Consider the following 144,179-nt stretch of genomic DNA (forward strand, 5'->3'; position numbering starts at 1 on the left):
CAGGGAATCCAGAGTATTTCATATGGACGCAAATTGTGTGTTAATTAGGCAATGTGAGGGAGCGAGGGATGCAGTAAAGGAGGAATAATGCATCGGAAAGGAGATACTCGGATCCCCAAAGAAAATCCTATCGTTTCCGTAGAAACGTATCTCGATTTAGAAGGACAATGCAGGGAATCCAGAGTATTTCATATGGACGCAAATTGTGTGTTAATTCGTCAATGTGAGGGAGCGAGGGATGCAGTAAAGGAGGAATAATGCATCGGAAAAGAGATACTCGGAACCCCAAAGAAAATCCTATCGTTTCCGTAGAAACGTATCTCGATTTACAAGGACAATGCAGAGAATCCAGAGTATTTCATATGGACACAAATTGTGTGTTAATTCGTCAATGTCAGGGAGCGAGGGATGCAGTAAAGGAGGAACAATGCATCGGAAAAGAGATACTCGGAACCCCAAAGAAAATCCTATCGTTTCCGTAGAAACGTGTCTCGATTTAGGACAATGCAGGGAATCCAGAGTATTTCATATGGACGCAAATTGTGTGTTAATTCGTCAATGTGAGGAAGCGAGGGATGCAGTAAAGCAGGAATAATGCATCGGAAAAGAGATACGCGGAACCCCAAAAAAAATCCTATCGTTTCCGTAGAAACGTATCTCGATTTAGAAGGACATTATAGGGAATCCAGATTATTTCATATGGACGCAAATTGTGTGTTAATTCGTCAATGTGAGGGAGCGAGGGATGCAGTAAAGGAGGAATAATGCATCGGAAAAGAGATACTCGGAACCCCAAAGAAAATCCTATCTTATCCGTAGAAACGTATCTCGATTTAGAAGGACAATGCAGGGAATCCAGAGTATTTCATATAGACGCAAATTGTGTGTTAATTCTTCAATGTGAGGGAGCGAGGGATGTAGTAAAGGAGGAATAATGCATCGGAAAAGAGATACTCGGAACCCCAAAGAAAATCCTATCGTTTCCGTAGAAACGTATCTCGATTTAGAAGAACAATGCAGGGAATCCAGAGTATTTCATATGGACACAAATTGTGTGCTAATGCGTCAATGTGAGGGAGCGAGGAATGCAGTAAAGGAGGAATAAGGCATCGGAAAAGAGATACTCTTAACCCCAAAGAAAACCCTATCTTATCCGTAGAAACGTACCTCGATTTAGAAGGACAATGCAGGGAATCCAGAGTATTTCATATGGACGCAAATTGTGTGTTAATTCGTCAATGTGAGGGAGCGAGGGATGCAGTAAAGGAGGAATAATGCATCGGAAAAGAGATACTCGGAACCCCAAAGAAAATCCTATCGTTTCCGTAGAAACGTATCTCGATTTAGAAGGACAATGCAGGGAATCCAGAGTATTTAATATGGACGCAAATTGTGTGTTAATTCGTCAATTTGAGGGAGCGAGGGATGCAGTAAAGGAGGAATAATGCATCGGAAAAGAGATACACGGAACCCCAAAGAAAATCCTATCGTTTCCGTAGAAACGTATCTCGATTTAGAAGGACAATGCAGGGAATCCAGAGTATATCATATGGACGCAAATTGTTTGTTAAATCGTCAATGTGAGGGAGCGAGGGATGCAGTAAAGGAGGAATAATGCATCGGAAAAGAGACACTCGGAACCCCAAAGAAAATCCTATCGTTTCCGTAGAAACGTATCTCGATTTACAAGGACAATGCAGAGAATCCAGAGTATTTCATATGGACGCAAATAGTGTGTTAATTCCTCAATGTCAGGGAGCGAGGGATGCAGTAAAGGAGGAATAATGCATCGGAAAAGAGATACTTGGTACCCCAAAGAAAATCCTATCGTTTCCGTAGAAACGTGTCTCGATTTAGAAGGACAATGCAGGGAATCCAGAGTATTTCATATGGACGCAAATTGTGTGTTAATTCGTCAATGTGAGGAAGCGAGGGATGCAGTATAGCAGGAATAATGCATCGGAAAAGAGATACGCGGAACCCCAATGAAAATCCTATCGTTTCCGTAGAAACGTATCTCGATTTAGAAGGATAATACAGGGAATCCAGATTATTTCATATGGACGCAAATTGTGTGTTAATTGGTCAATGTGAGTGAGCGAGGGATGCAGTAAAGGAGGAATAATGCTTCGGAAAAGAGATACTCGGAACCCCAAAGAAAATCCTATCGTTTCCGTAGAAACGTATCTCGATTTAGAAGGACAATGCAGGGAATCCAGAGTATTTCATATGGACGCAAATTGTGTGTTAATTCGGCAATGTGAGGGAGCGAGGGATGCAGTAAAGGAGGAATAATGCATCGGAAAAGAGATACTCGGAACCCCAAAGAAAATCCTATCGTTTCCGTAGAAACGTATCTCGATTTAGAAGGACAATACAGGGAATCCAGATTATTTCATATGGACGAAAATTGTGTGTTAATTGGTCAATGTGAGTGAGCGAGGGATGCAGTAAAGGAGGAATAATGCTTCGGAAAAGAGATACTCGGAACCCCAAAGAAAATCCTATCGTTTCCGTAGAAACGTATCTCGATTTAGAAGGACAATGCAGGGAATCCAGAGTATTTCATATGGACGCAAATTGTGTGTTAATTAGGCAATGTGAGGGAGCGAGGGATGCAGTAAAGGAGGAATAATGCATCGGAAAGGAGATACTCGGATCCCCAAAGAAAATCCTATCGTTTCCGTAGAAACGTATCTCGATTTAGAAGGACAATGCAGGGAATCCAGAGTATTTCATATGGACGCAAATTGTGTGTTAATTCGTCAATGTGAGGGAGCGAAGGATGCAGTAAAGGAGGAATAATGCATCGGAAAAGAGATACTCGACTCCCAAAAGAAAATCCTATCGTTTCCGTAGAAACGTATCTCGATTTAGAAAGATAATACAGGGAACCCAGAGTATTTCATATGGACGCAATTTGTGTGTTAATTCGGCAATGTGAGGGAGCGAGGGATGCAGTAAAGGAGGAATAATGCATCGGAAAAGAGATACTCGGAACCCCAAAGAAAGTCCTATCGTTTCCGTAGATACGTTTCTCGATTTAGAAGGACAATGCAGGGAATCCTGAGTATTTCATATGGACGCAAATTGTGTGTTAATTCGTCAATGTGAGGGAGCGAGGGATGCAGTAAAGGAGGAATAATGCATCGGAAAAGAGATACTCGGAACCCCAAAGAAAATCCTATCGTTTCCGTAGAAACGTATCTCGATTTAGGAGGAAAATGCAGGGAATCCAGAGTATTTCATATGAACGCAAATTGTGTGTTAATTCGTCAATGTGAGGGAGCGTGGGATGCAGTAAAGGAGGAATAATGCATCAGAAAAGAGATACTCGACTCCCAAAAGAAAATCGTATCGTTTCCGTAGAAACGTATCTCGATTTAGAAAGATAATACAGGGAACCCAGAGTATTTCATATGGACGCAATTTGTGTGTTAATTCGGCAATGTGAGGGAGCGAGGGATGCAGTAAAGGAGGAATAATGCATCGGAAAAGAGATACTCGGAACCCCAAAGAAAATCCTATCGTTTCCGTAGAAACGTATCTCGATTTAGAAGGACAATGCAGGGAATCCAGAGTATATCATATGGACGCAAATTGTGTGTTAAATCGTCAATGTGAGGGAGCGAGGGATGCAGTAAAGGAGGAATAATGCATCGGAAAAGAGATACTCGGAACCCCAAAGAAAATCCTATCGTTTCCGTAGAAACGTATCTCGATTTACAAGGACAATGCAGAGAATCCAGAGTATTTCATATGGACACAAATTGTGTGTTAATTCGTCAATGTGAGGGAGCGAGGGATGCAGTAAAGGAGGAACAATGCATCGGAAAAGAGATACTCGGAACCCCAAAGAAAATCCTATCGTTTCCGTAGAAACGTGTCTCGATTTAGAAGGACAATGCAGGGAATCCAGAGTATTTCATATGGACGCAAATTGTGTGTTAATTCGTCAATGTGAGGGAGCGAGGGATGCAGTAAAGCAGGAATAATGCATCGGAAAAGCGATATGCGGAACCCCAAAGAAAATCCTATCGTTTCCGTAGAAACGTATCTCGATTTAGAAGGATAATACAGGGAATCCAGATTATTTCATATGGACGCAAATTGTGTGTTAATTGGTCAATGTGAGTGAGCGAGGGATGCAGTAAAGGAGGAATAATGCTTCGGAAAAGAGATACTCGGAACCCCAAAGAAAATCCTATCGTTTCCGTAGAAACGTATCTCGATTTAGAAGGACAATGCAGGGAATCCAGAGTATTTCATATGGACGCAAATTGTGTGTTAATTCGGCAATGTGAGGGAGCGAGGGATGCAGTAAAGGAGGAATAATGCATCGGAAAAGAGATACTCGGAACCCCAAAGAAAATCCTATCGTTTCCGTAGAAACGTATCTCGATTTAGAAGGACAATACAGGGAATCCAGATTATTTCATATGGACGCAAATTGTGTGTTAATTGGTCAATGTGAGTGAGCGAGGGATGCAGTAAAGGAGGAATAATGCTTCGGAAAAGAGATACTCGGAACCCCAAAGAAAATCCTATCGTTTCCGTAGAAATGTATCTCGATTTAGAAGGACAATGCAGGGAATCCAGAGTATCTCATATGGACGCAAATTGTGTGTTAATTCGTCAATGTGAGGGAGCGTGGGATGCAGTAAAGGAGGAATAATGCATCGGAAAAGAGATACTCGACTCACAAAAGAAAGTCCTATCGTTTCCGTAGAAACGTATCTCGATTTAGAAAGATAATACAGGGAACCCAGAGTATTTCATATGGACGCAATTTGTGTGTTAATTCGGCAATGTGATGGAGCGAGGGATGCAGTAAAGGAGGAATAATGCTTCGGAAAAGAGATACTCGGAACCCCAAAGAAAGTCCTATCGTTTCCGTAGATACGTATCTCGATTTAGAAGGACAATGCAGGGAATCCTGAGTATTTCATATGGACGCAAATTGTGTGTTAATTCGTCAATGTGAGGGAGCGAGGGATGCAGTAAAGGAGGAATAATGCATCGGAAAAGAGATACTCGGAACCCCAAAGAAAATCTTATCGTTTCCGTAGAAACGTATCTCGATTTAGGAGGAAAATGCAGGGAATCCAGAGTATTTCATATGGACGCAAATTGTGTGTTAATTCGTCAATGTGAGGGAGCGTGGGATGCAGTAAAGGAGGAATAATGCATCAGAAAAGAGATACTCGACTCCCAAAAGAAAATCCTATCGTTTCCGTAGAAACGTATCTCGATTTAGAAAGATAATACAGGGAACCCAGAGTATTTCATATGGACGCAATTTGTGTGTTAATTCGGCAATGTGAGGGAGCGAGGGATGCAGTAAAGGAGGAATAATGCATCGGAAAAGAGATACTCGGAACCCCAAAGAAAATCCTATCGTTTCCGTAGAAACGTATCTCGATTTACAAGGACAATGCAGGGAATCCAGAGTATTTCATATGGACGCAAATTGTGTGTTAATTCGTCAAATTTGAGGGAGCGAGGGATGCAGTAAAGGAGGAATAATGCATCGGAAAAGAGATACACGGAACCCCAAAGAAAATCCTATCGTTTCCGTAGAAACGTATCTCGATTTAGAAGGACAATGCAGGGAATCCAGAGTATATCATATGGACGCAAATTGTGTGTTAAATCGTCAATGTGAGGGAGCGAGGGATGCAGTAAAGGAGGAATAATGCATCGGAAAAGAGATACTCGGAACCCCAAAGAAAATCCTATCGTTTCCGTAGAAACGTATCTCGATTTAGAAGGATAATACAGGGAATCCAGATTATTTCATATGGACGCAAATTGTGTGTTAATTGGTCAATGTGAGCGAGCGAGGGATGCAGTAAAGGAGGAATAATGCTTCGGAAAAGAGATACTCGGAACCCCAAAGAAAATCCTATCGTTTCCGTAGAAACGTATCTCGATTTAGAAGGACAATGCAGGGAATCCTGAGTATTTCATATGGACGCAAATTGTGTGTTAATTCGGCAATGTGAGGGAGCGAGGGATGCAGTAAAGGAGGAATAATGCATCGGAAAAGAGATACTCGGAACCCCAAAGAAAATCCTATCGTTTCCGTAGAAACGTATCTCGATTTAGAAGGACAATACAGGGAATCCAGATTATTTCATATGGACGCAAATTGTGTGTTAATTCGTCAATGTGGGTGAGCGAGGGATGCAGTAAAGGAGGAATAATGCTTCGGAAAAGAGATACTCGGAACCCCAAAGAAAATCCTATCGTTTCCGTAGAAACGTATCTCGATTTAGAAGGACAATGCAGGGAATCCAGAGTATTTCATATGGACGCAAATTGTGTGTTAATTAGGCAATGTGAGGGAGCGAGGGATGCAGTAAAGGAGGAATCATGCATCGGAAAAGAGATACTCGGATCCCCAAAGAAAATCCTATCGTTTCCGTAGAAACGTATCTCGATTTAGAAGGACAATGCAGGGAATCCAGAGTATTTCATATGGACGCAAATTGTGTGTTAATTCGTCAATGTGAGGGAGCGTGGGATGCAGTAAAGGAGGAATAATGCATCGGAAAAGAGATACTCGACTCCCAAAAGAAAATCCTATCGTTTCCGTAGAAACGTATCTCGATTTAGAAAGATAATACAGGGAACCCAGCGTATTTCATATGGACGCAATTTGTGTGTTAATTCGGCAATGTGAGGGAGCGAGGGATGCAGTAAAGGAGGAATAATGCATCGGAAAAGAGATACTCGGAACCCCAAAGAAAGTCCTATCGTTTCCGTAGATACGTATCTCGATTTAGAAGGACAATGCAGGGAATCCTGAGTATTTCATATGGACGCAAATTGTGTGTTAATTCGTCAATGTGAGGGAGCGAGGGATGCAGTAAAGGAGGAATAATGCATCGGAAAAGAGATACTCGGAACCCCAAAGAAAATCCTATCGTTTCCGTAGAAACGTATCTCGATTTAGGAGGAAAATGCAGGGAATCCAGAGTATTTCATATGGACGCAAATTGTGTGTTAATTCGTCAATGTGAGGGAGCGTGGGATGCAGTAAAGGAGGAATAATGCATCAGAAAAGAGATACTCGACTCCCAAAAGAAAATCCTATCGTTTCCGTAGAAACGTATCTCGATTTAGAAAGATAATACAGGGAACCCAGAGTATTTCATATGGACGCAATTTGTGTGTTAATTCGGCAATGTGAGGGAGCGAGGGATGCAGTAAAGGAGGAATAATGCATCGGAAAAGAGATACTCGGAACCCCAAAGAAAATCCTATCGTTTCCGTAGAAACGTATCTCGATTTAGAAGGTCAATGCAGGGAATACAGAGTATTTCATATGGACGCAAATTGTGTGTTAATTCGTCAATTTGAGGGAGCGAGGGATGCAGTAAAGGAGGAATAATGCATCGGAAAAGAGATACACGGAACCCCAAAGAAAATCCTATCGTTTCCGTAGAAACGTATCTCGATTTAGAAGGACAATGCAGGGAATCCAGAGTATATCATATGGACGCAAATTGTGTGTTAAATCGTCAATGTGAGGGAGCGAGGGATGCAGTAAAGGAGGAATAATGCATCGGAAAAGAGATACTCGGAACCCCAAAGAAAATCCTATCGTTTCCGTAGAAACGTATCTCGATTTACAAGGACAATGCAGAGAATCCAGAGTATTTCATATGGACACAAATTGTGTGTTAATTCGTCAATGTCAGGGAGCGAGGGATGCAGTAAAGGAGGAACAATGCATCGGAAAAGAGATACTCGGAACCCCAAAGAAAATCCTATCGTTTCCGTAGAAACGTGTCTCGATTTAGAAGGACAATGCAGGGAATCCAGAGTATTTCATATGGACGCAAATTGTGTGTTAATTCGTCAATGTGAGGAGGCGAGGGATGCAGTAAAGCAGGAATAATGCATCGGAAAAGAGATACTCGGAACCCCAAAGAAAATCCTATCGTTTCCGTAGAAACGTATCTCGATTTAGAAGGACAATACAGGGAATCCAGATTGTTTCATATGGACGCAAATTGTGTGTTAATTGGTCAATGTGAGTGAGCGAGGGATGCAGTAAAGGAGGAATAATGCTTCGGAAAAGAGATACTCGGAACCCCAAAGAAAATCCTATCGTTTCCGTAGAAACGTATCTCGATTTAGAAGGACAATGCAGGGAATCCAGAGTATTTCATATGGACGCAAATTGTGTGTTAATTCGGCAATGTGAGGGAGCGAGGGATGCAGTAAAGGAGGAATAATGCATCGGAAAAGAGATACTCGGAACCCCATAGAAAATCCTATCGTTTCCGTAGAAACGTATCTCGATTTAGAAGGACAATACAGGGAATCCAGATTATTTCATATGGACGCAAATTGTGTGTTAATTGGTCAATGTGAGTGAGCGAGGGATGCAGTAAAGGAGGAATAATGCTTCGGAAAAGAGATACTCGGAACCCCAAAGAAAATCCTATCGTTTCCGTAGAAACGTATCTCGATTTAGAAGGACAATGCAGGGAATCCAGAGTATTTCATATGGACGCAAATTGTGTGTTAATTCGGCAATGTGAGGGAGCGAGGGATGCAGTAAAGGAGGAATAATGCATCGGAAAAGAGATACTCGGAACCCCAAAGAAAATCCTATCGTTTCCGTAGAAACGTATCTCGATTTAGAAGGACAATGCAGGGAATCCAGAGTATTTCATATGGACGCAAATTGTGTGTTAATTCGTCAATGTGAGGGAGCGTGGGATGCAGTAAAGGAGGAATAATGCATCGGAAAAGAGATACTCGACTCCCAAAAGAAAATCCTATCGTTTCCGTAGAAACGTATCTCGATTTAGAAAGATAATACAGGGAACCCAGAGTATTTCATATGGACGCAATTTGTGTGTTAATTCGGCAATGTGAGGGAGCGAGGGATGCAGTAAAGGAGGAATAATGCATCGGAAAAGAGATACTCGGAACCCCAAAGAAAGTCCTATCGTTTCCGTAGATACGTATCTCGATTTAGAAGGACAATGCAGGGAATCCTGAGTATTTCATATGGACGCAAATTGTGTGTTAATTCGTCAATGTGAGGGAGCGAGGGATGCAGTAAAGGAGGAATAATGCATCGGAAAAGAGATACTCCGAACCCCAAAGAAAATCCTATCGTTTCCGTAGAAACGTATCTCGATTTAGGAGGAAAATGCAGGGAATCCAGAGTATTTCATATGGACGCAAATTGTGTGTTAATTCGTCAATGTGAGGGAGCGTGGGATGCAGTAAAGGAGGAATAATGCATCAGAAAAGAGATACTCGACTCCCAAAAGAAAATCCTATCGTTTCCGTAGAAACGTATCTCGATTTAGAAAGATAATACAGGGAACCCAGAGTATTTCATATGGACGCAATTTGTGTGTTAATTCGGCAATGTGAGGGAGCGAGGGATGCAGTAAAGGAGGAATAATGCATCGGAAAAGAGATACTCGGAACCCCAAAGAAAATCCTATCGTTTCCGTAGAAACGTATCTCGATTTAGAAGGACAATGCAGGGAATCCAGAGTATTTCATATGGACGCAAATTGTGTGTTAATTCGTCAATTTGAGGGAGCGAGGGATGCAGTAAAGGAGGAATAATGCATCGGAAAAGAGATACACGGAACCCCAAAGAAAATCCTATCGTTTCCGTAGAAACGTATCTCGATTTAGAAGGACAATGCAGGGAATCCAGAGTATATCATATGGACGCAAATTGTGTGTTAAATCGTCAATGTGAGGGAGCGAGGGATGCAGTAAAGGAGGAATAATGCATCGGAAAAGAGATACTCGGAACCCCAAAGAAAATCCTATCGTTTCCGTAGAAACGTATCTCGATTTACAAGGACAATGCAGAGAATCCAGAGTATTTCATATGGACACAAATTGTGTGTTAATTCGTCAATGTCAGGGAGCGAGGGATGCAGTAAAGGAGGAACAATGCATCGGAAAAGAGATACTCGGAACCCCAAAGAAAATCCTATCGTTTCCGTAGAAACGTGTCTCGATTTAGAAGGACAATGCAGGGAATCCAGAGTATTTCATATGGACGCAAATTGTGTGTTAATTCGTCAATGTGAGGAAGCGAGGGATGCAGTAAAGCAGGAATAATGCATCGGAAAAGAGATACGTGGAACCCCAAAGAAAATCCTATCGTTTCCGTAGAAACGTATCTCGATTTAGAAGGACAATACAGGGAATCCAGATTGTTTCATATGGACGCAAATTGTGTGTTAATTGGTCAATGTGAGTGAGCGAGGGATGCAGTAAAGGAGGAATAATGCCTCGGAAAAGAGATACTCGGAACCCCAAAGAAAATCCTATCGTTTCCGTAGAAACGTATCTCGATTTAGAAGGACAATGCAGGGAATCCAGAGTATTTCATATGGACGCAAATTGTGTGTTAATTCGGCAATGTGAGGGAGCGAGGGATGCAGTAAAGGAGGAATAATGCATCGGAAAAGAGATACTCGGAACCCCATAGAAAATCCTATCGTTTCCGTAGAAACGTATCTCGATTTAGAAGGACAATACAGGGAATCCAGATTATTTCATATGGACGCAAATTGTGTGTTAATTGGTCAATGTGAGTGAGCGAGGGATGCAGTAAAGGAGGAATAATGCTTCGGAAAAGAGATACTCGGAACCCCAAAGAAAATCCTATCGTTTCCGTAGAAACGTATCTCGATTTAGAAGGACAATGCAGGGAATCCAGAGTATTTCATATGGACGCAAATTGTGTGTTAATTCGGCAATGTGAGGGAGCGAGGGATGCAGTAAAGGAGGAATAATGCATCGGAAAAGAGATACTCGGAACCCCAAAGAAAATCCTATCGTTTCCGTAGAAACGTATCTCGATTTAGAAGGACAATGCAGGGAATCCAGAGTATTTCATATGGACGCAAATTGTGTGTTAATTCGTCAATGTGAGGGAGCGTGGGATGCAGTAAAGGAGGAATAATGCATCGGAAAAGAGATACTCGACTCCCAAAAGAAAATCCTATCGTTTCCGTAGAAACGTATCTCGATTTAGAAAGATAATACAGGGAACCCAGAGTATTTCATATGGACGCAATTTGTGTGTTAATTCGGCAATGTGAGGGAGCGAGGGATGCAGTAAAGGAGGAATAATGCATCGGAAAAGAGATACTCGGAACCCCAAAGAAAGTCCTATCGTTTCCGTAGATACGTATCTCGATTTAGAAGGACAATGCAGGGAATCCTGAGTATTTCATATGGACGCAAATTGTGTGTTAATTCGTCAATGTGAGGGAGCGAGGGATGCAGTAAAGGAGGAATAATGCATCGGAAAAGAGATACTCGGAACCCCAAAGAAAATCCTATCGTTTCCGTAGAAACGTATCTCGATTTAGGAGGAAAATGCAGGGAATCCAGAGTATTTCATATGGACGCAAATTGTGTGTTAATTCGTCAATGTGAGGGAGCGTGGGATGCAGTAAAGGAGGAATAATGCACCGGAAAAGAGATACTCGGAACCCCAAAGAAAATCCTATCGTTTCCGTAGAAACGTATCTCGATTTAGAAGGACAATGCAGGGAATCCAGAGTATATCATATGGACGCAAATTGTGTGTTAATTCGTCAATGTGAGGGAGCGAGGGATGCAGTAATGGAGGAATAATGCATCGGAAAAGAGATACTCGGAACCCCAAAGAAAATCCTATCGTTTCCGTAGAAACGTATCTCGATTTACAAGGATAATGCAGGGAATACAGCGTATTTCATATGGACGCAAATTGTGTGTTAATTCGTCTTGTGAGGGAGCGAGGGATGCAGTAAAGGAGGAATAATGCATCGGAAAAGAGATACACGGAACCCCAAGGAAAATCCTACTGTTTCCGTAGAAACGTATCTCGATTTAGAAGGACAATGCAGGGAATCCAGAGTATTTCATATAGACGCAAATTGTGTGTTAATTCTTCAATGTGAGGGAGCGAGGGATGCAGTAAAGGAGGAATAATGCATCAGAAAAGAGATACTCGACTCCCAAAAGAAAATCCTATCGTTTCCGTAGAAACGTATCTCGATTTAGAAAGATAATACAGGGAACCCAGAGTATTTCATATGGACGCAATTTGTGTGTTAATTCGGCAATGTGAGGGAGCGAGGGATGCAGTAAAGGAGGAATAATGCATCGGAAAAGAGATACTCGGAACCCCAAAGAAAATCCTATCGTTTCCGTAGAAACGTATCTCGATTTAGAAGGACAAGGCAGGGAATCCAGAGTATTTCATATGGACGCAAATTGTGTGTTAATTCGTCAATGTGAGGGAGCGTGGGATGCAGTAAAGGAGGAATAATGCATCGGAAAAGAGATACTCGACTCCCAAAAGAAAATCCTATCGTTTCCGTAGAAACGTATCTCGATTTAGAAAGATAATACAGGGAACCCAGAGTATTTCATATGGACGCAATTTGTGTGTTAATTCGGCAATGTGAGGGAGCGAGGGATGCAGTAAAGGAGGAATAATGCATCGGAAAAGAGATACTCGGAACCCCAAAGAAAGTCCTATCGTTTCCGTAGATACGTATCTCGATTTAGAAGGACAATGCAGGGAATCCTGAGTATTTCATATGGACGCAAATTGTGTGTTAATTCGTCAATGTGAGGGAGCGAGGGATGCAGTAAAGGAGGAATAATGCATCGGAAAAGAGATACTCGGAACCCCAAAGAAAATCCTATCGTTTCCGTAGAAACGTATCTCGATTTAGGAGGAAAATGCAGGGAATCCAGAGTATTTCATATGGACGCAAATTGTGTGTTAATTCGTCAATGTGAGGGAGCGTGGGATGCAGTAAAGGAGGAATAATGCATCAGAAAAGAGATACTCGACTCCCAAAAGAAAATCCTATCGTTTCCGTAGAAACGTATCTCGATTTAGAAAGATAATACAGGGAACCCAGAGTATTTCATATGGACGCAATTTGTGTGTTAATTCGGCAATGTGAGGGAGCGAGGGATGCAGTAAAGGAGGAATAATGCATCGGAAAAGAGATACTCGGAACCCCAAAGAAAATCCTATCGTTTCCGTAGAAACGTATCTCGATTTAGAAGGACAATGCAGGGAATCCAGAGTATTTCATATGGACGCAAATTGTGTGTTAATTCGTCAATTTGAGGGAGCGAGGGATGCAGTAAAGGAGGAATAATGCATCGGAAAAGAGATACACGGAACCCCAAAGAAAATCCTATCGTTTCCGTAGAAACGTATCTCGATTTAGAAGGACAATGCAGGGAATCCAGAGTATATCATATGGACGCAAATTGTGTGTTAAATCGTCAATGTGAGGGAGCGAGGGATGCAGTAAAGGAGGAATAATGCATCGGAAAAGAGATACTCGGAACCCCAAAGAAAATCCTATCGTTTCCGTAGAAACGTATCTCGATTTACAAGGACAATGCAGAGAATCCAGAGTATTTCATATGGACACAAATTGTGTGTTAATTCGTCAATGTCAGGGAGCGAGGGATGCAGTAAAGGAGGAACAATGCATCGGAAAAGAGATACTCGGAACCCCAAAGAAAATCCTATCGTTTCCGTAGACACGTGTCTCGATTTAGAAGGACAATGCAGGGAATCCAGAGTATTTCATATGGACGCAAATTGTGTGTTAATTCGTCAATGTGAGGAAGCGAGGGATGCAGTAAAGCAGGAATAATGCATCGGAAAAGAGATACGTGGAACCCCAAAGAAAATCCTATCGTTTCCGTAGAAACGTATCTCGATTTAGAAGGACAATACAGGGAATCCAGATTGTTTCATATGGACGCAAATTGTGTGTTAATTGGTCAATGTGAGTGAGCGAGGGATGCAGTAAAGGAGGAATAATGCCTCGGAAAAGAGATACTCGGAACCACAAAGAAAATCCTATCGTTTCCGTAGAAACGTATCTCGATTTAGAAGGACAATGCAGGGAATCCAGAGTATTTCATATGGACGCAAATTGTGTGTTAATTCGGCAATGTGAGGGAGCGAGGGATGCAGTAAAGGAGGAATAATGCATCGGAAAAGAGATACTCGGAACCCCATAGAAAATCCTATCGTTTCCGTAGAAACGTATCTCGATTTAGAAGGACAATACAGGGAATCCAGATTATTTCATATGGACGCAAATTGTGTGTTAATTGGTCAATGTGAGTGAGCGAGGGATGCAGTAAAGGAGGAATAATGCTTCGGAAAAGAGATACTCGGAACCCCAAAGAAAATCCTATCGTTTCCGTAGAAACGTATCTCGATTTAGAAGGACAATGCAGGGAATCCAGAGTATTTCATATGGACGCAAATTGTGTGTTAATTCGGCAATGTGAGGGAGCGAGGGATGCAGTAAAGGAGGAATAATGCATCGGAAAAGAGATACTCGGAACCCCAAAGAAAATCCTATCGTTTCCGTAGAAACGTATCTCGATTTAGAAGGACAATGCAGGGAATCCAGAGTATTTCATATGGACGCAAATTGTGTGTTAATTCGTCAATGTGAGGGAGCGTGGGATGCAGTAAAGGAGGAATAATGCATCGGAAAAGAGATACTCGACTCCCAAAAGAAAATCCTATCGTTTCCGTAGAAACGTATCTCGATTTAGAAAGATAATACAGGGAACCCAGAGTTTTTCATATGGACGCAATTTGTGTGTTAATTCGGCAATGTGAGGGAGCGAGGGATGCAGTAAAGGAGGAATAATGCATCGGAAAAGAGATACTCGGAACCCCAAAGAAAGTCCTATCGTTTCCGTAGATACGTATCTCGATTTAGAAGGACAATGCAGGGAATCCTGAGTATTTCATATGGACGCAAATTGTGTGTCAATTCGTCAATGTGAGGGAGCGAGGGATGCAGTAAAGGAGGAATAATGCATCGGAAAAGAGATACTCGGAACCCCAAAGAAAATCCTATCGTTTCCGTAGAAACGTATCTCGATTTAGGAGGAAAATGCAGGGAATCCAGAGTATTTCATATGGACGCAAATTGTGTGTTAATTCGTCAATGTGAGGGAGCGTGGGATGCAGTAAAGGAGGAATAATGCACCGGAAAAGAGATACTCGGAACCCCAAAGAAAATCCTATCGTTTCCGTAGAGACGTATCTCGATTTAGAAGGACAATGCAGGGAATCCAGAGTATATCATATGGACGCAAATTGTGTGTTAATTCGTCAATGTGAGGGAGCGAGGGATGCAGTAATGAAGGAATAATGCATCGGAAAAGAGATACTCGGAACCCCAAAGAAAATCCTATCGATTCCGTAGAAACGTATCTCGATTTACAAGGATAATGCAGGGAATACAGCGTATTTCATATGGACGCAAATTGTGTGTTAATTCGTCTTGTGAGGGAGCGAGGGATGCAGTAAAGGAGGAATAATGCATCGGAAAAGAGATACACGGAACCCCAAGGAAAATCCAACTGTTTCCGTAGAAACGTATCTCGATTTAGAAGGACAATGCAGGGAATCCAGAGTATTTCATATAGACGCAAATTGTGTGTTAATTCTTCAATGTGAGGGAGCGAGGGATGCAGTAAAGGAGGAATAATGCATCAGAAAAGAGATACTCGACTCCCAAAAGAAAATCCTATCGTTTCCGTAGAAACGTATCTCGATTTAGAAAGATAATACAGGGAACCCAGAGTATTTCATATGGACGCAATTTGTGTGTTAATTCGGCAATGTGAGGGAGCGAGGGATGCAGTAAAGGAGGAATAATGCATCGGAAAAGAGATACTCGGAACCCCAAAGAAAATCCTATCGTTTCCGTAGAAACGTATCTCGATTTAGAAGGACAATGCAGGGAATCCAGAGTATTTCATATGGACGCAAATTGTGTGTTAATTCGTCAATTTGAGGGAGCGAGGGATGCAGTAAAGGAGGAATAATGCATCGGAAAAGAGATACACGGAACCCCAAAGAAAATCCTATCGTTTCCGTAGAAACGTATCTCGATTTAGAAGGACAATGCAGGGAATCCAGAGTATATCATATGGACGCAAATTGTGTGTTAAATCGTCAATGTGAGGGAGCGAGGGATGCAGTAAAGGAGGAATAATGCATCGGAAAAGAGATACTCGGAACCCCAAAGAAAATCCTATCGTTTCCGTAGAAACGTATCTCGATTTACAAGGACAATGCAGAGAATCCAGAGTATTTCATATGGACACAAATTGTGTGTTAATTCGTCAATGTCAGGGAGCGAGGGATGCAGTAAAGGAGGAACAATGCATCGGAAAAGAGATACTCGGAACCCCAAAGAAAATCCTATCGTTTCCGTAGAAACGTGTCTCGATTTAGAAGGACAATGCAGGGAATCCAGAGTATTTCATATGGACGCAAATTGTGTGTTAATTCGTCAATGTGAGGAAGCGAGGGATGCAGTAAAGCAGGAATAATGCATCGGAAAAGAGATACTCGGAACCCCAAAGAAATTCCTATCGTTTCCGTAGAAACGTATCTCGATTTAGAAGGACAATACAGGGAATCCAGATTGTTTCATATGGACGCAAATTGTGTGTTAATTGGTCAATGTGAGTGAGCGAGGGATGCAGTAAAGGAGGAATAATGCTTCGGAAAAGAGATACTCGGAACCCCAAAGAAAATCCTATCGTTTCCGTAGAAACGTATCTCGATTTAGAAGGACAATGCAGGGAATCCAGAGTATTTCATATGGACGCAAATTGTGTGTTAATTCGGCAATGTGAGGGAGCGAGGGATGCAGTAAAGGAGGAATAATGCATCGGAAAAGAGATACTCGGAACCCCATAGAAAATCCTATCGTTTCCGTAGAAATGTATCTCGATTTAGAAGGACAATACAGGGAATCCAGATTATTTCATATGGACGCAAATTGTGTGTTAATTGGTCAATGTGAGTGAGCGAGGGATGCAGTAAAGGAGGAATAATGCTTCGGAAAAGAGATACTCGGAACCCCAAAGAAAATCCTATCGTTTCCGTAGAAATGTATCTCGATTTAGAAGGACAATGCAGGGAATCCAGAGTATTTCATATGGACGCAAATTGTGTGTTAATTCGGCAATGTGAGGGAGCGAGGGATGCAGTAAAGGAGGAATAATGCATCGGAAAAGAGATACTCGGAACCCCAAAGAAAATCCTATCGTTTCCGTAGAAACGTATCTCGATTTAGAAGGACAATGCAGGGAATCCAGAGTATTTCATATGGACGCAAATTGTGTGTTAATTCGTCAATGTGAGGGAGCGTGGGATGCAGTAAAGGAGGAATAATGCATCGGAAAAGAGATACTCGACTCCCAAAAGAAAATCCTATCGTTTCCGTAGAAACGTATCTCGATTTAGAAAGATAATACAGGGAACCCAGAGTATTTCATATGGACGCAATTTGTGTGTTAATTCGGCAATGTGAGGGAGCGAGGGATGCAGTAAAGGAGGAATAATGCATCGGAAAAGAGATACTCGGAACCCCAAAGAAAGTCCTATCGTTTCCGTAGATACGTATCTCGATTTAGAGGGACAATGCAGGGAATCCTGAGTATTTCATATGGACGCAAATTGTGTGTTAATTCGTCAATGTGAGGGAGCGAGGGATGCAGTAAAGGAGGAATAATGCATCGGAAAAGAGATACTCGGAACCCCAAAGAAAATCCTATCGTTTCCGTAGAAACGTATCTCGATTTAGGAGGAAAATGCAGGGAATCCAGAGTATTTCATATGGACGCAAATTGTGTGTTAATTCGTCAATGTGAGGGAGCGTGGGATGCAGTAAAGGAGGAATAATGCATCAGAAAAGAGATACTCGACTCCCAAAAGAAAATCCTATCGTTTCCGTAGAAACGTATCTCGATTTAGAAAGATAATACAGGGAACCCGGAGTATTTCATATGGACGCAATTTGTGTGTTAATTCGGCAATGTGAGGGAGCGAGGGATGCAGTAAAGGAGGAATAATGCATCGGAAAAGAGGTACTCGGAACCCCAAAGAAAATCCTATCGTTTCCGTAGAAACGTATCTCGATTTAGAAGGACAATGCAGGGAATCCAGAGTATTTCATATGGACGCAAAGTGTGTGTTAATTCGTCAATTTGAGGGAGCGAGGGATGCAGTAAAGGAGGAATAATGCATCGGAAAAGAGATACACGGAACCCCAAAGAAAATCCTATCGTTTCCGTAGAAACGTATCTCGATTTAGAAGGACAATGCAGGGAATCCAGAGTATATCATATGGACGCAAATTGTGTGTTAAATCGTCAATGTGAGGGAGCGAGGGATGCAGTAAAGGAGGAATAATGCATCGGAAAAGAGATACTCGGAACCCCAAAGAAAATCCTATCGTTTCCGTAGAAACGTATCTCGATTTAAAAGGACAATGCAGAGAATCCAGAGTATTTCATATGGACACAAATTGTGTGTTAATTCGTCAATGTCAGGGAGCGAGGGATGCAGTAAAGGAGGAACAATGCATAGGAAAAGAGATACTCGGAACCCCAAAGAAAATCCTATCGTTTCCGTAGAAACGTGTCTCGATTTAGAAGGACAATGCAGGGAATCCAGAGTATTTCATATGGACGCAAATTGTGTGTTAATTCGTCAATGTGAGGAAGCGAGGGATGCAGTAAAGCAGGAATAATGCATCGGAAAAGAGATACGTGGAACCCCAAAGAAAATCCTATCGTTTCCGTAGAAACGTATCTCGATTTAGAAGGACAATACAGGGAATCCAGATTGTTTCATATGGACGCAAATTGTGTGTTAATTGGTCAATGTGAGTGAGCGAGGGATGCAGTAAAGGAGGAATAATGCCTCGGAAAAGAGATACTCGGAACCCCAAAGAAAATCCTATCGTTTCCGTAGAAACGTATCTCGATTTAGAAGGACAATGCAGGGAATCCAGAGTATTTCATATGGACGCAAATTGTGTGTTAATTCGGCAATGTGAGGGAGCAAGGGATGCAGTAAAGGAGGAATAATGCATCGGAAAAGAGATACTCGGAACCCCATAGAAAATCCTATCGTTTCCGTAGAAACGTATCTCGATTTAGAAGGACAATACAGGGAATCCAGATTATTTCATATGGACGCAAATTGTGTGTTAATTGGTCAATGTGAGTGAGCGAGGGATGCAGTAAAGGAGGAATAATGCTTCGGAAAAGAGATACTCGGAACCCCAAAGAAAATCCTATCGTTTCCGTAGAAACGTATCTCGATTTAGAAGGACAATGCAGGGAATCCAGAGTATTTCATATGGACGCAAATTGTGTGTTAATTCGGCAATGTGAGGGAGCGAGGGATGCAGTAAAGGAGGAATAATGCATCGGAAAAGAGATACTCGGAACCCCAAAGAAAATCCTATCGTTTCCGTAGAAACGTATCTCGATTTAGAAGGACAATGCAGGGAATCCAGAGTATTTCATATGGACGCAAATTGTGTGTTAATTCGTCAATGTGAGGAAGCGTGGGATGCAGTAAAGGAGGAATAATGCATCGGAAAAGAGATACTCGACTCCCAAAAGAAAATCCTATCGTTTCCGCAGAAACGTATCTCGATTTAGAAAGATAATACAGGGAACCCAGAGTATTTCATATGGACGCAATTTGTGTGTTAATTCGGCAATGTGAGGGAGCGAGGGATGCAGTAAAGGAGGAATAATGCATCGGAAAAGAGATACTCGGAACCCCAAAGAAAGTCCTATCGTTTCCGTAGATACGTATCTCGATTTAGAAGGACAATGCAGGGAATCCTGAGTATTTCATATGGACGCAAATTGTGTGTTAATTCGTCAATGTGAGGGAGCGAGGGATGCAGTAAAGGAGGAATAATGCATCGGAAAAGAGATACTCGGAACCCCAAAGAAAATCCTATCGTTTCCGTAGAAACGTATCTCGATTTAGGAGGAAAATGCAGGGAATCCAGAGTATTTCATATGGACGCAAATTGTGTGTTAATTCGTCAATGTGAGGGAGCGTGGGATGCAGTAAAGGAGGAATAATGCACCGGAAAAGAGATACTCGGAACCCCAAAGAAAATCCTATCGTTTCCGTAGAAACGTATCTCGATTTAGAAGGACAATGCAGGGAATCCAGAGTATATCATATGGACGCAAATTGTGTGTTAATTCGTCAATGTGAGGGAGCGAGGGATGCAGTAATGGAGGAATAATGCATCGGAAAAGAGATACTCGGAACCCCAAAGAAAATCCTATCGTTTCCGTAGAAACGTATCTCGATTTACAAGGATAATGCAGGGAATACAGCGTATTTCATATGGACGCAAATTGTGTGTTAATTCGTCTTGTGAGGGAGCGAGGGATGCAGTAAAGGAGGAATAATGCATCGGAAAAGAGATACACGGAACCCCAAGGAAAATCCTACTGTTTCCGTAGAAACGTATCTCGATTTAGAAGGACAATGCAGGGAATCCAGAGTATTTCATATAGACGCAAATTGTGTGTTAATTCTTCAATGTGAGGGAGCGAGGGATGCAGTAAAGGAGGAATAATGCTTCGGAAAAGAGATACTCGGAACCCCAAAGAAAATCCTATCGTTTCTGTAGAAACGTATCTCGATTTAGAAGGACAATGCAGGGAATCCAGAGTATTTCATATGGACGCAAATTGTGTGTTAATTCGGCAATGTGAGGGAGCGAGGGATGCAGTAAAGGAGGAATAATGCATCGGAAAAGAGATACTCGGAACCCCAAAGAAAATCCTATCGTTTCCGTAGAAACGTATCTCGATTTAGAAGGACAATGCAGGGAATCCAGAGTATTTCATATGGACGCAAATTGTGTGTTAATTCGGCAATGTGAGGGAGCGAGGGATGCAGTAAAGGAGGATTAATGCATCGGAAAAGAGATACTCGGAACCCCAAAGAAAATCCTATCGTTTCCGTAGAAACGTATCTCGATTTAGAAGGACAATGCAGGGAATCCAGAGTATTTCATATGGACGCAAATTGTTTGTTAATTCGTCAATGTGAGGGAGCGTGGGATGCAGTAAAGGAGGAATAATGCATCGGAAAAGAGATACTCGACTCCCAAAAGAAAATCCTATCGTTTCCGTAGAAACGTATCTCGATTTAGAAAGATAATACAGGGAACCCAGTGTATTTCATATGGACGCAATTTGTGTGTTAATTCGGCAATGTGAGGGAGCGAGGGATGCAGTAAAGGAGGAATAATGCATCGGAAAAGAGATACTCGGAACCCCAAAGAAAGTCCTATCGTTTCCGTAGATACGTATCTCGATTTAGAAGGACAATGCAGGGAATCCTGAGTATTTCATATGGACGCAAATTGTGTGTTAATTCGTCAATGTGAGGGAGCGAGGGATGCAGGAAAGGAGGAATAATGCATCGGAAAAGAGATACTCGGAACCCCAAAGAAAATCCTATCGTTTCAGTAGAAACGTATCTCGATTTAGGAGGAAAATGCAGGGAATCCAGAGTATTTCATATGGACGCAAATTGTGTGTTAATTCGTCAATGTGAGGGAGCGTGGGATGCAGTAAAGGAGGAATAATGCACCGGAAAAGAGATACTCGGAACCCCAAAGAAAATCCTATCGTTTCCGTAGAAACGTATCTCGATTTAGAAGGACAATGCAGGGAATCCAGAGTATATCATATGGACGCAAATTGTGTGTTAATTCGTCAATGTGAGGGAGCGAGGGATGCAGTAATGGAGGAATAATGCATCGGAAAAGAGATACTCGGAACCCCAAAGAAAATCCTATCGTTTCCGTAGAAACGTATCTCGATTTACAAGGATAATGCAGGGAATACAGCGTATTTCATATGGACGCAAATTGTGTGTTAATTCGTCTTGTGAGGGAGCGAGGGATGCAGTAAAGGAGGAATAATGCATCGGAAAAGAGATACACGGAACCCCAAGGAAAATCCTACTGTTTCCGTAGAAACGTATCTCGATTTAGAAGGACAATGCAGGGAATCCAGAGTATTTCATATAGACGCAAATTGTGTGTTAATTCTTCAATGTGAGGGAGCGAGGGATGCAGTAAAGGAGGAATAATGCTTCGGAAAAGAGATACTCGGAACCCCAAAGAAAATCCTATCGTTTCTGTAGAAACGTATCTCGATTTAGAAGGACAATGCAGGGAATCCAGAGTATTTCATATGGACGCAAATTGTGTATTAATTCGGCAATGTGAGGGAGCGAGGGATGCAGTAAAGGAGGAATAATGCATCGGAAAAGAGATACTCGGAACCCCAAAGAAAATCCTATCGTTTCCGTAGAAACGTATCTCGATTTAGAAGGACAATGCAGGGAATCCAGAGTATTTCATATGGACGCAAATTGTGTGTTAATTCGGCAATGTGAGGGAGCGAGGGATGCAGTAAAGGAGGAATAATGCATCGGAAAAGAGATACTCGGAACCCCAAAGAAAATCCTATCGTTTCCGTAGAAACGTATCTCGATTTAGAAGGACAATGCAGGGAATCCAGAGTATTTCATATGGACGCAAATTGTGTGTTAATTCGTCAATGTGAGGGAGCGTGGGATGCAGTAAAGGAGGAATAATGCATCGGAAAAGAGATACTCGACTCCCAAAAGAAAATCCTATCGTTTCCGTAGAAACGTATCTCGATTTAGAAAGATAATACAGGGAACCCAGTGTATTTCATATGGACGCAATTTGTGTGTTAATTCGGCAATGTGAGGGAGCGAGGGATGCAGTAAAGGAGGAATAATGCATCGGAAAAGAGATACTCGGAACCCCAAAGAAAGTCCTATCGTTTCCGTAGATACGTATCTCGATTTAGAAGGACAATGCAGGGAATCCTGAGTATTTCATATGGACGCAAATTGTGTGTTAATTCGTCAATGTGAGGGAGCGAGGGATGCAGTAAAGGAGGAATAATGCATCGGAAAAGAGATACTCGGAACCCCAAAGAAAATCCTATCGTTTCCGTAGAAACGTATCTCGATTTAGGAGGAAAATGCAGGGAATCCAGAGTATGTCATATGGACGCAAATTGTGTGTTAATTCGTCAATGTGAGGGAGCGTGGGATGCAGTAAAGGAGGAATAATGCATCGGAAAAGAGATACTCGACTCCCAAAAGAAAATCCTATCGTTTCCGTAGAAACGTATCTCGACTTAGAAAGATAATACAGGGAACCCAGAGTATTTCATATGGACGCAATTTGTGTGTTAATTCGGCAATGTGAGGGAGCGAGGGATGCAGTAAAGGAGGAGTAATGCATCGGAAAAGAGATACTCGGAACCCCAAAGAAAATCCTATCGTTTCCGTAGATACGTATCTCGATTTAGAAGGACAATGCAGGGAATCCTGAGTATTTCAGATGGACGCAAATTGTGTGTTAATTCTTCAATGTGAGGGAGCGAGGGATGCAGTAAAGTAGGAATAATGCATCGGGAAAGAGATACTCGGAACCCCAAAGAAAATCCTATCGTTTCCGTAGAAACGTATCTCGATTTACAAGGAAAATGCAGGGAATCCAGAGTATTTCATATGGACGCAAATTCTGTGTTACTTCGTCAATGTGAGGGAGCGAGGGATGCAGTAAAGGAGGAATAATGCATCGGAAAAGAGATACTCGGAACCCCAAAGAAAATCCTATCGTTTCCGTAGAAACGTATCTCGATTTAGAAAGAGAATGCAGGGAATCCAGAGTATTTCATATGGACGCAAATTGTGTGTTAATTCGTCAATGTGAGTTAGCGAGGGATGCAGTAAAGGAGGAATAATGCATCGGAAAAGAGATACTCGGAACCCCAAAGAAAATCCTATCGTTTCCGTAGATACGTATCTCGATTTAGAAGGACAATGCAGGGAATCCTGAGTATTTCATATGGACGCAAATTGTGTGTTAATTCTTCAATGTGAGGGAGCGAGGGATGCAGTAAAGTAGGAATAATGCATCGGGAAAGAGATACTCGGAACCCCAAAGAAAATCCTATCGTTTCCGTAGAAACGTATCTCGATTTAGGAGGAAAATGCAGGGAATCCAGGGTATTTCATATGGACGCAAATTCTGTGTTACTTCGTCAATGTGAGGGAGCGAGGGATGCAGTAAAGGAGGAATAATGCATCGGAAAAGAGATACTCGGAACCCCAAAGAAAATCCTATCGTTTCCGTAGAAACGTATCTCGATTTAGAAAGAGAATGCAGGGAATCCAGAGTATTTCATATGGACGCAAATTGTGTGTTAATTCGTCAATGTGAGTTAGCGAGGGATGCAGTAAAGGAGGAATAATGCATCGGAAAAGAGATACTCGGAACCCCAAAGAAAATCCTATCGTTTCCGTAGAAACGTATCTCGATTTAGAAGGACAATGCAGGGAATACTGAGTATTTCATATGGACGCAAATTGTGTGTTATTTCGTCAATGTGAGGGAGCGAGGGATGCAGTAAAGGAGCAATAATGCATCGGAAAAGAGATACTCGGAACCCCAAAGAAAATCCTATCGTTTCCGTAGAAACGTATCTCGATTTCGGAGGACAATGCAGGGAATCCAGAGTATTTCATATGGACGCAAATTGTGTGTTAATTCGTCCATGTGAGGTAGCGAGGGATGCAGTAAAGGAGGAATAATGCATCGGAAAAGAGATACTCGGAACCCCAAAGAAAATCCTATCGTTTCCGTAGAAACGTATCTCGATTTAGAAGGACAATGCAGGGAATCCAGAGTATATCATATGGACGCAAATTGTGTGTTAATTCGTCAATGTGAGGGAGCGAGGGATGCAGTAATGGAGGAATAATGCATCGGAAAAGAGATACTCGGAACCCCAAAGAAAATCCTATCGTTTCCGTAGAAACGTATCTCGATTTACAAGGACAATGCAGAGAATCCAGAGTATTTCATATGGACACAAATTGTGTGTTAATTCGTCAATGTCAGGGAGCGAGGGATGCAGTAAAGGAGGAATAATGCATCGGAAAAGAGATACTCGGAACCCCAAAGAAAATCCTATCGTTTCCGTAGAAATGTATCTCGATTTAGAAGGACAATGCAGGGAATCCAGAGTATTTCATATGGACGCAAATTGTGTGTTAATTCGTCAATGTGAGTGAGCGAGGGATGCAGTAAAGGAGGAATAATGCATCGGAAAAGAGATACTCGGAATCCCAAAGAAAATCCTATCGTTTCCGTAGAAAAGTATCTCGATTTAGAAGGACAATGCAGGGAATCCAGAGTATTTCATATGGACACAAATTGTGTGTTAATTCGTCAATGTGAGGGAGCGAGGGATGCAGTAAAGGAGGAATAATGCATCGGAAAAGAGATACTCGGAACCCCAAAGAAAATCCTATCGTTTCCGTAGAAACGTATCTCGATTTAGAAGGACAATGCAGGGAATCCAGAGTATTTCATATGGACGCAAATTGTGTGTTAATTCGTCAATGTGAGGGAGCGAGGGATGCAGTAAAGGAGGAATAATGCATCGGAAAAGAGATACTCGACTCCCAAAAGAAAATCCTATCGTTTCCGTAGAAACGTATCTCGATTTAGAAAGATAATGCAGGGAACCCAGAGTATTTCATATGGACACAATTTGTGTGTTAATTCGGCAATGTGAGGGAGCGAGGGATGCAGTAAAGGAGGAATAATGCATCGGAAAATAGATACTCGGAACCCCAAACAAAATCCTGTCGTTTCCGTAGAAACGAATTCCGATTTAGAAGCACAATGCAGGGAATACAGAGTATTTCATATGGACGCAAATTGTGTGTTAATTCGTCAATGTGAGGGAGCGAGGGATGCAGTAAAGGAGGAATAATGCATCGGAAAAGAGATACTCGGAACCCCAAAGAAAATCCTATCGTTTCCGTACAAACGTATCTCGATTTAGAAGGACAATGCAGGGAATCCAGAGTATTTCATATGGACGCAAATTGTGTGTTAATTCGTCAATGTGAGTTAGCGAGGGATGCAGTAAAGGAGGAATAATGCATCGGAAAAGAGATACTCGGAACCCCAAAGAAAATCCTATCGTTTCCGTAGAAACGTATCTCGATTTAGAAGGACAATGCAGGGAATCCTGAGTATTTCATATGGACGCAAATTGTGTGTTAATTCGTCAATGTGAGGGAGCGAGGGATGCAGTAAAGGAGGAATAATGCATCGGAAAAGAGATACTCGGAACCCCAAAGAAAATCCTATCGTTTCCGTAGAAACGTATCTCGATTTAGGCGGAAATTGCAGGGAATCCAGAGTATTTCATATGGACGCAAATTGTGTGTTAATTCGTCAATGTGAGGGAGCGAGGGATGCAGTAAAGGAGGAATAATGCATCGGAAAAGAGATACTCGGAACCCCAAAGAAAATCCTATCGTTTCCGTAGAAACGTATCTCGATTTAGAAGGACAATGCAGAGAATCTAGAGTATTTCATATGGACGCAAATTGTGTGTTAATTCGGCAATGTGAGGGAGCGAGGGATGCAGTAAAGGAGGATTAATGCATCGGAAAAGAGATACTCGGAACCCCAAAGAAAATCCTATCGTTTCCGTAGAAACGTATCTCGATTTAGTAGGACAATGCAGGGAATCCAGAATATTTCATATGGACGCAAATTGTGTGTTAATTCGTCAATGTGAGGAAGCGAGGGATGCAGTAAAGGAGGAATAATGCATCAGAAAAGAAATACGCGGAACCCCAAAGAAAATCCTATCGTTTCCGTAGAAACGTATCTCGATTTAGAAGGACAATGCAGGGAATCCAGAGTATTTCATATGGACGCAAATTGTGTGTTAATTCGTCAATGTGAGGGAGCGAGGGATGCAGTAAAGGAGGAATAATGCATCGGAAAAGAGATACTCGACTCCCAAAAGAAAATCCTATCGTATCCGTAGAAACGTATTTCGATTTAGAAGGACAATGCTGGGAATCCAGAGTATTTCATATGGACGCAAATTGAGTGTTAATTCGTCAATGAGAGGGAGCGAGGGATGCAGTAAAGGAGGAATAATGCATCGGAAAAGAGATACTCGACTCCCAAAAGAAAATCCTATCGTTTCCGTAGAAACGTATCTCGATTTAGAAAGATAATGCAGGGAACATAGAGTATTTCATATGGACGCAATTTGTGTGTTAATTCGGCAATGTGAGGGAGCGAGGGATGCAGTAAAGGAGGAATAATGCATCGGAAAAGAGATACTCGGAACCCCAAAGAAAATCCTTTCGTTTCCGTAGAAACGAATCCCGATTTAGAAGGGCAATGCAGGGAATCCAGAGTATTTCATATGGACGCAAATTGTGTATTAATTCGCCAATGTGAGGGAGCGAGGGATGCAGTAAAGGAGGAATAATGCATCGGAAAAGAGATACTCGGAACCCCAAAGAAAATCCTATCGTTTCCATAGAAACGTATCTCGATTTAGAAGGACAATGCAGGGAATCCAGAGTATTTCATATGGACGCAAATTGTGTGTTAATTCGTCAATGTGAGTTAGCGAGGGATGCAGTAAAGGAGGAATAATGCATCGGAAAAGAGATACTCGGAACCCCAAAGAAAATCCTATCGTTTCTGTAGAAACGTATCTCGATTTAGAAGGACAATGCAGGGAATCCTGAGTATTTCATATGGACGCAAATTGTGTGTTAATTCGTCAATGTGAGGGAGCGAGGGATGCAGTAAAGGAGGAATAATGCATCGGAGAAGAGATACTCGGAACCCCAAAGAAAATCCTATCGTTTCCGTACAAACGTATCTCGATTTAGAAGGACAATGCAGGGAATCCAGAGTATTTCATATGGACGCAAATTGTGTGTTAATTCGTCAATGTGAGTTAGCGAGGGATGCAGTAAAGGAGGAATAATGCATCGGAAAAGAGATACTCGGAACCCCAAAGAAAATCCTATCGTTTCCGTAGAAACGTATCTCGATTTAGAAGGACAATGCAGGGAATACTGAGTATTTCATATGGACGCAAATTGTGTGTTATTTCGTCAATGTGAGGGAGCGAGGGATGCAGTAAAGGAGCAATAATGCATCGGAAAAGAGATACTCGGAACCCCAAAGAAAATCCTATCGTTTCCGTAGAAACGTATCTCGATTTCGGAGGACAATGCAGGGAATCCAGAGTATTTCATATGGACGCAAATTGTGTGTTAATTCGTCCATGTGAGGTAGCGAGGGATGCAGTAAAGGAGGAATAATGCATCGGAAAAGAGATACTCGGAACCCCAAAGAAAATCCTATCGTTTCCGTAGAAACGTATCTCGATTTAGAAGGACAATGCAGGGAATCCAGAGTATATCATATGGACGCAAATTGTGTGTTAATTCGTCAATGTGAGGGAGCGAGGGATGCAGTAATGGAGGAATAATGCATCGGAAAAGAGATACTCGGAACCCCAAAGAAAATCCTATCGTTTCCGTAGAAACGTATCTCGATTTACAAGGACAATGCAGAGAATCCAGAGTATTTCATATGGACACAAATTGTGTGTTAATTCGTCAATGTCAGGGAGCGAGGGATGCAGTAAAGGAGGAATAATGCATCGGAAAAGAGATACTCGGAACCCCAAAGAAAATCCTATCGTTTCCGTAGAAATGTATCTCGATTTAGAAGGACAATGCAGGGAATCCAGAGTATTTCATATGGACGCAAATTGTGTGTTAATTCGTCAATGTGAGTGAGCGAGGGATGCAGTAAAGGAGGAATAATGCATCGGAAAAGAGATACTCGGAATCCCAAAGAAAATCCTATCGTTTCCGTAGAAAAGTATCTCGATTTAGAAGGACAATGCAGGGAATCCAGAGTATTTCATATGGACACAAATTGTGTGTTAATTCGTCAATGTGAGGGAGCGAGGGATGCAGTAAAGGAGGAATAATGCATCGGAAAAGAGATACTCGGAACCCCAAAGAAAATCCTATCGTTTCCGTAGAAACGTATCTCGATTTAGAAGGACAATGCAGGGAATCCAGAGTATTTCATATGGACGCAAATTGTGTGTTAATTCGTCAATGTGAGGGAGCGAGGGATGCAGTAAAGGAGGAATAATGCATCGGAAAAGAGATACTCGACTCCCAAAAGAAAATCCTATCGTTTCCGTAGAAACGTATCTCGATTTAGAAAGATAATGCAGGGAACCCAGAGTATTTCATATGGACACAATTTGTGTGTTAATTCGGCAATGTGAGGGAGCGAGGGATGCAGTAAAGGAGGAATAATGCATCGGAAAATAGATACTCGGAACCCCAAACAAAATCCTGTCGTTTCCGTAGAAACGAATTCCGATTTAGAAGCACAATGCAGGGAATACAGAGTATTTCATATGGACGCAAATTGTGTGTTAATTCGTCAATGTGAGGGAGCGAGGGATGCAGTAAAGGAGGAATAATGCATCGGAAAAGAGATACTCGGAACCCCAAAGAAAATCCTATCGTTTCCGTACAAACGTATCTCGATTTAGAAGGACAATGCAGGGAATCCAGAGTATTTCATATGGACGCAAATTGTGTGTTAATTCGTCAATGTGAGTTAGCGAGGGATGCAGTAAAGGAGGAATAATGCATCGGAAAAGAGATACTCGGAACCCCAAAGAAAATCCTATCGTTTCCGTAGAAACGTATCTCGATTTAGAAGGACAATGCAGGGAATCCTGAGTATTTCATATGGACGCAAATTGTGTGTTAATTCGTCAATGTGAGGGAGCGAGGGATGCAGTAAAGGAGGAATAATGCATCGGAAAAGAGATACTCGGAACCCCAAAGAAAATCCTATCGTTTCCGTAGAAACGTATCTCGATTTAGGCGGAAATTGCAGGGAATCCAGAGTATTTCATATGGACGCAAATTGTGTGTTAATTCGTCAATGTGAGGGAGCGAGGGATGCAGTAAAGGAGGAATAATGCATCGGAAAAGAGATACTCGGAACCCCAAAGAAAATCCTATCGTTTCCGTAGAAACGTATCTCGATTTAGAAGGACAATGCAGAGAATCTAGAGTATTTCATATGGACGCAAATTGTGTGTTAATTCGGCAATGTGAGGGAGCGAGGGATGCAGTAAAGGAGGATTAATGCATCGGAAAAGAGATACTCGGAACCCCAAAGAAAATCCTATCGTTTCCGTAGAAACGTATCTCGATTTAGAAGGACAATGCAGGGAATCCAGAATATTTCATATGGACGCAAATTGTGTGTTAATTCGTCAATGTGAGGAAGCGAGGGATGCAGTAAAGGAGGAATAATGCATCAGAAAAGAAATACGCGGAACCCCAAAGAAAATCCTATCGTTTCCGTAGAAACGTATCTCGATTTAGAAGGACAATGCAGGGAATCCAGAGTATTTCATATGGACGCAAATTGTGTGTTAATTCGTCAATGTGAGGGAGCGAGGGATGCAGTAAAGGAGGAATAATGCATCGGAAAAGAGATACTCGACTCCCAAAAGAAAATCCTATCGTATCCGTAGAAACGTATTTCGATTTAGAAGGACAATGCTGGGAATCCAGAGTATTTCATATGGACGCAAATTGAGTGTTAATTCGTCAATGAGAGGGAGCGAGGGATGCAGTAAAGGAGGAATAATGCATCGGAAAAGAGATACTCGACTCCCAAAAGAAAATCCTATCGTTTCCGTAGAAACGTATCTCGATTTAGAAAGATAATGCAGGGAACATAGAGTATTTCATATGGACGCAATTTGTGTGTTAATTCGGCAATGTGAGGGAGCGAGGGATGCAGTAAAGGAGGAATAATGCATCGGAAAAGAGATACTCGGAACCCCAAAGAAAATCCTTTCGTTTCCGTAGAAACGAATCCCGATTTAGAAGGGCAATGCAGGGAATCCAGAGTATTTCATATGGACGCAAATTGTGTGTTAATTCGCCAATGTGAGGGAGCGAGGGATGCAGTAAAGGAGGAATAATGCATCGGAAAAGAGATACTCGGAACCCCAAAGAAAATCCTATCGTTTCCATAGAAACGTATCTCGATTTAGAAGGACAATGCAGGGAATCCAGAGTATTTCATATGGACGCAAATTGTGTGTTAATTCGTCAATGTGAGTTAGCGAGGGATGCAGTAAAGGAGGAATAATGCATCGGAAAAGAGATACTCGGAACCCCAAAGAAAATCCTATCGTTTCTGTAGAAACGTATCTCGATTTAGAAGGACAATGCAGGGAATCCTGAGTATTTCATATGGACGCAAATTGTGTGTTAATTCGTCAATGTGAGGGAGCGAGGGATGCAGTAAAGGAGGAATAATGCATCGGAAAAGAGATACTCGGAACCCCAAAGAAAATCCTATCGTTTCCGTACAAACGTATCTCGATTTAGAAGGACAATGCAGGGAATCCAGAGTATTTCATATGGACGCAAATTGTGTGTTAATTCGTCAATGTGAGTTAGCGAGGGATGCAGTAAAGGAGGAATAATGCATCGGAAAAGAGATACTCGGAACCCCAAAGAAAATCCTATCGTTTCCGTAGAAACGTATCTCGATTTAGAAGGACAATGCAGGGAATCCTGAGTATTTCATATGGACGCAAATTGTGTGTTAATTCGTCAATGTGAGGGAGCGAGGGATGCAGTAAAGGAGGAATAATGCATCGGAAAAGAGATACTCGGAACCCCAAAGAAAATCCTATCGTTTCCGTAGAAACGTATCTCGATTTAGGCGGAAAATGCAGGGAATCCAGAGTATTTCATATGGACGCAAATTGTGTGTTAATTCGGCAATGTGAGGGAGCGAGGGATGCAGTAAAGGAGGATTAATGCATCGGAAAAGAGATACTCGGAACCACAAAGAAAATCCTATCGTTTCCGTAGAAACGTATCTCGATTTAGAAGGACAATGCAGGGAATCCAGAGTATTTCATATGGACGCAAATTGTGTGTTAATTCGTCAATGTGAGGGAGCGAGGGATGCAGTAAAGGAGGAATAATGCATCGGAAAAGAGATACTCGGAACCCCAAAGAAAATCCTATCGTTTCCATAGAAACGTATCTCGATTTAGAAGGACAATGCAGAGAATCTAGAGTATTTCATATGGACGCAAATTGTGTGTTAATTCGGCAATGTGAGGGAGCGAGGGATGCAGTAAAGGAGGATTAATGCATCGGAAAAGAGATACTCGGAACCCCAAAGAAAATCCTATCGTTTCCGTAGAAACGTGTCTCGATTTAGAAGGACAATGCAGGGAATCCAGAATATTTCATATGGACGCAAATTGTGTGTTAATTCGTCAATGTGAGGAAGCGAGGGATGCAGTAAAGGAGGAATAATGCATCAGAAAAGAAATACGCGGAACCCCAAAGAAAATCCTATCGTTTCCGTAGAAACGTATCTCGATTTAGAAGGACAATGCAGGGAATCCAGAGTATTTCATATGGACGCAAATTGTGTGTTAATTCGGCAATGTGGGGGAGCGAGGGATGCAGTAATGGAGGAATAATGCATCGGTAAAGAGATACTCGGAACCACAAACAAAATCCTGTCGTTTCCGTAGAAACTAATCCCGATTTAGAAGGACAATGCAGGGAATCCAGAGTATTTCATATGGACGCAAATTGTGTGTTAATTCGCCAATGTGAGGGAGCGAGGGATGCAGTAAATGAGGAATAATGCATCGGAAAAGAGATACTCGGAACCCCAAAGAAAATCCAATCGTTTCCGTAGAAACGTATCTCGATTTAGAAGGACAATGCAGGGAATCCAGAGTATTTCATATGGACGCAAATTGTGTGTTAATTCGTCAATGTGAGTTAGCGAGGGATGAAGCAAAGGAGGAATAATGCATCGGAAAAGAGATACTCGACTCCCAAAAGAAAATCCTATCGTGTCCGTAGAAACGTATTTCGATTTAGAAGGACAATGCTGGGAATCCAGAGTATTTCATATGGATGCAAATTGAGTGTTAATTCGTCAATGAGAGGGAGCGAGGGATGCAGTAAAGGAGGAATAATGCATCGGAAAAGAGATACTCGACTCCCAAAAGAAAATCCTATCGTTTCCGTAGAAACGTATCTCGATTTAGAAAGATAATGCAGGGAACATAGAGTATTTCATATGGACGCAATTTGTGTGTTAATTCGGCAATGTGAGGGAGCGAGGGATGCAGTAAAGGAGGAATAATGCATCGGAAAAGAGATACTCGGAACCCCAAAGAAAATCCTTTCGTTTCCGTAGAAACGAATCCCGATTTAGAAGGGCAATGCAGGGAATCCAGAGTATTTCATATGGACGCAAATTGTGTGTTAATTCGCCAATGTGAGGGAGCGAGGGATGCAGTAATGGAGGAATAATGCATCGGAAAAGAGATACTCGGAACCCCAAAGAAAATCCTATCGTTTCCATAGAAACGTATCTCGATTTAGAAGGACAATGCAGGGAATCCAGAGTATTTCATATGGACGCAAATTGTGTGTTAATTCGTCAATGTGAGTTAGCGAGGGATGCAGTAAAGGAGGAATAATGCATAGGAAAAGAGATACTCGGAACCCCAAAGAAAATCCTATCGTTTCTGTAGAAACGTATCTCGATTTAGAAGGACAATGCAGGGAATCCTGAGTATTTCATATGGACGCAAATTGTGTGTTAATTCGTCAATGTGAGGGAGCGAGGGATGCAGTAAAGGAGGAATAATGCATCGGAAAAGAGATACTCGGAACCCCAAAGAAAATCCTATCGTTTCCGTAGAAACGTATCTCGATTTAGGAGGACAATGCAGGGAATCCAGAGTATTACATATGGACGCAAATTGTGTGTTAATTCGTCAATGTGAGGGAGCGAGGGATGCAGTAAAGGAGGAATAATGCATCGGAAAAGAGATACTCGGAAACCCAAAGAAAATCCTATCGTTTCCGTAGAAACGTATCTCGATTTAGAAGGACAATGCAGGGAATCCAGAGTATTTCATATGGACGCAAATTGTGTGTTAATTCGTCAATGTCAGGGAGCGAGGGATGCAGTAAAGGAGGAATAATGCATCGGAAAAGAGATACTCGGAACCCCAAAGAAAATCCTATCGTTTCCGTAGAAACGTATCTCGATTTAGAAGGACAATGCAGGGAATCCAGAGTATTACATATGGACGCAAATTGTGTGTTAATTCGTCAATGTGAGGGAGCGAGGGATGCAGTAAAGGAGGAATAATGCATCGGAAAAGAGATACTCGGAATCACAAAGAAAATCCTATCGTTTCCGTAGAAACGTATCTCGATTTAGAAGGACAATGCAGGGAATCCAGAGTATTTCATATGGACGCAAATTGTGTGTTAATTCGTCAATGTCAGGGAGCGAGGGATGCAGTAAAGGAGGAATAATGCATCGGAAAAGAGATACGCGGAACCCCAAAGAAAATCCTATCGTTTCTGTAGAAACGTATCTCGATTTAGGAGGACAATGCAGGGAATCCAGAGTATTTCATATGGACGCAAATTGTGTGTTAATTCGTCAATGTGAGGGAGCGAGGGATGCAGTAAAGGAGGAATAATGCATCGGAAAAGAGATACTCGGAACCCCAAAGAAAATCCTATCGTTTCCGTAGAAACGTATCTTGATTTAGAAGGACAATGCATGGAATCCAGAGTATTTCATATGGACGCAAATTGTGTGTTAATTCGTCAATGTGATGGAGCGAGGGATGCAGTAAAGGAGGAATAATGCATCGGAAAAGAGATACTCGGAACCCCAAAGAAAATCCTATCGTTTCCGTAGAAACGTATCTCGATTTTGAAGGACACTGCAGGGAATCCAGAGTATTTCATATGGACGCAAATTGTGTGTTAATTCGTCAATGTGAGAGAGCGAGGGATGCAGTAAAGGAGGAATAATGCATCGGAAAAGAGATACTCGACTCCCAAAAGAAAATCGTATCGTTTCCGTAGAAATGTATCTCGATTTAGAAAGATAATGCAGGGAACACAGAGTATTTCATATGGACGCAATTTGTGTGTTAATTCGGCAATGTGAGGGAGCGAGGGATGCAGTAAAGGAGGAATAATGCATCGGAAAAGAGATACTCGGTACCCCAAACAAAATCCTGTCGTTTCCGTAGAAACGTATCTCGATTTAGGAGGACAATGTTGGGAATCCAGAGTATTTCATATGGACGCAAATTGTGTGTTAATTCGTCAATGTGAGGGAGCGAGGGATGCAGTAAAGGAGGAATAATGCATCGGAAAAAAGATACTCGGAACCCCAAAGAAAATCCTATCGTTTCCGTAGAAACGTATCTCGATTTAGGAGGACAATGCAGGGAATCCAGAGTATTACATATGGACGCAAATTGTGTGTTAATTCGTCAATGTGAGGGAGCGAGGGATGCAGTAAAGGAGGAATAATGCATCGGAAAAGAGATACTCGGAAACCCAAAGAAAATCCTATCGTTTCCGTAGAAACGTATCTCGATTTAGAAGGACAATGCAGGGAATCCAGAGTATTTCATATGGACGCAAATTGTGTGTTAATTCGTCAATGTCAGGGAGCGAGGGATGCAGTAAAGGAGGAGTAATGCATCGGAAAAGAGATACTCGGAACCCCAAAGAAAATCCTATCGTTTCCGTAGAAACGTATCTCGATTTAGAACGACAATGCAGGGAATCCAGAGTATTTCATATGGACGCAAATTGTGTGTTAATTCGTCAATGAGGAGGAAGCGAGGGATGCAGTAAAGGAGGAATAATGCATCGGAAAAGAGATACTCGGAACCCCAAAGAAAATCCTATCGTTTCCGTAGAAACGTATCTCGATTTAGGAGGACAATGCAGGGAGTCCAGAGTATTACATATGGACGCAAATTGTGTGTTAATTCGTCAATGTGAGGGAGCGAGGGATGCAGTAAAGGAGGAATAATGCATCGGAAAAGAGATACTCGGAAACCCAAAGAAAATCCTATCGTTTCCGTAGAAACGTTTCTCGATTTAGAAGGACAATGCAGGGAATCCAGAATATTTCATATGGACGCAAATTGTGTGTTAATTCGTCAATGTCAGGGAGCGAGGGATGCAGTAAAGGAGGAATAATGCATCGGAAAAGAGATACTCGGAACCCCAAAGAAAATCCTATCGTTTCCGTAGAAACGTATCTCGATTTAGAAGGACAATGCAGGGAATCCAGAGTATTACATATGGACGCAAAGTGTGTGTTAATTCGACAATGTGAGGGAGCGAGGGATGCAGTAAAGGAGGAATAATGCATCGGAAAAGAGATACTCGGAAACCCAAAGAAAATCCTATCGTTTCCGTAGAAACGTATCTCGATTTAGAAGGACAATGCAGGGAATCCAGAGTATTTCATATGGACGCAAATAGTGTATTAACTCGTCAATGTCAGGGAGCGAGGGATGCAGTAAAGGAGGAATAATGCATCGGAAAAGAGATACGCGGAACCCCAAAGAAAATCCTATCGTTTCCGTAGAAACGTATCTCGATTTAGAAGGACAATGCAGGGAATCCAGAGTAATTCATATGGACGCAAATTGTGTGTTAATTCGTCAATGTGAGGGAGCGAGGGATGCAGTAAAGGAGGAATAATGCATCGGAAAAGAGATACTCGGAACCCCAAAGAAAATTCTTTTGTTTCCGTAGAAACGTCTCTTGATTTAGAAGGACAATGTAGGGAATCCAGAGTATTTCATATGGACGCAAATTGTGTGTTAATTCGTCAATGTGAGGGAGCGAGGGATGCAGTAAAGGAGGAATAATGCATCGGAAAAGAGATACTCGGAACCCCAAAGAAAATCCTATCGTTTCCGTAGAAACGTATCTCGATTTAGAAGGACAATGCAGGGAATCCAGAGTATTTCATATGGACGCAAATTGTGTTAATTCGTCAATGTGAGAGAGCGAGGGATGCAGTAAAGGAGGAATAATGCATCGGAAAAGAGATACTCGACTCCCAAAAGAAAATCCTATCGTTTCCGTAGAAACGTATCTCGATTTAGAATGATAATGCAGGTAACACAGAGTATTTCATATGGACGCAATTTGTGTTTTAATTCGGCAATGTGAGGGAGCGAGGGATGCAGTAAAGGAGGAATAATGCATCGGAAAAGAGATACTCGGAACACCAAACAAAATCCTGTCGTTTCCGTAGAAACGAATCCCGATTTAGAAGGACAATGCAGGGAATCCAGAGTATTTCATATGGACGCAAATTGTGTGTTAATTCGTCAATGTGAGGGAGCGAGGGATGCAGTAAAGGAGGAATAATGCATCGGAAAAGAGATACTCGGAACCCCAAAGAAAATCCTATCGTTTCCGTAGAAACGTATCTCGATTTAGAAGGACAATGCAGGGAATCCAGAGTATTTCATATGGACGCAAATTGTGTGTTAATTCGTCAATGTGAGGGAGCGAGGGATGCAGTAAAGGAGGAATAATGCATCGGAAAAGAGATACTCGACTCCCAAAAGAAAATCCTATCGCTTCCGTAGAAACGTATCTCAATTTAGAAAGATAATGCAGGGAACACAGAGTATTTCATATGGACGCAATTTGTGTGTTAATTCGGCAATGTGAGGGAGCGAGGGATTCAGTAAAGGAGGAATAATGCATCGGAAAAGAGATACTCGGAACCCAACCAAAATCCTGTCGTTTCCGTAGAAACGAATCCCGATTTAGAAGGACAATGCAGGGAATCCAGAGTATTTCATATGGACGCAAATTGTGTGTTAATTCGCCAATGTGAGGGAGCGAGGGATGCAGTAAAGGAGGAATAATGCATCGCAAAAGAGATACTCGGAACCCCAAAGAAAATCCTTTCGTTTCCGTAGAAACGAATCCCGATTTAGGAGGGCAATACAGGGAATCCAGAGTATTTCATATGGACGCAAATTGTGTGTTAATTCGCCAATGTGAGGGAGCGAGGGATGCAGTAAAGGAGGAATAATGCATCGGAAAAGAGATACTCGGAACCCCAAAGAAAATCCTATCGTTTCCGTAGAAACGTATCTCGATTTAGAAGGACAATGCAGGGAATCCAGAGTATTTCATATGGACGCAAATTGTGTGTTAATTCGTCAATGTGAGTTAGCGAGGGATGCAGTAAAGGAGGAATAATGCATCGGAAAAGAGATACTTGGAACCCCAAAGAAAATCCTATCGTTTCCGTAGAAACGTATCTCGATTTAGAAGGACAATGCAGGGAATCCTGAGTATTTCATATGGACGCAAATTGTGTGTTAATTCGTCAATGTGAGGGAGCGAGGGATGCAGTAAAGGAGGAATAATGCATCGGAAAAGAGATACCCGGAACCCCAAAAAAAAATCCTATCGTTTCCGTAGAAACGTATCTCGATTTAGGAGGACAATGCAGGGAATCCAGAGTATTACATATGGAAGCAAATTTTGTGTTAATTCGTCAATGTGAGGGAGCGAGGGATGCAGTAAAGGAGGAATAATGCATCGGAAAAGAGATACTCGGAACCCCAAAGAAAATCCTATCGTTTCCGTAGAAACGTATCTCGATTTAGAAGGACAATGCAGGGAATCCAGAGTATTTCATATGGACGCAAATTGTGTGTTAATTCGTCAATGTCAGGGAGCGAGGGATGCAGTAAAGGAGGAATAATGCATCGGAAAAGAGATACTCGGAACCCCAAAGAAAATCCTATCGTTTCCGTAGAAACGTATCTCGATTTAGAAGGACACTGCAGGGAATCCAGAGTATTTCATATGGACGCAAATTGTGTGTTAATTCGTCAATGTGATGGAGCGAGGGATGCAGTAAAGGAGGAATAATGCATCGGAAAAGACATACTCGACTCCCAAAAGAAAATCCTATCGTTTACGTAGAAACGTATCTCGATTTAGAAAGATAATGCAGGGAACCCAGAGTATTTCATATGGACGCAATTTGTGTGTTAATTCGGCAATGTGAGAGAGCGAGGGATGCAGTAAGGAGGAATAATGCATCGGAAAAGAGATACTCGGAACCCCAAAGAAAATCCTATCGTTTCCGTAGAAACGTATCTCGATTTAGAAGGACAATGCAGGGAATCCAGAGTATTTCATATGGACGCAAATTGTGTGTTAATTCGTCAATGTGAGAGAGCGAGGGATGCAGTAAAGGAGGAATAATGCATCGGAAAAGAGATACTCGACTCCCAAAAGAAAATCCTATCGTTTCCGTAGAAATGTATCTCGATTTAGAAAGATAATGCAGGGAACACAGAGTATTTCATATGGACGCAATTTGTGTGTTAATTCGGCAATGTGAGGGAGCGAGGGATGCAGTAAAGGAGGAATAATGCATCGGAAAAGAGATACTCGGAACCCCAAACAAAATCCTATCGTTTCCGTAGAAACGAATCCCGATTTAGAAGGACAATGCAGAGAATCCAGAGTATTTCATATGGACGCAAATTGTGTGTTAATTCGTCAATGTGAGGGAGCGAGGGATGCAGTAAAGTAAGAATAATGCATCGGAAAAGAGATACTCGGAACCCCAAAGAAAATCCTATCGTTTCCGTAGAAACGTATCTCGATGTAGAAGGACAATGCAGGGAATCCAGAGTATTTCATATGGACGCAAATTGTGTGTTAATTCGTCAATGTGAGTTAGCGAGGGATGCAGTAAAGGAGGAATAATGCATCGGAAAAGAGATACTTGGAACCCCAAAGAAAATCCTATCGTTTCCGTAGAAACGTATCTCGATTTAGAAGGACAATGCCGGGAATCCTGAGTATTTCATATGGACGCAAATTGTGTGTTAATTCGTCAATGTGAGGGAGCGAGGGATGCAGTAAAGGAGGAATAATGCATCGGAAAAAAGATACTCGGAACCCCAAAGAAAATCCTATCGTTTCCGTAGAAACGTATCTCGATTTAGGAGGACAATGCAGGGAATCCAAAGTATTACATATGGACGCAAATTGTGTGTTCATTCGTCAATGTGAGGGAGCGAGGGATGCAGTAAAGGAGGAATAATGCATCGGAAAAGAGATACTCGGAAACCCAAAGAAAATCCTATCGATTCCGTAGAAACGTATCTCGATTTAGAAGGACAATGCAGGGGATCCAGAGTATTTCATATGGACGCAAATTGTGTGTTAATTCGTTAATGTCAGGGAGCGAGGGATGCAGTAAAGGAGGAATAATGCATCGGAAAAGAGATACTCGGAACCCCAAAGAAAATCCTATCGTTTCCGTAGAAACGTATCTCGATTTAGAAGGACAATGCAGGGAATCCAGAGTATTACATATGGACGCAAAGTGTGTGTTAATTCGACAATGTGAGGGAGCGAGGGATGCAGTAAAGGAGGAATAATGCATCGGAAAAGAGATACTCGGAAACCCAAAGAAAATGCTATCGTTTCCGTAGAAACGTATCTCGATTTAGAAGGACAATGCAGGGAATCCAGAGTATTTCATATGGACGCAAATAGTGTATTAACTCGTCAATGTCAGGGAGCGAGGGATGCAGTAAAGGAAGAATAATGCATCGGAAAAGAGATACGCGGAACCCCAAAGAAAATCCTATCGTTTCCGTAGAAACGTATCTCGATTTAGAAGGACAATGCAGGGAATCCAGAGTATTTCATATGGACGCAAATTGTGTGTTAATTCGTCAATGTGAGGGAGCGAGGGATGCAGTAAAGGAGGAATAATGCATCGGAAAAGAGATACTCGGAACCCCAAAGAAAATTCTTTTGTTTCCGTAGAAACGTCTCTTGATTTAGAAGGACAATGTAGGGAATCCATAGTATTTCATATGGACGCAAATTGTGTGTTAATTCGTCAATGTGAGGGAGCGAGGGATGCAGTAAAGGAGGAATAATGCATCGGAAAAGAGATACTCGGAACCCCAAAGAAAATCCTATCGTTTCCGTAGAAACGTATCTCGATTTAGAAGGACAATGCAGGGAATCCAGAGTATTTCATATGGACGCAAATTGTGTTAATTCGTCAATGTGAGAGAGCGAGGGATGCAGTAAAGGAGGAATAATGCATCGGAAAAGAGATACTCGACTCCCAAAAGAAAATCCTATCGTTTCCGTAGAAACGTATCTCGATTTAGAAAGATAATGCAGGGAACACAGAGTATTTCATATGGACGCAATTTGTGTGTTAATTCGGCAATGTGAGGGAGCGAGGGATGCAGTAAAGGAGGAATAATGCATCGGAAAAGAGATACTCGGAACCCCAAACAAAATCCTGTCGTTTCCGTAGAAACGAATCCCGATTTAGAAGGACAATGCAGGGAATCCAGAGTATTTCATATGGACGCAAATTGTGTGTTAATTCGTCAATGTGAGGGAGCGAGGGATGCAGTAAAGGAGGAATAATGCATCGGAAAAGAGATACTCGGAACCCCAAAGAAAATCCTATCGTTTCCGTAGAAACGTATCTCGATTTAGAAGGACAATGCAGGGAATCCAGAGTATTTCATATGGACGCAAATTGTGTGTTAATTCGTCAATGTGAGGGAGCGAGGGATGCAGTAAAGGAGGAATAATGCATCGGAAAAGAGATACTCGACTCCCAAAAGAAAATCCTATCGCTTCCGTAGAAACGTATCTCAATTTAGAAAGATAATGCAGGGAACACAGAGTATTTCATATGGACGCAATTTGTGTGTTAATTCGGCAATGTGAGGGAGCGAGGGATGCAGTAAAGGAGGAATAATGCATCGGAAAAGAGATACTCGGAACCCAACCAAAATCCTGTCGTTTCCGTAGAAACAAATCCCGATTTAGAAGGACAATGCAGGGAATCCAGAGTATTTCATATGGACGCAAATTGTGTGTTAATTCGCCAATGTGAGGGAGCGAGGGATGCAGTAAAGGAGGAATAATGCATCGCAAAAGAGATACTCGGAACCCCAAAGAAAATCCTTTCGTTTCCGTAGAAACGAATCCCGATTTAGGAGGGCAATACAGGGAATCCAGAGTATTTCATATGGACGCAAATTGTGTGTTAATTCGCCAATGTGAGGGAGCGAGGGATGCAGTAAAGGAGGAATAATGCATCGGAAAAGAGATACTCGGAACCCCAAAGAAAATCCTATCGTTTCCGTAGAAACGTATCTCGATTTAGAAGGACAATGCAGGGAATACAGCGTATTTCATATGGACGCAAATTGTGTGTTAATTCGTCAATGTGAGTTAGCGAGGGATGCAGTAAAGGAGGAATAATGCATCGGAAAAGAGATACTTGGAACCCCAAAGAAAATCCTATCGTTTCCGTAGAAACGTATCTCGATTTAGAAGGACAATGCAGGGAATCCTGAGTATTTCATATGGACGCAAATTGTGTGTTAATTCGTCAATGTGAGGGAGCGAGGGATGCAGTAAAGGAGGAATAATGCATCGGAAAAGAGATACCCGGAACCCCAAAGAAAATCCTATCGTTTCCGTAGAAACGTATCTCGATTTAGGAGGACAATGCAGGGAATCCAGAGTATTACATATGGAAGCAAATTTTGTGTTAATTCGTCAATGTGAGGGAGCGAGGGATGCAGTAAAGGAGGAATAATGCATCGGAAAGAGATACTCGGAACCCCAAAGAAAATCCTATCGTTTCCGTAGAAACGTATCTCGATTTAGAAGGACAATGCAGGGAATCCAGAGTATTTCATATGGACGCAAATTGTGTGTTAATTCGTCAATGTCAGGGAGCGAGGGATGCAGTAAAGGAGGAATAATGCATCGGAAAAGAGATACTCGGAACCCCAAAGAAAATCCTATCGTTTCCGTAGAAACGTATCTCGATTTAGAAGGACACTGCAGGGAATCCAGAGTATTTCATATGGACGCAAATTGTGTGTTAATTCGTCAATGAGGAGGAAGCGAGGGATGCAGTAAAGGAGGAATAATGCATCGGAAAAGAGATACGCGGAACCCCAAAGAAAATCCTATCGTCTACGTAGAAACGAATCTCGATTATGAAAGATAATGCAGGGAACCCAGAGTATTTCATATGGACGCAAATTGTGTGTTAATTCGGCAATGTGAGGGAGCGAGGGATGCAGTAAAGGAGGAATAATGCATCGGAAAAGAGATACTCGGAACCCCAAAGAAAATCCTGTCTTTTCCATAGAAACGAATCCCGATTTAGAAGGACAATGCAGGGAATCCAGAGTATTTCATATGGACGCAAATTGTGTGTTAATTCGTCAATGTGAGGGAGCGAGGGATGCAGTAAAGGAGGAATAATGCATCGGAAAAGAGATACTCGGAACCCCAAAGAAAATCCTATCGTTTCCGTAGAAACGTATCTCGATTTAGAAGGACAATGCAGGGAATCCAGAGTATTTCATATGGACGCAAATTGTGTGTTAATACGTCATTGTGAGGGAGCGAGGGATGCAGTAAAGGAGGAATAATGCATCGGAAAAGAGATACTCGACTCCCAAAAGAAAATCCTATCGTTTCCGTAGAAACGTATCTCGATTTAGAAAGATAATGCAGGGAACACAGAGTATTTCATATGGACGCAATTTGTGTGTTAATTCGGCAATGTGAGGGAGCGAGGGATGCAGTAAAGGAGGAATAATGCATCGGAAAAGAGATACTCGACTCCCAAAAGAAAATCCTATCGTTTCCGTAGAAACGTATCTCGATTTAGAAAGATAATACAGGGAACACAGAGTATTTCATATGGACGCAATTTGTGTGTTAATTCGCCAATGTGAGGGAGCGAGGGATGCAGTAAAGGAGGAATAATGCATCGGAAAAGAGATACTCGGAACCCCAAACAAAATCCTGTCGTTTCCGTAGAAACGAATCCCGATTTAGAAGGACAATGCAGGGAATCCAGAGTATTTCATATGGACGCAAATTGTGTGTTAATTCGTCAATGTCAGGGAGCGAGGGATGCAGTAAAGGAGGAATAATGCATCGGAAAAGAGATACTCGGAACCCCAAAGAAAATCCTATCGTTTCCGTAGAAACGTATCTCGATTTAGAAGGACAATGCAGGGAATCCAGAGTATTTCATATGGACGCAAATTGTGTGTTAATTCGTCAATGAGGAGGAAGCGAGGGATGCAGTAAAGGAGGAATAATGCATCGGAAAAGAGATACGCGGAACCCCAAAGAAAATCCTATCGTTTCCGTAGAAACGTAACTCGATTTAGAAGGACAATGCAGGGAATCCAGAGTATTTCATATGGACGCAAATTGTGTGTTAATTCGTCAATGTGAGGGAGCGAGGGATGCAGTAAAGGAGGAATAATGCATCGGAAAAGAGATACTCGGAACCCCAAAGAAAATCCTATCGTTTCCGTAGAAACGTATCTTGATTTAGAAGGACAATGCAGGGAATCCAGAGTATTTCATATGGACGCAAATTGTGTGTTAATTCGTCAATGTGAGGGAGCGAGTGATGCAGTAAAGGAGGAATAATGCATCGGAAAAGAGATACTCGGAACCCCAAAGAAAATCCTATCGTTTCCGTAGAAACGTATCTCGATTTAGAAGGACAATGCAGGGAATCCAGAGTATTTCATATGGACGCAAATTGTGTGTTAATTCGTCAATGAGGAGGAAGTGAGGGATGCAGTAAAGGAAGAATAATGCATCGGAAAAGAGATACGCGGAACCCCAAAGAAAATCCTATCGTTTCCATAGAAACGTATCTCGATTTAGAAGGACAATGCAGGGAATCCAGAGTATTTCATATGGACGCAAATTGTATGTTAATTCGTCAATGTGAGGGAGCGAGGGATGCAGTAAAGGAGGAATAATGCATTGGAAAAGAGATACTCGGAACCCCAAAGAAAATCCTATCGTTTCCGTAGAAACGTATCTTGATTTAGAAGGACAATGCAGGGAATCCAGAGTATTTCATATGGACGCAAATTGTGTGTTAATTCGTCAATGTGAGGGAGCGAGTGATGCAGTAATGGAGGAATAATGCATCGGAAAAGAGATACTCGGAACCCCAAAGAAAATCCTTTCGTTTCCGTAGAAAAGTATCTCGATTTAGAAGGACAATGCAGGGAATCCAGAGTATTTCATATGGACGCAAATTGTGTGTTAATTCGTCAATGTGAGTTAGCGAGGGATGCAGAAAAGGAGGAATAATGCATCGGAAAAGAGATACTCGACTCCCAAAAGAAAATCCTATCGTTTACGTAGAAACGTATCTCGATTATGAAAGATAATGCAGGGAACCCAGAGTATTTCATATGGACGCAATTTGTGTGTTAATTCGGCAATGTGAGGAAGCGAGGGATGCAGAAAGGAGGAATAATGCATCGGAAAAGAGATACTCGGAACCCCAAAGAAATTCCTGTCTTTTCCATAGAAACGAATCCCGATTTAGAAGGACAATGCAGGGAATCCAGAGTATTTCATATGGACGCAAATTGTGTGTTAATTCGTCAATGTGAGGGAGCGAGGGATGCAGTAAAGGAGGAATAATGCATCGGAAAAGAGATACTCGGAACCCCAAAGAAAATCCTATCGTTTCCGTAGAAACGTATCTCGATTTAGAAGGACAATGCAGGGAATCCAGAGTATTTCATATGGACGCAAATTCTGTGTTAATTCGTCAATGTGAGTTAGCGAGGGATGCAGTAAAGGAGGTATAATGCATCGGAAAAGAGATACACGACTCCCAAAAGAAAATCCTATCGTTTCCGTAGAAACGTATCTCGATTTAGAATGATAATGCAGGGAACATAGTGTATTTCATATGGACGGAATTTGTGTGTTAATTCGGCAATGCGAGGGAGCGAGGGATGCAGTAAAGGAGGAATAATGCATCGGAAAAGAGATACTCGGAACCCCAAAGAAAATCCTGTCGTTTCCGTGGAAACGAATCCCGATTTAGAAGGGGAATGCAGGGAATCCAGAGTATTTCATATGGACGCAAATTGTGTGTTAATTCGCCAATGTGAGGGAGCGAGGGATGCAGTAAAGGAGGAATAATGCATCGGAAAAGAGATACTCGGAAACCCAAAGAAAATCCTATCGTTTCCGTAGAAACGTATCTCGATTTAGAAGGACAATGCAGGGAATCCAGAGTATTTCATATGGACGCAAATTGTGTGTTAATTCGTCAATGTCAGGGAGCGAGGGATGCAGTAAAGGAGGAATAATGCATCGGAAAAGAGATACTCGGAATCCCAAAGAAAATCCTATCGTTTCCGTAGAAACGTATCTCGATTTACAAGGACAAAGCAGGGAATCCAGAGTATTTCATATGGACGCAAATTGTGTGTTAATTCGTCAATGAGGAGGAAGCGAGGGATGCAGTAAAGGAGGAATAATGCATCGGAAAAGAGATACGCGGAACCCCAAAGAAAATCCTATCGCTTCCGTAGAAACGTATCTCGATTTAGAAGGACAATGCAGGGAATCCAGAGTATTTCATATGGACGCTAATTGTGTGTTAATTCGCCAATGTGAAGGAGCGAGGGATGCAGTAAAGGAGGAATAATGCATCGGAAAAGAGATACTCGGAACCCCAAAGAAAATCCTATCGTTTCCGTAGAAACGTATCTTGATTTAGAAGGACAATGCAGGGAATCCAGAGTATTTCATATGGACGCAAATTGTGTGTTAATTCGTCAATGTGAGGGAGCGAGGGATGCAGTAAAGGAGGAATAATGCATCGGAAAAGAAATACTCGGAACCCCAAAGAAAATCCTATCGTTTCCGTAGAAACGTATCTCGATTTAGAAGGACAATGCAGGGAATCCAGAGTATTTCATATGGACGCAAATTGTGTGTTAATTCGTCAATGTGAGGGAGCGAGGGATGCAGTAAAGGAGGAATAATGCATCGGAAAAGAGATACTCGACTCCCAAAAGAAAATCCTATCGTTTACGTAGAAACGTATCTCGATTATGAAAGATAATGCAGGGAACCCAGAGTATTTCATATGGACGCAATTTGTGTGTTAATTCGGCAATGTGAGGGAGCGAGGGATGCAGAAAGGAGGAATAATGCATCGGAAAAGAGATACTCGGAACCCCAAAGAAAATCCTGTCTTTTCCGTAGAAACGAATCCCGATTTAGAAGGACAATGCAGGGAATCCAGAGTATTTCATATGGACGCAAATTGTGTGTTAATTCGTCAATGTGAGGGAGCGAGGGATGCAGTAAAGGAGGAATAATGCATCGGAAAAGAGATACTCGGAACCCCAAAGAAAATCCTATCGTTTCCGTAGAAACGTATCTCGATTTAGAAGGACAATGCAGGGAATCCAGAGTATTTCATATGGACGCAAATTGTGTGTTAATTCGTCAATGTGAGGGAGCGAGGGATGCAGTAAAGGAGGAATAATGCATCGGAAAAGAGATACTCGACTCCCAAAAGAAAATCCCATCGTTTCCGTGGATACGTATCTCGATTTAGAAAGATAATGCAGGGAACACAGAGGATTTTATATGGACGCAATTTGTGTGTTAATTCGGCAATGTGAGGGAGCGAGGGATGCAGTAAACGAGGAATAATGCATTGGAAAAGAGATACTCGGAACCCCAAACAAAATCCTGTCGTTTCCGTAGAAACGAATCCCGATTTAGAAGGACAATGCAGGGAATCCAGAGTATTTCATATGGACGCAAATTGTGTGTTAATTCGCCAATGTGAGGGAGCGAGGGATGCAGTAAAGGAGGAATAATGCATCGGAAAAGAGATACTCGGAACCCCAAAGAAAATCCTATCGTTTCCGTAGAAACGAATCCCGATTTAGAAGGGCAATGCAGGGAATCCAGAGTATTTCATATGGACACAAATTGTGTGTTAATTCGCCAATGTGAGGGAGCGAGGGATGCAGTAAAGGAGGAATAATGCATCGGAAAAGAGATACTCGGAACCCCAAAGAAAATCCTATCGCTTCCGTAGAAACGTATCTCGATTTAGAAGGACAATGCAGGGAATCCAGAGTATTTCATATGGACGCAAATTGTGTGTTAATTCGTCAATGTGAGTTAGCGAGGGATGCAGTATAAGAGGAATAATGCATCAGAAAAGAGATACTTGGAACCCCAAAGAAAATCCTATCGTTTCCGTAGAAACGTATCTCGATTTAGAAGGACAATGCAGGGAATCCTGAGTATTTCATATGGACGCAAATTGTGTGTTAATTCGTCAATGTGAGGGAGCGAGGGATGCAGTAAAGGAGGAATAATGCATCGGAAAAGAGATACTCGGAACCCCAAAGAAAATCCTATCGTTTCCGTAGAAACGTATCTCGATTTAGGAGGACAATGCAGGGATTCCAGAGTATTTCATATGGACGCAAATTGTGTGTTAATTCGTCAATGTGAGGGAGCGAGGGATGCAGTAAGAGAGGAATAATGCATCGGAAAAGAGATACTCGACTCCCAAAAGAAAATCCTATCGTTTCCGTAGAAACGTATCTCGATTTAGAAAGATAATACAGGGAACACAGAGTATTTCATATGGACGCAATTTGTGTGTTAATTCGCCAATGTGAGGGAGCGAGGGATGCAGTAAAGGAGGAATAATGCATCGGAAAAGAGATACTCGGAACCCCAAACAAAATCCTGTCGTTTCCGTAGAAACGAATCCCGATTTAGAAGGACAATGCAGGGAATCCAGAGTATTTCATATGGACGCAAATTGTGTGTTAATTCGCCAATGTGAGGGAGCGAGGGATGCAGTAAAGGAGGAATAATGCATCGGAAAAGAGATACTCGGAACCCCAAACAAATTCCTGTCGTTTCCGTAGAAACGAATCCCGATTTAGAAGGACAATGCAGGGAATCCAGAGTATTTCATATGGACGCAAATTGTGTGTTAATTCGCCAATGTGAGGGAGCGAGGGATGCAGTAAAGGAGGAATAATGCATCGGAAAAGAGATACTCGGAACCCCAAAGAAAATCCTATCGTTTCCGTAGAAACGTATCTCGATTTAGGAGGACAATGCAGGGAATCCAGAGTATTTCATATGGACGCAAATTGTGTGTTAATTCGTCAATGTGAGGGAGCGAGGGATGCAGTAAAGGAGGAATAATGCATCGGAAAAGAGATACTCGACTCCCAAAAGAAAATCCTATCGTTTCCGTAGAAACGTATCTCGATTTAGAAAGATAATGCAGGGAACACAGAGTATTTCATATGGACGCAATTTGTGTGTTAATTCGGCAATGTGAGGGAGCGAGGGATGCAGTAAAGGAGGAATAATGCATCGGAAAAGAGATACTCGACTCCCAAAAGAAAATCCTATCGTTTCCGTAGAAACGTATCTCGATTTAGAAACATAATACAGGGAACACAGAGTATTTCATATGGACGCAATTTGTGTGTTAATTCGCCAATGTGAGGGAGCGAGGGATGCAGTAAAGGAGGAATAATGCATCGGAAAAGAGATACTCGGAACCCCAACAAAATCCTGTCGTTTCCGTAGAAACGAATCCCGATTTAGAAGGACAATGCAGGGAATCCAGAGTATTTCATATGGACGCAAATTGTGTGTTAATTCGCCAATGTGAGGGAGCGAGGGATGCAGTAAAGGAGGAATAATGCATCGGAAAAGAGATACTCGGAGCCCCAAAGAAAATCCTATCGTTTCCGTAGAAACGTATCTCGATTTAGGAGGACAATGCAGGGAATCCAGAGTATTTCATATGGACGCAAATTGTGTGTTAATTCGTCAATGTGAGGGAGCGAGGGATGCAGTAAAGGAGGAATAATGCATCGGAAAAGAGATACTCGACTCCCAAAAGAAAATCCTATCGTTTCCGTAGAAACGTATCTCGATTTAGAAAGATAATGCAGGGAACACAGAGTATTTCATATGGACGCAATTTGTGTGTTAATTCGGCAATGTGAGGGAGCGAGGGATGCAGTAAAGGAGGAATAATGCATCGGAAAAGTGATACTCGACTCCCAAAAGAAAATCCTATCGTTTCCGTAGAAACGTATCTCGATTTAGAAAGATAATACAGGGAACACAGAGTATTTCATATGGACGCAATTTGTGTGTTAATTCGCCAATGTGAGGGAGCGAGGGATGCAGTAAAGGAGGAATAATGCATCGGAAAAGAGATACTCGGAACCCCAAACAAAATCCTGTCGTTTCCGTAGAAACGAATCCCGATTTAGAAGGACAATGCAGGGAATCCAGAGTATTTCATATGGACGCAAATTGTGTGTTAATTCGTCAATGTCAGGGAGCGAGGGATGCAGTAAAGGAGGAATAATGCATCGGAAAAGAGATACTCGGAACCCCAAAGAAAATCCTATCGTTTCCGTAGAAACGTATCTCGATTTAGAAGGACAATGCAGGGAATCCAGAGTATTTCATATGGACGCAAATTGTGTGTTAATTCGTCAATGTGAGGGAGCGAGGGATGCAGTAAAGGAGGAATAATGCATCGGAAAAGAGATACTCGGAACCCCAAAGAAAATCCTATAGTTTCCGTAGAAACGTATCTTGATTTAGAAGGACAATGCAGGGAATCCAGAGTATTTCATATGGACGCAAATTGTGTGTTAATTCGTCAATGTGAGGGAGCGAGTGATGCAGTAAAGGAGGAATAATGCATCGGAAAAGAGATACTCGGAACCCCAAAGAAAATCCTATCGTTTCCGTAGAAACGTATCTCGATTTAGAAGGACAATGCAGGGAATCCAGAGTATTTCATATGGACGCAAATTGTGTGTTAATTCGTCAATGAGGAGGAAGCGAGGGATGCAGTAAAGGAAGAATAATGCATCGGAAAAGAGATACACGGAACCCCAAAGAAAATCCTATCGATTCCATAGAAACGTATCTCGATTTAGAAGGACAATGCAGGGAATCCAGAGTATTTCATATGGACGCAAATTGTGTGTTAATTCGTCAATGTGAGGGAGCGAGGGATGCAGTAAAGGAGGAATAATGCATCGGAAAAGAGATACTCGGAACCCCAAAGAAAATCCTATCATTTCCGTAGAAACGTATCTTGAATTAGAAGGACAATGCAGGGAATCCAGAGTATTTCATATGGACGCAAATTGTGTGTTAATTCGTCAATGTGAGGGAGCGAGGGATGCAGTAAAGGAAGAATAATGCATCGGAAAAGAGATACTCGGAACCCCAAAGAAAATCCTATCGTTTCCGTAGAAACGTATCTCGATTTAGAAGGACAATGCAGGGAATCCAGAGTATTTCATATGGACGCAAATTGTGTGTTAATTCGTCAATGTGAGTTAGCGAGGGATGCAGAAAAGGAGGAATAATGCATCGGAAAAGAGATACTCGACTCCCAAAAGAAAATCCTATCGTTTACGTAGAAACGTATCTCGATTATGAAAGATAATGCAGGGAACCCAGAGTATTTCATATGGACGCAATTTGTGTGTTAATTCGGCAATGTGAGGGAGCGAGGGATGCAGAAAGGAGGAATAATGCATCGGAAAAGAGATACTCGGAACCCCAAAGAAAATCCTGTCTTTTCCATAGAAACGAATCCCGACTTAGAAGGACAATGCAGGGAATCCAGAGTATTTCATATGGACGCAAATTGTGTGTTAATTCGTCAATGTGAGGGAGCGAGGGATGCAGTAAAGGAGGAATAATGCATCGGAAAAGAGATACTCGGAACCCCAAAGAAAATCCTATCGTTTCCGTAGAAACGTATCTCGATTTAGAAGGACAATGCAGGGAATCCAGAGTATTTCATATGGACGCAAATTCTGTGTTAATTCGTAAATGTGAGTTAGCGAGGGATGCAGTAAAGGAGGTATAATGCATCGGAAAAGAGATACACGACTCCCAAAAGAAAATCCTATCGTTTCCGTAGAAACGTATCTCGATTTAGAATGATAATGCAGGGAACATAGAGTATTTCATATGGACGGAATTTATGTGTTAATTCGGCAATGCGAGGGAGCGAGGGATGCAGTAAAGGAGGAATAATGCATCGGAAAAGAGATACTCGGAACCCCAAAGAAAATCCTGTCGTTTCCGTGGAAACGAATCCCGATTTAGAAGGGCAATGCAGGGAATCCAGAGTATTTCATATGGACGCAAATTGTGTGTTAATTCGCCAATGTGAGGGAGCGAGGGATGCAGTAAAGGAGGAATAATGCATCGGAAAAGAGATACTCGGAAACCCTAAGAAAATCCTATCGTTTCCGTAGAAACGTATCTCGATTTAGAAGGACAATGCAGGGAATCCAGAGTATTTCATATGGACGCAAATTGTGTGTTAATTCGTCAATGTCAGGGAGCGAGGGATGCAGTAAAGGAGGAATAATGCATCGGAAAAGAGATACTCGGAATCCCAAAGAAAATCCTATCGTTTCCGTAGAAACGTATCTCGATTTACAAGGACAAAGCAGGGAATCCAGAGTATTTCATATGGACGCAAATTGTGTGTTAATTCGTCAATGAGGAGGAAGCGAGGGATGCAGTAAAGGAGGAATAATGCATCGGAAAAGAGATACGCGGAACCCCAAAGAAAATCCTATCGCTTCCGTAGAAACGTATCTCGATTTAGAAGGACAATGCAGGGAATCCAGAGTATTTCATATGGACGCTAATTGTGTGTTAATTCGCCAATGTGAAGGAGCGAGGGATGCAGTAAAGGAGGAATAATGCATCGGAAAAGAGATACTCGGAACCCCAAAGAAAATCCTATCGTTTCCGTAGAAACGTATCTTGATTTAGAAGGACAATGCAGGGAATCCAGAGTATTTCATATGGACGCAAATTGTGTGTTAATTCGTCAATGTGAGGGAGCGAGGGATGCAGTAAAGGAGGAATAATGCATCGGAAAAGAAATACTCGGAACCCCAAAGAAAATCCTATCGTTTCCGTAGAAACGTATCTCGATTTAGAAGGACAATGCAGGGAATCCAGAGTATTTCATATGGACGCAAATTGTGTGTTAATTCGTCAATGTGAGGGAGCGAGGGATGCAGTAAAGGAGGAATAATGCATCGGAAAAGAGATACTCGACTCCCAAAAGAAAATCCTATCGTTTACGTAGAAACGTATCTCGATTATGAAAGATAATGCAGGGAACCCAGAGTATTTCATATGGACGCAATTTGTGTGTTAATTCGGCAATGTGAGGGAGCGAGGGATGCAGAAAGGAGGAATAATGCATCGGAAAAGAGATACTCGGAACCCCAAAGTAAATCCTGTCTTTTCCGTAGAAACGAATCCCGATTTAGAAGGACAATGCAGGGAATCCAGAGTATTTCATATGGACGCAAATTGTGTGTTAATTCGTCAATGTGAGGGAGCGAGGGATGCAGTAAAGGAGGAATAATGCATCGGAAAAGAGATACTCGGAACCCCAAAGAAAATCCTATCGTTTCCGTAGAAACGTATCTCGATTTAGAAGGACAATGCAGGGAATCCAGAGTATTTCATATGGACGCAAATTGTGTGTTAATTCGTCAATGTGAGGGAGCGAGGGATGCAGTAAAGGAGGAATAATGCATCGGAAAAGAGATACTCGACTCCCAAAAGAAAATCCTATCGTTTCCGTAGAAACGTATCTCGATTTAGAGAGATAATGCAGGGAACACAGAGTATTTTATATGGACGCAATTTGTGTGTTAATTCGGCAATGTGAGGGAGCGAGGGATGCAGTAAAGGAGGAATAATGCATTGGAAAAGAGATACTCGGAACACCAAACAAAATCCTGTCGTTTCCGTAGAAACGAATCCCGATTTAGAAGGACAATGCAGGGAATCCAGAGTATTTCATATGGACGCAAATTGTGTGTTAATTCGCCAATGTGAGGGAGCGAGGGATGCAGTAAAGGAGGAATAATGCATCGGAAAAGAGATACTCGGAACCCCAAAGAAAATCCTATCGTTTCCGTAGAAACGAATCCCGATTTAGAAGGGCAATGCAGGGAATCCAGAGTATTTCATATGGACGCAAATTGTGTGTTAATTCGCCATTGTGAGGGAGCGAGGGATGCAGTAAAGGAGGAATAATGCATCGGAAAAGAGATACTCGGAACCCCAAAGAAAATCCTATCGCTTCCGTAGAAACGTATCTCGATTTAGAAGGACAATGCAGGGAATCCAGAGTATTTCATATGGACGCAAATTGTGTGTTAATTCGTCAATGTGAGTTAGCGAGGGATGCAGTATAGGAGGAATAATGCATCAGAAAAGAGATACTTGGAACCCCAAAGAAAATCCTATCGTTTCCGTAGAAACGTATCTCGATTTAGAAGGACAATGCAGGGAATCCTGAGTATTTCATATGGACGCAAATTGTGTGTTAATTCGTCAATGTGAGGGAGCGAGGGATGCAGTAAAGGAGGAATAATGCATCGGAAAAGAGATACTCGGAACCCCAAAGAAAATCCTATCGTTTCCGTAGAAACGTATCTCGATTTAGAAGGACAATGCAGGGAATCCAGAGTATATCATATGGACGCAAATTGTGTGTTAATTCGTCAATGAGGAGGAAGCGAGGGATGCAGAAAAGGAGGAATAATGCATCGGAAAAGAGATACGCGGAACCCCAAAGAAAATCCTATCGTTTCCGTAGAAACGTATCTCGATTTAGAAGGACAATGCAGGGAATCCAGAGTATTACATATGGACGCAAATTGTGTGTTAATTCGTCAATGTGAGGGAGCGAGGGATGCAGTAAAGGAGGAATAATGCATCGGAAAAGAGATACTCGGAACCCCAAAGAAAATCCTATCGTTTCCATAGAAGCGTATCTTGATTTAGAAGGACAATGCAGGGAATCCAGAGTATTTCATATGGACGCAAATTGTGTGTTAATTCGTCAATGTGAGGGAGCGAGTGATGCAGTAAAGGAGGAATAATGCATCGGAAAAGAGATACTCGGAACCCCAAAGAAAATCCTATCGTTTCCGTAGAAACGTATCTCGATTTAGGAGGACAATGCAGGGAATCCAGAGTATTTCATATGGACGCAAATTGTGTGTTAATTCGTCAATGTGAGTTAGCGAGGGATGCAGTAATGGAGGAATAATGCATCGGAAAAGAGATACTCGACTCCCAAAAGAAAATCCTATCGTTTACGTAGAAACGTATCTCGATTATGAAAGATAATGCAGGGAACCCAGAGTATTTCATATGGACGCAATTTGTGTGTTAATTCCGCAATGTGAGGGAGCGAGGGATGCAGAAAGGAGGAATAATGCATCGGAAAAGAGATACTCGGAACCCCAAAGAAAATCCTGTCTTTTCCGTACAAACGAATCCCGATTTAGAAGGACAATGCAGGGAATCCAGAATATTTCATATGGACGCAAATTGTGTGTTAATTCGTCAATGTGAGGGAGCGAGGGATGCAGTAAAGGAGGAATAATGCATCGGAAAAGAGATACTCGGAACCCCAAAGAAAATCCTATCGTTTCCGTAGAAACGTATCTCGATTTAGAAGGACAATGCAGGGAATCCAGAGTATTTCATATGGACGCAAATTGTGTGTTAATTCGTCAATGTGAGTTAGCGAGGGATGCAGTAAAGGAGGTATAATGCATCGGAAAAGAGATACACGACTCCCAAAAGAAAATCCTATCGTTTCCGTAGAAACGTATCTCGATTTAGAATGATAATGCAGGGAACATAGAGTATTTCATATGGACGGAATTTGTGTGTTAATTCGGCAATGTGAGGGAGCGAGGGATGCAGTAAAGGAGGAATAATGCATCGGAAAAGAGATACTCGGAACCCCAAAGAAAATCCTGTCGTTTCCGTGGAAACGAATCCCGATTTAGAAGGGCTATGCAGGGAATCCAGAGTATTTCATATGGACGCAAATTGTGTGTTAATTCGCCAATGTGAGGGAGCGAGGGATGCAGTAATGGAGGAATAATGCATCGGAAAAGAGATACTCGGAACCCCAAAGAAAATCCTATCGTTTCCGTAGAAACGCATCTCGATTTAGAAGGACAATGCAGGGAATCCAGAGTATTTCATATGGACGCAAATTGTGTGTTAATCGTCAATGTGAGTTAGCGAGGGATGCAGTAAAGGAGGAATAATGCATCGGAAAAGAGATACTCGGAACCCCAAAGAAAATCCTATCGTTTCCGTAGAAACGTATCTCGATTTAGAAGGACAATGCAGGGAATCCAGAGTATTTCATATGGACGCAAATTGTGTGTTAATTCGTCAATGTGAGTTAGCGAGGGATGCAGTAAAGGAGGAATAATGCATCGGAAAAGAGATACTCGGAACCCCAAAGAAAATCCTATCGTTTCCGTAGAAACGTATCTCGATTTAGGAGGACAATGCAGGGAATCCAGAGTATTACATATGGACGCAAATTGTGTGTTAATTCGTCAATGTGAGGGAGGCAGGGATGCAGTAAAGGAGGAATAATGCATCGTTAAAGAGATACTCGGAAACCCAAAGAAAATCCTATCGTTTCCGTAGAAACGAATCTCGATTTAGGAGAACAATGCAGGGAATCCAGAGTATTTCATATGGACGCAAATTGTGTGTTAATTCGTCAATGTCAGGGAGCGAGGGATGCAGTAAAGGAGGAATAATGCATCGGAAAAGAGATACTCGGAACCCCAAAGAAAATCCTATCGTTTCCGTAGAAACGTATCTCGATTTAGAATCACAATCCAGGGAATCCAGAGTATTTCATATGGACGCAAATTGTGTGTTAATTCGTCAATGTGAGTTAGCGAGGGATGCAGTAAAGGAGGAATAATGCATCGGAAAAGAGATACTCGGAACCCCAAAGAAAATCCTATCGTATCCGTAGAAACGTATCTCGATTTAGAAGGACAATGCAGGGAATCCAGAGTATTACATATGGACCCAAATAGGTGTGTTAATTCGTCAATGTGAGGGAGCGAGGGATGCAGTAAAGGAGGAATAATGCATCGGAAAAGAGATACTCGGAAACCCAAAGAAAATCCTATCGTTTCCGTAGAAACGTATCTCGATTTAGAAGGACAACGCAGGGAATCCAGAGTATTTCATATGGACGCAAATTGTGTGTTAATTCGTCAATGTCAGGGAGCGAGGGATGCAGTAAAGGAGGAATAATGCATCGGAAAAGAGATACTCGGAACCCCAAAGAAAATCCTATCGTTTCCGTAGAAACGTATCTCGATTTAGAAGGACAATGCAGGGAATCCAGAGTATTTCATATGGACGCAAATTGTGTGTTAATTCGTCAATGAGGAGGAAGCGAGGGATGCAGTAAAGGAGGAATAATGCATCGGAAAAGAGATACGCGGAACCCCAAAGAAAATCCTATCGTTTCCGTAGAAACGTATCTCGATTTAGAAGGACAATGCAGGGAATCCAGAGTATTTCATATGGACGCAAATTGTGTGTTAATTCGTCAATGTGAGGGAGCGAGGGATGCAGTAAAGGAGGAATAATGCATCGGAAAAGAGATACTCGGAACCCCAAAGAAAATCCTATCGTTTCCGTAGAAACGTATCTTGATTTAGAAGGACAATGCAGGGAATCCAGAGTATTTCATATGGACGCAAATTGTGTGTTAATTCGTCAATGTGAGGGAGCGAGGGATGCAGTAAAGGAGGAATAATGCATCGGAAAAGAAATACTCGGAAACCCAAAGAAAATCCTATCGTTTCCGTAGAAACGTATCTCGATTTAGAAGGACAATGCAGGGAATCCAGAGTATTTCATATGGACGCAAATTGTGTGTTAATTCGTCAATGTGAGGGAGCGAGGGATGCAGTAAAGGAGGAATAATGCATCGGAAAAGAGATACTCGACTCCCAAAAGAAAATCCTATCGTTTACGTAGAAACGTATCTCGATTATGAAAGATAATGCAGGGAACCCAGAGTATTTCATATGGACGCAATTTGTGTGTTAATTCGGCAATGTGAGGGAGCGAGGGATGCAGAAAGGAGGAATAATGCATCGGAAAAGAGATACTCGGAACCCCAAAGAAAATCCTGTCGTTTCCGTAGAAACGTATCTCGATTTAGAAGGACAATGCAAGGAATCCAGAGTATTTCATACGGACGCAAATTGTGTGTTAATTCGTCAATGTGAGGGAGCGAGGGATACAGTAAAGGAGGAATAATGCATCGGAAAAGAGATACTCGGAACCCCAAAGAAAATCCTATCGTTTCCGTAGAAACGTATCTCGATTTAGAAGGACAATGCAGGGAATCCAGAGTATTTCATATGGACGCAAATTGTGTGTTAATACGTCAATGTGAGGGAGCGAGGGATGCAGTAAAGGAGGAATAATGCATCGGAAAAGAGATACTCGACTCCCAAAAGAAAATCCTATCGTTTCCGTAGAAACGTATCTCGATTTAGAAAGATAATGCAGGGAACACAGAGTATTTCATATGGACGCAATTTGTGTGTTAATTCGGCAATGTGAGGGAGCGAGGGATGCAGTAAAGGAGGAATAATGCATCGGAAAAGAGATACTCGGAACCCCAAACAAAATCCTGTCGTTTCCGTAGAAACGAATCCCGATTTAGAAGGACAATGCTGGGAATCCAGAGTATTTCATATGGACGCAAATTGTGTGTTAATTCGCCAATGTGAGGGAGCGAGGGATGCAGTAAAGGAGGTATAATGCATCGGAAAAGAGATACTCTGAACCCCAAAGAAAATCCTGTCTTTTCCGTAGAAACGAATCCCGATTTAGAAGGGCAATGCAGGGAATCCAGAGTATTTCATATGGACGCAAATTGTGTGTTAATTCGCCAATGTGAGGGAGCGAGGGATGCAGTAAAGGAGGAATAATGCATCGGAAAAGAGATACTCGGAACCCCAAAGAAAATCCTATCGCTTCCGTAGAAACGTATCTCGATTTAGAAGGACAATGCAGGGAATCCAGAGTATTTCATATGAACGCAAATTGAGTGTTAATTCGTCAATGTGAGTTAGCGAGGGATGCAGTATAGGAGGAATAATGCATCGGAAAAGAGATACTTGGAACCCCAAAGAAAATCCTATCGTTTCCGTAGAAACGTATCTCGATTTAGAAGGACAATGCAGGGAATCCTGAGTATTTCATATGGACGCAAATTGTGTGTTAATTCGTCAATGTGAGGGAGCGAGGGATGCAGTAAAGGAGGAATAATGCATCGGGAAAGAGATACTCGGAACCCCAAAGAAAATCCTATCGTTTCCGTAGAAACGTATCTTGATTTAGAAGGACAATGCAGGGAATCCAGAGTATTACATATGGACGCAAATTGTGTGTTAATTAGTCAATGTGAGGGAGCGAGGGATGCAGTAAAGGAGGAATAATGCATCGGAAAAGAGATACTCGGAAACCCAAAGAAAATCCTATCGTTTCCGTAGAAACGTATCGCGATTTAGAAGGACAATGCAGGGAATCCAGAGTATTTCATATGGACGCAAATTGTGTGTTAATTCGTCAATGTCAGGGAGCGAGGGATGCAGTAAAGGAGGAATAATGCATCGGAAAAGAGATACCAGGAACCCCAAAGAAAATCCTATCGTTTCCGTAGAAACGTATCTCGATTTAGAAGGACAATGCAGGGAATCCAGAGTATTTCATATGGACGCAAATTGTGTGTTAATTCGTCAATGTGAGGGAGCGAGTGATGCAGTAAAGGAGGAATAATGCATCGGAAAAGAGATACTCGGAACCCCAAAGAAAATCCTATCGTTTCCATAGAAACGTATCTCGATTTAGAAGGACAATGCAGGGAATCCAGAGTATTTCATATGGACGCAAATTGTGTGTTAATACGTCAATGTGAAATAGCGAGGGATGCAGTAAAGGAGGAATAATGCATCGGAAAAGAGATACTCGACTCCCAAAAGAAAATCCTATCGTTTACGTAGAAACGTATCTCGATTATGAAAGATAATGCAGGGAACCCAGAGTATTTCATATGGACGCAATTTGTGTGTTAATTCGGCAATGTGAGGGAGCGAGGGATGCAGAAAGGAGGAATAATGCATCGGAAAAGAGATACTCGGAACCCCAAAGAAAATCCTGTCTTTTCCGTAGAAACGAATCCCGATTTAGAAGGACAATGCAGGGAATCCAGAGTATTTCATCTGGACGCAAATTGTGTGTTAATTCGTCAATGTGAGGGAGCGAGGGATGCAGTAAAGGAGGAATAATGCATCGGAAAAGAGATACTCGGAACCCCAAACAAAATCCTGTCGTTTCCGTAGAAACGAATCCCGATTTAGAAGGACAATGCTGGGAATCCAGAGTATTCCATATGGACGCAAATTGTGTGTTAATTCGCCAATGTGAGGGAGCGAGGGATGCAGTAAAGGAGGAATAATGCATCGGAAAAGAGATACTCTGAACCCCAAAGAAAATCCTGTCTTTTCCGTAGAAACGAATCCCGATTTAGAAGGACAATGCAGGGAATCCTGAGTATTTCATATGGACGCAAATTGTGTGTTAATTCGTCAATGTGAGGGAGCGAGGGATGCAGTAAAGGAGGAATAATGCATCGGAAAAGAGATACTCGGAACCCCAAAGAAAATACTATCGTTTCCGTAGAAACGTATCTTGATTTAGAAGGACAATGCAGGGAATCCAGAGTATTACATATGGACGCAAATTGTGTGTTAATTAGTCAATGTGAGGGAGCGAGGGATGCAGTAAAGGAGGAATAATGCATCGGAAAAGAGGTACTCGGAAACCCAAAGAAAATCCTATCGTTTCCGTAGAAATGTATCGCGATTTAGAAGGACAATGCAGGGAATCCAGAGTATTTCATATGGACGCAAATTGTGTGTTAATTCGTCAATGTCAGGGAGCGAGGGATGCAGTAAAGGAGGAATAATGCATCGGAAAAGAGATACTCGGAACCCCAAAGAAAATCCTATCGTTTCCGTAGAAACGTATCTCGATTTAGAAGGACAATGCAGGGAATCCAGAGTATTTCATATGGACGCAAATTGTGTGTTAATTCGTCAATGAGGAGGAAGCGAGGGATGCAGTAAAGGAGGAATAATGCATCGGAAAAGAGATACGCGGAACCCCAAAGAAAATCCTATCGTTTCCGTAGAAACGTATCTCGATTTAGAAGGACAATGCAGGGAATCCAGAGTATTTCATATGGACGCAAATTGTGTGTTAATTCGTCAATGTGAGGGAGCGAGGGATGCTGTAAAGGAGGAATAATGCATCGGAAAAGAGATACTCGGAAACCCAAAGAAAATCCTATCGTTTCCGTAGAAACGTATCTTGATTTAGAAGGACAATGCAGGGAATCCAGAGTATTTCATATGGACGCAAATTGTGTGTTAATTCGTCAATGTGAGGGAGCGAGTGATGCAGTAAAGGAGGAATAATGCATCGGAAAAGAGATACTCGGAACCCCAAAGAAAATCCTATCGTTTCCATAGAAACGTATCTCGATTTAGAAGGACAATGCAGGGAATCCAGAGTATTTCATATGGACGCAAATTGTGTGTTAATACGTCAATGTGAGTTAGCGAGGGATGCAGTAAAGGAGGAATAATGCATCGGAAAAGAGATACTCGGAAACCCAAAGAAAATCCTATCGTTTCCGTAGAAACGTATCTCGATTTAGAAGGACAATGCAGGGAATCCAGAGTATTTCATATGGACGCAAATTGTGTGTTAATTCGTCAATGTGAGGGAGCGAGGGATGCAGTAAAGGAGGAATAATGCATCGGAAAAGAGATACTCGACTCCCAAAAGAAAATCCTATCGTTTACGTAGAAACGTATCTCGATTATGAAAGATAATGCAGGGAACCCAGAGTATTTCATATGGACGCAATTTGTGTGTTAATTCGGCAATGTGAGGGAGCGAGGGATGCAGAAAGGAGGAATAATGCATCGGAAAAGAGATACTCGGAACCCCAAAGAAAATCCTGTCGTTTCCGTAGAAACGTATCTCGATTTAGAAGGACAATGCAAGGAATCCAGAGTATTTCATACGGACGCAAATTGTGTGTTAATTCGTCAATGTGAGGGAGCGAGGGATACAGTAAAGGAGGAATAATGCATCGGAAAAGAGATACTCGGAACCCCAAAGAAAATCCTATCGTTTCCGTAGAAACGTATCTCGATTTAGAAGGACAATGCAGGGAATCCAGAGTATTTCATATGGACGCAAATTGTGTGTTAATTCGTCAATGTGAGGGAGCGAGGGATGCAGTAAAGGAGGAATAATGCATCGGAAAAGAGATACTCGACTCCCAAAAGAAAATCCTATCGTTTCCGTAGAAACGTATCTCGATTTAGAAAGATAATGCAGGGAACACAGAGTATTTCATATGGACGCAATTTGTGTGTTAATTCGGCAATGTGAGGGAGCGAGGGATGCAGTAAAGGAGGAATAATGCATCGGAAAAGAGATACTCGGAACCCCAAACAAAATCCTGTCGTTTCCGTAGAAACGAATCCCGATTTAGAAGGACAATGCTGGGAATCCAGAGTATTTCATATGGACGCTAATTGTGTGTTAATTCGCCAATGTGAGGGAGCGAGGGATGCAGTAAAGGAGGAATAATGCATCGGAAAAGAGATACTCTGAACCCCAAAGAAAATCCTGTCTTTTCCGTAGAAACGAATCCCGATTTAGAAGGGCAATGCAGGGAATCCAGAGTATTCCATATGGACGCAAATTGTGTGTTAATTCGCCAATGTGAGGGAGCGAGGGATGCAGTAAAGGAGGAATAATGCATCGGAAAAGAGATACTCGGAACCCCAAAGAAAATCCTATCGCTTCCGTAGAAACGTATCTCGATTTAGAAGGACAATGCAGGGAATCCAGAGTATTTCATATGAACGCAAATTGAGTGTTAATTCGTCAATGTGAGTTAGCGAGGGATGCAGTATAGGAGGAATAATGCATCGGAAAAGAGATACTTGGAACCCCAAAGAAAATCCTATCGTTTCCGTAGAAACGTATCTCGATTTAGAAGGACAATGCAGGGAATCCTGAGTATTTCATATGGACGCAAATTGTGTGTTAATTCGTCAATGTGAGGGAGCGAGGGATGCAGTAAAGGAGGAATAATGCATCGGGAAAGAGATACTCGGAACCCCAAAGAAAATCCTATCGTTTCCGTAGAAACGTATCTTGATTTAGAAGGACAATGCAGGGAATCCAGAGTATTACATATGGACGCAAATTGTGTGTTAATTAGTCAATGTGAGGGAGCGAGGGATGCAGTAAAGGAGGAATAATGCATCGGAAAAGAGATACTCGGAAACCCAAAGAAAATCCTATCGTTTCCGTAGAAACGTATCGCGATTTAGAAGGACAATGCAGGGAATCCAGAGTATTTCATATGGACGCAAATTGTGTGTTAATTCGTCAATGTCAGGGAGCGAGGGATGCAGTAAAGGAGGAATAATGCATCGGAAAAGAGATACTCGGAACCCCAAAGAAAATCCTATCGTTTCCGTAGAAACGTATCTCGATTTAGAAGGACAATGCAGGGAATCCAGAGTATTTCATATGGACGCAAATTGTGTGTTAATTCGTCAATGAGGAGGAAGCGACGGATGCAGTAAAGGAGGAATAATGCATCGGAAAAGAGATACGCGGAACCCCAAAGAAAATCCTATCGTTTCCGTAGAAACGTATCTCGATTTAGAAGGACAATGCAGGGAATCCAGAGTATTTCATATGGACGCAAATTGTGTGTTAATTCGTCAATGTGAGGGAGCGAGGGATGCAGTAAAGGAGGAATTATGCATCGGAAAAGAGATACTCGGAAACCCAAAGAAAATCCTATCGTTTCCGTAGAAACGTATCTTGATTTAGAAGGACAATGCAGGGAATCCAGAGTATTTCATATGGACGCAAATTGTGTGTTAATTCGTCAATGTGAGGGAGCGAGTGATGCAGTAAAGGAGGAATAATGCATCGGAAAAGAGATACTCGGAACCCCAAAGAAAATCCTATCGTTTCCATAGAAACGTATCTCGATTTAGAAGGACAATGCAGGGAATCCAGAGTATTTCATATGGTCGCAAATTGTGTGTTAATACGTCAATGTGAAATAGCGAGGGATGCAGTAAAGGAGGAATAATGCATCGGAAAAGAGATACTCGACTCCCAAAAGAAAATCCTATCGTTTACGTAGAAACGTATCTCGATTATGAAAGATAATGCAGGGAACCCAGAGTATTTCATATGGACGCAATTTGTGTGTTAATTCGGCAATGTGAGGGAGCGAGGGATGCAGAAAGGAGGAATAATGCATCGGAAAAGAGATACTCGGAACCCCAAAGAAAATCCTGTCTTTTCCGTAGAAACGAATCCCGATTTAGAAGGACAATGCAGGGAATCCAGAGTATTTCATCTGGACGCAAATTGTGTGTTAATTCGTCAATGTGAGGGAGCGAGGGATGCAGTAAAGGAGGAATAATGCATCGGAAAAGAGATACTCGGAACCCCAAACAAAATCCTGTCGTTTCCGTAGAAACGAATCCCGATTTAGAAGGACAATGCTGGGAATCCAGAGTATTTCATATGGACGCAAATTGTGTGTTAATTCGCCAATGTGAGGGAGCGAGGGATGCAGTAAAGGAGGAATAATGCATCGGAAAAGAGATACTCTGAACCCCAAAGAAAATCCTGTCTTTTCCGTAGAAACGAATCCCGATTTAGAAGGGCAATGCAGGGAATCCAGAGTATTTCATATGGACGCAAATTGTGTGTTAATTCGCCAATGTGAGGGAGCGAGGGATGCAGTAAAGGAGGAATAATGCATCGGAAAAGAGATACTCGGAACCCCAAAGAAAATCCTATCGCTTCCGTAGAAACGTATCTCGATTTAGAAGGACAATGCAGGGAATCCAGAGTATTTCATATGGACGCAAATTGAGTGTTAATTCGTCAATGTGAGTTAGCGAGGGATGCAGTATAGGAGGAATAATGCATCGGAAAAGAGATACTTGGAACCCCAAAGAAAATCCTATCGTTTCCGTAGAAACGTATCTCGATTTAGAAGGACAATGCAGGGAATCCTGAGTATTTCATATGGACGCAAATTGTGTGTTAATTCGTCAATGTGAGGGAGCGAGGGATGCAGTAAAGGAGGAATAATGCATCGGGAAAGAGATACTCGGAACCCCAAAGAAAATCCTATCGTTTCCGTAGAAACGTATCTTGATTTAGAAGGACAATGCAGGGAATCCAGAGTATTACATATGGACGCAAATTGTGTGTTAATTAGTCAATGTGAGGGAGCGAGGGATGCAGTAAAGGAGGAATAATGCATCGGAAAAGAGATACTCGGAAACCCAAAGAAAATCCTATCGTTTCCGTAGAAACGTATCGCGATTTAGAAGGACAATGCAGGGAATCCTGAGTATTTCATATGGACGCAAATTGTGTGTTAATTCGTCAATGTCAGGGAGCGAGGGATGCAGTAAAGGAGGAATAATGCATCGGAAAAGAGATACTCGGAACCCCAAAGAAAATCCTATCGTTTCCGTAGAAACGTATCTCGATTTAGAAGGACAATGCAGGGAATCCAGAGTATTTCATATGGACGCAAATTGTGTGTTAATTCGTCAATGAGGAGGAAGCGAGGGATGCAGTAAAGGAGGAATAATGCATCGGAAAAGAGATACACGGAACCCCAAAGAAAATCCTATCGTTTCCGTAGAAACGTATCTCGATTTAGAAGGACAATGCAGGGAACCCAGAGTATTTCATATGGACGCAATTTGTGTGTTAATTCGGCAATGTGAGGGAGCGAGGGATGCAGAAAGGAGGAATAATGCATCGGAAAAGAGATACTCGGAACCCCAAAGAAAATCCTATCGTTTCCGTAGAAACGTATCTCGAATTAGAAGGCCAATGCAGGGAATCCAGAGTAATTCATATGGACGCAAATTGTGTGTTAATTCGTCAATGAGGAGGAAGCGAGGGATGCAGTAAAGGAGGAATAATGCATCGGAAAAGAGATACGCGGAACCCAAAGAAAATCCTATCGTTTCCGTAGAAACGTATCTCGATTTAGAAGGACAATGCAGGGAATCCAGAGTATTTCATATGGACGCAAATTGTGTGTTAATTCGTCAATGTGAGGGAGCGAGGGATGCAGAAAGGAGGAATAATGCATCGGAAAAGAGATACTCGGAACCCCAAAGAAAATCCTGTCTTTTCCGTAGAAACGAATCCCGATTTAGAAGGACAATGCAGGGAATCCAGAGTATTTCATCTGGACGCAAATTGTGTGTTAATTCGTCAATGTGAGGGAGCGAGGGATGCAGTAAAGGAGGAATAATGCATCGGAAAAGAGATACTCGGAACCCCAAAGAAAATCCTATCGTTTCCGTAGAAACGTATCTCGATTTAGAAGGACAATGCAGGGAATCCAGAGTATTTCATATGGACGCAAATTGTGTGTTAATTCGCCAATGTGAGGGAGCGAGGGATGCAGTAAAGGAGGAATAATGCATCGGAAAAGAGATACTCTGAACCCCAAAGAAAATCCTGTCTTTTCCGTAGAAACGAATCCCGATTTAGAAGGGCAATGCAGGGAATCCAGAGTATTTCATATGGACGCAAATTGAGTGTTAATTCGTCAATGTGAGTTAGCGAGGGATGCAGTATAGGAGGAATAATGCATCGGAAAAGAGATACTTGGAACCCCAAAGAAAATCCTATCGTTTCCGTAGAAACGTATCTCGATTTACAAGGACAATGCAGGGAATCCTGAGTATTTCATATGGACGCAAATTGTGTGTTAATTCGTCAATGTGAGGGAGCGAGGGATGCAGTAATGGAGGAATAATGCATCGGGAAAGAAATACTCGGAACCCCAAAGAAAATCCTATCGTTTCCGTAGAAACGTATCTTGATTTAGAAGGACAATGCAGGGAATCCAGAGTATTACATATGGACGCAAATTGTGTGTTAATTAGTCAATGTGAGGGAGCGAGGGATGCAGTAAAGGAGGAATAATGCATCGGAAAAGAGATACTCGGAAACCCAAAGAAAATCCTATCGTTTCCGTAGAAACGTATCGCGATTTAGAAGGACAATGCAGGGAATCCAGAGTATTTCATATGGACGCAAATTGTGTGTTAATTCGTCAATGTCAGGGAGCGAGGGATGCAGTAAAGGAGGAATAATGCATCGGAAAAGAGATACTCGGAACCCCAAAGAAAATCCTATCGTTTCCGCAGAAACGTATCTCGATTTAGAAGGACAATGCAGGGAATCCAGAGTATTTCATATGGATGCAAATTGTGTGTTAATTCGTCAATGAGGAGGAAGCGAGGGATGCAGTAAAGGAGGAATAATGCATCGGAAAAGAGATACGCGGAACCCCAAAGAAAATCCTATCGTTTCCGTAGAAACGTATCTCGATTTAGAAGGACAATGCAGGGAATCCAGAGTATTTCATATGGACGCAAATTGTGTGTTAATTCGTCAATGTGAGGGAGCGAGGGATGCAGTAAAGGAGGAATAATGCATCGGAAAAGAGATACTCGGAAACCCAAAGAAAACCCTATCGTTTCCGTAGAAACGTATCTTGATTTAGAAGGACAATGCAGGGAATCCAGAGTATTTCATATGGACGCAAATTGTGTGTTAATTCGTCAATGTGAGGGAGCGAGTGATGCAGAAAAGGAGGAATAATGCATCGGAAAAGAGATACTCGGAACCCCAAAGAAAATCCTATCGTTTCCATAGAAACGTATCTCGATTTAGAAGGACAATGCAGGGAATCCAGAGTATTTCATATGGACGCAAATTGTGTGTTAATACGTCAATGTGAGTTAGCGAGGGATGCAGTAAAGGAGGAATAATGCATCGGAAAAGCGATACTCGACTCCCAAAAGAAAATCCTATCGTTTACGTAGAAACGTATCTCGATTATGAAAGATAATGCAGGGAACCCAGAGTATTTCATATGGACGCAATTTGTGTGTTAATTCGGCAATGTGAGGGAGCGAGGGATGCAGAAAGGAGGAATAATGCATCGGAAAAGAGATACTCGGAACCCCAAAGAAAATCCTGTCTTTTCCGTAGAAACGAATCCCGATTTAGAAGGACAATGCAGGGAATCCAGAGTATTTCATCTGGACGCAAATTGTGTGTTAATTCGTCAATGTGAGGGAGCGAGGGATGCAGTAAAGGAGGAATAATGCATCGGAAAAGAGATACTCGGAACCCCAAAGAAAATCCTATCGTTTCCGTAGAAACGTATCTCGATTTAGAAGGACAATGCAGGGAATCCAGAGTATTTCATATGGACGCAAATTGTGTGTTAATTCGTCAATGTGAGTTAGCGAGGGATGCAGTAAAGGAGGTATAATGCATCGGAAAAGAGATACACGACTCCCAAAAGAAAATCCTATCGTTTCCGTAGAAACGTATCTCGATTTAGAATGATAATGCAGGGAACATAGAGTATTTCATATGGACGGAATTTGTGTGTTAATTCGGCAATGTGAGGGAGCGAGGGATGCAGTAAAGGAGGAAAAATGCATCGGAAAAGAGATACTCGGAACCCCAAAGAAAATCCTGTCGTTTCCGTGGAAACGAATCCCGATTTAGAAGGGCAATGCAGGGAATCCAGAGTATTTCTTATGGACGCAAATTGTGTGTTAATTCGCCAATGTGAGGGAGCGAGGGATGCAGTAAAGGTGGAATAATGCATCGGAAAAGAGATACTCGGAACCCCAAAGAAAATCCTATCGTTTCCGTAGAAACGTATCTCGATTTAGAAGGACAATGCAGGGAATCCAGAGTATTTCATATGGACGCAAATTGTGTGTTAATTCGTCAATGTGAGTTAGCGAGGGATGCAGTAAAGGAGGAATAATGCATCGGAAAAGAGATACTCGGAACCCCAAAGAAAATCCTATCGTTTCCGTAGAAACGTATCTCGATTTAGAAGGACAATGCAGGGAATCCTGAGTATTTCATATGGACGCAAATTGTGTGTTAATTCGGCAATGTGAGGTAGCGAGGGATGCAGTAAAGGAGGAATAATGCATCGGAAAAGAGATACTCCGAACCCCAAAGAAAATCCTATCGTTTCCGTAGAAACGTATCTCGATTTAGGAGGACAATGCAGGGAATCCAGAGTATTACATATGGACGCAAATTGTGTGTTAATTCGTCAATGTGAGGGAGCGAGGGATGCAGTAAAGGAGGAATAATGCATCGGAAAAGAGATACTCGGAAACCCAAAGAAAATCCTATCGTTTCCGTAGAAACGATTCTCGATTTAGAAGAACAATGCAGCGAATCCAGAGTATTTCATATGGACTCAAATTGTGTGTTAATTCGTCAATGTCAGGGAGCGAGGGATGCAGTAAAGGAGGAATAATGCATCGGAAAAGAGATACTCGGAACCCCAAAGAAAATCCTATCGTTTCCGTAGAAACGTATCTCGATTTAGAAGGACAATCCAGGGAATCCAGAGTTTTTCATATGGACGCAAATTGTGTGTTAATTCGTCAATGTGAGTTAGCGAGGGATGCAGTAAAGGAGGAATAATGCATCGGAAAAGAGATACTCGGAACCCCAAAGAAAATCCTATCGTATCCGTAGAAACGTATCTCGATTTAGAAGGACAATGCTGGGAATCCAGAGTATTTCATATGGACGCAAATTGAGTGTTAATTCGTCAATGTGAGGGAGCGAGAAATGCAGTAAAGGAGGAATAATGCATCGGAAAAGAGATACTCGACTCCCAAAAGAAAATCCTATCGTTTCCGTAGAAACGTATCTCGATTTAGAAAGATAATGCAGGGAACATAGAGTATTTCATATGGACGCAATTTGTGTGTTAATTCGGCAATGTGAGGGAGCGAGGGATGCAGTAAAGGAGGAATAATGCATCGGAAAAGAGATACTCGGAACCCCAAAGAAAATCCTGTCGTTTCCGTAGAAACGAATCCCGATTTAGAAGGGCAATGCAGGGAATCCTGAGTATTTCATATGGACGCAAATTGTGTGTTAATTCGCCAATGTGAGGGAGCGAGGGATGCAGTAAAGGAGGAATAATGCATCGGAAAAGTGATACTCGGAACCCCAAAGAAAATCCTATCGTCTCCGTAGAAACGTATCTCGATTTAGAAGGACAATGCAGGGAATCCAGAGTATTTCATATGGACGCAAATTGTGTGTTAATTCGTCAATGTGAGTTAGCGAGGGATGCAGTAAAGGAGGAATAATGCATCGGAAAAGAGATACTTGGAACCCCAAAGAAAATCCTATCGTTTCCGTAGAAAGGTATCTCGATTTAGAAGGACAATGCAGGGAATCCTGAGTATTTCATATGGACGCAAATTGTGTGTTAATTCGTCAATGTGAGGGAGCGAGGGATGCAGTAAAGGAGGAATAATGCATCGGAAAAGAGATACTCGTAACCCCAAAGAAAATCCTATCGTTTCAGTAGAAACGTATCTCGATTTAGGAGGACAATGCAGGGAATCCAGAGTATTACATATGGACGCAAATTGTGTGTTAATTCGTCAATGTGAGGGAGCGAGGGATGCAGTAAAGGAGGAATAATGCATCGGAAAAGAGATACTCGGAAACCCAAAGAAAATCCTATCGTTTCCGTAGAAACGTATCTCGATTTAGAAGGACAATGCAGGGAATCCAGAGTATTTCATATGGACGCAAATTGTGTGTTAATTCGTCATTGTCAGGGAGCGAGGGATGCAGTAAAGGAGGAATAATGCATCGGAAAAGAGATACTCGGAACCCCAAAGAAAATCCTATCGTTTCCGTAGAAACGTATCTCGATTTAGATGGACAATGCAGGGAATCCAGAGTATTTCATATGGACGCAAATTGTGTGTTAATTCGTCAATGAGGAGGAAGCGAGGGATGCAGTAAAGGAGGAATAATGCATCGGAATAGAGATACGCGGAACCCCAAAGAAAATCCTATCGTTTCCGTAGAAACGTATCTCGATTTAGAAGGACAATGCAGGGAATCCAGAGTATTTCATATGGACGCAAATTGTGTGTTAATTCGTCAATGTGAGGGAGCGAGGGATGCAGTAAAGGAGGAATAATGCATCGGAAAAGAGATACTCGGAACCCCAAAGAAAATCCTATCGTTTCCGTAGAAACGTATCTTGATTTAGAAGGACAATGCAGGGAATCCAGAGTATTTCATATGGACGCAAATTGTGTGTTAATTCGTCAATGTGAGGGAGCGAGGGATGCAGTAAAGGAGGAATAATGCATCGGAAAAGAGATACTCGGAACCCCAAAGAAAATAGTATCGTTTCCGTAGAAACGTATCTCGATTTAGAAGGACAATGCAGGGAATCCAGAGTATTTCATATGGACGCAAATTGTGTGTTAATTCGTCAATGTGAGGGAGCGAGGGATGCAGTAAAGGAGGAATAATGCATCGGAAAAGAGATACTCGACTCCCAAAGGAAAATCCTATCGTTTACGTAGAAACGTATCTCGATTATGAAAGATAATGCAGGGAACCCAGAGTATTTCATATGGACGTAATTTGTGTGTTAATTCGGCAATGTGAGGGAGCGAGGGATGCAGAAAGGAGGAATAATGCATCGGAAAAGAGATACTCGGAACTCCAAAGAAATTCCTGTCTTTTCCGTAGAAACGAATCCCGATTTAGAAGGACAATGCAGGGAATCCCGAGTATTTCATATGGACGCAAATTGTGTGTTAATTCGTCAATGTGAGGGAGCGAGGGATGCAGTAAAGGAGGAATAATGCATCGGAAAAGAGATACTCGGAAATCCAAAGAAAATCCTATCGTTTCCGTAGAAACGTATCTCGATTTAGAAGGACAATGCAGGGAATCCAGAGTATTTCATATGGACGCAAATTGTGTGTTAATTCGTCAATGTGAGTTAGCGAGGGATGCAGTAAAGGAGGTATAATGCATCGGAAAAGAGATACTCGACTCCCAAAGGAAAATCCTATCGTTTCCGTAGAAACGTATCTCGATTTAGAATGATAATGCAGGGAACATAGAGTATTTCATATGGACGCAATTTGTGTGTTAATTCGGCAATGTGAGGGAGCGAGGGATGCAGTAAAGGAGGAATAATGCATCGGAAAAGAGATACTCGGAACCCCAAAGAAAATCCTGTCGTATCCGTAGAAACGAATCCCGATTTAGAAGGGCAATGCAGGGAATCCAGAGTATTTCATATGGACGCAAATTGTGTGTTAATTCGCCAATGTGAGGGAGCGAGGGATGCAGTAAAGGAGGAATAATGCATCGGAAAAGAGATACTCGGAACCTTAAAGAAAATCCTATCGTTTCCGTAGAAACGTATCTCGATTTACAAGGACAATGCAGGGAATCCAGAGTATTTCATATGGACGCAAATTGTGTGTTAATTCGTCAATGTGAGTTAGCGAGGGATGCAGTAAAGGAGGAATAATGCATCGGAAAAGAGATACTCGGAACCCCAAAGAAAATCCTATCGTTTCTGTAGAAACGTATCTCGATTTAGAAGGACAATGCAGGGAATCCTGAGTATTTCATATGGACGCAAATTGTGTGTTAATTCGGCAATGTGAGGGAGCGAGGGATGCAGTAAAGGAGGAATAATGCATCGGAAAAGAGATACTCGGAACCCCAAAGAAAATCCTATCGTTTCCGTAGAAACGTATCTCGATTTAGGAGGACAATGCAGGGAATCCAGAGTATTACATATGGACGCAAATTGTGTGTTAATTCGTCAATGTGAGGGAGCGAGGGATGCAGTAAAGGAGGAATAATGCATCGGAAAAGAGATACTCGGAAACCCAAAGAAAATCCTATCGTTTCCGTAGAAACGAATCTCGATTTAGAAGGACAATGCAGGGAATCCAGAGTATTTCATATGGACGCAAATTGTGTGTTAATTCGTCAATGTGAGGGAGCGAGGGATGCAGTAAAGGAGGAATAATGCATCGGAAAAGAGATACTCGGAACCCCAAAGAAAATCCTATCGTTTCCATAGAAACGTATCTCGATTTAGAAGGACAATGCAGGGAATCCAGAGTATTTCATATGGACGCAAATTGTGTGTTAATTCGTCAATGTGAGTTAGCGAGGGATGCCGTAAAGAAGGAATAATGCATCGGAAAAGAGATACTCGGAACCCCAAAGAAAATCCTATCGTTTCCGTAGAAACGTATCTCGACTTAGAAGGACAATGCAGGGAATCCTGAGTATTTCATATGGTCGCAAATTGTGTGTTAATTCGTCAATGTGAGGGAGCGAGGGATGCAGTAAAGGAGGAATAATGCATCGGAAAAGAGATACTCGGAATCCCAAAGAAATTCCTATCGTTTCCGTAGAAACGTATCTCGATTTACAAGGACAATGCAGGGAATCCAGAGTATTTCATATAGACGCAAATTGTGTGTTAATTCTTCAATGTGAGGAAGCGAGGGATGCAGTAAAGGAGGAATAATGCATCGGAAAAGAGATACTCGGAAATCCAAAGAAAATCCTATCGTTTCCGTAGAAACGTATCTCGATTTAGAAGGACAATGCAGGGAATCCAGAGTATTTCATATGGACGCAAATTGTGTGTTAATTCGTCAATGTGAGTTAGCGAGGGATGCAGTAAAGGAGGTATAATGCATCGGAAAAGAGATACTCGACTCCCAAAAGAAAATCCTATCGTTTCCGTAGAAACGTATCTCGATTTAGAATGATAATGCAGGGAACATAGAGTATTTCATATGGACGCAATTTGTGTGTTAATTCGGCAATGTGAGGGAGCGAGGGATGCAGTAAAGGAGGAATAATGCATCGGAAAAGAGATACTCGGAACCCCAAAGAAAATCCTGTCGTTTCCGTAGAAACGAATCCCGATTTAGAAGGGCAATGCAGGGAATCCAGAGTATTTCATATGGACGCAAATTGTGTGTTAATTCGCCAATGTGAGTGAGCGAGGGATGCAGTAAAGGAGGAATAATGCATCGGAAAAGAGATACTCGGAACCCCAAAGAAAATCCTATCGTCTCCGTAGAAACGTATCTCGATTTAGAAGGACAATGCAGGGAATCCAGAGTATTTCATATGGACGCAAATTGTGTGTTAATTCGTCAATGTGAGTTAGCGAGGGATGCAGTAAAGGAGGAATAATGCATCGGAAAAGAGATACTTGGAACCCCAAAGAAAATCCTATCGTTTCCGTAGAAAGGTATCTCGATTTAGAAGGACAATGCAGGGAATCCTGAGTATTTCATATGGACGCAAATTGTGTGTTAATTCGTCAATGTGAGGGAGCGAGGGATGCAGTAAAGGAGGAATAATGCATCGGAAAAGAGATACTCGTAACCCCAAAGAAAATCCTATCGTTTCCATAGAAACGTATCTCGATTTAGGAGGACAATGCAGGGAATCCAGAGTATTACATATGGACGCAAATTGTGTGTTAATTCGTCAATGTGAGGGAGCGAGGGATGCAGTAAAGGAGGAATAATGCATCGGAAAAGAGATACTCGGAAACCCAAAGAACATCCTATCGTTTCCGTAGAAACGTATCTCGATTTAGAAGGACAATGCAGGGAATCCAGAGTATTTCAGATGGACGCAAATTGTGTGTTAATTCGTCATTGTCAGGGAGCGAGGGATGCAGTAAAGGAGGAATAATGCATCGGAAAAGAGATACTCGGAACCCCAAAGAAAATCCTATCGTTTCCGTAGAAACGTATCTCGATTTAGATGGACAATGCAGGGAATCCAGAGTATTTCATATGGACGCAAATTGTGTGTTAATTCGTCAATGAGGAGGAAGCGAGGGATGCAGTAAAGGAGGAATAATGCATCGGAATAGAGATACGCGGAACCCCAAAGAAAATCCTATTGTTTCCGTAGAAACGTATCTCGATTTAGAAGGACAATGCAGGGAATCCAGAGTATTTCATATGGACGCAAATTGTGTGTTAATTCGTCAATGTGAGTTAGCGAGGGATGCAGTAAAGGAGGAATAATGCATCGGAAAAGAGATACTCGGAACCCCAAAGAAAATCCTATCGTTTCTGTAGAAACGTATCTCGATTTAGAAGGACAATGCAGGGAATCCTGAGTATTTCATATGGACGCAAATTGTGTGTTAATTCGGCAATGTGAGGGAGCGAGGGATGCAGTAAAGGAGGAATAATGCATCGGAAAAGAGATACTCGGAACCCCAAAGAAAATCCTATCGTTTCCGTAGAAACGTATCTCGATTTAGGAGGACAATGCAGGGAATCCAGAGTATTACATATGGACGCAAATTGTGTGTTAATTCGTCAATGTGAGGGAGCGAGGGATGCAGTAAAGGAGGAATAATGCATCGGAAAAGAGATACTCGGAAACCCAAAGAAAATCCTATCGTTTCCGTAGAAACGAATCTCGATTTAGAAGGACAATGCAGGGAATCCAGAGTATTTCATATGGACGCAAATTGTGTGTTAATTCGTCAATGTGAGGGAGCGAGGGATGCAGTAAAGGAGGAATAATGCATCGGAAAAGAGATACTCGGAACCCCAAAGAAAATCCTATCGTTTCCGTAGAAACGTATCTCGATTTAGAAGGACAATGCAGGGAATCCAGAGTATTTCATATGGTCGCAAATTGTGTGTTAATTCGTCAATGTGAGGGAGCGAGGGATGCAGTAAAGGAGGAATAATGCATCGGAAAAGAGATACTCGGAATCCCAAAGAAAATCCTATCGTTTCCGTAGAAACGTATCTCGATTTACAAGGACAATGCAGGGAATCCAGAGTATTTCATATGGACGCAAATTGTGTGATAATTCGTCAATGTGAGGGAGCGAGGGATGCAATAAAGGAGGAATAATGCATCGGAAAAGAGATACTCGGTACCCCAAGGAAAATCCTACCGTTTCCGTAGAAACGTATCTCGATTTAGAAGGACAATGCAGGGAATCCAGAGTATTTCATATAGACGCAAATTGTGTGTTAATTCTTCAATGTGAGGAAGCGAGGGATGCAGTAAAGGAGGCATAATGCATCGGAAAAGAGATACTCGGAAATCCAAAGAAAATCCTATCGTTTCCGTAGAAACGTATCTCGATTTAGAAGGACAATGCAGGGAATCCAGAGTATTTCATATGGACGCAAATTGTGTGTTAATTCGTCAATGTGAGTTAGCGAGGGATGCAGTAAAGGAGGTATAATGCATCGGAAAAGAGATACTCGACTCCCAAAAGAAAATCCTATCGTTTCCGTAGAAACGTATCTCGATTTAGAATGATAATGCAGGGAACATAGAGTATTTCATATGGACGCAATTTGTGTGTTAATTCGGCAATGTGAGGGAGCGAGGGATGCAGTAAAGGAGGAATAATGCATCGGAAAAGAGATACTCGGAACCCCAAAGAAAATCCTGTCGTTTCCGTAGAAACGAATCCCGATTTAGAAGGGCAATGCAGGGAATCCAGAGTATTTCATATGGACGCAAATTGTGTGTTAATTCGCCAATGTGAGTGAGCGAGGGATGCATTAAAGGAGGAATAATGCATCGGAAAAGAGATACTCGGAACCCCAAAGAAAATCCTATCGTCTCCGTAGAAACGTATCTCGATTTAGAAGGACAATGCAGGGAATCCAGAGTATTTCATATGGACGCAAATTGTGTGTTAATTCGTCAATGTGAGTTAGCGAGGGATGCAGTAAAGGAGGAATAATGCATCGGAAAAGAGATACTTGGAACCCCAAAGAAAATCCTATCGTTTCCGTAGAAAGGTTTCTCGATTTAGAAGGACAATGCAGGGAATCCTGAGTATTTCATATGGACGCAAATTGTGTGTTAATTCGTCAATGTGAGGGAGCGAGGGATGCAGTAAAGGAGGAATAATGCATCGGAAAAGAGATACTCGTAACCCCAAAGAAAATCCTATCGTTTCCATAGAAACGTATCTCGATTTAGGAGGACAATGCAGGGAATCCAGAGTATTACATATGGACGCAAATTGTGTGTTAATTCGTCAATGTGAGGGAGCGAGGGATGCAGTAAAGGAGGAATAATGCATCGGAAAAGAGATACTCGGAAACCCAAAGAACATCCTATCGTTTCCGTAGAAACGTATCTCGATTTAGAAGGACAATGCAGGGAATCCAGAGTATTTCATATGGACGCAAATTGTGTGTTAATTCGTCATTGTCAGGGAGCGAGGGATGCAGTAAAGGAGGAATAATGCATCGGAAAAGAGATACTCGGAACCCCAAAGAAAATCCTATCGTTTCCGTAGAAACGTATCTCGATTTAGATGGACAATGCAGGGAATCCAGAGTATTTCATATGGACGCAAATTGTGTGTTAATTCGTCAATGAGGAGGAAGCGAGGGATGCAGTAAAGGAGGAATAATGCATCGGAATAGAGATACGCGGAACCCCAAAAGAAAATCCTATTGTTTCCGTAGAAACGTATCTCGATTTAGAAGGACAATGCAGGGAATCCAGAGTATTTCATATGGACGCAAATTGTGTGTTAATTCGTCAATGTGAGGGAGCGAGGGATGCAGTAAAGGAGGAATAATGCATCGGAAAAGAGATACTCGGAACCCCAAAGAAAATCCTATCGTTTCCGTAGAAACGTATCTTGATTTAGAAGGACAATGCAGGGAATCCAGAGTATTTCATATGGACGCAAATTGTGTGTTAATTCGTCAATGTGAGGGAGCGAGGGATGCAGTAAAGGAGGAATAATGCATCGGAAAGGAGATACTCGGAACCCCAAAGAAAATAGTATCGTTTCCGTAGAAACGTATCTCGATTTAGAAGGACAATGCAGGGAATCCAGAGTATTTCATATGGACGCAAATTGTGTGTTAATTCGTCAATGTGAGGGAGCGAGGGATGCAGTAAAGGAGGAATAATGCATCGGAAAAGAGATACTCGACTCCCAAAAGAAAATCCTATCGTTTACGTAGAAACGTATCTGGATTATGAAAGATAATGCAGGGAACCCTGAGTATTTCATATGGACGTAATTTGTGTGTTAATTCGGCAATGTGAGGGAGCGAGGGATGCAGAAAGGAGGAATAATGCATCGGAAAAGAGATACTCGGAACCCCAAAGAAATTCCTGTCTTTTCCGTAGAAACGAATCCCGATTTAGAAGGACAATGCAGGGAATCCCGAGTATTTCATATGGACGCAAATTGTGTGTTAATTCGTCAATGTGAGGGAGCGAGGGATGCAGTACAGGAGGAATAATGCATCGGAAAAGAGATACTCGGAAATCCAAAGAAAATCCTATCGTTTCCGTAGAAACGTATCTCGATTTAGAAGGACAATGCAGGGAATCCAGTGTATTTCATATGGACGCAAATTGTGTGTTAATTCGTCAATGTGAGTTAGCGAGGGATGCAGTAAAGGAGGTATAATGCATCGGAAAAGAGATACTCGACTCCCAAAAGAATATCCTATCGTTTCCGTAGAAACGTATCTCGATTTAGAATGATAATGCAGGGAACATAGAGTATTTCATATGGACGCAATTTGTGTGTTAATTCGGCAATGTGAGGGAGCGAGGGATGCAGTAAAGGAGGAATAATGCATCGGAAAAGAGATACTCGGAACCCCAAAGAAAATCCTGTCGTATCCGTAGAAACGAATCCCGATTTAGAAGGGCAATATAGGGAATCCAGAGTATTTCATATGGACGCAAATTGTGTGTTAATTCGCCAATGTGAGGGAGCGAGGGATGCAGTAAAGGAGGAATAATGCATCGGAAAAGAGATACTCGGAACCCCAAAGAAAATCCTATCGTTTCCGTAGAAACATATCTCGATTTACAAGGACAATGCAGGGAATCCAGAGTATTTCATATGGACGCAAATTGTGTGTTAATTCGTCAATGTGAGTTAGCGAGGGATGCAGTAAAGGAGGAATAATGCATCGGAAAAGAGATACTCGGAACCCCAAAGAAAATCCTATCGTTTCCGTAGAAACGTATCTCGATTTAGAAGGACAATGCAGGGAATCCTGAGTATTTCATATGGACGCAAATTGTGTGTTAATTCGGCAATGTGAGGGAGCGAGGGATGCAGTAAAGGAGGAATAATGCATCGGAAAAGAGATACTCGGAACCCCAAAGAAAATCCTATCGTTTCCGTAGAAACGTATCTCGATTTAGGAGGACAATGCAGGGAATCCAGAGTATTACATATGGACGCAAATTGTGTGTTAATTCGTCAATGTGAGGGAGCGAGGAATGCAGTAAAGGAGGAATAATGCATCGGAAAAGAGATACTCGGAAACCCAAAGAAAATCCTATCGTTTCCGTAGAAACGAATCTCGATTTAGAAGGACAATGCAGGGAATCCAGAGTATTTCATATGGACGCAAATTGTGTGTTAATTCGTCAATGACAGGGAGCGAGGGATGCAGTAAAGGAGGAATAATGCATCGGAAAAGAGATACTCGGAACCCCAAAGAAAATCCTATCGTTTCCGTAGAAACGTATCTCGATTTAGAAGGACAATGCAGGGAATCCAGAGTATTTCATATGGACGCAAATTGTGTGTTAATTCGTCAATGTGAGTTAGCGAGGGATGCCGTAAAGGAGGAATAATGCATCGGAAAAGAGATACTCGGAACCCCAAAGAAAATCCTATCGTTTCCGTAGAAACGTATCTCGACTTAGAAGGACAATGCAGGGAATCCTGAGTATTTCATATGGACGCAAATTCTGTGTTAATTCGTCAATGTGAGGGAGCGAGGGATGCAGTAAAGGAGGAATAATGCATCGGAAAAGAGATACTCGGAACCCCAAAGAAATTCCTATAGTTTCAATAGAAACGTATCTCGATTTAGGAGGACAATGCAGGGAATCCAGAGTATTTCATATGGACGCAAATAGTGTGTTAATTCGTGAATGTGAGGGAGCGAGGGATGCAGTAAAGGAGGAGTAATGCATTGGAAAAGAGATACTCGGAACCCCAAAGAAAATCCTATCGTTTCCGTAGAAACGTATCTCGATTTAGAAGGACAATGCAGGGAATCCAGAGTATTATATATGGTCGCAAATTGTGTGTTAATTCGTCAATGTGAGGGAGCGAGGGATGCAGTAAAGGAGGAATAATGCATCGGAAAAGAGATACTCGGAATCCCAAAGAAAATCCTATCGTTTCCGTAGAAACGTATCTCGATTTACAAGGACAATGCAGGGAATCCAGAGTATTTCATATGGACGCAAATTCTGTGATAATTCGTCAATGTGAGGGAGCGAGGGATGCAGTAAAGGAGGAATAATGCATCGGAAAAGAGATACTCGGTACCCCAAGGAAAATCCTACCGTTTCCGTAGAAACGTATCTCGATTTAGAAGGACAATGCAGGGAATCCAGAGTATTTCATATGGACGCAAATTGTGTGTTAATTCTTCAATGTGAGGAAGCGAGGGATGCAGTAAAGGAGGAATAATGCATCGGAAAAGAGATACTCGGAAATCCAAAGAAAATCCTATCGTTTCCGTAGAAACGTATCTCGATTTAGAAGGACAATGCAGGGAATCCAGAGTATTTCATATGGACGCAAATTGTGTGTTAATTCGTCAATGTGAGTTAGCGAGGGATGCAGTAAAGGCGGTATAATGCATCGGAAAAGAGATACTCGACTCCCAAAAGAAAATCCTATCGTTTCCGTAGAAACGTATCTCGATTTAGAATGATAATGCAGGGAACATAGAGTATTTCATATGGACGCAATTTGTGTGTTAATTCGGCAATGTGAGGGAGCGAGGGATGCAGTAAAGGAGGAATAATGCATCGGAAAAGAGATACTCGGAACCTCAAAGAAAATCCTGTCGTATCCGTAGAAACGAATCCCAATTTAGAAGGGCAATGCAGGGAATCCAGAGTATTTCATATGGACGCAAATTGTGTGTTAATTCGCCAATGTGAGGGGGCGAGGGACGCAGTAAAGGAGGAATAATGCATCGGAAAAGAGATACTCGGAACCCCAAAGAAAATCCTATCGTTTCCGTAGAAACGTATCTCGATTTACAAGGACAATGCAGGGAATCCAGAGTATTTCTTATGGACGCAATTTGTGTGTTAATTCGTCAATGTGAGTTAGCGAGGGATGCAGTAAAGGAGGAGTAATGCATCGGAAAAGAGATACTCGGAACCCCAAAGAAAATCCTATCGTTTCCGTAGAAACGTATCTCGATTTAGAAGGACAATGCAGGGAATCCTGAGTATTTCATATGGACGCAAATTGTGTGTTAATTCGGCAATGTGAGGGAGCGAGGGATGCAGTAAAGGAGGAATAATGCATCGGAAAAGAGATACTCGGAACCCCAAAGAAAATCCTATCGTTTCCGTAGAAACGTATCTCGATTTAGGAGGACAATGCAGGGAATCCAGAGTATTACATATGGACGCAAATTGTGTGTTAATTCGTCAATGTGAGGGAGCGAGGGATGCAGTAAAGGAGGAATAATGCATCGGAAAAGAGATACTCGGAAACCCAAAGAAAATCCTATCGTTTCCGTAGAAACGAATCTCGATTTAGAAGGACAATGCAGGGAATCCAGAGTATTTCATATGGACGGAAATTGTGTGTTAATTCGTCAATGACAGGGAGCGAGGGATGCAGTAAAGGAGGAATAATGCATCGGTAGAGAGATACTCGGAACCCCAAAGAAAATCCTATCGTTTCCGTAGAAACGTATCTCGATTTAGAAGGACAATGCAGGGAATCCAGAGTATTTCATATGGTCGCAAATTGTGTGTTAATTCGTCAATGTGAGGGAGCGAGGGATGCAGTAAAGGAGGAATAATGCATCGGAAAAGAGATACTCGGAATCCCAAAGAAAATCCTATCGTTTCCGTAGAAACGTATCTCGATTTACAAGGACAATGCAGGGAATCCAGAGTATTTCATATGGACGCAAATTGTGTGATAATTCGTCAATGTGAGGGAGCGAGGGATGCAGTAAAGTAGGAATAATGCATCGGAAAAGAGATACTCGGTACCCCAAGGAAAATCCTACCGTTTCCGTAGAAACGTATCTCGATTTAGAAGGACAATGCAGGGAATCCAGAGTATATCATATGGACGCAAATTGTGTGTTAATTCGTCAATGTGAGGGAGCGAGGGATGCAGTAAATGAGGAATAATGCATCGGAAAAGAGATACTCGACTCCCAAAAGGAAATCCTATCGTTTCCGTAGAAACGTATCTCGATTTAGGAGGACAATGCAGGGAATCCAGAGTATTACATATGGACGCAAATTGTGTGTTAATTCGTCAATGTGAGGGAGCGAGGGATGCAGTAAAGGTGGAATAATGCATCGGAAAAGAGATACTCGGAAACCCAAAGAAAATCCTATCGTTTCCGTAGAAACGAATCTCGATTTAGAAGGACAATGCAGGGAATCCAGAGTATTTCATATGGACGGAAATTGTGTGTTAATTCGTCAATGACAGGGAGCGAGGGATGCAGTAAAGGAGGAATAATGCATCGGAAGAGAGATACTCGGAACCCCAAAGAAAATCCTATCGTTTCCGTAGAAACGTATCTCGATTTAGAAGGACAATGCAGGGAATCCAGAGTATTTCATATGGACGCAAATTGTGTGTTAATTCGTCAATGTGAGTTAGCGAGGGATGCCGTAAAGGAGGAATAATGCATCGGAAAAGAGATACTCGGAACCCCAAAGAAAATCCTATCGTTTCCGTAGAAACGTATCTCGACTTAGAAGGACAACGCAGGGAATCCTGAGTATTTCATATGGACGCAAATTGTGTGTTAATTCGTCAATGTGAGGGAGCGAGGGATGCAGTTAAGGAGGAATAATGCATCGGAAAAGAGATACTCGGAACCCCAAAGAAAATCCTATAGTTTCAATAGAAACGTATCTCGATTTAGGAGGACAATGCAGGGAATCCAGAGTATTTCATATGGTCGCAAATTGTGTGTTAATTCGTCAATGTGAGGGAGCGAGGGATGCAGTAAAGGAGGAGTAATGCATTGGAAAAGAGATACTCGGAACCCCAAAGAAAATCCTATCGTTTCCGTAGAAACGTATCTCGATTTAGAAGGACAATGCAGGGAATCCAGAGTATATCATATGGTCGCAAATTGTGTGTTAATTCGTCAATGTGAGGGAGCGAGGGATGCAGTAAAGGAGGAATAATGCATCGGAAAAGAGATACTCGGAATCCCAAAGAAAATCCTATCGTTTCCGTAGAAACGTATCTCGATTTACAAGGACAAAGCAGGGAATCCAGAGTATTTCATATGGACGCAAATTGTGTGATAATTCGTCAATGTGAGGGAGCGAGGGATGCAGTAAAGTAGGAATAATGCATCGGAAAAGAGATACTCGGTACCCCAAGGAAAATCCTACCGTTTCCGTAGAAACGTATCTCGATTTAGAAGGACAATGCAGGGAATCCAGAGTATATCATATGGACGCAAATTGTGTGTTAATTCGTCAATGTGAGGGAGCGAGGGATGCAGTAAATGAGGAATAATGCATCGGAAAAGAGATACTCGACTCCCAAAAGGAAATCCTATCGTTTCCGTAGAAACGTATCTCGATTTAGAAGGACAATGCAGGGAATCCAGAGTATTTCATATGGACACAAATTGTGTGTTAATTCGTCAATGTGAGGGAGCGAGGAATGCAGTAAAGGAGGAATAATGCATCGGAAAAGACATACTCTTAACCCCAAAGAAAATCCTATCTTATCCCTAGAAACGTATCTCGATTTAGAAGGACAATGCAGGGAATCCAGAGTATTTCATATGGACGCAAATTGTGTGTTAATTCTTCAATGTGAGGAAGCGAGGGATGCAGTAAAGGAGGAATAATGCATCGGAAAAGAGATACTCGGAAATCCAAAGAAAATCCTATCGTTTCCGTAGAAACGTATCTCGATTTAGGAGGACAATGCAGGGAATCCAGAGTACTACATACGGACGCAAATTGTGTGTTAATTCGTCAATGTGAGGGAGCGAGGGATGCAGTAAAGGAGGAATAATGCATCGGAAAAGAGATACTCGGAAACCCAAAGAAAATCCTATAGTTTCAATAGAAACGTATCTCGATTTAGGAGGACTATGCAGGGAATCCAGAGTATTTCATATGGACGCAAATTGTGTGTTAATTCGTGAATGTGAGGGAGCGAGGGATGCAGTAAAAGAGGAGTAATGCATTGGAAAAGAGATACTCGGAACCCCAAAGAAAATCCTATCGTTTCCGTAGAAACGTATCTCGATTTAGAAGGACAATGCAGGGAATCCAGAGTATATCATATGGTCGCAAATTGTGTGTTAATTCGTCAATGTGAGGGAGCGAGGGATGCAGTAAAGGAGGAATAATGCATCGGAAAAGAGATACTCGGAATCCCAAAGAAAATCCTATCGTTTCCGTAGAAACGTATCTCGATTTACAAGGACAATGCAGGGAATCCAGAGTATTTCATATGGACGCAAATTCTGTGATAATTCGTCAATGTGAGGGAGCGAGGGATGCAGTAAAGGAGGAATAATGCATCGGAAAAGAGATACTCGGTACCCCAAGGAAAATCCTACCGTTTCCGTAGAAACGTATCTCGATTTAGAAGGACAATGCAGGGAATCCAGAGTATTTCACATGGACGCAAATTGTGTGTTAATTCTTCAATGTGAGGAAGCGAGGAATGCAGTAAAGGAGGAATAATGCATCGGAAAAGAGATACTCGGAAATCCAAAGAAAATCCTATCGTTTCCGTAGAAACGTATCTCGATTTAGAAGGACAATGCAGGGAATCCAGAGTATTTCATATGGACGCAAATTGTGTGTTAATTCGTCAATGTGAGTTAGCGAGGGATGCAGTAAAGGAGGTATAATGCATCGGAAAAGAGATACTCGACTCCCAAAAGAAAATCCTATCGTTTCCGTAGAAACGTATCTCGATTTAGAATGATAATGCAGGGAACATAGAGTATTTCATATGGACGCAATTTGTGTGTTAATTCGGCAATGTGAGGGAGCGAGGGATGCAGTAAAGGAGGAATAATGCATCGGAAAAGAGATACTCGGAACCCCAAAGAAAATCCTGTCGTATCCGTAGAAACGAATCCCAATTTAGAAGGGCAATGCAGGGAATCCAGAGTATTTCATATGGACGCAAATTGTGTGTTAATTCGCCAATGTGAGGGGGCGAGGGATGCAGTAAAGGAGGAATAATGCATCGGAAAAGAGATACTCGGAACCCCAAAGAAAATCCTATCGTTTCCGTAGAAACGTATCTCGATTTACAAGGACAATGCAGGGAATCCAGAGTATTTCATATGGACGCAATTTGTGTGTTAATTCGTCAATGTGAGTTAGCGAGGGATGCAGTAAAGGAGGAGTAATGCATCGGAAAAGAGATACTCGGAACCCCAAAGAAAATCCTATCGTTTCCGTAGAAACGTATCTCGATTTAGAAGGACAATGCAGGGAATCCTGAGTATTTCATATGGACGCAAATTGTGTGTTAATTCGGCAATGTGAGGGAGCGAGGGATGCAGTAAAGGAGGAATAATGCATCGGAAAAGAGATACTCGGAACCCCAAAGAAAATCCTATCGTTTCCGTAGAAACGTATCTCGATTTAGGAGGACAATGCAGGGAATCCAGAGTATTACATATGGACGCAAATTGTGTGTTAATTCTTCAATGTGAGGGAGCGAGGGATGCAGTAAAGGAGGAATAATGCATCGGAAAAGAGATACACGGAAACCCAAAGAAAATCCTATCGTTTCCGTAGAAACGAATCTCGATTTAGAAGGACAATGCAGGGAATCCAGAGTATTTCATATGGACGGAAATTGTGTGTTAATTCGTCAATGACAGGGAGCGAGGGATGCAGTAAAGGAGGAATAATGCATCGGAAGAGAGATACTCGGAACCCCAAAGAAAATCCTATCGTTTCCGTAGAAACGTATCTCGATTTAGAAGGACAATGCAGGGAATCCAGAGTATTTCATATGGACGCAAATTGTGTGTTAATTCGTCAATGTGAGTTAGCGAGGGATGCCGTAAAGGAGGAATAATGAATCGGAAAAGAGATACTCGGAACCCCAAAGAAAATCCTATCGTTTCCGTAGAAACGTATCTCGACTTAGAAGGACAACGCAGGGAATCCTGAGTATTTCATATGGACGCAAATTGTGTGTTAATTCGTCAATGTGAGGGAGCGAGGGATGCAGTTAAGGAGGAATAATGCATCGGAAAAGAGATACTCGGAACCCCAAAGAAAATCCTGTAGTTTCAATAGAAACGTATCTCGATTTAGGAGGACAATGCAGGGAATCCAGAGTATTTCATATGGTCGCAAATTGTGTGTTAATTCGTCAATGTGAGGGAGCGAGGGATGCAGTAAAGGAGGAGTAATGCATTGGAAAAGAGATACTCGGAACCCCAAAGAAAATCCTATCGTTTCCGTAGAAACGTATCTCGATTTAGAAGGACAATGCAGGGAATCCAGAGTATATCATATGGTCGCAAATTGTGTGTTAATTCGTCAATGTGAGGGAGCGAGGGATGCAGTAAAGGAGGAATAATGCATCGGAAAAGAGATACTCGGAATTCCAAAGAAAATCCTATCGTTTCCGTAGAAACGTATCTCGATTTACAAGGACAATGCAGGGAATCCAGAGTATTTCATATGGACGCAAATTGTGTGATAATTCGTCAATGTGAGGGAGCGAGGGATGCAGTAAAGTAGGAATAATGCATCGGAAAAGAGATACTCGGTACCCCAAGGAAAATCCTACCGTTTCCGTAGAAACGTATCTCGATTTAGAAGGACAATGCAGGGAATCCAGAGTATATCATATGGACGCAAATTGTGTGTTAATTCGTCAATGTGAGGGAGCGAGGGATGCAGTAAATGAGGAATAATGCATCGGAAAAGAGATACTCGACTCCCAAAAGGAAATCCTATCGTTTCCGTAGAAACGTATCTCGTTTTAGAAAGATAATGCAGGGAACCCAGAGTATTTCATATGGACGCAAATTATGTGTTAATTCGTCAATGTGAGGGAGCGAGGGATGCAGTAAAGGAGGAATAATGCATCGGAAAAGAGATACTCGGAACCCCAAAGAAAATCCTATCGTTTCCGTAGAAACGTATCTCGATTTAGAAGGACAATGCAAGGAATCCAGAGTATTTCATATGGACGCAAATTGTGTGTTAATTCGTCAATGTGAGGGAGCGAGGGATGCAGTAAAGGAGGAATAATGCATCGGAAAAGAGATACTCGGGACCCCAAGGAAAATCCTACCGTTTCCGTAGAAACGTATCTCGATTTAGAAGGACAATGCAGGGAATCCAGAGTATTTCATATAGACGCAAATTGTGTGTTAATTCGTCAATGTGAGGAAGCGAGGGATGCAGTAAAGGAGGAATAATGCATCGGAAATGAGATACTCGGAACCCCAAAGAAAATCCTATCGTTTCCGTAGAAACGTATCTCGATTTAGAAGGACATTGCAAGGAATCCAGAGTATTTCATATGGACGCAAATTGTGTGTTAATTCGTCAATGTGAGGGAGCGAGGGATGCAGTAAAGAAGGAATAATGCATCGGAAAAGAGATACTCGGAACCCCAAAGAAAATCCTATCGTTTCCGTAGAAAGGTATCTCGATTTAGAAGGACAATGCAGGGAATCCAAAGTATTTCATATGGACGCAAATTGTGTGTTAATTCGTCAATGTGATGGAGCGAGGGATGCAGTAAAGGAGGAATAATGTATCGGAAAAGAGATACTTGGAACCCCAATGAAAATCCTATCGTGTCCGTAGAAACGTATCTCGATTTAGAAGGACACTGCAGGGAATCCAGAGTATTTCATATGGACGCAAATTGTGTGTTAATTCGTCAATGTGAGGGAGCGGGGGATGCAGTAAAGGAGGAATAATGCATCGGAAAAGAGATACTCGGAACCCCAAAGATAATCCTATCGTTTCCGTTGAAACTTATCTCGATTTAGAAGGACAATGCAGGGAATCCAGAGTATTCCATATGGACGCAAATTGTGTGTTAATTCTTCAATTTGAGGGAGCGAGGGATGCACTAAAGGAGGAATAATGCATCGGAAAAGAGAGACTCGGAACCCCAAAGAAAATCCTATCGTTTCCGTAGAAACGTATCTCGATTTAGAAGGACAATGCAGGGAATCCAGAGTATTTCATATGGACACAAATTGTGTGTTAATTCGTCAATGTGAGGGAGCGAGGAATGCAGTAAAGGAGGAATAATGCATCGGAAAAGACATACTCTTAACCCCAAAGAAAATCCTATCTTATCCCTAGAAACGTATCTCGATTTAGAAGGACAATGCAGGGAATCCAGAGTATTTCATATGGACGCAAATTGTGTGTTAATTCGTCAATGTGAGGGAGAGAGGGATGCAGTAAAGGAGGAATAATGCATCGGAAAAGAGATACTCGGAACCCCAAAGAAAATCCTATCGTTTCCGTAGAAACGTATCTCGATTTAGAAGGACAATGCAGGGAATCCAGAGTATTTCATATGGACGCAAATTGTGTGTTAATTCGTCAATGTGAGGGAGCGAGGGATGCAGTAAAGGAGGAATAATGCATCCAAAAAGAGATACTCGGAACCCCAAAGAAAATACTATCGATTCCGTAGAAACGAATCCCGAATTAGAAGGACAATGCAGGGAATCCAGAGAATTTCATATGGACCCAAATTGTGTGTTAATTTGTCAATGTGAGGGAGCGAGGTATGCAGTAAAGGAGGAATAATGCATCGGAAAAGAGATACTCGGAACCCCATAGAAAATCCTATCGTTTCCGTAGAAACGTATCTCGATTTACAAGGACAATGAAGGGAATCCATAGTATTTCATATGGACGCAAATTGTGTGTTAATTCTTCAATGTGAGGGAGCGAGGGATGCAGTAAAGGAGGAATAATGCATCGGAAAAGACATACTCGGAACCCCAAAGAAAAACCCATCGTTTCCGTAGAAACGTATCTCGATTTAGAAGGACAATGCAGGGAATCCAGAGTATTTCATATGGACGCAAATTGTGTGTTAATTGGTCAATGTGATGGAGCGAGGGATGCAGTAAAGGAGGAATAATGTATCGGAAAAGAGATACTTGGAACCCCAAAGAAAATCCTATCGTTTCCGTAGAAACGTATCACGATTTAGAAGGACAATGCAGGGAATCCAGAGTATTTCATATGGACGCAAATTTTGTGTTAATTCGTCAATGTGATGGAGCGGAGGATGCAGTAAAGGAGGAATAATGCATCGGAAAAGAGATACACGGAACCCCAAAGATAATCCTATCGTTTCCGTAGAAACTTATCTCGATTTAGAGGGACAATGCAGGGAACCCAGAGTATTCCATATGGACGCAAATTGTGTGTTAATTCGTCAATTTGAGGGAGCGAGGGATGCAGTAAAGGAGGAATAATGCATCGGATAAGCGATACACGGAACCCTAAAGAAAATCCTATCGTTTCTGCAGAAACGTATCTCGATTTAGAAGGACAATGCAGGGAATCCAGAGTATTTCATATGGACGCAAATTGTGTGTTAATACGTCAATGTGAGGGAGCGAGGGATGCAGTAAAGGAGGAATAATGCATCGGAAAAGAGATACTCGGAATCCCAAAGAAAATCCTATCGTTTCCGTAGAAACGTATCTCGATTTACAAGGACAATGCAGGGAATCCAGAGTATTTCATATGGACGCAAATTGTGTGATAATTCGTCAATGTGAGGGAGCGAGGGATGCAGTAAAGGAGGAATAATGCATCGGAAAAGAGATACTCGGTACCCCAAGGAAAATCCTACCGTTTCCGTAGAAACATATCTCGATTTAGAAGGACAATGCAGGGAATCCAGAGTATTTCATATAGACGCAAATTGTGTGTTAATTCTTCAATGTGAGGAAGCGAGGGATGCAGTAAAGGAGGAATAATGCATCGGAAATGAGATACTCGGAACCCCAAAGAAAATCCTATCGTTTCCGTAGAAACGTATCTCGATTTAGAAGAAGAATGCAGGGAATCCAGAGTATTTCATATGGACACAAATTGTGTGTTAATTCGTCAATGTGAGGGAGCGAGGAATGCAGTAAAGGAGGAATAATGCATCGGAAAAGACATACTCTTAACCCCAAAGAAAATCCTATCTTATCCGTAGAAATGTATCTCGATTTAGAAGGACAATGCAGGGAATCCAGAGTATTTCATATGGACGCAAATTGTGTGTTAATTCGTCAATGTGAGGGAGAGAGGGATGCAGTAAAGGAGGAATAATGCATCGGAAAAGAAATACTCGGAACCCCAAAGAAAATCCTCTCGTTTCCGTAGAAACGTATCTCGATTTTGAAGGACAATGCAGGGAATCCAGAGTATTTCATATGGACGCAAATTGTGTGTTAATTCGTCAATGTGAGGGAGCGAGGGATGCAGTAAAGGAGGAATAAAGCATCAAAAAGGAGATAGTCGGAACCCCAAAGAAAATCCTATCGATTCCGTAGAAACGAATCCCGATTTAGAAGGACAATGCAGGGAATCCAGAGAATTTCATATGGACCCAAATTGTGTGTTAATTTGTCAATGTGACGGAGCGAGGTATGCAGTAAAGGAGGAATAATGCATCGGAAAAGAGATACTCGGAACCCCATAGAAAATCCTATCGTTTCCGTAGAAACGTATCTCGATTTACAAGGACAATGAAGGGAATCCAGAGTATTTCATATGGACGCAAATTGTGTGTTAATTCGTCAATGTGAGGGAGCGAGGGATGCAGTAAAGGAGGAATAATGCATCGGAAAAGAGATACTCGGAACCCCAAGGAAAATCCTACCGTTTCCGTAGAAACGTATCTCGATTTAGAAGGACAATGCAGGGAATCCAGAGGATTTCATATAGACGCAAATTGTGTGTTAATTCTTCAATGTGAGGGAGCGTGGGATGCAGTAAAGGAGGAATAATGCATCGGAAAAGACATACTCGGAACCCCAAAGAAAATCCCATCGTTTCCGTAGAAACGTATCTCGATTTAGAAGGACAATGCAGGGAATCCAGAGTATATCATATGGACGCAAATTGTGTGTTAATTGATCAATGTGATGGTGCGAGGGATGCAGTAAAGGAGGAATAATGTATCGGAAAAGAGATACTTGGAACCCCAATGGAAATCCTATCGTGTCCGTAGAAACGTATCTCGATTTAGAAGGACACTGCAGGGAATCCAGAGTATTTCATATGGACGCAAATTGTGTGTTAATTCGTCAATGTGAGGGAGCGGGGGATGCAGTAAAGGAGGAATAATGCATCGGAAAAGAGATACTCGGAACCCCAAAGATAATCCTATCGTTTCCGTAGAAACTTATCTCGATTTAGAAGGACAATGCAGGGAATCCAGAGTATTCCATATCGACGCAAATTGTGTGTTAATTCTTCAATTTGAGGGAGCGAGGGATGCAGTAAAGGAGGAATAATGCATCGGAAAAGAGATACTCGGAACCCCAAAGATAATCCTATCGTTTCCGTAGAAACGTATCTCGATTTAGAAGGACAATGCAGGGAATCCAGAGTATTTCATATGGACGCAAATTGTGTGTTAATTCGTCAATGTGAGGGAGCGGGGGATGCAGTAAAGGAGGAATAATGCATCGGAAAAGAGATACTCGGAACCCCAAAGATAATCCTATCGTTTCCGTAGAAACTTATCTCGATTTAGAAGGACAATGCAGGGAATCCAGAGTATTCCATATGGACGCAAATTGTGTGTTAATTCTTCAATTTGAGGGAGCGAGGGATGCAGTAAAGGAGGAATAATGCATCGGAAAAGAGATACTTGGAACCCCAATGAAAATCCCATCGTGTCCGTAGAAACGTATCTCTATTTAGAAGGACACTGCAGGGAATCCAGAGTATTTCATATGGACGCAAATTGTGTGTTAATTCGTCAATGTGAGGGAGCGGGGGATGCAGTAAAGGAGGAATAATGCATCGGAAAAGAGATACTCGGAACCCCAAAGATAATCCTATCGTTTCCGTAGAAACTTATCTCGATTTAGAAGGACAATGCAAGGGAATCCAGAGTATTTCATATGGACGCAAATTGTGTGTTAATTCGTCAATGTGAGGGAGCGAGGGATGCAGTAAAGGAGGAATAATGCATCGGAAAAGAGATACTCGGAACCCCAAAGAAAATCCTATCGTTTCCGTAGAAACGTATCTCGATTTAGAAGGACAATGCAGGGAATCCAGAGTATTTCATATGGACACAAATTGTGTGTTAATTCGTCAATGTGAGGGAGTGAGGAATGCAGTAAAGGAGGAATAATGCATCGGAAAAGACATACTCTTAACCCCAAAGAAAATCCTATCTTATCCCTAGAAACGTATCTCGATTTAGAAGGACAATGCAGGGAATCCAGAGTATTTCATATGGACGCAAATTGTGTGTTAATTCGTCAATGTGAGGGAGAGAGGGATGCAGTAAAGGAGGAATAATGCATCGGAAAAGAGATACTCGGAACCCCAAAGAAAATCCTATCGTTTCCGTAGAAACGTATCTCGATTTAGAAGGACAATGCAGGGAATCCAGAGTATTTCATATGGACGCAAATTGTGTGTTAATTCGTCAATGTGAGGGAGCGAGGGATGCAGTAAAGGAGGAATAATGCATCAAAAAAGAGATACTCGGAACCCCAAAGAAAATACTATCGATTCCGTAGAAACGAATCCCGATTTAGAAGGACAATGCAGGAAATCCAGAGAATTTCATATGGACCCAAATTGTGTGTTAATTTGTCAATGTGAGGGAGCGAGGTATGCAGTAAAGGAGGAATAATGCATCGGAAAAGAGATACTCGGAACCCCATAGAAAATCCTATCGTTTCCGTAGAAACGTATCTCGATTTACAAGGACAATGAAGGGAATCCATAGTATTTCATATGGACGCAAATTGTGTGTTAATTCTTCAATGTGAGGGAGCGAGGGATGCAGTAAAGGAGGAATAATGCATCGGAAAAGACATACTCGGAACCCCAAAGAAAAACCCATCGTTTCCGTAGAAACGTATCTCGATTTAGAAGGACAGTGCAGGGAATCCAGAGTATTTCATATGGACGCAAATTGTGTGTTAATTGGTCAATGTGATGGAGCGAGGGATGCAGTAAAGGAGGAATAATGTATCGGAAAAGAGATACTTGGAACCCCAAAGAAAATCCTATCGTTTCCGTAGAAACGTATCACGATTTAGAAGGACAATGCAGGGAATCCAGAGTATTTCATATGGACGCAAATTGTGTGTTAATTCGTCAATGTGATGGAGCGGGGGATGCAGTAAAGGAGGAATAATGCATCGGAAAAGAGATACTCGGAACCCCAAAGATAATCCTATCGTTTCCGTAGAAACTTATCTCGATTTAGAGGGACAATGCAGGGAACCCAGAGTATTCCATATGGACGCAAATTGTGTGTTAATTCGTCAATTTGAGGGAGCGAGGGATGCAGTAAAGGAGGAATAATGCATCGGATAAGCGACACACGGAACCCCAAAGAAAATCCTATCGTTTCTGCAGAAACGTATCTCGATTTAGAAGGACAATGCAGGGAATCCAGAGTATTTCATATGGACGCAAATTGTGTGTTAATTCGTCAATGTGAGGGAGCGAGAAATGCAGTAAAGGAGGAATAAAGCATTGCAAAAGAGATCCTCGGAACCCCAAAGAAAATCCTATCGTTTCCGTAGAAACGTATCTCGATTTAGAAGGACAATGCAGGGAATCCAGAGTATATCATATGGACGCAAATTGTGTGTTCATTCGTCAATGTGATTGAGCGAGGGATGCAGTAAAGGAGGAATAATGCATCGGAAAAGAGATACTCGACTCCCAAAAGGAAATCCTATCGTTTCCGTAGAAACGTATCTCGTTTTAGAAAGATAATGCAGGGACCCCAGAGTATTTCATATGGACGCAAATTGTGCGTTAATTCGGCAATGTGAGGGAGCGAGGGATGCAGTAAAGGAGGAATAATGCATCGGAAAAGAGATACTCGGAACCCCAAAGAAAATCCTATCGTTTCCGTAGAAACGCATCTCGATTTAGAAGGACAATGCAGGGAATCCAGAGTATTTCATATGGACGCAAATTGTGTGTTAATTCGTCAATGTGAGGGAGCGAGGGATGCAGTAAAGGAGGAATAATGCATCGGAAAAGAGATACTCGGAACCCCAAAGAAAATCCTATCGTTTCCGTAGAAACGTATCTCTATTTAGAAGGACAACGCAGGGAATCCAGAGTATTTCATATGGACGCAAATTGTGTGTTAATTCGTCAATGTGAGGGAGCGAGGGATGCAGTAAAGGAAGGAATAATGCATCGGAAAAGAGATACTCGGAACCCCAAAGAAAATCTTATCGTTTCCGTAGAAACGTATCTCGATTTACAAGGACAATGCAGGGAATCCAGAGTATTTCATATGGACGCAAATTGTGTGATAATTCGTCAATGTGAGGGAGCGAGGGATGCAGTAAAGGAGGAATAATGCATCGGAAAAGAGATACTCGGAACCCCAAGGAAGTCCTACCGTTTCCGTAGAAACGTATCTCGATTTAGAAGAACAATGCAGGGAATCCAGAGTATTTCATATGGACACAAATTGTGTGTTAATTCGTCAATGTGAGGGAGCGAGGAATGCAGTAAAGGAGGAATAATGCATCGGAAAAGACATACTCTTAACCCCAAAGAAAATCCTATCTTATCCCTAGAAACGTATCTCGATTTAGAAGGACAATGCAGGGAATCCAGAGTATTTCATATGGACGCAAATTGTGTGTTAATTCGTCAATGTGAGGGAGAGAGGGAAGCAGTAAAGGAGGAATAATGCATCGGAAAAGAGATACTCGGAACCCCAAAGAAAATCCTATCGTTTCCGTAGAAACGTATCTCGATTTAGAAGGACAATGCAGGGAATCCAGAGTATTTCATATGGACGCAAATTGTGTGTTAATTCGTCAATGTGAGGGAGCGAGGGATGCAGTAAAGGAGGAATAATGCATCAAAAAAGAGATACTCGGAACCCCAAAGAAAATCCTATCGATTCCGTAGAAACGAATCCCGATTTAGAAGGACAATGCAGGGAATCCAGAGAATTTCATATGGCCCCAAATTGTGTGTTAATTTGTCAATGTGAGGGAGCGAGGCATGCAGTAAAGGAGGAATAATGCATCGGGAAAGAGATACTCGGAACCCCATAGAAAATCCTATCGTTTCCGTAGATACGTATCTCGATTTACAAGGACAATGAAGGGAATCCAGAGTATTTCATATGGACGCAAATTGTGTGTTAATTCTTCAATGTGAGGGAGCGAGGGATGCAGTAAAGGAGGAATAATGCATCGGAAAAGAGATACTCGGAACCCCAAAGAAAATCCCATCGTTTCCGTAGAAACGTATCTTGATTTAGAAGGACAATGCAGGGAATCCAGAGTATTTCATATGGACGCAAATTGTGTGTTAATTGGTCAATGTGATGGAGCGAGGGATGCAGTAAAGGAGGAATAATGTATCGGAAAAGAGATACTTGGAACCCCAAAGAAAATCCTATCGTTTCCGTAGAAACGTATCTCGATTTAGAAGGACAATGCAGGGTATCCAGAGTATTTCATATGGACGCAAATTGTGTGTTAATTCGTCAATGTGAGGGAGCGAGGGATGCAGTAAAGGAGGAATAATGCATCGGAAAAGAGATACTCGGAACCCCAAAGAAAATCCTATCGTTTCCGTAGAAACGTATCTCGATTTAGAAGGACAATGCAGGGAATCCAGAGTATTTCATAAGGACGCAAATTGCGTGTTAATTCGTCAATGTGAGGGAGCGAGGGATGCAGTAAATGAGGAATAATGCATCAAAAAAGAGATACTCGGAACCCCAAAGAAAATCCTATCGATTCCGTAGAAACGAATCCCGATTTAGAAGGACAATGCAGGGAATCCAGAGAATTACATATGGACCCAAATTGTGTGTTAATTTGTCAATGTGAGGGAGCGAGGTATGCAGTAAAGGAGGAATAATGCATCAAAAAAGAGATACTCGGAACCCCAAAGAAAATCCTATCAATTCCGTAGAAACGAATCCCGATTTAGAAGGACAATGCAGGGAATCCAGAGAATTTCATATGGACCCAAATTGTGTGTTAATTTGTCAATGTGAGGGAGCGAGGTATGCAGTAAAGGAGGAATAATGCATCGGAAAAGAGATACTCGGAACCCCATAGAAAATCCTATCGCTTCCGTAGAAACGTATCTCGATTTACAAGGACAATGAAGGGAATTCAGAGTATTTCATATGGACGCAAATTGTGTGTTAATTCCTCAATGTGAGGGAGCGAGGGATGCAGTAAAGGAGGAATAATGCATCGGAAAAGACATACTCGGAACCCCAAAGAAAATCCTATCGTTTCCGTAGAAACGTATCTCGATTTAGAAGGACAATGCAAGGAATCCAGAGTATTTCATATGGACACTAATTGTGTGTTAATTCGTCAATGTGAGGGAGCGAGGGATGCAGTAAAGGAGGAATAATGCATCGGAAAAGAGATACTCGGAACTCCAAAGAAAATCCTATCGTTTCCGTAGAAACGTATCTCGATTTAGAAGGACAATGCAGGGAATCCAGAGTATTTCATATGGACGCAAATTTTGTGTTAATTCGTCATTGTGAGGGAGCGAGGGATGCAGTAAAGGAGGAATAATGCATCGGAAAAGAGATACTCGGAACTCCAAAGAAAATCCTATCGTTTCCGTAGAAACGTATCTCGATTTACAAGGACAATGCAGGGAATCCATAGTATTTCATATGGACGCAAATTATGTGATAATTCGTCAATGTGAGGGAGCGAGGGATGCAGTAAAGGAGGAATAATGCATCGGAAAAGAGATACTCGGAACCCCAAGGAAAATCCTACCGTTTCCGTAGAAACGTATCTCGATTTAGAAGGACAATGCAGGGAATCCAGAGTATTTCATTTAGACGCGAATTGTGTGTTAATTCTTCAATGTGAGGAAACGAGGGATGCAGTAAGGGAGGAATAATGCATCGGAAATGAGATACTCGGAACCCCAAAGAAAATCCTATCGTTTCCGTAGAAACGTATCTCGATTTAGAAGAACAATGCAGGGAATGCAGAGTATTTCATATGGACACTAATTGTGTGTTAATTCGTCAATGTGAGGAAGCGAGGGATGCAGTAAAGGAGGAATAATGCATCGAAAAAGAGATACTCGGAACCCCAAAGAAAATCCTATCGATTCCGTAGAAACGAATCCCGATTTAGAAGGACAATGCGGGGAATCCAGAGTATTTCATATGGACGCAAATTGTGTGTTAATTCGTCAATGTGAGGGAGCGAGGGATGCAGTAAAGGAGGAATAATGCATCGGAAAAGAGATACTCGGAACCCCAAAGAAAATCCTATCGTTTCCGTAGAAACGTATCTCGATTTAGAAGGACAATGCAGGGAATACAGAGTATTTCATATGGACGCAAATTGTGTGTTAATTCGTCAATGTGAGGGAGCGAGGGATGCAGTAAAGGAGGAATAATGCATCGGAAAAGAGATACTCGGAACCCCAAAGAAAATCCTACCGTTTCCGTAGAAACGTATCTCGATTTACAAGGACAATGCAGGGAATCCAGAGTATTTCATATGGACGCAATTTGTGTGTTAATTCGTCAATGTGAGGGAGCGAGGGATGCAGTAAAGGAGGAATAATGCATCGGAAAAGAGATACTCGGAACCCCAAAGAAAATCCTATCGTTTCCGTAGAAACGTATCTCGATTTAGAAGGACAATGCAGGGAATCCAGAGTATTTCATATGGACGCAAATTGTGTGTTAATTGGTCAATGTGATGGAGCGAGGGATGCAGTAAAGGAGGAATAATGTATCGGAAAAGAGATACTTGGAACCCCAAAGAAAATCCAATCGTTTCCGTAGAAACGTATCTCGATTTAGAAGGACAATGCAGGGAATCCAGAGTATTTCATATGGACGCAAATTGTGTGTTAATTCGTCAATGTGAGGGAGCGGGGGATGCAGTAAAGGAGGAATAATGCATCGGAAAAGAGATACTCGGAACCCCAAAGATAATCCTATCGTTTCCGTAGAAACTTATCTCGATTTAGAAGGACAATGCAGGGAATCCAGAGTATTCCATTTGGACGCAAATTGTGTGTTAATTCGTCAGTTTGAGGGAGCGAGGGATGCAGTAAAGGAGGAATAATGCATCGGATAAGCGATACACGGAACCCCAAAGAAAATCCTGTCGTTTCTGTAGAAACGTATCTCGATTTAGAAGGACAATGCAGGGAATCCAGGGTATTTCATATGGACGCAAATTGTGTATTAGTTCGTCAATGTGAGGGAGCGAGAAATGCAGTAAAGGAGGAATTATGCATTGGAAAAGAGATCCTCGGAACCCCAAAGAAAATCCTATCGTTTCCGTAGAAACGTATCTCGATTTAGAAGGACAATGCAGGGAATCCAGAGTATATCATATGGACGCAAATTGTGTGTTAATTCGTCAATGTGAGAGAGCGAGGGATGCAGTAAGGGAGGAATAATGCATCGGAAAAGAGATACTCGACTCCCAAAAGGAAATCCTATCGTTTCCGTAGAAACGTATCTCGTTTTAGAAAGATAATGCCGGGAACCCAGAGTATTTCATATGGACGCAAATTGTGTGTTAATTCGGCAATGTGAGGTATAGAGGGATGCAGTAAAGGAGGAATAATGCATCGGAAAAGAGATACTCGGAACCCCAAAGAAAATCCTTTCGTTTCCGTAGAAACGTATCTCGATTTAGAAGGACAATGCAAGGAATCCAGAGTATTTCATATGGACGCAAATTGTGTGTTAATTCGTCAATGTGAGGGAGCGAGGGATGCAGTAAAGGAGGAATAATGCATCGGAAAAGAGATACTCGGAACCCCAAAGAAAATCCTATCGTTTCCGTAGAAACGTATCTCGATATAGAAGGACAATGCAGGGAATCCAGAGTATTTCATATGGACGCAAATTGTGTGTTAATTCGTCAATGTGAGGGAGCGAGGGATGCAGTAAAGGAGGAATAATGCATCGGAAAAGAGATACTCGGAACCCCAAAGAAAATCCTATCGTTTCCGTAGAAACGTATCTCGATTTACAAGGACAATGCAGGGAATCCAGAGTATTTCATATGGACGCAAATTGTGTGATAATTCGTCAAAGTGAGGGAGCGAGGGATGCAGTAACGGAGGAATATTGCATCGGAAAAGAGATACTCGGAGCCCCAAGGAGAATCCTACCGTTTCCGTAGAAACGTATCTCGATTTAGAAGGACAATGCAGGGAATCCAGAGTATTTCATATAGACGCAAATTGTGTGTTAATTCTTCAATGTGAGGAAGCGAGGGATGCAGTAAAGGAGGAATAATGCATCGGAAATGAGATACTCGGAACCCCAAAGAAAATCCTATCGTTTCCGTAGAAACGTATCTCGATTTAGAAGAACAATGCAGGGAATCCAGAGTATTTCATATGGACACAAATTGTGTGTTAATTCGTCAATGTGAGGGAGCGAGGAATGCAGTAAAGGAGGAATAATGCATCGGAAAAGACATACTCTTAACCCCAAAGAAAATCCTATCTTATCCGTAGAAACGTATCTCGATTTAGAAGGACAATGCAGGGAATCCAGAGTATTTCATATGGACGCAAATTGTGTGTTACTTCGTCAATGAGAGGGAGAGAGGGATGCAGTAAAGGAGGAATAATGCATCGGAAAAGAGATACTCGGAACCCCAAAGAAAATCCTATCGTTTCCGTAGAAACGTATCTCGATTTAGAAGGACAATGCAGGGAATCCAGAGTATTTCATATGGATGCAAATTGTGTGTTAATTCGTCAATGTGAGGGAGCGAGGGATGCAGTAAAGGAGGAATAATGCATCAAGAAAGAGATACTCGGAACCCCAAAGAAAATCCTATCAATTCCGTAGAAACGAATCACGATTTAGGAGGACAATGCAGGGAATCCAGAGTATTCCATATGGACGCAAATTGTGTGTTAATTCTTCAATTTGCGGGAGCGAGGGATGCAGTAAAGGAGGAATAATGCATCGGAAAAGAGATACTCGGAACCCCAAAGAAAATCCTATCGTTTCCGTAGAAAGGTATCTCGATTTAGAAGGACAATGCAGGGAATCCAGAGTATTTCATATGGACATAAATTGTGTGTTAATTCGTCAATGTGAGGGAGCGAGGAATGCAGTAAAGGAGGAATAATGCATTGGAAAAGACATACTCTTAACCCCAAAGAAAATCCTATCTTATCCGTAGAAACGTATCTCGATTTAGAAGGACAATGCAAGGAATCCAGAGTATTTCATACGGACGCAAATTGTGTGTTAATGGGTCAATGTGATGGAGCGAGGGATGCAGTAAAGGAGGAATAATGTATCGAAAAAGAGATACTTGGAACCCCAAAGAAAATCCTATCGTTTCCGTAGAAACGTATCTCGATTTAGAAGGGCAATGCAGGGAATCCAGAGTATTTCATATGGACGCAAATTGTGTGTTAATTCGTCAATGAGAGGGAGCGGGGGATGCAGTAAAGGAGGAATAATGCATCGGAAAAGAGATACTCGGAGCCCCAAGGAGAATCCTACCGTTTCCGTAGAAACGTATCTCGATTTAGAAGGACAATTCAGGGAATCCAGAGTATTTCATATAGACGCAAATTGTGTGTTAATTCTTCAATGTGAGGAAGCGAGGGATGCAGTAAAGGAGGAATAATGCATCGGAAATGAGATACTCGGAACCCCAAAGAAAATCCTATCGTTTCCGTAGAAACGTATCTCGATTTAGAAGAACAATGCAGGGAATCCAGAGTATTTCATATGGACACAAATTGTGTGTTAATTCGTCAATGTGAGGGAGCGAGGAATGCAGTAAAGGAGGAATAATGCATCGGAAAAGACATACTCTTAACCCCAAAGAAAATCCTATCTTATCCGTAGAAACGTATCTCGATTTAGAAGGACAATGCAGGGAATCCAGAGTATTTCATATGGACGCAAATTGTGTGTTACTTCGTCAATGTGAGGGAGAGAGGGATGCAGTAAAGGAGGAATAATGCATCGGAAAAGAGATACTCGGAACCCCAAAGAAAATCCTATCGTTTCCGTAGAAACGTATCTCGATTTAGAAGGACAATGCAGGGAATCCAGAGTATTTCATATGGATGCAAATTGTGTGTTAATTCGTCAATGTGAGGGAGCGAGGGATGCAGTAAAGGAGGAATAATGCATCAAGAAAGAGATACTCGGAACCCCAAAGAAAATCCTATCGATTCCGTAGAAACGAATCCCGATTTAGAAGGACAATGCAGGGAATCCAGAGTATTCCATATGGACGCAAATTGTGTGTTAATTCTTCAATTTGAGGGAGCGAGGGATGCAGTAAAGGAGGAATAATGCATCGGAAAAGAGATACTCGGAACCCCAAAGAAAATCCTATCGTTTCCGTAGAAAGGTATCTCGATTTAGAAGGACAATGCAGAGAATCCAGAGTATTTCATATGGACATAAATTGTGTGTTAATTCGTCAATGTGAGGGAGCGAGGAATGCAGTAAAGGAGGAATAATGCATTGGAAAAGACATACTCTTAACCCCAAAGAAAATCCTATCTTATCCGTAGAAACGTATCTCGATTTAGAAGGACAATGCAAGGAATCCAGAGTATTTCATACGGACGCAAATTGTGTGTTAATGGGTCAATGTGATGGAGCGAGGGATGCAGTAAAGGAGGAATAATGTATCGGGAAAGAGATACTTGGAACCCCAAAGAAAATCCTATCGTTTCCGTAGAAACGTATCTCGATTTAGAAGGACAATGCAGGGAATCCAGAGTATTTCATATGGACGCAAATTGTGTGTTAATTCGTCAATGAGAGGGAGCGGGGGATGCAGTAAAGGAGGAATAATGGATCGGAAAAGAGATACTCGGAACCCCAAAGATAATCCTATCGTTTCCGTAGAAACTTATCTCGATTTAGAAGGACAATGCAGGGAATCCAGAGTATTTCATATGGACGCAAATTGTGTGTTAATTCGTCAATGTGAGGGAGCGAGAAATGCAGTAAAGGAGGAATAATGCATTGGAGAAGAGATCCTCGGAACCCCAAAGAAAATCCTATCGTTTCCGTAGAAACGTATCTCGATTTAGAAAGATGCATCGGAAAAGAGATACTCACCTCCCAAAATAAAATCCTATCGTTTCCGTAGAAACGTATCTCGTTTTAGAAAGATAATGCAGGGAACCCAGAGTATTTCATATGGACGCAAATTGTGTGTTAATTCGGCAATGTGAGGGAGCGAGGGATGCAGTAAAGGAGGAATAATGCATCGGAAAAGGGATACTCGGAACCCCAAAGAAAATCCTATCGTTTCCGTAGAAACGTATCTCGATTTAGAAGGACAATGCAAGGAATCCAGAGTATTTAATATGGACGCAAATTGTGTGTTAATTCGTCAATTTGGGGGAGCGAGGTATGCAGTAAAGGAGGAATAATGCATCAAGAAAGAGATACTCGGAACCCCAAAGAAAATCCTATCAATTCCGTAGAAACGAATCCCGATTTAGGAGGACAATGCAGGGAATCCAGAGTATTCCATATGGACGCAAATTGTGTGTTAATTCTTCAATTTGCGGGAGCGAGGGATGCAGTAAAGGAGGAATAATGCATCGGAAAAGAGATACTCGGAACCCCAAAGAAAATCCTATCGTTTCCGTAGAAAGGTATCTCGATTTAGAAGGACAATGCAGGGAATCCAGAGTATTTCATATGGACATAAATTGTGTGTTAATTCGTCAATGTGAGGGAGCGAGGAATGCAGTAAAGGAGGAATAATGCATTGGAAAAGACATACTCTTAACCCCAAAGAAAATCCTATCTTATCCGTAGAAACGTATCTCGATTTAGAAGGACAATGCAAGGAATCCAGAGTATTTCATACGGACGCAAATTGTGTGTTAATGGGTCAATGTGATGGAGCGAGGGATGCAGTAAAGGAGGAATAATGTATCGAAAAAGAGATACTTGGAACCCCAAAGAAAATCCTATCGTTTCCGTAGAAACGTATCTCGATTTAGAAGGGCAATGCAGGGAATCCAGAGTATTTCATATGGACGCAAATTGTGTGTTAATTCGTCAATGAGAGGGAGCGGGGGATGCAGTAAAGGAGGAATAATGCATCGGAAAAGAGATACTCGGAGCCCCAAGGAGAATCCTACCGTTTCCGTAGAAACGTATCTCGATTTAGAAGGACAATTCAGGGAATCCAGAGTATTTCATATAGACGCAAATTGTGTGTTAATTCTTCAATGTGAGGAAGCGAGGGATGCAGTAAAGGAGGAATAATGCATCGGAAATGAGATACTCGGAACCCCAAAGAAAATCCTATCGTTTCCGTAGAAACGTATCTCGATTTAGAAGAACAATGCAGGGAATCCAGAGTATTTCATATGGACACAAATTGTGTGTTAATTCGTCAATGTGAGGGAGCGAGGAATGCAGTAAAGGAGGAATAATGCATCGGAAAAGACATACTCTTAACCCCAAAGAAAATCCTATCTTATCCGTAGAAACGTATCTCGATTTAGAAGGACAATGCAGGGAATCCAGAGTATTTCATATGGACGCAAATTGTGTGTTACTTCGTCAATGTGAGGGAGAGAGGGATGCAGTAAAGGAGGAATAATGCATCGGAAAAGAGATACTCGGAACCCCAAAGAAAATCCTATCGTTTCCGTAGAAACGTATCTCGATTTAGAAGGACAATGCAGGGAATCCAGAGTATTTCATATGGATGCAAATTGTGTGTTAATTCGTCAATGTGAGGGAGCGAGGGATGCAGTAAAGGAGGAATAATGCATCAAGAAAGAGATACTCGGAACCCCAAAGAAAATCCTATCGATTCCGTAGAAACGAATCCCGATTTAGAAGGACAATGCAGGGAATCCAGAGTATTCCATATGGACGCAAATTGTGTGTTAATTCTTCAATTTGAGGGAGCGAGGGATGCAGTAAAGGAGGAATAATGCATCGGAAAAGAGATACTCGGAACCCCAAAGAAAATCCTATCGTTTCCGTAGAAAGGTATCTCGATTTAGAAGGACAATGCAGAGAATCCAGAGTATTTCATATGGACATAAATTGTGTGTTAATTCGTCAATGTGAGGGAGCGAGGAATGCAGTAAAGGAGGAATAATGCATTGGAAAAGAGATACTCTTAACCCCAAAGAAAATCCTATCTTATCCGTAGAAACGTATCTCGATTTAGAAGGACAATGCAAGGAATCCAGAGTATTTCATACGGACGCAAATTGTGTGTTAATGGGTCAATGTGATGGAGCGAGGGATGCAGTAAAGGAGGAATAATGTATCGGGAAAGAGATACTTGGAACCCCAAAGAAAATCCTATCGTTTCCGTAGAAACGTATCTCGATTTAGAAGGACAATGCAGGGAATCCAGAGTATTTCATATGGACGCAAATTGTGTGTTAATTCGTCAATGAGAGGGAGCGGGGGATGCAGTAAAGGAGGAATAATGGATCGGAAAAGAGATACTCGGAACCCCAAAGATAATCCTATCGTTTCCGTAGAAACTTATCTCGATTTAGAAGGACAATGCAGGGAATCCAGAGTATTTCATATGGACGCAAATTGTGTGTTAATTCGTCAATGTGAGGGAGCGAGAAATGCAGTAAAGGAGGAATAATGCATTGGAGAAGAGATCCTCGGAACCCCAAAGAAAATCCTATCGTTTCCGTAGAAACGTATCTCGATTTAGAAAGATGCATCGGAAAAGAGATACTCACCTCCCAAAATAAAATCCTATCGTTTCCGTAGAAACGTATCTCGTTTTAGAAAGATAATGCAGGGAACCCAGAGTATTTCATATGGACGCAAATTGTGTGTTAATTCGGCAATGTGAGGGAGCGAGGGATGCAGTAAAGGAGGAATAATGCATCGGAAAAGGGATACTCGGAACCCCAAAGAAAATCCTATCGTTTCCGTAGAAACGTATCTCGATTTAGAAGGACAATGCAAGGAATCCAGAGTATTTAATATGGACGCAAATTGTGTGTTAATTCGTCAATTTGGGGGAGCGAGGTATGCAGTAAAGGAGGAATAATGCATCGGAAAAGAGATACTCGGAACCCCAAAGACAATCCTATCGTTTCCATAGAAACGTATCTCGATTTAGAAGGACAATGCAGGGAATCCAGAGTATTTCATATGGACGCAAATTGTGTGTTAATTCGTCAATGTGAGGGAGCGAGGGATGCAGTAAAGGAGGAATAATGCATCGGAAAAGAGATACTCGGAACCCCAAAGAAAATCCTATCGTTTCCGTAGAAACGTATCTCGATTTAGAAGGACAATGCAGGGAATACAGAGTATTTCATATGGACGCAAATTGTGTGTTAATTCGTCAATGTGAGGGAGCGTGGGATGCAGTAAAGGAGGAATTATGCATCGGATAAGCGATACACGGAACCCCAAAGAAAATCCTATCGTTTCCGTAGAAACGTATCTCGATTTAGAAGGACAATGCAGGGAATCCAGAGTATTTCATATGGACGCAAATTGTGTGTTAATTCGTCAATGTGAGGGAGCGAGAAATGCAGTAAAGGAGGAATAACGCATTGGAAAAGAGATCCTCGGAACCCCAAAGAAAATCCTATCGTTTCCGTAGAAACGTATCTCGATTTAGAAGGACAATGCAGGGAATCCAGAGTATATCATATGGACGCAAATTGTGTGATAATTCGTCAACGTGAGGGAGCGAGGGATGCAGTAAAGGAGGAATAATGCATCGGAAAAGAGATACTCGACTCCCAAAAGAAAATCCTATCGTTTCCGTAGAAACGTATCTCGTTTTAGAAAGATAATGCAGGGAAACCAGAGTATTTCATATGGACGCATATTGTGTGTTAATTGGGCAATGTGAGGGAGCGAGGGATGTAGTAAAGGAGGAATAATGCATCGGAAAAGAGATACTCGGAACCCCAAAGAAAATCCTATCGTTTCCGTAGAAAGGTATCTCGATTTAGAAGGACAATGCAGGGAATCCAAAGTATTTCAAATGGACGCAAATTGTGTGTTAATTCGTCAATTTGAGGGAGCGAGGGATGCAGTAAAGGAGGAATAATGCATCGGAAAAGAGATACTCGGAAACCCAAAGAAAATCCTACCGTTTCCGTAGAAACGTATCTCGATTTTGAAGGACAATGCAGGGAATCCAGAGTATTTCATATGGACGCAATTTGTGTGTTAATTCGTCAATGTGAGGGTGCGGGGGATGCAGTAAAGGAGGAATAATGCATCGGAAAACAGATACTCGGAACCCCAAAGATAATCCTATCGTTTCCGTAGAAACTTATCTCGATTTAGAAGGACAATGCAGGGAATCCAGAGTATTCCATATGGACGCTAATTGTGTGTTAATTTGTCAATTTGAGGGAGCGATGGATGCAGTAAAGGAGGAATAATGCATCGGATAAGCGATACACGGAACCCCAAAGAAAATCCTATCGTTTCTGTAGAAACGTATCTCGATTTAGAAGGACAATGCAGGGAATCCAGAGTATTTCATATGGACGCAAATTTTGTGTTAATTCGTCAATGTGAGGGAGCGAGAAATGCAGTAAAGGAGGAATAATGCATTGGAAAAGAGATCCTCGGAACCCCAAAGAAAATCCTATCGTTTCCGTAGAAACGTATCTCGATTTAGAAGGACAATGCAGGGAATCCAGAGTATATCATATGGACGCAAATTGTGTGTTAATTCGTCAATGTGAGGGAGCGAGGGATGCAGTAAATGAGGAATAATGCATCGGAAAAGAGATACTCGACTCCCAAAAGGAAATCCTATCGTTTCCGTAGAAACGTATCTCGTTTTAGAAAGATAATGCAGGGAACCCAGAGTATTTCATATGGACGCAAATTGTGTGTTAATTCGGCAATGTGAGGGAGCGAGGGATGCAGTAAAGGAGGAATAATGCATCGGAAAAGAGATACTCGGAACCCCAAAGAAAATCCTATCGTTTCCGTAGAAACGTATCTCGATTTAGAAGGACAATGCAAGGAATCCAGAGTATTTCATATGGACGCAAATTGTGTGTTAATTCGTCAATGTGAGGGAGCGAGGGATGCAGTAAAGGAGGAATAATGCATCGGAAAAGAGATACTCGGAACCCCAAGGAAAATCCTACCGTTTCCGTAGAAACGTATCTCGATTTAGAACGACAATGCAGGGAATCCAGAGTATTTCATATGGTCGCAATTTGTGTGTTAATTCGTCAATGTGAGGGAGCGGGGGATGCAGTAAAGGAGGAATAATGCATCGGAAAAGAGATACTCGGAACCCCAAAGATAATCCTATCGTTTCCGTAGCAACGTATCTCGATTTAGAAGGACAATGCAGGGAATCCAGAGTATATCATATGGACGCAAATTGTGTGTTAATTCGTCAATGTGAGGGAGCGAGGGATGCAGTAAAGGAGGAATAATGCATCGGAAAAGAGATACTCGACTCCCAAAAGGAAATCCTATCGTTTCCATAGAAACGTATCTCGTTTTAGAAAGATAATGCAGGGAACCCAGAGTATTTCATATGGACGCAAATTGTGTTTTAATTCGGCAATGTGAGGGAGCGAGGGATGCAGTAAAGGAGGAATAATGCATCGGAAAAGAGATACTCGGAACCCCAAAGAAAATCCTATCGTTTCCGTAGAAACGTATCTCGATTTAGAAAGACAATGCAAGGAATCCAGAGTATTTCATATGGACGCAAATTGTGTGTTAATTCGTCAATGTGAGGGAGCGAGGGATGCAGTAAAGGAGGAATAATGCATCGGAAAAGAGATACTCGGAACCCCAAGGAAAATCCTACCGTTTCCGTAGAAACGTATCTCGATTTAGAAGGACAATGCAGGGAATCCAGAGTATTTCATATAGACGCAAATTGTGTGTTAATTCTTCAATGTGAGGAAGCGAGGGATGCAGTAAAGGAGGAATAATGCATCGGAAATGAGATACTCGGAACCCCAAAGAAAATCCTATCGTTTCCGTAGAAACGTATCTCGATTTAGAAGAACAATGCAGGGAATCCAGAGTATTTCATATGGACACAAATTGTGTGTTAATTCGTCAATGTGAGGGAGCGAGGAATGCAGTAAAGGAGGAATAATGCATCGGAAAAGACATACTCTTAACCCCAAAGAAAATCCTATCTTATCCGTAGAAACGTATCTCGATTTAGAAGGACAATGCAGGGAATCCAGAGTATTTCATATGGACGCAAATTGTGTGTTAATTCGTCAATGTGAGGGAGCGAGGGATGCAGTAAAGGAGGAATAATGCATCGGAAAAGAGATACTCGGAACCCCAAAGAAAATCCTACCGTTTCCGTAGAAACGTATCTCGATTTTGAAGGACAATGCAGGGAATCCAGAGTATTTCATATGGACGCAATTTGTGTGTTAATTCGTCAATGTGAGGGAGCGGGGGATGCAGTAAAGGAGGAATAATGCATCGGAAAAGAGATACTCGGAACCCCAAAGATAATCCTATCGTTTCCGTAGAAACTTATCTCGATTTAGAAGGACAATGCAGGGAATCCAGAGTATTCCATATGGACGCAAATTGTGTGTTAATTCGTCAATTTGAGGGAGCGAGGGATGCAGTAAAGGAGGAATAATGCATCGGATATGCGATACACGGAACCCCAAAGAAAATCCTATCGTTTCTGTAGAAACGTATCTCGATTTAGAAGGACAATGCAGGGAATCCAGAGTATTTCATATGGACGCAAGTTGTGTGTTAATTCGTCAATGTGAGGGAGCGAGAAATGCAGTAAAGGAGGAATAATGCATTGGAAAAGAGATCCTCGGAACCCCAAAGAAAATCCTATCGTTTCCGTAGAAACGTATCTCGATTTAGAAGGACAATGCAGGGAATCCAGAGTATATCATATGGACGCAAATTGTGTGTTAATTCGTCAATGTGAGGGAGCGAGGGATGCAGTAAAGGAGGAATAATGCATCGGAGAAGAGATACTCGACTCCCAAAAGGAAATCCTATCGTTTCCGTAGAAACGTATCTCGTTTTAGAAAGATAATGCTGGGAACCCAGAGTATTTCATATGGACGCAAATTCTGTGTTAATTCGGCAATGTGAGGGAGCGAGGGATGCAGTAAAGGAGGAATAATGCATCGGAAAAGAGATACTCGGAACCCCAAAGAAAATCCTATCGTTTCCGTAGAAACGTATCTCGATTTAGAAGGACAATGCAAGTAATCCAGAGTATTTCATATGGACGCAAATTGTGTGTTAATTCGTCAATGTGAGGGAGCGAGGGATGCAGTAGAGGAGGAATAATGCATCGGAAAAGAGATACTCGGAACCCCAAGGAAAATCCTTCCGTTTCCGTAGAAACGTATCTCGATTTAGAAGGACAATGCAGGGAATCCAGAGTATTTCATATAGACGGAAATTGTGTGTTAATTCTTCAATGTGAGGAAGCGAGGGATGCAGTAAAGGAGAAATAATGCATCGGAAATGAGATACTCGGAACCCCAAAGAAAATCCTATCTTATCCGTAAAAACGTATCTCGATTTAGAAGGACAATGCAGGGAATCCAGAGTATTTCATATGGACGCAAATTGTGTGTTAATTCGTCAATGTGAGGGAGAGAGGGATGCAGTAAAGGAGGAATAATGCATCGGAAAAGAGATACTCGGAACCCCAAAGAAAATTCTATCGTTTCCGTAGAAACGTATCTCGATTTAGAAGGACAATGCAGGGAATACAGAGTAGTTCATATGGACGCAAATTGTGTGTTAATTCGTCAATTTGAGGGAGCGAGGGATGCAGTAAAGGAGGAATAATGCATCGGATATGCGATACACGGAACCCCAAAGAAAATCCTATCGTTTCTGTAGAAACGTATCTCGATTTAGAAGGACAATGCAGGGAATCCAGAGTATTTCATATGGACGCAAATTGTGTGTTAATTCGTCAATGTGAGGGAGCGAGAAATGCAGTAAAGGAGGAATAATGCATTGGAAAAGAGATCCTCGGAACCCCAAAGAAAATCCTATCGTTTCCGTAGAAACGTATCTCGATTTAGAAGGATGCATCGGAAAAGAGATACTCGACTCCCAAAAGGAAATCCTATCGTTTCCGTAGAAACGTATCTCGTTTTAGAAAGATAATGCAGGGAACCCATAGTATTTCATATGTACGCAAATTGTGTGTTAATTCAGCAATGTGAGGGAGCGAGGGATGCAGTAAAGGAGGAATAATGCATCGGAAAAAGAGATACTCGGAATCCCAAAGAAAATCCTATCGTTTCCGTAGAAACGTATCTCGATTTAGAAGGACAATGCAAGGAATCCAGAGTATTTCATATGGACGCAAATTGTGTGTTAATTCGTCAATGTGAGGGAGCGAGGGATGCAGTAAAGGAGGAATAATGCATCGGAAAAGAGATACTCGGAACCCCAAAGAAAATCCTATCGTTTCCATAGAAACGTATCTCGATTTAGAAGGACAGTGCAGGGAATCCAGAGTATTTCATATGGACGCAATTTGTGTGTTAATTCGTCAATGTGAGGGAGCGAGGGATGCAGTAAAGGAGGAATAATGCATCGGAAAAGAGATACTCGGAACTCCAAAGAAAATCCTATCGTTTCCGTAGAAACGTATCTCGATTTAGAAGGACAATGCAGGGAATCCAGAGTATTTCATATGGACGCAAATTGTGTGTTAATTCGTCAATGTGAGGGAGCGAGGGATGCAGTAAAGGAGGAATAATGCATCGGAAAAGAGATACTCGGAACCCCAAAGAAAATCCTACCGTTTCCGTAGAAACGTATCTCGATTTAGAAGGACAATGCAGGGAATCCAGAGTATTTCATATGGACGCAAATTGTGTGTTAATTCGTCAATGTGAGGGAGCGACGGATGCAGTAAAGGAGGAATAATGCATCGGAAAAGAGATACTCGGAACCCCAAAGAAAATCCTATCGTTTCCATAGAAACGTATCTCGATTTAGAAGGACAATGCAGGGAATCAAGAGTATTCCATATGGACGCAAATTGTGTGTTAATTCGTCAATGTGAGGGAGCGAGGGATGCAGTAAAGGAGGAATAATGCATCGGAAAAGAGATACTCGGAACCCCAAAGAAAATCCTATCGTTTCCGTAGAAACGTATCTCGATTTAGAAGGACAATGCAAGGAATCCAGAGTATTTCATATGGACGCAAATTGTGTGTTAATTCGTCAATGTGAGGGAGCGAGGGATGCAGTAGAGGAGGAATAATGCATCGGAAAAGAGATACTCGGAACCCCAAGGAAAATCCTACCGTTTCCGTAGAAACGTATCTCGATTTAGAAGGACAATGCAGGGAATCCAGAGTATTTCATATAGACGCAAATTGTGTGTTAATTCTTCAATGTGAGGAAGCGAGGGATGCAGTAAAGGAGGAATAATGCATCGGAAATGAGATACTCGGAACCCCAAAAAATATCCTATCGTTTCCGTAGAAACGTATCTCGATTTAGAAGAACAATGCAGGGAATCCAGAGTATTTCATATGGACACAGATTGTGTGTTAATTCGTCAATGTGAGGGAGCGAGGAATGCAGTAAAGGAGGAATAATGCATCGGAAAAGACATACTCTTAACCCCAAAGAAAATCCTATCTTATCCGTAGAAACGTATCTCGATTTAGAAGGACAATGCAGGGAATCCAGAGTATTTCATATGGACGCAAATTGTGTGTTAATTCGTCAATGTGAGGGAGAGAGGGATGCAGTAAAGGAGGAATAATGCATCGGAAAAGAGATACTCGGAACCCCAAAGAAAATTCTATCGTTTCCGTAGAAACGTATCTCGATTTAGAAGGACAATGCAGGGAATCCAGAGTATTTCATATGGACGCAAATTTTGTGTTAATTCGTCAATGTGAGGGAGCGAGGGATGCAGTAAAGGAGGAATAATGCATCAAAAAAGAGATACTCGGAACCCCAAAGAAAATCCTATCGATTCCGTAGAAACGAATCCCGATTTAGAAGGACAATGCAGGGAATCGAGAGAATTTCATATGGACCCAATTTGTGTGTTAATTTGTCAATGTGAGGGAGCGAGGTATGCAGTAAAGGAGGAATAATGCATCGGAAAAGAGATACTCGGAATCCCATAGAAAATCCTATCGTTTCCGTAGAAACGTATCTCGATTTACAAGGACAATGAAGGGAATCCAGAGTATTTCATATGGACGCAAATTGTGTGTTAATTCGTCAATGTGAGGGTGCGGGGGATGCAGTAAAGGAGGAATATTGCATCGGAAAAGAGATACTCGGAACCCCAAGGAAAATCCAACCGTTTCCGTAGAAACGTATATCGATTTAGAAGGAGAATGCAGGGAATCCAGAGGATTTCATATAGACGCAAATTGTGTGTTAATTCTTCAATGAGAGGGAGCGAGGGATGCAGTAAAGGAGGAATAATGCATCGGAAAAGACATACTCGGTACCCCGAAGAAAATCCCATCATTTCCGTAGAAACGTATCTCGATTTAGAAGGACAATGCAGGGAATCCAGAGTATTTCATATGGACGCAAATTGTGTGTTAATTGGTCAATGTGATGGAGCGAGGGATGCAGTAAAGGAGGAATAATGTATCGGAAAAGAGATACTTGGAACCCCAAAGAAAATCCTATCGTTTCCGTAGAAACGTATCTCGATTTAGAAGGACAATGCAGGGAATCCAGAGTATTTCATATGGACGCAAATTGTGTGTTAATTCGTCAATGTGAGGGAGCGGGGGATGCAGTAAAGGAGGAATTATGCATCGGAAAAGAGATACTCGGAACCCCAAAGATAATCCTATCGTTTCCGTAGAGACTTATCTCGATTTAGAATGACAATGCAGGGAATCCAGAGTATTCCATATGGACGCAAATTGTGTGTTAATTCGTCAATTTGAGGGAACGAGGGATGCAGTAAAGGAGGAATAATGCATCGGAAAAGCGATACACGGAACCCCAAAGAAAATCCTATCGTTTCTGTAGAAACGTATCTCGATTTAGAAGGACAATGCAGGGAATCCAGAGTATTTCATATGGACGCAAATTGTGTGTTAATTCGTCAATGTGAGGGAGCGAGAAATGCAGTAAAGGAGGAATAATGCATTGGAAAAGAGATCCTCGGAACCCCAAAGAAAATCCTATCGTTTCCGTAGAAACGTATCTCGATTTAGAAGGATGCATCGGAAAAGAGATACTCGACTCCCAAAAGGAAATCCTATCGTTTCCGTAGAAACGTATCTCGTTTTAGAAAGATAATGCAGGGAACCCAGAGTATTTCATATGGACGCAAATTGTGTGTTAATTCGGCAATGTGAGGGAGCGAGGGATGCAGTAAAGGAGGAATAATGCATCGGAAAAAGAGATACTCGGAACCCCAAAGAAAATCCTATCGTTTCCGTAGAAACGTATCTCGATTTAGAAGGACAATGCAAGCAATCCAGAGTATTTCATATGGACGCAAATTGTGTGTTAATTCGTCAATGTGAGGGAGCGAGGGATGCAGTAAAGGAGGAATAATGCATCGGAAAACAGATACTCGGAACCCCAAAGAAAATCCTATCGTTTCCATAGAAACGTATCTCGATTTAGAAGGACAATGCAGGGAATCCAGAGTATTTCATATGGACGCAAATTGTGTGTTAATTCGTCAATGTGAGGGAGCGAGGGATGCAGTAAAGGAGGAATAATGCATCGGAAAAGAGATACTCGGAACCCCAAAGAAAATCCCATCGTTTCCGTAGAAACGTATCTCGATTTAGAAGGACAATGCAGGGAATCCAGAGTATTTCATATGGACGCAAATTGTGTGTTAATACGTCAATGTGAGGGAGCGAGGGATGCAGTAAAGGAGGAATAATGCATCGGAAAAGAGATACTCGGAACCCCAAAGAAAATCCTACCATTTCCGTAGAAACGTATCTCGATTTAGGACAATGCAGGGAATCCAGAGTATTTCATATGGACGCAATTTGTGTGTTAATTCGTCAATGTGAGGGAGCGAGGGATGCAGTAAAGGAGGAATAATGCATCGGAAAAGAGATACTCGGAATCCCAAAGAAAATCCTATCGTTTCCATAGAAACGTATCTCGATTTAGAAGGACAATGCAGGGAATCAAGAGTATTCCATATGGACGCAAATTTTGTGTTAATTCGTCAATGTGAGGGAGCGAGGGATGCAGTAAAGGAGGAATAATGCATCGGATAAGCGATACACGGAACCCCAAAGAAAATCCTATCGTTTCCGTAGAAACGTATCTCGATTTAGAAGGACAATGCAGGGAATCCAGAGTATTTCATATGGACGCAAATTGTGTGTTAATTCGTCAATGTGAGGGAGCGAGAAATGCAGTAAAGGAGGAATAATGCATTGGAAAAGAGATCCTCGGAACCCCAAAGAAAATCCTATCCTTTCCGTAGAAAGGTATCTCGATTTAGAAGGACAATGCAGGGAAGTCAAAGTATTTCATATGGACGCAAATTGTGTGTTAATTCGTCAATGTGAGGGAGCGAGGGATGCAGTAAAGGAGGAATAATGCATCAAAAAAGAGATACTCGGAACCCCAAAGGAAATCCTATCGATTCCGTAGAAACGTATCCCGATTTAGAAGGACAATGCAGGGAATCCAGAGAATTTCATATGGACCCAAGTTGTGTGTTAATTTGTCAATGTGAGGGAGCGAGGGATGCAGTAAAGGAGGAATAATGCATCGGAAAAGAGATACTCGGAACCCCAAAGAAAATCCTACCATTTCCGTAGAAACGTATCTCGATTTAGGACAATGCAGGGAATCCAGAGTATTTCATATGGACGCAATTTGTGTGTTAATTCGTCAATGTGAGGGAGCGAGGGATGCAGTAAAGGAGGAATAATGCATCGGAAAAGAGATACTCGGAATCCCAAAGAAAATCCTATCGTTTCCATAGAAACGTATCTCGATTTAGAAGGACAATGCAGGGAATCAAGAGTATTCCATATGGACGCAAATTTTGTGTTAATTCGTCAATGTGAGGGAGCGAGGGATGCAGTAAAGGAGGAATAATGCATCGGATAAGCGATACACGGAACCCCAAAGAAAATCCTATCGTTTCCGTAGAAACGTATCTCGATTTAGAAGGACAATGCAGGGAATCCAGAGTATTTCATATGGACGCAAATTGTGTGTTAATTCGTCAATGTGAGGGAGCGAGAAATGCAGTAAAGGAGGAATAATGCATTGGAAAAGAGATCCTCGGAACCCCAAAGAAAATCCTATCCTTTCCGTAGAAAGGTATCTCGATTTAGAAGGACAATGCAGGGAAGTCAAAGTATTTCATATGGACGCAAATTGTGTGTTAATTCGTCAATGTGAGGGAGCGAGGGATGCAGTAAAGGAGGAATAATGCATCAAAAAAGAGATACTCGGGACCCCAAAGGAAATCCTATCGATTCCGTAGAAACGTATCCCGATTTAGAAGGACAATGCAGGGAATCCAGAGAATTTCATATGGACCCAAGTTGTGTGTTAATTTGTCAATGTGAGGGAGCGAGGTGTGCAGTAAAGGAGGAATAATGCATCGGAAAAGAGATACTCGAAACCCCATAGAAAATCCTATCATTTCCGTAGAAACGTATCTCGATTTACAAGGACAATGAAGGGAATCCAGAGTATTTCATATGGACGCAAATTGTGTGTTAATTCGTCAATGTGAGGGAGCGAGGGATGCAGTAAGGGAGGAATAATGCATCGGAAAAGAGATACTCGTAACCCCAAGGAAAATCCTACCGTTTCCGTAGAAACGTATCTCGATTTAGAAGGACAATGCAGGGAATCCAGAGGATTTCATATAGACGCAAATTGTGTGTTAATTCTTCAATGTGAGGGAGCGAGGTATGCAGTAAAGGAGGAATAATGCACCGGTAAAGACATACTCGGAACCCCAAAGAAAATCCCATCGTTTCCGTAGAAACGTATCTCGATTTAGAAGGATGCATCGGAAAAGAGATACTCGACTCCCAAAAGGAAATCCTATCGTTTCCGTAGAAACGTATCTCGTTTTAGAAAGATAATGCAGGGAACCCAGAGTATTTCATATGGACGCAAATTGTGTGTTAATTCGGCAATGTGAGGGAGCGAGGGATGCAGTAAAGGAGGAATAATGCATCGGAAAAAGAGATACTCGGAACCCCAAAGAAAATCCTATCGTTTCCGTAGAAACGTATCTCGATTTAGAAGGACAATGCAAGGAATCCAGAGTATTTCATATGGACGCAAATTGTGTGTTAATTCGTCAATGTGAGGGAGCGAGGGATGCAGTAAAGGAGGAATAATGCATCGGAAAACAGATACTCGGAACCCCAAAGAAAATCCTATCGTTTCCATAGAAACGTATCTCGATTTAGAAGGACAATGCAGGGAATCCAGAGTATTTCATATGGACGCAAATTGTGTGTTAATTCGTCAATGTGAGGGAGCGAGGGATGCAGTAAAGGAGGAATAATGCATCGGAAAAGAGATACTCGGAACCCCAAAGAAAATCCTATCGTTTCCGTAGAAACGTATCTCGATTTAGAAGGACAATGCAGGGAATCCAGAGTATTTCATATGGACGCAAATTGTGTGTTAATTCGTCAATGTGAGGGAGCGAGGGATGCAGTAAAGGAGGAATAATGCATCGGAAAAGAGATACTCGGAACCCCAAAGAAAATCCTACCATTTCCGTAGAAACGTATCTCGATTTAGGACAATGCAGGGAATCCAGAGTATTTCATATGGACGCAATTTGTGTGTTAATTCGTCAATGTGAGGGAGCGAGGGATGCAGTAAAGGAGGAATAATGCATCGGAAAAGAGATACTCGGAATCCCAAAGAAAATCCTATCGTTTCCATAGAAACGTATCTCGATTTAGAAGGACAATGCAGGGAATCAAGAGTATTCCATATGGACGCAAATTTTGTGTTAATTCGTCAATGTGAGGGAGCGAGGGATGCAGTAAAGGAGGAATAATGCATCGGATAAGCGATACACGGAACCCCAAAGAAAATCCTATCGTTTGCGTAGAAACGTATCTCGATTTAGAAGGACAATGCAGGGAATCCAGAGTATTTCATATGGACGCAAATTGTGTGTTAATTCGTCAATGTGAGGGAGCGAGAAATGCAGTAAAGGAGGAATAATGCATTGGAAAAGAGATCCTCGGAACCCCAAAGAAAATCCTATCCTTTCCGTAGAAAGGTATCTCGATTTAGAAGGACAATGCAGGGAAGTCAAAGTATTTCATATGGACGCAAATTGTGTGTTAATTCGTCAATGTGAGGGAGCGAGGGATGCAGTAAAGGAGGAATAATGCATCAAAAAAGAGATACTCGGAACCCCTATCGATTCCGTAGAAACGTATCCCGATTTAGAAGGACAATGCAGGGAATCCAGAGAATTTCATATGGACCCAAGTTGTGTGTTAATTTGTCAATGTGAGGGAGCGAGGTGTGCAGTAAAGGAGGAATAATGCATCGGAAAAGAGATACTCGAAACCCCATAGAAAATCCTATCATTTCCGTAGAAACGTATCTCGATTTACAAGGACAATGAAGGGAATCCAGAGTATTTCATATGGACGCAAATTGTGTGTTAATTCGTCAATGTGAGGGAGCGAGGGATGCAGTAAGGGAGGAATAATGCATCGGAAAAGAGATACGCGGAACCCCAAGGAAAAGCCTACCGTTTCCGTAGAAACGTATCTCGATTTAGAAGGACAATGCAGGGAATCCAGAGGATTTCATATAGACGCAAATTGTGTGTTAATTCTTCAATGTGAGGGAGCGAGGTATGCAGTAAAGGAGGAATAATGCACCGGTAAAGACATACTCGGAACCCCAAAGAAAATCCCATCGTTTCCGTAGAAACGTATCTCGATTTAGAAGGACAATGCAGGGAATCCAGAGTATTTCATATGGACGCAAATTGTGTGTTAATTGGTCAATGTGGTGGAGCGAGGGATGCAGTAAGGGAGGAAAAATGTATCGGAAAAGAGATACTTGGAACCCCAAAGAAAATCCTATCGTTTCCGTAGAAACGTATCTCGATTTAGAAGGACAATGCAGGGAATCCAGAGTATTTCATATGGACGCAAATTGTGTGTTAATTCGTCAATGTGAGGGAGCGGGGGATGCAGTAAAGGAGGAATAATGCATCGGAAAAGAGATACTCGGAACCCCAAAGATAATCCTATCGTTTCCGTAGAAACTTATCTCGATTTAGAAGGACAATGCAGGGAATCCAGAGTATTCCATATGGACGCAAATTGTGTGTTAATTCGTCAATTTGAGGGAGCGAGGGATGCAGTAAAGGAGGAATAATGCATCGGATAAGCGATACACGGAACCCCAAAGAAAATCCTATCGTTTCTGTAGAAACGTATCTCGATTTAGAAGGACAATGCAGGGAATCCAGAGTATTTCATATGGACGCAAATTGTGTGTTAATTCGTCAATGTGAGGGTGCGAGAAATGCAGTAAAGGAGGAATAATGCATTGGAAAAGAGAACCTCGGAACCCCAAAGAAAATCCTATCGTTTCCGTAGATACGTATCTCGATTTAGAAGGACAATGCAGGGAATCCAGAGTATATCATATGGACGCAAATTGTGTGTTAATTCGTCAATGTGAGGGAGCGAGGGATGCAGTAAAGGAGGAATAATGCATCGGATAAGAGATACTCGACTCCCAACTGGAAATCCTATCGTTTCCGTAGAAACGTATCTCGTTTTAGAAAGATAATGCAGGGAACCCAGAGTATTTCATATGGACGCAAATTGTGTGTTAATTCGGCAATGTGACGGAGCGAGGGATGCAGTAAAGGAGGAATAATGCATCGGAAAAGAGATACTCGGAACCCCAAAGAAAATCCTATCGTTTCCGTAGAAACGTATCTCGATTTAGAAGGACAATGCAAGGAATCCAGAGTATTTCATATGGACGCAAATTGTGTGGTAATTCGTCAATGTGAGGGAGCGAGGGATGCAGTAAAGGAGGAATAATGCATCGGAAAAGAGATACTCGGAACCCCAAAGAAAATCCTATCGTTTCCGTAGAAACGTATCTCGATTTAGAAGGACAATGCAGGGAATCCAGAGTATTTCATATGGACGCAAATTGTGTGTTAATTCGTCAATGTGAGGGAGCGAGGGATGCAGTAAAGGAGGAATAATGCATCGGAAAGTAATACTCGGAACCCCAAAGAAAATCCTATCGTTTCCGTAGAAACGTATCTCGATTTACAAGGACAATGCAGGGAATCCAGAGTATTTCATATGGACGCAAATTGTGTGATAATTCGTCAATGTGAGGGAGCGAGGGATGCAGTAAAGGAGGAATAATGCATCGGAAAAGAGATACTCGGAACCCCAAGGAAAATCCTACCGTTTCCGTAGAAACGTATCTCGATTCAGAAGGACAATGCAGGGAATCCAGAGTATTTCATATAGACGCAAATTGTGTGTTAATTCTTCAATGTGAGGAAGCGAGGGATGCAGTAAAGGAGGAATAATGCATCGGAAATGAGATACTCGGAACCCCAAAGAAAATCCTATCGTTTCCGTAGAAACGTATCTCGATTTAGAAGAACAATGCAGGGAATCCAGAGTATTTCATATGGACACAAATTGTGTGTTAATTCGTCAATGTGAGGGAGCGAGGAATGCAGTAAAGGAGGAATAATGCATCGGAAAAGACATACTCTTAACCCCAAAGAAAATCCTATCTTATCCGTAGAAACGTATCTCGATTTAGAAGGACAATGCAGGGAATCAAGAGTATTTCATATGGACGCAAATTGTGTGTTAATTCGTCAATGTGAGGGAGCGAGAAATGCAGTAAAGGAGGAATAATGCATTGGAAAAGAGATCCTCGGAACCCCAAAGAAAATCCTATCCTTTCCGTAGAAAGGTATCTCGATTTAGAAGGACAATGCAGGGAAGTCAAAGTATTTCATATGGACGCAAATTGTGTGTTAATTCGTCAATGTGAGGGAGCGAGAGATGCAGTAAAGGAGGAATAATGCATCAAAAAAGAGATACTCGGAACCCCAAAGGAAATCCTATCGATTCCGTAGAAACGAATCCCGATTTAGAAGGACAATGCAGGGAATCCAGAGAATTTCATATGGACCCAAGTTGTGTGTTAATTTGTCAATGTGAGGGAGCGAGGTATGCAGTAAAGGAGGAATAATGCATCGGAAAAGAGATACTCGGAACCCCATAGAAAATCCGATCATTTCCGTAGAAACGTATCTCGATTTACAAGGACAATGAAGGGAATCCAGAGTATTTCATATGGACGCAAATTGTGTGTTAATTCGTCAATGTGAGGGAGCGAGGTATGCAGTAAAGGAGGAATAATGCATCGGAAAAGAGATACTCGGAACCCCAAGGAAAATCCTACCGTTTCCGTAGAAACGTATCTCGATTTAGAAGGACAATGCAGGGAATCCAGAGGATTTCATATAGACGCAAGTTGTGTGTTAATTCTTCAATGTGAGGGAGCGAGGTATGCAGTAAAGGAGGAATAATGCACCGGTAAAGACATACTCGGAACCCCAAAGAAAATCCCATCGTTTCCGTAGAAACGTATCTCGATTTAGAAGGACAATGCAGGGAATCCAGAGTATTTCATATGGACGCAAATTGTGTGTTAATTGGTCAATGTGGTGGAGCGAGGGATGCAGTAAGGGAGGAAAAATGTATCGGAAAAGAGATACTTGGAACCCCAAAGAAAATCCTATCGTTTCCGTAGAAACGTATCTCGATTTAGAAGGACAATGCAGGGAATCCAGAGTATTTCATATGGACGCAAATTGTGTGTTAATTGGTCAATGTGGTGGAGCGAGGGATGCAGTAAGGGAGGAAAAATGTATCGGAAAAGAGATACTTGGAACCCCAAAGAAAATCCTATCGTTTCCGTAGAAACGTATCTCGATTTAGAAGGACAATGCAGGGAATCCAGAGTATTCCATATGGATGCAAATTGTGTGTTAATTCGTCAATTTGAGGGAGCGAGGGATGCAGTAAAGGAGGAATAATGCATCGGATAAGCGATACACGGAACCCCAAAGAAAATCCTATCGTTTCTGTAGATACGTATCTCGATTTAGAAGGACAATGCAGGGAATCCAGAGTATTTCATATGGACGCAAATTGTGTGTTAATTCGTCAATGTGAGGGAGCGACAAATGCAGTAAAGGAGGAATAATGCATTGGAAAAGAGAACCTCGGAACCCCAAAGAAAATCCTATCGTTTCCGTAGAAACGTATCTCGATTTAGAAGGACAATGCAGGGAATCCAGAGTATTTCATATGGACGCAAATTGTGTGTTAATTCGTCAATGTGAGGGAGCGAGGGATGCAGTAAAGGAGGAATAATGCATCGGAAAAGAGATACTCGGAACCCCAAAGAAAATCCTATCGTTTCCGTAGAAACGAATCCCGATTTAGAAGGACAATGCAGGGAATCCAGAGAATTTCATATGGACGCAAATTGTGTGTCAATTCGTCAATGTGAGGGAGCGAGGGATGCAGTGAAGGAGGAATAAAGCATCGGAAAAGAGATACTCGGAGACCCAAAGAAAATCCTATCGTTTCCGTAGAAACGTATCTCGATTTAGAAGGACAAGGCAGGGACTCCAGAGTATTTCATATGGACGCAAATTGTGTGTTAATTCGTCAATGTGAGGGAGCGAGGGATGCAGTTAAGGAGGAATAATGCATCGGAAAAGAGATACTCGGAACCCCAAAGAAAATCCTATCGTTTCCGTAGAAACGTATCTCGATTTACAAGGACAATGCAGGGAATCCAGAGTATTTCATATGGACGCAAAATGTGTGTTAATTCGTCAATGTGAGGGAGCGAGGGATGCAGTAAAGGAGGAATAATGCATCGGAAAAGAGATACTCGGAACCCCAAAGAAAATCCTATCGTTTCCGTAGAAACGTATCTCGATTTACAAGGACAATGCAGGGAATCCAGAGTATTTCATATGGACGCAAATTGTGTGATAATTCGTCAATGTGAGGGAGCGAGGGATGCAGTAAAGGAGGAATAATGCATTGGAAAAGAGAACCTCGGAACCCCAAAGAAAATCCTATCGTTTCCGTAGATACGTATCTCGATTTAGAAGGACAATGCAGGGAATCCAGAGTATATCATATGGACGCAAATTGTGTGTTAATTCGTCAATGTGAGGGAGCGAGGGATGCAGTAAAGGAGGAATAATGCATCGGATAAGAGATACTCTACTCCCAAAAGGAAATCCTATCGTTTCCGTAGAAACGTATCTCGTTTTAGAAAGATAATGCAGGGAACCCAGAGTATTTCATATGGTCGCAAATCGTGTGTTAATTCGGCAATGTGAAGGAGCGAGGGATGCAGTAAAGGAGGAATAATGCATCGGAAAAGAGATACTCGGAACCCCAAAGAAAATCCTATCGTTTCCGTAGAAACGTATCTCGATTTAGAAGGACAATGCAAGGAATCCAGAGTATTTCATATGGACGCAAATTGTGTGGTAATTCGTCAATGTGAGGGAGCGAGGGATGCAGTAAAGGAGGAATAATGCATCGGAAATGAGATACTCGGAACCCCAAAGAAAATCCTATCGTTTCCGTAGAAACGTATCTCGATTTAGAAGGACAATGCAGGGAATCCAGAGTATTTCATATGGACGCAAATTGTGTGTTAATTCGTCAATGTGAGGGAGAGAGGGATGCTGTAAAGGAGGAATAATGCATCGGAAAAGAGATACTCGGAACCCCAAAGAAAATCCTATCGTTTCCGTAGAAACGTATCTCGATTTAGAAGGACAATGCAGGGAATCCAGAGTATTTCATATGGACGCAAATTGTGTGTTAATTCGTCAATGTGAGGGAGCGAGGGATGCAGTAAAGGAGGAATAATGCATCAAAAAAGAGATACTCGGAACCCCAAAGAAAATCCTATCGATTCCGTAGAAACGAATCCCGATTTAGAAGGACAATGCAGGGAATCCAGAGAATTTCATATGGACCCAAATTGTGTGTTAATTTGTCAATGTGAGGGAGCGAGGTATGCAGTAAAGGAGGAATAATGCATCGGAAAAGAGATACTCGGAACCCCATAGAAAATCCTATCGTTTCCGTAGAAACGTATCTCGATTTAGAAGGACAATGCAGGGAATCCAGAGCATATCATATGGACGCAAATTGTGTGTTAATTCGTCAATGTGAGGGAGCGAGGGATGCAGTAAAGGAGGAATAATGTATCGGAAAAGAGATACTCGGAACCCCATAGAAAATCCTATCGTTTCCGTAGAAACGTATCTCGATTTACAAGGACAATGAAGGGAATCCAGAGTATTTCATATGGACGCAAATTGTGTGTTAATTCGTCAATGTGAGGGAGCGGGGGATGCAGTAAAGGAGGAATAATGCATCGGAAAAGAGATACTCGGAACCCCAAAGATAATCCTATCGTTTCCGTAGAAACTTATCTCGATTTAGAACTACAATGCAGGGAATCCAGAGTATTCCATATGGACGCAAATTGTGTGTTAATTCGTCAATTTGAGGGAGCGAGGGATGCAGTAAAGGAGGAATAATGCATCGGATAAGCGATACACGGAACCCCAAAGAAAATCCTATCGTTTCTGTAGAAACGTATCTCGATTTAGAAGGACAATGCAGGGAATCCAGAGTATTTCATAAGGACGCAAATTGTGTGTTAATTCGTCAATGTGAGGGAGCGAGAAATGCAGTAAAGGAGGAATAATGCATTGGAAAAGAGATCCTCGGAACCCCAAAGAAAATCCTATCGTTTCCGTTGAAACGTATCTCGATTTAGAAGGACAATGCAGGGAATCCAGAGTATATCATATGGTCGCCAATTGTGTGTTAATTCGTCAATGTGAGGGAGCGAGGGATGCAGTAAAGGAGGAATAATGAATCGGAAAAGAGATACTCGACTCCCAAAAGGAAATCCTATCGTTTCCGTAGAAACGTATCTCGTTTTAGAAGGACAATGCAGGGAATCCAGAGTATTTCATATGGACGCAAATTGTGTGTTAATTCGTCAATGTGAGGGAGCGAGAAATGCAGTAAAGGAGGAATAATGCATTGGAAAGGAGATCCTCGGAACCCCAAAGAAATTCCTATCGTTTCCGTAGAAACGTATCTCGATTTAGAAGGACAATGCAGGGAATCCAGAGCATATCATATGGACGCAAATTGTGTGTTAATTCGTCAATGTGAGGGAGCGAGTGATGCAGTAAAGGAGGAATAATGAATCGGAAAAGAGATACTCGACTCCCAAAAGGAAATCCTATCGTTTCCGTAGAAACGTATCTCGTTTTAGAAAGATAATGCAGGGAACCCAGTGTATTTCATATGGATGCAAATTGTGTGTTAATTCGGCAATTTGAGGGAGCGAGGGATGCAGTAAAGGAGGAATAATGCATCGGAAAAGAGATACTCGGAACCCCAAAGAAAATCCTATCGTTTCCGTAGAAACGTATCTCGATTTAGAAGGACAATGCAGGGAATCCAGAGTATTTCATATGGACGCAAATTGTGTGTTAATTCGTCAATGTGAGGGAGCGAGGGATGCAGTAAAGGAGGAATAATGCATCGGAAAAGAGATACTCGGAACCCCAAGGAAAATCCTACCGTTTCGGTAGAAACGTATCTCGATTTAGAAGGACAATGCAGGGAATCCAGAGGATTTCATATAGACGCAAATTGTGTGTTAATTCTTCAATGTGAGGGAGCGAGGGATGCAGTAAAGGAGGAATAATGCATCGGAAAAGACATACTCGGAACCCCAAAGAAAATCCCATCGTTTCCGTAGAAACGTATCTCGATTTAGAAGGACAATGCAGGGAATCCAGAGTATTTCATATGGACGCAAATTTTGTGTTAATTGGTCAATGTGATGGAGCGAGGGATGCAGTAAAGGAGGAATAATGTATCGGAAAAGAGATACTTGGAACCCCAAAGAAAACCCTATCGTTTCCGTAGAAACGTATCTCGATTTAGAAGGACAATGCAGGGAATCCAGAGTATTTCATATGGACGCAAATTGTGTGTTAATACGTCAATGTGAGGGAGCGGGGGATGCAGTAAAGGAGGAATAATGCATCGGAAAAGAGATACTCGGAACCCCAAAGATAATCCTATCGTTTCCGTAGAAACTTATCTCGATTTGAAGGACAATGCAGGGAATCCAGAGTATTCCATATGGACGCAAATTGTGTGTTAATTCGTCAATTTGAGGGAGCGAGGGATGCAGTAAAGGAGGAATAATGCATCGGATAAGCGATACACGGAACCCCAAAGAAAATCCTATCGTTTCTGTAGAAACGTATCTCGATTTAGAAGGACAATGCAGGGAATCCAGAGTATTTCATATGGACGCAAATTGTGTGTTAATTCGTCAATGTGAGGGAGCGAGAAATGCAGTAAAGGAGGAATAATGCATTGGAAAAGAGATCCTCGGAACCCCAAAGAAAATCCTATCGTTTCCGTAGAAACGTATCTCGATTTAGAAGGACAATGCAGGGAATCCAGAGTATATCATATGGACGCAAATTGTGTGTTAATTCGTCAATGTGAGGGAGCGAGGGATGCAGTAAAGGAGGAATAATGAATCGGAAAAGAGATACTCGACTCCCAAAAGGAAATCCTATCGTTTCCGTAGAAACGTATCTCGTTTTAGAAATATAATGCAGGGAACCCAGTGTATTTCATATGGATGCAAATTGTGTGTTAATTCGGCAATTTGAGGGAGCGAGGGATGCAGTAAAGGAGGAATAATGCATCGGAAAAGAGATACTCGGAACCCCAAAGAAAATCCTACCGTTTCCGTAGAAACGTATCTCGATTTAGAAGGACAATGCAAGGAATCCAGAGTATTTCATATGGACGCAAATTGTGTGGTAATTCGTCAATGTGAGGGAGCGAGGGATGCAGTAAAGGAGGAATAATGCATCGGAAATGAGATACTCGGAACCCCAAAGAAAATCCTATCGTTTCCGTAGAAACGTATCTCGATTTAGAAGGACAATGCAGGGAATCCAGAGTATTTCATATGGACGCAAATTGTGTGTTAATTCGTCAATGTGAGGGAGAGAGGGATGCAGTAAAGGAGGAATAATGCATCGGAAAAGAGATACTCGGAACCCCAAAGAAAATCCTATCGTTTCCGTAGAAACGTATCTCGATTTAGAAGGACAATGCAGGGAATCCAGAGTATTTCATATGGACGCAAATTGTGTGTTAATTCGTCAATGTGAGGGAGCGAGGGATGCAGTAAAGGAGGAATAATGCATCAAAAAAGAGATACTCGGAACCCCAAAGAAAATCCTATCGATTCCGTAGAAACGAATCCCGATTTAGAAGGACAATGCAGGGAATCCAGAGAATTTCATATGGACCCAAATTGTGTGTTAATTTGTCAATGTGAGGGAGCGAGGTATGCAGTAAAGGAGGAATAATGCATCGGAAAAGAGATACTCGGAACCCCATAGAAAATCCTATCGTTTCCGTAGAAACGTATCTCGATTTACAAGGACAATGAAGGGAATCCAGAGTATTTCATATGGACGCAAATTATGTGTTAATTCGTCAATGTGAAGGAGCGAGGGATGCAGTAAAGGAGGAATAATGCATCGGAAAAGAGATACTCGGAACCCCAAGGAAAATCCTACCGTTTCGGTAGAAACGTATCTCGATTTAGAAGGACAATGCAGGGAATCCAGAGGATTTCATATAGACGCAAATTGTGTGTTAATTCTTCAATGTGAGGGAGCGACGGATGCAGTAAAGGAGGAATAATGCATCGGAAAAGACATACTCGGAACCCCAAAGAAAATCCCATCGTTTCCGTAGAAACGTATCTCGATTTAGAAGGACAATGCAGGGAATCCAGAGTATTTCATATGGACGCAAATTGTGTGTTAATTGGTCAATGTGATGGAGCGAGGGATGCAGTAAAGGAGGAATAATGTATCGGAAAAGAGATACTCGGAACCCCATAGAAAATCCTATCGTTTCCGTAGAAACGTATCTCGATTTACAAGGACAATGAAGGGAATCCAGAGTATTTCATATGGACGCAAATTGTGTGTTAATTCGTCAATGTGAGTGAGCGGGGGATGCAGTAAAGGAGGAATAATGCATCGGAAAAGAGATACTCGGAACCCCAAAGATAATCCTATCGTTTCCGTAGAAACTTATCTCGATTTAGAACTACAATGCAGGGAATCCAGAGTATTCCATATGGACGCAAATTGTGTGTTAATTCGTCAATTTGAGGGAGCGAGGGATGCAGTAAAGGAGGAATAATGCATCGGATAAGCGATACACGGAACCCCAAAGAAAATCCTATCGTTTCTGTAGAAACGTATCTCGATTTAGAAGGACAATGCAGGGAATCCAGAGTATTTCATAAGGACGCAAATTGTGTGTTAATTCGTCAATGTGAGGGAGCGAGAAATGCAGTAAAGGAGGAATAATGCATTGGAAAAGAGATCCTCGGAACCCCAAAGAAAATCCTATCGTTTCCGTTGAAACGTATCTCGATTTAGAAGGACAATGCAGGGAATCCAGAGTATATCATATGGTCGCCAATTGTGTGTTAATTCGTCAATGTGAGGGAGCGAGGGATGCAGTAAAGGAGGAATAATGAATCGGAAAAGAGATACTCGACTCCCAAAAGGAAATCCTATCGTTTCCGTAGAAACGTATCTCGTTTTAGAAGGACAATGCAGGGAATCCAGAGTATTTCATATGGACGCAAATTGTGTGTTAATTCGTCAATGTGAGGGAGCGAGAATTGCAGTAAAGGAGGAATAATGCATTGGAAAGGAGATCCTCGGAACCCCAAAGAAATTCCTATCGTTTCCGTAGAAACGTATCTCGATTTAGAAGGACAATGCAGGGAATCCAGAGCATATCATATGGACGCAAATTGTGTGTTAATTCGTCAATGTGAGGGAGCGAGGGATGCAGTAAAGGAGGAATAATGAATCGGAAAAGAGATACTCGACTCCCAAAAGGAAATCCTATCGTTTCCGTAGAAACGTATCTCGTTTTAGAAAGATAATGCAGGGAACCCAGTGTATTTCATATGGATGCAAATTGTGTGTTAATTCGGCAATTTGAGGGAGCGAGGGATGCAGTAAAGGAGGAATAATGCATCGGAAAAGAGATACTCGGAACCCCAAAGAAAATCCTATCGTTTCCGTAGAAACGTATCTCGATTTAGAAGGACAATGCAGGGAATCCAGAGTATTTCATATGGACGCAAATTGTGTGTTAATTCGTCAATGTGAGGGAGCGAGGGATGCAGTAAAGGAGGAATAATGCATCGGAAAAGAGATACTCGGAACCCCAAGGAAAATCCTACCGTTTCGGTAGAAACGTATCTCGATTTAGAAGGACAATGCAGGGAATCCAGAGGATTTCATATAGACGCAAATTGTGTGTTAATTCTTCAATGTGAGGGAGCGAGGGATGCAGTAAAGGAGGAATAATGCATCGGAAAAGACATACTCGGAACCCCAAAGAAAATCCCATCGTTTCCGTAGAAACGTATCTCGATTTAGAAGGACAATGCTGGGAATCCAGAGTATTTCATATGGACGCAAATTTTGTGTTAATTGGTCAATGTGATGGAGCGAGGGATGCAGTAAAGGAGGAATAATGTATCGGAAAAGAGATACTTGGAACCCCAAAGAAAACCCTATCGTTTCCGTAGAAACGTATCTCGATTTAGAAGGACAATGCAGGGAATCCAGAGTATTTCATATGGACGCAAATTGTGTGTTAATACGTCAATGTGAGGGAGCGGGGGATGCAGTAAAGGAGGAATAATGCATCGGAAAAGAGATACTCGGAACCCCAAAGATAATCCTATCGTTTCCGTAGAAACTTATCTCGATTTGAAGGACAATGCAGGGAATCCAGAGTATTCCATATGGACGCAAATTGTGTGTTAATTCGTCAATTTGAGGGAGCGAGGGATGCAGTAAAGGAGGAATAATGCATCGGATAAGCGATACACGGAACCCCAAAGAAAATCCTATCGTTTCTGTAGAAACGTATCTCGATTTAGAAGGACAATGCAGGGAATCCAGAGTATTTCATATGGACGCAAATTGTGTGTTAATTCGTCAATGTGAGGGAGCGAGAAATGCAGTAAAGGAGGAATAATGCATTGGAAAAGAGATCCTCGGAACCCCAAAGAAAATCCTATCGTTTCCGTAGAAACGTATCTCGATTTAGAAGGACAATGCAGGGAATCCAGAGTATATCATATGGACGCAAATTGTGTGTTAATTCGTCAATGTGAGGGAGCGAGGGATGCAGTAAAGGAGGAATAATGAATCGGAAAAGAGATACTCGACTCCCAAAAGGAAATCCTATCGTTTCCGTAGAAACGTATCTCGTTTTAGAAATATAATGCAGGGAACCCAGTGTATTTCATATGGATGCAAATTGTGTGTTAATTCGGCAATTTGAGGGAGCGAGGGATGCAGTAAAGGAGGAATAATGCATCGGAAAAGAGATACTCGGAACCCCAAAGAAAATCCTACTGTTTCCGTAGAAACGTATCTCGATTTAGAAGGACAATGCAAGGAATCCAGAGTATTTCATATGGACGCAAATTGTGTGTTAATTCGTCAATGTGAGGGGGCGAGGGATGCAGTAAAGGAGGAATAATAGATCGGAAAAGAGATACTTGGAACCCCAAAGAAAATCCTATCGTTTCCATAGAAACGTATCTCGATTTAGAAGAACAATGCAGGGAATCCAGAGTATTTCATATGGACGCAAATTGTGTGTTAATTCGTCAATGTGAGGGAGCGAGGGATGCAGTAAAGGAGGAATAATGCATCGGAAAAGAGATACTCGGAACCCCAAAGAAAATCCTATCGTTTCCGTAGAAACGTATCTCGATTTACAAGGACAATGCAGGGAATCCAGAGTATTTCATATGGACGCAAATTGTGTGTTAATTCGTCAATGTGAGGGAGTGAGGGATGCAGTAAAGGAGGAATAATGCATCGGAAAAGAGATACTCGGAACCCCAAAGAAAATCCTACAGTTTCCGTAGAAACGTATCTCGATTTAGAAGGACAATGCAGGGAATCCAGAGTATTGCATATGGACGCAATTTGTGTGTTAATTCGTCAATGTGAGGGAGCGAGGGATGCAGTAAAGGAGGAATAATGCATCGGAAAAGAGATACTCGGAACCCCAAAGAAAATCCTATCGTTTCCACAGAAACGTATCTCGATTTAGAAGGACAATGCGGGGAATCAAGAGTATTCCATATGGACGCAAATTGTGTGTTAATTCGTCAATGTGAGGGAGCGAGGGATGCAGTAAAGGAGGAAGAATGCATCGGATAAGCGATACACGGAACCCCAAAGAAAATCCTATCGTTTCCGTAGAAACGTATCTCGATTTAGAAGGACAATGCAGGGAATCCAGAGTATTTCATATGGACGCAAATTGTGTGTTAATTCGTCAATGTGAGGGAGCGAGAAATGCAGTAAAGGAGGAATAATGCATTGGAAAAGAGATCCTCGGAACCCCAAAGAAAATCCTATCGTTTCCGTAGAAACGTATCTCGATTTAGAAGGACAATGCAGGGAATCCAGAGTATTTCATATGGACGCAAATTGTGTGTTAATACGTCAATGTGAGGGAGCGGGGGATGCAGTAAAGGAGGAATAATGCATCGGAAAGGAGATACTCGGAACCCCAAAGATAATCCTATCGTTTCCGTAGAAACTTATCTCGATTTAGAAGGACAATGCAGGCAATCCAGAGTATTCCATATGGACGCAAATTGTGTGTTAATTCGTCAATTTGAGGGAACGAGGGATGCAGTAAAGGAGGAATAATGCATCGGATAAGCGATACACGGAACCCCAAAGAAAATCCTATCGTTTCTGTAGAAACGTATCTCGATTTAGAAGGACAATGCAGGGAATCCAGAGTATTTCATATGGACGCAAATTGTGTGTTAATTCGTCAATGTGAGGGAGCGAGAAATGCAGTAAAGGAGGAATAATGCATTGGAAAAGAGATCCTCGGAACCCCAAAGAAAATCCTATCGTTTCCGTAGAAACGTATCTCGATTTAGAAGGACAATGCAGGGAATCCAGAGTATATCATATGGACGCAAATTGTGTGTTAATTCGTCAATGTGAGGGAGCGAGGGATGCAGTAAAGGAGGAATAATTAATCGGAAAAGAGATACTCGACTCCCAAAAGGAAATCCTATCGTTTCCGTAGAAACGTATCTCGTTTTAGAAATATAATGCAGGGAACCCAGTGTATTTCATATGGATTCAAATTGTGTGTTAATTCGGCAATTTGAGGGAGCGAGGGATGCAGTAAAGGAGGAATAATGCATCGGAAAAGAGATACTCGGAACCCCAAAGAAAATCCTACCGTTTCCGTAGAAACGTATCTCGATTTAGAAGGACAATGCAAGGAATCCAGAGTATTTCATATGGACGCAAATTGTGTGTTAATTCGTCAATGTGAGGGGGCGAGGGATGCAGTAAAGGAGGAATAATAGATCGGAAAAGAGATACTCGGAACCCCAAAGAAAATCCTATCGTTTCCATAGAAACGTATCTCGATTTAGAAGAACAATGCAGGGAATCCAGAGTATTTCATATGGACGCAAATTGTGTGTTAAATCGTCAATGTGAGGGAGCGAGGGATGCAGTAAAGGAGGAATAATGCATCGGAAAAGAGATACTCGGAACCCCAAAGAAAATCCTATCGTTTCCGTAGAAACGTATCTCGATTTACAAGGACAATGCAGGGAATCCAGAGTATTTCATATGGACGCAAATTGTGTGTTAATTCGTCAATGTGAGGGAGCGAGGGATGCAGTAAAGGAGGAATAATGCATCGGAAAAGAGATACTCGGAACCCCAAAGAAAATCCTACCGTTTCCGTAGAAACGTATCTCGATTTAGAAGGACAATGCAGGGAATCCAGAGTATTGCATATGGACGCAATTTGTGTGTTAATTCGTCAATGTGAGGGAGCGAGGGATGCAGTAAAGGAGGAATAATGCATCGGAAAAGAGATACTCGGAACCCCAAAGAAAATCCTATCGTTTCCACAGAAACGTATCTCGATTTAGAAGGACAATGCGGGGAATCAAGAGTATTCCATATGGACGCAAATTGTGTGTTAATTCGTCAATGTGAGGGAGCGAGGGATGCAGTAAAGGAGGAAGAATGCATCGGATAAGCGATACACGGAACCCCAAAGAAAATCCTATCGTTTCCGTAGAAACGTATCTCGATTTAGAAGGACAATGCAGGGAATCCAGAGTATTTCATATGGACGCAAATTGTGTGTTAATTCGTCAATGTGAGGGAGCGAGAAATGCAGTAAAGGAGGAATAATGCATTGGAAAAGAGATCCTCGGAACCCCAAAGAAAATCCTATCGTTTCCGTAGAAACGTATCTCGATTTAGAAGGACAATGCAGGGAATCCAGAGTATTTCATATGGACGCAAATTGTGTGTTAATACGTCAATGTGAGGGAGCGGGGGATGCAGTAAAAGAGGAATAATGCATCGGAAAAGAGATACTCGGAACCCCAAAGATAATCCTATCGTTTCCGTAGAAACTTATCTCGATTTAGAAGGACATTGCAGGGAATCCAGAGTATTCCATATGGACGCAAATTGTGTGTTAATTCGTCAATTTGAGGGAACGAGGGATGCAGTAAAGGAGGAATAATGCATCGGATAAGCGATACACGGAACCCCAAAGAAAATCCTATCGTTTCTGTAGAAACGTATCTCGATTTAGAAGGACAATGCAGGGAATCCAGAGTATTTCATATGGACGCAAATTGTGTGTTAATTCGTCAATGTGAGGGAGCGAGAAATGCAGTAAAGGAGGAATAATGCATTGGAAAAGAGATCCTCGGAACCCCAAAGAAAATCCTATCGTTTCCGTAGAAACGTATCTCGATTTAGAAGGACAATGCAGGGAATCCAGAGATTATCATATGGACGCAAATTGTGTGTTAATTCGTCAATGTGAGGGAGCGAGGGATGCAGTAAAGGAGGAATAATGAATCGGAAAAGAGATACTCAACTCCCAAAAGGAAATCCTATCGTTTCCGTAGAAACGTATCTCGTTTTAGAAATATAATGCAGGGAACCCAGTGTATTTCATATGGATGCAAATTGTGTGTTAATTCGGCAATTTGAGGGAGCGAGGGATGCAGTAAAGGAGGAATAATGCATCGGAAAAGAGATACTCGGAACCCCAAAGAAAATCCTACCGTTTCCGTAGAAACGTATCTCGATTTAGAAGGACAATGCAAGGAATCCAGAGTATTTCATATGGACGCAAATTGTGTGTTAATTCGTCAATGTGAGGGGGCGAGGGATGCAGTAAAGGAGGAATAATAGATCGGAAAAGAGATACTCGGAACCCCAAAGAAAATCCTATCGTTTCCATAGAAACGTATCTCGATTTAGAAGAACAATGCAGGGAATCCAGAGTATTTCATATGGACGCAAATTGTGTGTTAATTCGTCAATGTGAGGGAGCGAGGGATGCAGTAAAGGAGGAATAATGCATCGGAAAAGAGATACTCGGAACCCCAAAGAAAATCCTATCGTTTCCGTAGAAACGTATCTCGATTTACAAGGACAATGCAGGGAATCCAGAGTATTTCATATGGACGCAAATTGTGTGTTAATTCGTCAATGTGAGCGAGCGAGGGATGCAGTAAAGGAGGAATAATGCATCGGAAAAGAGATACTCGGAACCCCAAAGAAAATCCTACCGTTTCCGTAGAAACGTATCTCGATTTAGAAGGACAATGCAGGGAATCCAGAGTATTGCATATGGACGCAATTTGTGTGTTAATTCGTCAATGTGAGGGAGCGAGGGATGCAGTAAAGGAGGAATAATGCATCGGAAAAGAGATACTCGGAACCCCAAAGAAAATCCTATCGTTTCCACAGAAACGTATCTCGATTTAGAAGGACAATGCGGGGAATCAAGAGTATTCCATATGGACGCAAATTGTGTGTTAATTCGTCAATGTGAGGGAGCGAGGGATGCAGTAAAGGAGGAAGAATGCATTGGAAAAGAGATCCTCGGAACCCCAAAGAAAATCCTATCGTTTCTGTAGAAACGTATCTCGATTTAGAAGGACAATGCAGGGAATCCAGAGTATATCATATGGACGCAAATTGTGTGTTAATTCGTCAACATGAGGGAGCGAGGGATGCAGTAAAGGAGGAATAATACATCGGAAAAGAGGTACTCGTCTCCCAAAAGAAAATCCTATCGTTTCCGTATAAACGTATCTCGTTTTAGAAAGATAATGTAGGGAAACCAGAGTATTTCATATGGACGCATATTGTGTGTTAATTGGGCAATGTGAGGGAGCGAGGGATGCAGTAAAGGAGGAATAATGCATCGGAAAAGAGATACTCGGAACCCCAAAGAAAATCCTATCGTTTCCGTAGAAACGTATCTCGATTTAGAAGGACAATGCAGGGAATCCAGAGTATTTCATATGGACGCAAATTGTGTGTTAATTCGTCAATGTGAGGGAGCGAGGGATGCAGTAAAGGAGGAATAATGCATCAAAAAAGAGATACTCGGAACCCCAAAGAAAATCCTATCGATTCCGTAGAAACGAATCCCGATTTAGAAGGACAATGCAGGGAATCCATAGAATTTCATATGGACCCAAATTGTGTGTTAATTTGTCAATGTGAGGGAGCGAGGTATGCAGTAAAGGAGGAATAATGCATCGGAAAAGAGATACTCGGAACCCCATAGAAAATCCTATTGTTTCCGTAGAAACGTATCTCGATTTACAAGGACAATGAAGGGAATCCAGAGTATTTCATATGGAAGCAAATTATGTGTTAATTCGTCAATGTGAGGGAGCGAGGGATGCAGTAAAGGAGGAATAATGCATCGGAAAAGAGATACTCGGAACCCCAAGGAAAATCCTACCGTTTCCGTAGAAACGTATCTCGATTTAGAAGGACAATGCTGGGAATCCAGAGGATTTCATATAGACGCAAATTGTGTGTTAATTCTTCAATGTGAGGGAGCGAGGGATGCAGTAAAGGAGGAATAATGCATCGGAAAAGACATACTCGGAACCCCAAACAAAATCCCATCGTTTCCGTAGAAACGTATCTCGATTTAGAAGGACAATGCAGGGAATCCAGAGTATTTCATATGGACGCAAATTGTGTGTTAATTGGTCAATGTGATGGAGCGAGGGACGCAGTAAAGGAGGAATAATGTATCGGAAAAGATATACTTGGAACCCCAAAGAAAATCCTATCGTTTCCGTAGAAACGTATCTCGGCTTTGAAGGACAATGCAGGGAATCAAGAGTATTTCATATGGACGCAAATTGTGTGTTAATTCGTCAATGTGAGGGAGCGGGGGATGCAGTAAAGGAGGAATAATGCATCGGAAAAGAGATACTCGGAACCCCAAATATAATCCTATCGTTTCCGTAGAAACTTATCTCGATTTAGAAGGACAATGCAGGGAATCCAGAGTATTCCATATGGACGCAAATTGTGTGTTAATTCGTCAATTTGAGGGAGCGAGGGATGCAGTAAAGGAGGAATAATGCATCGGATAAGCGATACACGGAACCCCAAAGAAAATCCTATTGTTTCCGTATAAACGTATCTCGATTTAGAAGGACAATCCAGGGAATCCAGAGTATTTCATATGGACGCAAATTGTTTGTTAATTCGTCATTGTGAGGGAGCGAGAAATGCAGTAAAGGAGGAATAATGCATTGGAAAAGAGATCCTCGGAACCCCAAAGAAAATCCTATCGTTTCCGTAGAAACGTATCTCGATTTAGAAGGACAATGCAGGGAATCCAGAGTATATCATATGGACGCAAATTGTGTGTTAATTCGTCAATGTGAGGGAGCGAGGGATGCAGTAAAGGAGGAATAATGCATCGGAAAAGAGATAGTCGACTCCCAAAAGGAAATCCTATCGTTTCCGTAGAAACGTATCTCGTTTTAGAAAGATAATGCAGGTAACCCAGAGTATTTCATATAGACGCAAATTGTGTGTTAATTCGTCAATGTGAGGGAGCGAGGGATGCAGTAAAGGAGGAATAATGCATCGGAAAGAGATACTCGGAACCCCAAAGAAAATCCTATCGTTTCCATAGAAACGTATCTCGATTTAGAAGGACAATGCAGGGAATCCAGAGTATTTCATATGGACGCATATTGTGTGTTAATTCGTCAATGTGAGGGAGCGAGGGATGCAGTAAAGGAGGAATAATGCATCGGAAAAGAGATACTCGGAACCCCAAAGAAAAACCTATCGTTTCCGTAGAAACGTATCTCGATTTACAAGGACAATGCAGGGAATCCAAAGATTTTCATATGGACGCAAATTGTGTGTTAATTCGTCACTGTGAGGGAGCGAGGGATGCAGTAAAGGAGGAATAATGCATCGGAAAAGAGATACTCGGAACCCCAAAGAAAATCCTACCGTTTCCGTAGAAACGTATCTCGATTTAGAAGGACAATGCAGGGAATCCAGAGTATTTCATATGGACGCAATTTGTGTGTTAATTCGTCAATGTGAGGGAGCGAGGGATGCAGTAAAGGAGGAATAATGCATCGGAAAAGAGATACTCGGAACCCCAAAGAAAATCCTATCGTTTCCGTAGAAACCTATATCGATTTAGAAGGACAATGCAGGGAATCCGGAGTATTTCATATGGACGCAAATTGTGTGTTAATTCGTCAATGTGAGGGAGCGAGAAAAGCAGTAAAGGAGGAATAATGCATTGGAAAAGAGATCCTCGGAACCCCAAAGAAAATCCTATCGTTTCCGTAGAAACGTATCTCGATTTAGAAGGACAATGCAGGGAATCCTGAGTATATCATATGGACGCAAATTGTGTGTTAATTCGTCAACATGAGGGAGCGAGAGATGCAGTAAAGGAGGAATAATGCATCGGAAAAGAGATACTCGACTCCCAAAAGAAAATCCTATCGTTTCCGTAGAAACGTATCTCGTTTTAGAAAGATAATGCAGGGAAACCAGAGTATTTCATATGGACGCATATTGTGTGTTAATTGGGCAATGTGAGGGAGCGAGGGATGCAGTAAAGGAGGAATAATGCATCGGAAAAGAGATACTCGGAACCCCAAAGAAAATCCTATCGTTTCCGTAGAAACGTATCTCGATTTAGAAGGACAATGCAGGGAATCCAGAGTATTTCATATGGACGCAAATTGTGTGTTAATTCGTCAATGTGAGGGAGCGAGGGATGCAGTAAAGGAGGAATAATGCATCAAAAAAGAGATACTCGGAACCCCAAAGAAAATCCTATCGATTCCGTAGAAACGAATCCCGATTTAGAAGGACAATGCAGGGAATCCATAGAATTTCATATGGACCCAAATTGTGTGTTAATTTGTCAATGTGAGGGAGCGAGGTATGCAGTAAAGGAGGAATAATGCATCGGAAAAGAGATACTCGGAACCCCATAGAAAATCCTATCGTTTCCGTAGAAACGTATCTCGATTTACAAGGACAATGAAGGGAATCCAGAGTATTTCATATGGACGCAAATTATGTGTTAATTCGTCAATGTGAGGGAGCGAGGGATGCAGTAAAGGAGGAATAATGCATCGGAAAAGAGATACTCGGAACCCCAAGGAAAATCCTACCGTTTCCGTAGAAACGTATCTCGATTTAGAAGGACAATGCTGGGAATCCAGAGGATTTCATATAGACGCAAATTGTGTGTTAATTCTTCAATGTGAGGGAGCGAGGGATGCAGTAAAGGAGGAATAATGCATCGGAAAAGACATACTCGGAACCCCAAACAAAATCCCATCGTTTCCGTAGAAACGTATCTCGATTTAGAAGGACAATGCAGGGAATCCAGAGTATTTCATATGGACGCAAATTGTGTGTTAATTGGTCAATGTGATGGAGCGAGGGATGCAGTAAAGGAGGAATAATGTATCGGAAAAGAGATACTTGGAACCCCAAAGAATATCCTATCGTTTCCGTAGAAACGTATCTCGATTTAGAAGGACAATGCAGGGAATCAAGAGTATTTCATATGGACGCAAATTGTGTGTTAATTCGTCAATGTGAGGGAGCGGGGGATGCAGTAAAGGAGGAATAATGCATCGGAAAAGAGATACTCGGAACCCCAAATATAATCCTATCGTTTCCGTAGAAACTTATCTCGATTTAGAAGGACAATGCAGGGAATCCAGAGTATTCCATATGGACGCAAATTGTGTGTTAATTCGTCAATTTGAGGGAGCGAGGGATGCAGTAAAGGAGGAATAATGCATCGGATAAGCGATACACGGAACCCCAAAGAAAATCCTATTGTTTCCGTATAAACGTATCTCGATTTAGAAGGACAATCCAGGGAATCCAGAGTATTTCATATGGACGCAAATTGTTTGTTAATTCGTCATTGTGAGGGAGCGAGAAATGCAGTAAAGGAGGAATAATGCATTGGAAAAGAGATCCTCGGAACCCCAAAGAAAATCCTATCGTTTCCGTAGAAACGTATCTCGATTTAGAAGGACAATGCAGGGAATCCAGAGTATATCATATGGACGCAAATGGTGTGTTAATTCGTCAATGTGAGGGAGCGAGGGATGCAGTAAAGGAGGAATAATGCATCGGAAAAGAGATAGTCGACTCCCAAAAGGAAATCCTATCGTTTCCGTAGAAACGTATCTCGTTTTAGAAAGATAATGCAGGTAACCCAGAGTATTTCATATGGACGCAAATTGTGTGTTAATTCGGCAATGTGAGGGAGCGAGGGATGCACTAAAGGAGGAATAATGCATCGGAAAAGAGATACTCGGAACCCCAAAGAAAATCCTGTCGTTTCCGTAGAAACGTATCTCGATTTAGAAGGACAATGCAAGGAATCCTGAGTATTTCATATGGACGAAAATTGTGTGTTAATTCGTCAATGTGAGGGAGCGAGGGATGCAGTAAAGGAGGAATAATGCATCGGAAAAGAGATACTCGGAACCCCAAAGGAAATCCTATCGTTTCCATAGAAACGTATCTCGATTTAGAAGGACAATGCAGGGAATCCAGAGTATTTCATATGGACGCATATTGTGTGTTAATTCGTCAATGTGAGGGAGCGAGGGATGCAGTAAAGGAGGAATAATGCATCGGAAAAGAGATACTCGGAACCCCAAAGAAAATCCTATCGTTTCCGTAGAAACGTATCTCGATTTACAAGGACAATGCAGGGAATCCAGAGTATTTCATATGGACGCAAATTGTGTGTTAATTCGTCAATGTGAGGGAGCGAGGCATGCAGTAAAGGAGGAATAATGCATCGGAAAAGAGATACTCGGAACCCCAAAGAAAATCCTACCGTTTCCGTAGAAACGTATCTCGATTTAGAAGGACAATGCAGGGAATCCAGAGTATTTCATATGGACGCAATTTGTGTGTTAATTCGTCAATGTGAGGGAGCGAGGGATGCAGTAAAGGAGGAATTATGCATCGGAAAAGAGATACTCGGAACCCCAAAGAAAATCCTATCGTTTCCGTAGAAACCTATATCGATTTAGAAGGACAATGCAGGGAATCCAGAGTATTTCATATGGACGCAAATTGTGTGTTAATTCGTCAATGTGAGGGAGCGAGAAAAGCAGTAAAGGAGGAATAATGCATTGGAAAAGAGATCCTCGGAACCCCAAAGAAAATCCTATCGTTTCCGTAGAAACGTATCTCGATTTAGAAGGACAATGCAGGGAATCCAGAGTATATCATATGGACGCTAATTGTGTGTTAATTCGTCAACATGAGGGAGCGAGAGATGCAGTAAAGGAGGAATAATGCATCGGAAAAGAGATACTCGACTCCCAAAAGAAAATCCTATCGTTTCCGTAGAAACGTATCTCGTTTTAGAAAGATAATGCAGGGAAACCAGAGTATTTCATATGGACGAATATTGTGTGTTAATTGGGCAATGTGAGGGAGCGAGGGATGCAGTAAAGGAGGAATAATGCATCGGAAAAGAGATACTCGGAACCCCAAAGAAAATCCTATCGTTTCCGTAGAAACGTATCTCGATTTAGAAGGACAATGCAGGGAATCCAGAGTATTTCATATGGACGCAAATTGTGTGTTAATTCGTCAATGTGAGGGAGCGAGGGATGCAGTAAAGGAGGAATAATGCATCGGAAAAGAGATACTCGGAACCCCAAAGAAAATCCTATCGTTTCCGTAGAAACGTATCTCGATTTAGAAGGACAGTGCAGGGAATCCAGAGTATTTCATATGGACGCAAATTGTGTGTTAATTCGTCAATGTGAGGGAGCGAGGGATGCAGTAAAGGAGGAATAATGCATCGGAAAAGTGATACGCGGAACCCCAAAGAAAATCCTATCGTTTCCGTAGAAACGTATCTCGATTTAGAAGGACAATCCAGGGAATCCAGAGTATTTTATATGGACGCAAATTGTGTGTTAATTCGTCAATGTGAGGAAGCGAGGGATGCAGTAAAAGAGGAATAATGCATCGGAAAAGAGATACTCGGAACCCCAAAGAAAATCCTATCGTTTCCGTAGAAAAGTATCTTGATTTAGAAGGACAATGCAGGGAATCCAGAGTATTTCATATGGACGCAAATTGTGTGTTAATTCGTCAGTGTGAGGGAGCGAGGGATGCAGTAAAGGAGGAATAATGCATCGGAAAAGAGATACTCGGAACCCCAAAGAAAATCCTATCGTTTCCGTAGAAACGTATCTCGATTTAGAAGGACAATGCAGGGAATCAAGAGTATTTCATATGGACGCAAATTGTGTGTTAATTCGTCAATGTGAGGGAGCAAGGGATGCAGTAAAGGGGGAATAATGCATCGGAAAAGAGATACTCGACTCCCAAAAGAAAATCCTATCGTTTCCGTAGAAACGTATCTCGTTTTAGAAACATAATGCAGGGAACCCAGAGTATTTCATATGGACGAAATTTGTGTGTTAATTCGGCAATGTGAGGGAGCGAGGGATGCAGTAAAGGAGGAATAATGCATCGGAAAAGAGATACTCGGAACCCCAAAGAAAATCCTATCGTTTCCGTAGAAACAAATCCCGATTTAGAAGGACAATGCAGGGAATCCAGAGTATTTCATATGGACGCAAATTGTGTGTTAATTCGTCAATGTGAGGGAACGAGGGATGCAGTAAAGGAGGAATAATGCATCGGAAAAAAGATACTCGGAACCCCAAAGAAATTCCTATCGTTTCCGTAGAAACGTATCTCGATTTAGAAGGACAATGCAGGGAATCCAGAGTATTTCATATGGACGCAAATTGTGTGTTAATTCGTCAATGTGAGTTAGCGAGGGATGCAGTAAAGGAGGAATAATGCATCGGAAAAGAGATACTCGACTCCCAAAAGAAAATCCTATCGTTTCCGTAGAAACGTATCTCGTTTTGGAAAAATAATGCAGGGAATCCAGAGTATTTCATATGGACGCAAATTGTGTGTTAATTCGTCAATGTGAGGGAGCGAGGGATGCAGTAAAGGAGGAATAATGCATCGGAAAAGAGATACTCGGAACCCCAAAGAAAATCCTATCGTTTCTGTAGAAACGTATCTCGATTTAGAAGGACAATGCAGGGAATTCAGAGTATTTCATATGGACGCAAATTGTGTGTTAATTCGTCAATGTGAGGGATCGAGGGATGCAGTAAAGGGGAATATTGCATCGGAAAAGTGATACGCGGAACCCCAAAGAAAATCCTATCGTTTCCGTAGAAACGTATCTCGATTTAGAAGGACAATCCAGGGAATCCAGAGTATTTTATATGGACGCAAATTGTGTGTTAATTCGTCAATGTGAGGGAGCGAGGGATGCAGTAAAGGAGGAATAATGCATCGGAAAAGAGAGACTCGGAACCCCAAAGAAAATCCTAACGTTTCCGTAGAAAATTATCTTGATTTAGAAAGACAATGCAGGGAATCCCGAGTATTTCATATGGACGCAAATTGTGTGTTAATTCGTCAATGTGAGGGAGCGAGGGATGCAGTAAAGGAGGAATAATGCATCGGAAAAGAGATACTCGGAACCCCAAAGAAAATCCTATCGTTTCCGTACAAACGTATCTCGATTTAGAAGGACAATGCAGGGAATCCAGAGTATTTCATATGGACGCAAATTGTGTGTTAATTCGTCAATGTGAGTTAGCGAGGGATGCAGTAAAGGTGGAATAATGCATCGGAAAAGAGATACTCGGAACCCCAAAGAAAATCCTATCGTTTCCGTAGAAACGTATCTCGATTTAGAAGGACAATGTAGGGAATCCTGAGTATTTCATATGGACGCAAATTGTGTGTTAATTCGTCATTGTGATGGAGCGAGGGATGCAGTAAAGGAGGAATAATGCATCGGAAAAGAGATACTCGGAACCCCAAAGAAAATCCTATCGTTTCCGTAGAAACGTATCTCGATTTAGGCGGAAAATGCAGGGAATCCAGAGTATTTCATATGGACGCAAATTGTGTGTTAATTCGTCAATGTGAGGGAGCGAGGGATGCAGTAAAGGAGGAATAATGCATCGGAAAAGAGATACTCGACTCCCAAAAGAAAATCCTATCGTTTCCGTAGAAACGTATCTCGTTTTAGAAACATAATGCAGGGAACCCAGAGTAATTCATATGGACGAAATTTGTGTGTTAATTCGGCAATGTGAGGGAGCGAGGGATGCAGTAAAGGAGGAATAATGCATCGGAAAAGAGATACTCGGAACCCCAAAGAAAATCCTATCGTTTCCGTAGAAACGAATCCCGATTTAGAAGGACAATGCAGGGAATCCAGAGTATTTCATATGGACGCAAATTGTGTGTTAATTCGTCAATGTGAGGGAACGAGGGATGCAGTAAAGGAGGAATAATGCATCGGAAAAGAGATACTCGGAACCCCAAAGAAAATCCTCTCGTTTCCGTAGAAACGTATCTCGATTTAGAAGGACAATGCAGGGAATCCAGAGTATTTCATATGGACGCAAATTGTGTGTTAATTCGTCAATGTGAGTTAGCGAGGGATGCAGTAAAGGAGGAATAATGCATCGGAAAAGAGATACTCGACTCCCAAAAGAAAATCCTATCGTTTCCGTAGAAACGTATCTCGTTTTGGAAATATACTGCAGGGAATCCAGAATATTTCATATGGACGCAAATTGTGTGTTAATTCGTCAATGTGAGGGAGCGAGGGATGCAGTAAAGGAGGAATAATGCATCGGAAAAGAGATACTCGGAACCCAAAAGAAAATCCTATCGTTTCCGTAGAAACGTATCTCGATTTAGAAGGACAATGCAGGGAATCCAGAGTATTTCATATGGACGCAAATTGTGTGTTAATTCGTCAATGTGAGGGAGCGAGGGATGCAGTAAAGGAGGAATAATGCATCGGAAAAGAGATACTCGGAACCCCAAAGAAAATCCTATCGTTTCCGTAGAAACGTATCTCGATTTAGAAGGACAATGCAGGGAATCCAGAGTATCTCATATGGACGCAAATTGTGTGTTAATTCGTCAATTTGAGGGAGCGAGGGATGCAGTAAAGGAGGAATAATGCATCGGAAAAGTGATACGTGGAACCCCAAAGAAAATCCTATCGTTTCCGTAGAAACAAATCCCGATTTAGAAGGACAATGCAGGGAATCCAGAGTATTTCATATGGACGCAAATTGTGTGTTAATTCGTCAATGTGAGGGAACGAGGGATGCAGTAAAGGAGGAATAATGCATCGGAAAAAAGATACTCGGAACCCCAAAGAAATTCCTATCGTTTCCGTAGAAACGTATCTCGATTTAGAAGGACAATGCAGGGAATCCAGAGTATTTCATATGGACGCAAATTGTGTGTTAATTCGTCAATGTGAGTTAGCGAGGGATGCAGTAAAGGAGGAATAATGCATCGGAAAAGAGATACTCGACTCCCAAAAGAAAATCCTATCGTTTCCGTAGAAACGTATCTCGTTTTGGAAAAATAATGCAGGGAATCCAGAGTATTTCATATGGACGCAAATTGTGTGTTAATTCGTCAATGTGAGGGAGCGAGGGATGCAGTAAAGGAGGAATAATGCATCGGAAAAGAGATACTCGGAACCCCAAAGAAAATCCTATCGTTTCTGTAGAAACGTATCTCGATTTAGAAGGACAATGCAGGGA

The sequence above is a fragment of the Schistocerca nitens genome, chromosome 2 (assembly GCF_023898315.1).
Source record: "Schistocerca nitens isolate TAMUIC-IGC-003100 chromosome 2, iqSchNite1.1, whole genome shotgun sequence".
NCBI classification, from domain to species: Eukaryota; Metazoa; Arthropoda; class Insecta; order Orthoptera; family Acrididae; genus Schistocerca; species Schistocerca nitens.